Source organism: Panthera tigris, chromosome B3 (genome assembly GCF_018350195.1).
Source record: "Panthera tigris isolate Pti1 chromosome B3, P.tigris_Pti1_mat1.1, whole genome shotgun sequence".
Lineage (NCBI taxonomy): Eukaryota > Metazoa > Chordata > Mammalia > Carnivora > Felidae > Panthera > Panthera tigris.
In genome coordinates this window covers 103,589,027-103,732,299 of record NC_056665.1, presented here as the reverse complement: position 1 = coordinate 103,732,299, position 143,273 = coordinate 103,589,027, and the positions used below count along the sequence as shown (strand labels likewise).

Below are 143,273 nucleotides of genomic sequence, written 5' to 3'. Positions count from 1 at the left end.
AATGTTCTTTGTGCTATCAGGAATATCAGTGACGCAGTATGACTATTTTTGAAAAGAGTGCTCTGTTATGGCCCCAGGATTGGTTTCTTGAGCTACAGACATTCATTCTGCAGGTTTGATCATGTGCCCAGGTAAAAACAACTATGTCTCAACTGCCACCTAATGACAGCAAATTTAAGATACATTCTGATTTCATAGATGTTAAAATGCTGAAAACATTTAAAGAACAGAAGAAAGAAAAGAATGAAGGACAGAAGGGACAATGGAAGGGGTCTTAGAATGTATAAGATAGAGCCCTTCATTTGGTGTTCCTAGCATTCCTTCTCCATTCAATGAATGAATGTGTGTGTGTGTGCGCGCACACGCGTGCACGCGTGTGTGTGTGTGTGTGTGTGTTTGGGAACTGCTGGCAGCCAGGCCCTTTGAGGAAGTACATTTGCAAAGCAAGGGAATTAAAGAGACCCATATGTAGTGGAAGGTACAGAGAAAGTTTGGATGACATTTGCCCCTGGATTCAGCCATACCTGAAGCTACTCTTGCACTTCTCATTTAAGTGAGCCAGTCAAATATATTTTAAGGCTCACACTAGCTTGATCTGGGTCTCTTTCACTAGCACCTCAAAGAGCCTTGACTTATATGTGGGACAATCCAATGCATAGTCAAGGAATGTTCTATAGATTTAGACATTTATAGGACGGTAAAAAGAAAAAAAAAATCAAGCCTGGCTACGATGTCAGATATTGTGTGCTATTTCGATGGACTTAGGAAAAACCACGGGTGTTGCTGTTCTAACACACCGTTCTCTTTAATGTCTTATAGGTATTGTGAGCTACTAAATTTTCTTTGTGATACAGTTGTCCCACTGAAATTTTTAAGTAATCACTATAGCTCGTGGACCAAAAAGAATATTGGGAAAATAGAAAAAGAAAAGGCCAGGACAAGCGACAAAATAAAGCCGAACGTCTGAAATTTAGTCTGGAAAGTACACACAGAAACCAAGGGAGTGTTTGTCGGTAGAATGCATCCAGAACGCTTTCCTTCTGCAGATGCTGCTGACGCTGTGGGTCCATTGTGGCGTCTGTGTGCCTGAGCATGGACAGACTCTCGGTCTTCCACACAGACACTGCCACTTCCACTTGTTGGGAAGAACACATCACTGAAACCTACTCGCCATGCCTGGCCGTCACACAGGAAGTAGCGAAGAAATGCTGGCTTGCCTCCTCTCTCCCACTCCATTTTCTGCGTGTGACTTCAGAGGAAGGGTCAGAATCTAGTTCCTTCCTTTCCTTTCCACAGAAACGTAATGTACACCCTGTCCACGATTGCTTGGGAAGGCATATCTATAAGGAAAGCTCAGGAGTTTGGCTGATGGTTGCACGTGTGTGTGTGTGTGTGTCCTCACCCAACAGCTAGGGTAACTGCATAATTTAGCCTCTAACCTAGGACAGGTTTGAGACTGCTAGGGGACACAAGTAATGAAGACTCAGGGACAACAAGTATGTGGACACTTATTAATAGGGCTAACTTGCATAATGCTTTGTCCTTCACCTTCATCTCCTCATGAGACAAACTTACGTCATCTACTAAACCGTGAGCCCCTTGAGGACAAGACTCGGGTTTTCTTCCTGTTCCTGACGCGAGAGAGTCATATAAGTGCTCAGTGAATGTTGAGTATTGCAGAAAACATCTTGAGCAAGAAGACAGTAGTAGCAAATATGCATGGAAATGCTGCACTTCTTAATTTTTTCAAGTAGGGAGCAGCGACCCCATGCTTCCTGAGCAGTGCGCTCAGGAGATTGGGCAGAGATAAGAAGTTCAGGGTAGCATTTACCCAAGGGATACAGGAGTGCTGATGCATAGGGGCACTTGTACCCCAATGTTTATAGCAGCACTTTCAACAATAGCCAAATTATGGAAAGAGCCTAAATGTCCATCAACTGACGAACAGATAAAGAAGATATGGTTTATATACACAATGGAATACTACTTGACAATGAGAAAGAATGAAATATGGCCTTTTGCAGCAACACGGATGGAACTGGAGGGTATTATGCTAAGTGAAATAAATCAGGCAGAGAAAGACAGATACCATATGTTTTCACTCATATATGGATCCTGAGAAACTCAACAGAAGACCGGGGGGGAGGAGAAGGGAGAAAAAAAAAGTTACAGACAAGGAAGGAGGCAAACGATAAGAGACTCTTAAATACTGAGAATAAACTGAGGGTTGATGGGGGGTGGGGGGGAGGGGAAAGTGGGTGATGGGCATTGAGGAGGGCACCTGTTGGGCTGAGCACTGGGTGTTGTATGGAAACCAATGTAACCATAAATTTTATAAAAAAGAAAAAAAAGAAGGAGGAGGAGGAGGAGGAGGAGAAGGAGAAGGAGAAGGAGAAGGAGAAGGAGAAGAAGAAGAAGAAGAAGAAGAAGAAGAAGAAGAAAAGGAAGACGTAGTTCAGGGTAGTAATCCCGAGCAGAAGATGTATGAATAAATCCGGGTATCTGCCACGTTCACGGGTATGGGTAGCCGTACCCTTCCTGCCTGGTCGCTGGGTGTGCACGTATATAGTTTACATGACTTTCACACAGTTACAGCCACAGAAGGAGGGAATTGACATATAAAGCAGGAAGTTGGTCTGAGACCTGCAGGCACCTATGCGGGATCCTAGTGTGTGCCGGGGGAGGGGGTCTCCTTTCTGACCGCTTGGGGTAACCAGCCCCCACAGGGAAGATCCAAGGTGTTCAAGCAACATTGGCTTAAAGTAGCGCTGCCCCCCCCCCAACCCTCCTCTTTCTTCCTGGAAAGAAACCAGAACCTCAGAATCAGGAATCCCAGGCTTGAGAGCCACACACACATGAGGCAAGGGGGAGTGGGGAAAGGAGGGACAGGAGAAGTGTCACTGACTTATTGGTGTCACTGTCCCTGGCAGGGAGGGACTTAGGCCACCTCCCTTCCCTCCCCACCTCCTTCCCTTCCCCCTTGACCTCAAAGTTCCCACCTAAGCCTGGGGGGCCTCCAAGTTACTTCCTACTCTAGCAACCTTTAATGTGTCTTTATATTCTCTTCTTCTTTTCTCTGTGCTTCCCTTCCCCGAGGAGGTGATAGAAAGGAGCAGGAGCAGAAAGCTGGTGGCAGTTTTGTGAAGGTCCATCCTGACCCAACCCGGCCCATGTGTGGTGAGGGCTTCTCACTGAAGGCTCCTTGGGGCCAGTTCTTGGCAGGGTCTCCCCTGAGCTGGAGTGCGGCAGGGGGCAGAGAGGACGTGAGGGGTGACCTGACGGAACCAGAGAGTGAGCGTTAGAGGACCAGGCAGGGGGCCGCACAGGAGACCCCAGCACTGAAGGGGTCAGCAAAGCCAGTGTTGGTGAGGACCGGCAGAGAGGGGCTGGAGGGAGGCCAGAGGGAGGGAGGGGTGCACCTGGGTCAGGGGACCAAGATTTTGCAGCCAGTGAAAATGGGGTCTAGGCACTAGCAAGAGGTGACAGTGCTGTAGGCAGAGGGTCTGGGTCGGCGTCTTGGACCTGCTTTGTGATTTTTGTGTATGGGCCTGGAGGGTGGCTGGTCTGGTTTCCAGGCCACCACTGAACAGACACTGCTGGGAAGGTTGGGGGCAGGGAAGGAGGCAGAGACACAGTTTAGAGGTAGGTGATGTCCTTTCTTGAAGCCCTCACCTCCACAGTCGGAGGTCCCTTTAAAGCGTTTCTAGGTATTCGTGAGCATGGGCAGCCAATGGTTACCAGTCCTACACAGGCCTGCCTGCTGGGTGGGGGAGTTTGCCCGCAGCTCATTTCTTGCCCAGCCTCTCGTCCCTCCCCTTTCTGTCAATCAGCGTCATCTGTGGCATGGCAAACATGTAAAGTGGATTCGTTTACTGTTCAGTGTTTATAACTTATTAACATATAGCTCTCAAAACATGAAGACACTTGGTACGGAAGACAGTGTGAGTATTGGAATCAAGTCGACCTGGGTTCAAAGCCCTACTCTCGCTGTATGGCCCCGAGCACTTCATCTAACTTCTGGGATTCTACATCCATGCAAACCAGTGTCTGCTCACTCAAATTGTATATAAATTGCTCAGCCGAGAGCCTGGTGCCCAGTGGATGCCAAGCAAATATCCCTCTTTGCTCCTTTCAAATTCCTCAAAATCGTAGATCGCTATTCCTCATTTAATGATCAGTACGTAGTTTGTTTTCATTTGCTGGAGTCCACTTACAGGAACGAGGTCAAAGAATCTTAAACATTAGATTCAAAACTAATGTACTGGAAATCCTGCTTCAGACTACATTATTTTGGTTATTTCAAGTAAAACAATAGTTAAGATTTAGACTTCCACTCACAGAATGAAAAATGGACGGTTTTATCTGTTTCTAATAATTGTTCATAGTAACGCCAGTAATTAACTATGTCCCATCATGACAAAAGAGCCATCTGGCTGCTCTGAAGCCGAAGCAATTAAGCAAACGAGGACAGCAGTAGATTTGTAGGACAGTGTTCTACAGGGAAGGGAAGTAGGTCCTGAGTGGGTGTGGCTCCCCGTTTATGACTGTTGCAAAATTAAAGAAAGGAATCAAAGGAGAATTGGACACAAGTGGTTAAAAGGTACAAACTTCCAGTTAGAAGATAAGTCCCAGGGATGTGATGTGCACATGATGACTATAATTAACTCTGCTGTGTGGAGTATCTGAAAGTTGCAAAGAGAGTAGATCTCAAGGGTTCTTAGCGCAAGGAAAAAACATATTTTTTGCTTTTTCCTTTCCTTTTTTTCCTGCATCTGTATGAGAGGACAGATGTTAACTAAACTTACATGGTAATCATTTCGCAATTTGTGTCAGTCAAATCATTGTCCTATGTATCTTAAACTTAACAGTGCTGTTTGCCAATTGTATCTCAATGAAACTGCAAAAAAGAAAGAAGTTTTCAAGTGTTTACTTATAACTGGAAAATCAAAATTCTTCAGGCACGTGGCAACAAGCCTAGGACTGGGAGGTCGACAGGGCGAGGGCATCTCCTTCGTGGGACTCGACGGCACTTAATTTCGTTGGCATTCTTTTCTTTCAAGACTAGAGACGCCACATCAGTATGTAGATGAAGTCACGGTAGTAGGAAGAACAGAAGTACCTAATCACTCTTCTGGAGAATGGGCCAGTTACTTTTTTGGGTTCATATCTGAGAGTTGAGGGAATACAAGGGAAGAAAGGATATGGAAATGGTCCGACAGGGCTGGGCGGGAGAAGGCTTTTCTCTCGCCCTCCGGCCACAGCCCTCCCCACATTCAGTGAGGAGGAAACGTTTAATGAACTTCTCAGAGTCCCCACCATGGGCTGAATTAACCAAATGTGCACCAAGCTGATAATAGAGAAACTCTGGGTTCCTGCCCCCCTCATATAACACAATTTCTTTTCCCCACAATGTTTTCGGTGGGAGATAATGTACAGAAGGGGTACAATACCACCGTTTGTCAAAGAAAAGAAGCTGGGGTCCCTTCTAGTGGGTGGTAGGTAAGAATTACTAATCCAATCTGCTTGAGTTAACTCAAAACAAGGATTAGTGTAAAGTTCCAGAATATGTTAATCTTCCTTTATAGAAGTAAACTTCAGCACTGCCACCAACCCCATGGTTTATAGTTCCTGGGAACAATGAGCCAATTAAACTTGAGAGGGAAAAAGGATCTTGCCCAAGTTTACTGATTGTTACCTAATACTCTGAGTTGCTTTGATTCTTGATTATTTGGCTTTGTGTCTCAGACACAGGAAATAAAACATCATTTATTATTCATTAGAATGTTCCTAAGTACAGTATACCTCCTAATTAAACACATATCACTGTGCCTTGGTATTTTTTGTCTCCGACTTTATTAAAGAGGCTGTTAAAATGGCTTTTGTATATAGCTGATATATTGCTTTGCTAAATATGTCCATCAGTACTGATACAGTGTATTCAAAAACATATTTAGAGCTTTCATGATTAATGAATGGAACAAATTGTAAGTTATTTGGATTCAGACCCACTTGGAAGAGATTTCCAAATGGAAAATGGATTCTTATTTTCAGAGTGAAAACATAGGAAAGACTAGAAAAATATCTCCCCTTCTTCCTGCCAACGTGGCATTATTTGGGGGAAAATCTTTGCACCTAAAACTGATGACGTGAGCTTGATTTTAAGAAGGTTTTGATATCTGACAACATTTTGAAATTATTGGCTTTGTTTATTTATGTATTTGTGTTCCCTAAGTAACGGTTGGCTTATTTTATTGAAATATTGGATCAGGACTAGAAGGTGTAGAATAGCAACTACTTTGATCATTAGTAGTCAGATTATTTATTAGAAACTAATCACTAACTACAAACAACATTTGTTAAACACTGACGAGGTACAAGGCATATTACATATGTAGTTCCTTACTAAAGTTATTGAAATCAATTTTAAGGTTTAAAATGAATTTGGACTTTGTGCTGCATAAAACAAAATAGGGACACACTCGTGTAATGCTCCACGTGATCCTGATTTAGAGTGTGTGTTAATATGTGTGTGTGTGTGTGTGTGTGTACATATTTTGTTGTTAATACACTTTTTATAGTGACTTGTTTTTTAAAAAGCTTAATGGTAAACTACCCCTTTTAGAAATTGCAAGCTGGTAAATATATCTTGGGATTCTGTACCTTTTGGAAGATATTTTTATTATTAATCTAAATTTTAGGTGCCAGAATTGAAAACTAGCTGCCTTTGACTCTTAGGCACATTATTCAGGTTATGTAATGACTTGACGACACTATGTGTATTTTTTTTTTTCTATAATCCAGTTTTCCTGTTTTGTTTTGTTTTAATTTGCAGCATCAGAAGGTTAGAGACATGAAAATGCAAAAGTTCCTTCATTTAAGTACAAAAATCTAGATTCTCTTGTCTTCTCGGTGCCCACGTGTAAACTCCCCACACATCAAGGGGAGCAAAGTCTCCCGCAAATAGGCTCACAGGCATGTGTTTCAGGAACAGTGGGCTTTGCGGAACAGATAGCCTAGCAATATTCTCAAAGAACTAGAAATTGCTTACATTCCAAGTATGTGAACGTGTGTGTGTGTGGGGGGGGTGGTTTGTTTGCTTGTTTGTTTGGGGGTTTTATTTGCATATCAACATGCAAATGTATTTATTATCAGTTGAATCTCATTGAAATGAAAATGAAAAGGCAATACTATTTCTTTAATATGGTTCACTGACCCTGTTCACACTGAGTTACTGATGCTCACTAGGGGTTGGCCAGCACCAGTTCTACTCAACCCTTGATGATTATGGTGGATTTAATTATAATTGAAAATGTAAAAAAAGGAGAAAGGAAGAAAGAGAGAAAGAGAAAGAAAGAAAGAAAGAAAGAGAAAAGAGAAAGATGGAAATCGAATCCAAAAATCAATTTGGCATAGAACTTAATAACAGATAAAAGCTCAAAATTCTAAACCTACCAAATGAAACCTATCAGCACCAGGAAGTAAAACTAATTCCCAGCATCAATCCCGACACCTGTGTAGATGCTTCCTGACCTGGCTTCTTTCGTCAAATTCATGACAAAGGACGAAGGCAAAAACAGGCCTGCAAACAGACAGCTTCTTCCTCCTCTTTCATACTGAAGCTGAGCCGCCCTTGCATCCATAGTCTCTAGTTGGTAGATTCCGCCTCCTGGGCCTGATATGAAATGAATGGGGAACAGCTTTAGTGGCTGCCCACAAAGTTAAAACAGCCCAGTGATACCTTATGTCTCAGATGGTTCCTCTGTATTTGCCATGCACTCTAACAGAAAAACCACAAGAAAGAGGAAGCAAAGCTTCCTCCATGGCCTTCTTTGGCTTGAATGCCGGAGGTAGGGGCTTATGAGTATGGGCCTACTCTCTGTTTTATACATAATATGAACCTCTTGATATACCACAGTTAGCAAATACTATTCAAAGTGTGACGCGTGTGTCTATTATATTTTCTTGATGCCATTATCCATGCTCTGAGAAAGTTGATTTTTTTTTTGGTTGTTTTTCCGGCACGGACAGAGATAAAATACAGAGGTTTGTGAAGTGCTGTCCGTTTAAGCCAAATCAAAACCTACTGCTCAAATTGCAAAGGAAGGATGTCCAAATGGCAGGGGTGCCTTACATATCGAACCCCGTTTTGCCATTAGGCTTCCATTAGGATTTTGTTATTCGACAACTTGAATGTTCCCCCAGCCAGGCTCCCTCCCTAGGCCCTACTGTAAATAAATAAACAATCCCCTCCCCAGGGTCCTGGCCAGCCCCAAGGGAGGGGCCCTGGCCGGTGTGCCTAGACAGCTGACTGGAGCTTTTGGGGTAACACTAGTAATAATGTAACTGTATTATGGTGCTAGGCTGAGGGGAGCAGCGGATCGTTTGCTTGAAAACATGACCTTTTAATTTAAACAAAAGGCTTGAAAAAATAAAAGTGGGTCTTAAATGCAGTTTAATCAGTCAGGCGAGAGATGCCTAATGAAGCTGCCAGACGGATTTGTGGCCAGGCTGTCACTTCGGCCATCATGTTTACAGCTCCGGGAGTCAGATTGGCACCTTGTGAAGGCATAACCTCGGTCAAAATTTTCCGGGTCTGGGATGGCTGTAAATTTTGACAATTTGACAAATTATTTTTCTGTGGTGATGACGGTTTGGAAAAACTGACACGTAAGAGGCTTCCCGTTTTCCCACTGGACTGAGAGAGCATTTTATCAATGCAACAAAGGGAGCAACCTTTAGGAGGGCGTGGAAAGTGCCTGTGTGTGTGCCTGTGTGTGTGCATGTGTGTATGTGTGCGTGTGTGTGTGTTCAAAACCAAAACACTGGTAAGTGGGCTTTCATCCTTTCATCACATACTATTTCAACTAATACTTGCAGGGAAAAATTGCCATTTTGGCCCATATTTCAGCTAAAAGTTCTTCCCAAAGATTTTTTTTGTGGAGGAACAGACACTTGTGCCAGTGTGATTATATCACGTCATAAAGTAGTTCTTCCACAGTTTGAATTTCTGTTGCAATGTGCCATTGCTGCCGGGAAAGATCTGAGTGTAAGTTTCAAAAAGTCCATCTTCTGTTGGCGGTATCTCCTGAATGCTGGGGAATCTCAGGAAATGTGTATTCTCCTGTGCTGGTGGTCTTTCTTAGTGCTGTTCAATGTGCCAAATCTTAATTCTCAAATGTTCACTGAGTATTTGGTTGAAGACATGCCACTGAAAGGGGTATCAGGAAACTCAAAGAGAATATAAACTTTTTTTATTATTGTTTTTCAGGAATGTTTTTCAAAAACAGAAAATTACAGGAAAAGGAATTATCGCCCTGGGTGGGGGTGGGGGGGGGCATCATGGTTGAGTTTCCTTTCTTAATTTGCCATATTTATTTGCTGGAAATGGCATGCAGTTGTGCATAAACACTAATATTATCCACTTTGTTCCCTCTTAATAATCTAGGGAAGCCTCAGCTTAATCTCTTACTCATTTCATGCCGAAAGCACAAATGTATTGCTTTTGTTTTACTGCATGTTTCATTCCGTCTGCTGGAAGCCTCATAAGTCAATATTTATCACGTTTATAAATTCTGAATCACCACGGGGGTAAAAAATCGGGTTGGAGAAAAACACGCACACCGTTCTTTTTTTTTTTTTTTCTTTTTTTTACTATTTTAAAGTTTAAAAGTATTGTCTCTGCCATGTTCATTTAGCTCTTTTGAGCTAAAATAATGCAGCTTGCATGATTTTTTTAATTAAAAAATATTTTTAATGACGTGTTCTCGAAGTTTTTCATTTCCCCCAAACCTTTCTATAATTGCCTTGTCATGATTATCATTTTCCTTTCACTGTCGCTTTCTGTGGAAGCCCCGGGAAAGAGTTCCTAAAAATTAAATTTCATGCTTGCATGTGTTTCTGTGATCTGCAGCGTGTATGATCTCTGAGTGGAAAACTTCTCTAAAAATAAATGGATTACCCTTTTTACTACACTGTCTGATGTCTCTTCAACAGATAGCACTGCTTCCCTGTGATCTCTAACCCACCACAATTGAAATGACAAGCGTTGAAATGGAAGCCTCACGGTGGCGCCCTCTACCTTTGCCGGCCCTTTCTGCAGTGTGGAGCCGGTCCCACTGCTGAGCACCGGTTCTCAAACTTGAATATTGCCCGGACCCCTCTTAAGACGGTAGATTAATCTCCGCACAACCCGCAATACATCAGTGGAGTCCACTTTGGGAAACGCCGGCTTAAAAATTAAGATCTCATTCTATAGCTATCTCTTTCCATTCAGAATTCTAACAGCAAAGACAAGTTCTGTCTTTGTAACTGCTAAAAGGTGGAACATTGAACTCTTTAGTCTTTTCTTGAAACAAAGCAATTAAAAATATTTTAAATACCCTAAAAGTCTTGGAATCCTGGAAACATGTCCACAAACCCCCAATTTGAACAACCTGCTCTCCTTTTTGCAGGGAGAAGCATCGCTCCTTGGCAGAAGACGCGCATTTGACCTTTTATAAACTGCTCTGTAAATATCATCGTTGCTTAGTTTGTGAAAGACTAATGTGTTTCCACTAACAAAACTGTCTTTCCAGGGTTGCTGCTCTCTAGAATAATGCTTGTTTTCCTACTGGGCTTTCTATTGCTGGCGTTTTTTAAAGGCAACTAAATTTGTCTAAGGGATTGCACTTTGAGGCAATCCAAGGAATTTTAATCAAGAACCAATGAGAAAGCCAAAGTTTCTAATGGGAAAAAAAGAATGTGACAGAGTGGCAGACCTCAAAAATACGAAGTAAGTAGATTTGCTAATGTTTGATACTTTAGAGACAAACTGTTTTCTAAAACATATTTTTCAGGCAAAGGTTAAAATCATATTTCTTTTTCTTCTGGGATAACTGGTCTCATGTAGGTAATGTCATCGATAGAGTTGGCTTTTCTCTCCTCACAGCAATCAACAAATTGGACTTTCTTACGCCAGAATAAATGTGTCTAAAGGATCTAGTCTCTCGAAAAGGGTGCATTGCAAGGGAATGCTGCAGGGACTCAGTTTAGAACATTGGCATTCCCATAACATGTTGCCTGCTCTTGTTTGTAACAGAGGAAGGAGACAAACTAATTAATAGTCCTCTTAATAAATGAGCTTTGAATTAAAGTCTGCGGCTAGGAAATTCGGGCCATGTTGCTCCAAGGTACCGGGGGCTACCTTTGATCCTTTACGGTTCTTGGAATTCTAATAAGCGTACAGCCACAGGTGAGGCTAGCACTGTTGTCGATCTCTGAGCCAACTCACACACCTCAAAAACAAACATATATAGTTACTCATGTGCCACCGTGGGAACGTACCATAAAACCAGCGGAAAGAAAAATAATAAACATGTCATCCAATAAGCACGTGCTATGATGCGTAGCCTCGGGTTTTCAATAGCTGAGCTTTATTACAATAACCACAACATGAACAGCTTTGGGAAACAGAACAATCAGGTCAACGTGTAGGCCAAAAGAATCTATCACTCAAATGGTCTTCTTTTCAAAACACAGCTATCTGTGCTGAGCTAGAGTTAAGTACTTGGCACCAAAAGACTTTGCTCACCCCGGTGGCTTCATAGATAAAAATAAAACCGGGGAGCCTGAATTGAAACTCACTTTTAATAGATCATAGAAGTCCTGTAAGTAAATTCTTTGTGATCAATCTTAGACAAGATTCTACTTTAATTAACCTGGCATGTAATCAGGCTATATGTAATAGAAGACTCCAGGTATTCTGTCATAAAAGCTTAAAACGTAGAAAAATGTGTATTTCCTGAGTCTCCATAGGCTTCATCTGTAAGACTAGGTAGTGGTTCTTTTATGTAATTATTATTTGGTGGACTTAAAATACTGAATAAGAAAGTATTTCAGGGGTGCCTAGGTGGCTCGGTCAGTTAAGTGCCTGACTTCAGCTTAAGTCGTGATATCACAGTTCATGGGTTCAAGCCCCCCATTGGGCTCTGTGCTGACAGCTCAGAGCCTGGAGCCTGCTTCAGATTCTGTGTCTCCCTCTCTCTCTGCCCCTCCGCAGCTTGTGTTCTCTCTCTCTCAGTAATAAATAAATAAAACTTTTTAAAAAATTATTAAAAAAAGAAACTATTTAGAAATTTTTATTTAAAATGACAATTATAACCTCAATTGACCATGGTGTTGTTCTGGATTTTAAATATATTCTCCAGAAAAAAAAACCCTAAGCAATTTCTTTTAATTCCAAAATATAATGCCACTGTGCTGATGTTGTTTTATTAAACCAGAATGTGGTAGCTGAAGACAGGGATTTTGTTTGCTTTTCTCACATATCCTTAGCCCCTTTTGTGGGTGCTCAATAAATATTTGTTGAATGAATGAATGAATTTTATGGTAAGCCTATAAAAGGTGTATATTATAGTTGTATACTACATGAAGACTGTAATTATAGTTATCAAAAGAGATTGCCTTTTGATGTTTGCATTTCCCTAAATATGAAGAGGAAGCATCTAGTCTTTTAAAAAAAAAAGTTTTTATTTTATTTTTGAGAGAGAGAGAGCACGTGCAGGGAAGGGGCAGAGAGAGAGCTCTGCCCAAAGAGCAGAGGATCCAAAGCAGGCTCTGTGCTGACAGCAGAGAGCCCGACATGGGGCTCGAACTCACGAACCAAACTGTGAGATCATGACCTAAGCCAAAGTTGGAAGCTCAATAGACTGAGCCACACAGGCACCCTGCATCTCGTCCTTTTTAATGTTGATTGTTGTGCCAAACAGGACTAGTTCTTCTCTGACTTGGAAAACTTTCTGCTTCTATCAAGCATCTTGGTGAAGTGAATGTTCATCAGGGAAATGTCCAATTCTAGCAAATCATAAAGAATTCATTTAGTTCGTACAATCGCTGCTTTGGATCTTTCCCATAATAGATTTGTTTGTATGTGAAATAGGAAGTGTATTTTTTTTGCATCACTGATCTACAGAATTAAAGTGCACTATGTGTTTGGTATGTGAGAGCCCCAGCTTGGATGCGATGTATTATCAACTCTAGGTTAGCCTTTAGGTGTGTGTGAGAGTTTGCGGCCAAAAATAAGGACTCTACTGACCTCCTAGAGAAAAATCAAGTCTTAGTTATCTTAGAAATTCATTTGATTACAAAATCTTAGCACTTGAGTATTTCTCATTTTTTCCCTACGAGGTAGAAAAGCATACATACTAGGGACAGGAGAATTATTGGTAGTGGTTAAAATATCTGACTGTGCAATCCAGGCAGAGGAGAGATTTTTCATCAACAAGTATTTTTAAGCATCCGCAGTGCCTAGACCCGTATAAGGCACTTTGGGAATTCAAAACAGAAAGGATCTGACTGAAGGGACCTGTAGTCAATAGAAGTGAGGCACACGCACACGTGTGCGCACACACATGCACACACACACACAAATTAATAAGAGAATAATTAAAAACAACACATGAATAATAATAATTGCAAGATGGCAAGATTAAAAGCTTATATAGAAATCCACGAGTACAAAGTGCCTTCTGAGAGTGGGATTCGTCAGGAAAAGCCCTCTGAAGTAGTGGGATTTGAGCGGGGCTTGCTAAATGCAATATTTTATGTTGCCTTTCATTCCACAAACATTTGTGAAGGGTCTCTGTGGGCTGGGTCCTCGGTTAGCTAAAGTGTGGGATGGCAAGATGAACAAGACAAGGTTGTATTCCCAAGCCTTGCTGTTCATTTTGACCCTGGCACATACCATGTTTTGGCTCACATTAGAATTTTTACGTAATTCTTTCTACATCTCGGTTCTGATGTTGGCTTTCTGGTCACTGCAAGATCAAGGAAAATCAAAAGGGCTACACAGCCTGCTATCTCAGATGTGTCTCAGAGATAATGTAGATGGGACACCCTAAAACTCTCTACTAAAAGGAGCTTACCAAAGGCCTCGGGCACATGCACGCTTCTTAAAATCATCTGTCAGTTTGGCCAACTCTGTCAGAAAGTATTCCAGTCAGTTATGTGCCATTTGGCTCACAAAAAGTTCGCTTTGTTAAACTTTTCAACTAGTGGGGCAGCTGTTACAGAGATTAGGTTGAAAGGCTCCTTTCCAATTTCTGCTGATGCTTTCACTCTCTAATACTTATGATATTGTATTGAAAGGTTTAAACATTTTCTTCATGGAGAATTTGTTTTTAGCATTTAAAAAAAATTTTTTTAATGTTTATTTATTTATTTATTTTTAATTTTTTTTTTTAACATTTATTTTTGAGACAGAGAGAGACAGAGCATGAACGGGGGAGGGGCAGAGAGAGAGGGAGACAGAATCAGAAGCAGGCTCCAGGCTCTGAGCCATCAGCCCAGAGCCCGACGCGGGGCTCGAACTCACGGACCGCGAGATCGTGACCCGGGCTGAAGTCGGATGCTTAACCGACTGAGCCACCCAGGCGCCCCAAATGTTTATTTGTTTTTGAGACAGAGAGAGACAGAGCATGAGCAGGGAAGGGGCAGAGAGAGAGAGAGAGAGAGAGGGAGAGGGAGAGGGGGAGGGAGACACAGAATGTGAAGCAGACTCCAGGCTCTGAGCTGTCAGCATAGAGCCCGACGCGGGGCTCGAACTCATGAACCGTGAGATCATGACCTGAGCCGAAGTCAGACGCTTAACCGACTGAGCCACCCAGGCGCCCTTTTTTTAGCATTTCTAATTGCTAACTTTTAAAAACAAAAAGTGGGGGAAACTGGGAAACTGGCCTGGGTCAGCCTGTGTGAAACCCCGCGCTCTGGCTGCCCCCACTCCCCCAACCCCCCATCGCAGGGCCTCTGTGTGACCCGCCACCTCCCCACTCTGGTCGGCTTGGGCTGGACCCCCCTGGCACCCCTCTGCGGGTGCAGCTCCTGGCAAAGTCACAGGTCACTGTCCCACATCTCACAATCAGTGTCTCCAGTTCAGAATTGCTATCTTCTCTCCCAAACAGGCGTCCTCTCCCACTCACTCTGTCTTCGCCAGCCTCCCAGCACAAGGTGCCACGCATTCCTGGCTTTCTTCCTACCTGTAGGCACATCTTTCTCCGTCTCTTTTGTAGATTCTTCTGCCACTTATGCCCTAAACACGAGTGTTTGCCAGCTTCTTCCTGGCTTTTCCTTTCGGGTCACTCCACTTGGTCTCCCGTGTGAGCTCTTTCGAACCTGTGTCTCCAGCCCCCATCCCCAGCTCAGTGTGCCCCAAATTGTATTTGTCATTTCTCCCCAGTGTGGTCTCTCCCCTCTCTCACTGTGTGCTCCCCTGTCTTCAGGCAACCACGTGCACCTGCCCATCCACTTCCACAACCTGGGCAGCATCCTTGACTCTTTCCCAGCACCCCACTTCCTGCAGTAAGTCGATCCCATTAATTAGGCCTCCTTAGGTGTCTCAGGGGCTTATATCTATGTCCACCTTATGTCCACCCGATGACCATGGCCTTCTTTCCAGCCCTTGTCATTTCTCATCTGCATTTCCAAGATGCCATTATACTTAATACCCAGAACAGAAGAAAAAACTGGAGTTTGGTTAGATTAAGTGCCTGCTGCATATGATGACATGTGTTCGTACCAGGATTTGAGCCAAGATTATATCGTTTCTTTGTTACTCACAACCGCACATCGCCTGAGACCCTGCTAGAAATGCTGAATCTCAGGACCACCCCAGACCCAGGGAATCAGAATCTGCATTTAACAACATGCCCAGATGACCCACGAGCTGGTGAAGCCCTGGGCCCTGGTCCTGGGTGGCTGCTGAGAGTAATGCGTGCAGATAATTAACCCAGTGCTTCCTTCATGTCCCTACTCTTTGCTTCCCTCTCAAATGGACTTACCTGAGGTTTGAGGTGAGAATTTTTCTTTTAAGACAGAAGAACTTCTAACCAATGGCCACATGTCTTTCTAACACAACTCAAGAAAGCTTTGGGGGCACGTGAGAAGGTGGGGACTCAGGTCACACAGCCGCTCCCTCTAGGTGCCAACTCCAAGCCTGGCCGTGCCCTGCACTGGTTTCTACCTGTGCTAACAGGCAAGGACACACAAAAAAGTTACTTCTGAGAGGCTAGCTAATGTGCAGGGAAAAGGTAGCCCTGCCCATCGGTTTATTGCAGAGTTATATTCCTGCACAGTCATGAAGAACAGCAGTGGAGGGGCACCTGGGTGGCTCAGTGGGTTAAGCATCCGACTTCAGCTCAGGTCACGATCTCACTGTTTGTGAGTTCGAGTCCCACACTGGGATCTGTGCTAACAGCTCAGAACCTGGAGCCTGCTTCGGATTCTGTCTCCGTCTCTCTCTCTACCCCTCCCCCATTCGTGCTCTGTGTCTCTCTGTCTCTCAAAAAAATAAATAAACATTAAACAAATTAAAAAAAAGAAAAGAAAAGAAAAACAGAAGTGGAAAATACATAAGGCTCAAGTGCACAGTGAGTTGGCAATGGATGTAATCACAAGACCCAAGAATTCCTAGCTCTTATTCTCTGGCTCCAGCAATGGGAATACACACATGAAATCCTTTGTAACGATTATTAAGTCCTCCTTTACAAAAATCTTTTTTCTTTTTAATGTTTATTTATTTATTTTGAGAGGGAGCGTGAGGGAGGGGCAGACTGAGAGAGAGAGAGAGAGAGAGAGTATCCCAAGCAGGCTCTGCACTGTCCCTGTAGAGCCCGATGCAGGACGATTGATTTTACAATCGTGAGCCAAAATCAGGAGTCGGACGCTCACCCTACTGAGCCACCTGGGCGCCCCTCAAAAATCTTGCTCTGGGTACACTTGTCCCCATGGGTACAATCTTGCTCTGGGGACACTTGTCTGAGGCCATGTGCGTGGGAGGGTCATGAATGCCACCTCATCTGCTTGCGTAGGGGAGGTTTACTTTTTGCATTTGCACTGACATCCATAACCCGTGCGTCACTCTCCTGTGACACCCCAGAACTACATCCAAAGACTGCGATTGTCTTACTGCTTCAATGAGAAAATCCTTACCGTGGCTCTCTGATTACCACAGAAGTGCTAAATGGCCATACTGATGAGTCTAGAGACAGAACCAGAAGTCTCGGGGCGATGTGTCTGCATTTCTGTTTTTAAGAGCAGAGAGTACAATTTTTTAGCACTGAATCCAATCCCATTAAAACGGGTTGTAAAAAAATAAAATAAAATAAAGTTCCCATGCTGCTAAGCCGCTTTCATGTGACAGCGGCCTCTCGGCACGTGGCGTATATGTTTCTGATGCTTCGGTTCCAAATCAAGCTGGCGCCCAGGTAGACTTCAGATCTGCTGTCTTCACTTACGAGTCTTCCGAGAGAGACACCCGCCAACTCCATCTCTCTCCGACTAAGAGACACTAGAGCCTTCAGATGGGGAAAAGGGGAAGTTTAATCAAGCACAGTTTCCTAAATACCTGTGACTCATCGCGAAGCCCACACCGCAGAGAACTGCCAGCGGGGACACACGACGCTGACCTACTTTGCCAGAATAGGATTTACTTTTCTTCGTGGGTGTGAATCTTTCTTCTTTATTAAGGGAGAGGAATTTAATGAACATTAGTTCTTCAGGAAACCAGAGGCAGATAGCCGAGGGTGGGGCCGAGTCTCCTTTCTCCTCCAGCTTCCCGGGCTGGCCCAGCCACCCGGCCTCCGCGGCAACCTTCAAAACCCTTATCTGTTCGCTGAATGGCAGACTTCTTTAACCTTTGACCTAAATTGTGTCTGAACCTTCATCTTGAGGAAGTAAAGTTTTGAACATTAAGCCACTGAAGACTTCAAAAGCCCCTGGATTTAGGTCCCGTACTTTAGCAAGAATCCCAATACCCTCGTCTTTGAGCGGCCAATAAAGTCGAACCCGCTCGGCCCAGTTCGAGTAGTGATGAGTAAGTGATACGCTAGGGGAAGAAATGCCTTCAGGAGGAGGGTACTTATTTTGTTTATTGGTTTGGTTTCTTCCTTCTATTCACAGGATAAATGTGAACGTAGCTTAAGACTTTCATTTCTGCCTCCCCGAGAGCCCTTTATAGGCATTTTAAAAGTAAGTCGTGGTAGTATTTTAGGGTCCCCATTTAAAACGTCCAAAAGTTAGAATATCTCACGATCTTTTTAGAACAGGTTGCATTTGAAGCAACAATGGCTATTTTAATGGACTGCCCTCTATACTCCCAGTGAAATTCACGGGGGATTTACACGTAACTGTAAACACACACCCAGATGAGGATACGCCTCAAAGAGAATATTGGAAGGGCAAAGTCAATCTGAGAGGATTAACAGCAAAATAAAACCCAGATTAAATCAAATGACCAAAGAAAAATTAGTAGAACAAGAAAGATTTTAATGCTTGTACCAGGGAAAATGCCGACCTCGGTGCATTGAAAAACTAGGAATACCCAGCCGACTTAAATCAAACTCCCAAACTAACTCCGATTCGTATTTGAAAATCTTTGGACTTGCTCTTTAAAAAAAATAATTTACATTAGTTTTATGTGTCCTGTCAGTTAAAGCAGCTGAAGCTGCCAAAACACTGTCATTTCTTATAACTGATTACTCTCCCTTCCCATGGCTGTCATATGTGTCTCAAGTGCATTTGTCTTTGGAATGTTGTTCCTTTATTGCCTTTTGTGGGACCTGTCTTACTCTGGCATTTTTACTGTGGTAGACACATTGCTATATTACAGGAGGCCAAAGGTCAGCTACACAGCCATCAAGTCGAAGAATGATTTTTTGGTTAATAAAACTAATTTTCTTAGCTGAGGGCTGCTTGCTGTGAGAAGAAGTTATATTTGCCAGGTCATATTTTCAGGAAAGTGATAGAATGCCAACCATTGAGCTATAATTTATGGTGCTACCGTAGTTTGTCAGAAACAGAATTTTGTTTTTTTAACATGTGGATGTTAAGTACGATAGGAAATCTGAGCTTATGTGGTAGGTGGCAAGATGAAGTAAATATGTGTTTGGGGAGAATGTGTAACAAGCGTCATTTTCCTCCTGGCTCAGAAAGCACCTAGACCGAAAGGACAGAGGTGGAGCGCTGATTAAGAGCCAGGACTGGGAGCCAGAGAGATGTGGAATAAAAAATTGCCTTAGCCATCTGCAGTGACCATAGACAACTTAATTAACCTCTCTCAGCCTAGGCTTTTTCATCCTTGAAATGGGCATAACTAGGGCGCCTGGGTGGCTCAGGTAGTTAAGTGTCCGACTCTTGATTTCGGCTCAGGTCACGATCTCGCGGTTCATGGGTTTGAGTCCTGAGTCAGGCCCTGCGCTGAAGGTGTGGCGCCTGCTTGGGATTCTGCCTCCTTCTCTCTTTGATTCTCTCTCAAAAAAAAAAAGAGGGGGGGTGCATAACAATAATACCTGCCTCCTAGATTTATTTGGAGGATGAATAGTGTATGCATAAAAGTGCTTAACTGTATTTAGTGTATCAGTCAGTCTAGGCTGTTTATGCTACATAACAAACTGCCCTATATTCTCATGGGCTTAAAGCAACTAATTATTTCTAACTTAATGCTACACATCCATGTAGGTTAGCAGGGCAAAGGTCCGCCCATGATAGTCATTCAAGGATAGTCATTCAGGGATGGAGCAGCCACCATCTTGGACCTTGTTGGTCACATGCAGAGGAGAAAAGACCTCTAGGGATTTTATGTCAGCCATTCAACGTTCAGCCCACAAGTGACACTGATCACTTCTCATCAAACCTATTGGCCTAGAAGCTGGGAAACACCCCCTTTCTTTATGCAGAGACTTACCAGATGAGAGAGGGCTCACACATTAAGTCACTGTCCCTTTCATTGTGAATTCAGTGGCCACCTTGCCTTCAGTCACCTCTGTAGAACTCGAGGGAACAGAATCTAGATAAAAAAGGTCAGGCAAAGAAGAAACAATTGCCCTGAGACCTGAGTCAGGGGCAGGATGAGAACAGCTTCCTCCAGAGTCTCATCGGTGTCAGGATCACGTCTAGAAGGACTCAAGGACCAGGCAGTTGTAAGAGAGGAGGCCCCTGGTGATGTCCACACACCACAACTGTGCCTGAAGCAAACTTTCTCTCACCAATAGCCCTACAGCAATAAGCTCACAGGGCCAGTTTTTGATAGGAGGAAAGACAAGGGAATGTTGCCTAATTTGTGGCTGGGAGCAAGGTAGCATCAGTAAGCATCACCGTGTTGTCTTCAGAGCAGGAACAGTTGCCTCCATTCTCAACTGTAACTTCCTCTGCTTTGCTCCGGGAGCCATCTGGAGGTGGCACGCAATGGGGAGCCACACCAACAGCTAATGTTATTTGAACATTTACTTTGGACAAGCTTTGTAGCGGGCATGTGTTATTTTAAGTAAGCTCTGCACCCAATGTGGGGCTTGAACTCACCACCTGAGATCAAGAGTTGCATGCTCTACTGACTAAGCCAGCCAGGTGCCCCGACACACATTATTTCAATTAATCATTAGCAACCCTCTGAGGAGGGTAAAAAGTTGTTACCTTAACATCTCGGATGTGGAAGCAGAAATTCAGAATTAAGAAAATTCAGACAGAGCCAAAATTCGAACTTCACATATATCTCATCGTAACTCTGATACTTTTATTTTTTAACTGTTTTAATCACTTCTCTCTCTCTCTTCTCTCCATTTTTTGCCCTCTCTTCGTCTTCTCAATTTAATCACTGCTAGGGAAAAATTTAATGTTTAAGGAAAAGAGCAGACAGAAAACATGGAATTTCTGTGTCCTTCTCGATTTTGTCATATGCATCTGCTCACATGCTTTTCCTACTTAAACCCATCTTTGACTTTCTAACACCTACAGAGAAAAGTCCAACCTCCCCAGTCTTGTTTTCCAAGATCTTTATAATCTGATGCCACAGCCTTTGCGGATTTATTTGGCTGCCACCACATCTCTAAGCATAGCACCAGCTACCCAACTTCCTGTTATTTCCCAAACACAACCTGTGCCTTCATGTTTCTGTGCCTTTGCTCATGCTATTCCTTGTGCCTGGAATTCTCTTTCCTTGTCCACTTGTTTGTTGATTCCACATATATTGAACTTCTATGGGCCAGATTCTGGGGCTATGGAGGGGAGTAAATCTGGGTGTCTGACCTCAACCATCTCACAGTCTGATGGGATGCACTGAAAGGACAGTAAATGATAATACAGTGGCGGTGTGCCCATTAGGACAGCTCACTGAGGAGTACTAACTCAAATTTCAGGGTGAGGAGGGAGGTGCAGGGAATGATAACTCACATCAAGGGGCTTTTCACAGGAAAGATGCCTGAGTTAGGGCTTGAAGAATGTCCCTAGACAAGCAAGAGGGAATGAGAGAATGTGTGAGTATTTGAAACTGATTTGAAACTTTCAAGAGCAGATGAAGAAAGAAAGAGTAAGTGGGAGGGGTGACAGATGAGGCCGGGAGGGTCTTCTGGGTCCTGGACAGGATTTTGGACTTGTCACTTGAAAAAAATGGACAGCTACTGAGGGATTTCTGTACTTAAGCAGGGAAACAACAGCAGTATTTGCAGCTTTGGTTAAATCAATTTGAAAATAGGTTGGGGAAGATGCCAGAAAGTTAAATATTTCTAAGACTTGAATAAAGCTGGTCAAAGTAAGAAAACACATGAGAAAGCTCATCACATCCTCAAAGAAATACATTCCCTCCCATTTTCTTGAAGACATGGCCCCATTCATTATCTTTCATTTTTTGGTTTTTGATAGATACAACGAATGAATGAAAGAAACACTTGACTCTTCTTTCAGCCACAGGAGTAACCAATAGCAAACACTTTGATGAGTGGCAATGCCTCAGTGGGGGAGAATGTGGGGCAGGGGCTGCAGTGAACTCTGTAAAGCAGGTGCCGTGGAAGGGGTACAGCCCCCATTCAGCTCCAGCTGCCTGTTGCCGTGCAAGAGTATAGGAAAAATCTAGACCTCTGCTTTTTTCAAAGAAATCTTGAAATCAAAATTTTAAGGTAAAGATACGATTAAAAAAAAAAAAGCAGCAGCATGCTGGTCAAACTAGGATTGTAAGATTAAACACACACAAGTATATATATATATATATATATATATATATATATATATATCAACAAGGCCCTAGTTATAAGACAAAGAAGAAACAAAAAGAGAATTACTTCAATAGTTGCTTTGGTGGCACAATTGACTGGCAAGGCATTTGAGGGACATGTGGCTGCCCCAGGTGCTGCAGGGTGTCTAGCTTCCCTGGACCGTGACAATTAAATGCTTGCACTGCCTCGCAATCTATGTGATAACAAAAAGTAACCCCCCACCCCAGTCACCTTTCCCAAATGCCCCCTAGGTGGGGTGCTGTCCCCAGTAATGAACACCGGTTAGAGAAAGATTGGCAGTCGTGGAGGGGACAGGCAGAGAATGACACTGGAGGTTCGGGAGCACAGGTAGGAAGTGGCTGCTTTTATCTAAGGGAGAAATGGCTGGAGAACCAACTGGAAGAAGAGGGAGCATTCAAATAAGGAATACCGGAGTAGGATTTTGCTTCAAAATCAATGGATTCCTTTTACCGAGTTTGGGATTCCTGTGGGAGATCTAAGGGGTACTGAGAGCTAGGCTATGGAATGTGTGCGTGTGGTATTCTGAGGTCTAAGGTGGACACAGAAATTTGGGAATGGGTGGCAGATCATCTACACATTATGGAAGTCGTGGACTGGAGGGGATCCCTCCCAGGGACGCTGCAGAGTCTGAGGTGATGTGGTCCACAGACGCAGCCCTGGAGAACACCAAATTTCAGGAGATGCCCAGCCTCCATCACAGAGGTGTAAAACAGTTTCCAGAAACAAAGTGGGGAATCCAGAAGAAGGTGGTATAATAAAAAGGGAAGGCGGAGAGGTAAGTGGGCCAACCCTGCAGAGAAGAGGCAAACTCTACAGAGAGGGCAAACAAGATCAAAGTTGAACACATGTCCGGGGCGCCTGGGTGGCGCAGTCGGTTAAGCGTCTGACTTCAGCTCAGGTCACGATCTCGCGGTCAGTGAGTTTGAGCCCCGCGTCAGGCTCTGGGCTGATGGCTCGGAGCCTGGAGCCTGTTTCTGATTCTGTGTCTCCCTCTCTCTCTGCCCCTCCCCCGTTCATGCTCTGTCTCTCTCTGTCCCAAAAATAAATAAAAAACGTTGAAAAAAAAAATTTTAACAAAGTTGAACACAGGTCCAATCAGAAGATCCCTGATGGCCTGACTGCAGTTTTGGTGCGTGCTAGGTGTGGAGGCCTACTTAGAGCTGACGAAGAAATGCAGACAAAGTATACAGACCACTCTTGGCAATGTCTTGGCTGTGAAGGAGTATGAGATCTTACTCACTTTTTTTTTTTTAAGGTTTTATTTTCTTAAGTAATCTCTACACCCAACTTGGGGTTTGAATTCACAACCCCAAGATCAAGAGTTGTGTGCTCCACCAACTGAGCCAGCCAGGCTCCCCTATCCTATTTACCTTTTAAGACCCTCCTCATACGAGGTCTCTGAAGTTTCTCTGGATCTCTTAGGCTGCTTTTGCTGATAAGTACCAGAAAACTGAATTCAAACTGGCTTAAAAAGTAAAATCCAATAGTGGCTTTGGGCTACTGAAAAAAGTCCAGCGTGGACTTCAGGCATAGTTTGATCAGGCTTTGGATCCAATTCTCTCAGTTCTTGCCCTTTGTGACTTTCCTATTTTATTTGTTTATTTAAAAAAATATTTATTGGGCACCTACAGCATGCCAGGAACTTTCTCGGTTCTTGGGACACAACAGTAAGCAAAACTAAATAAAGATCCCTGTTCTTCTGAAGCATATATTCAAATGGGAGAAGATAAACATTAAAAATATATATATATATGTTTGTTTATATTTTATATGTGAACTTTGCACATATGTAATTCATATAGCATGTTAAATGATGATGAAGTCCATGGAGAAAGAAAAACATAGTGCAGAGTGAAGAGGATGGAGAGTGTAGGAAGGGGGTGGGGGGTTGAAGTTTATGTTGGTGATCAGGGAGCCTTCATCCAGAAAATGGTATTTGAGCAAAGACATGAGGATGTGAAAGAGAGACATGTGAATGGCTTAGGGAAGAGTGTTCCGGGCAGAAGACACAACCAGCACAAAGGTCCTGAGCAGGAATATTCCCAGCATGTTTAAACAGCATCAGAAGACCAGTGTAGCTGGAATGGAGTGAATAAGGGATTAGCAGCTGGATATTAGATCACGGAAGTTTCAGAGGGCCAAGTCATAAGGGCCACTATAAAGACTCTGGCTTTTCATCTGCAGGGTTTTGAATCAAAGAGTAAATGATCCAAGTCAGGTTTGATAGGATCTCTGTGGCTGCTGCTTTGAAGGCAGACTGTAGGGGCGTGGGGATGGAATCTGGGAAATCAGTAGACTCAAAAAAGTCTATTAAAATAATACAGGCAAGAGATAATATGGCTGGACCAGGGTGGTCACAAGGGGAGTGATGAGACATGGTGGGATTCTGGAAAGAGTCCGAGTGTAGGGCTAACAAGATTTCCTGACAGATAGGAGGTGAGAGATGAAAGAAGAGTCCGGAATGTCTCCAAGATTTGGGCCTAAACCATCGAGATGGGGAGGGCCCTAGATAGAGCAGGTTTGGGGAGGAAGATCCTGGTGTAGGTTTTGGACATGTGGACTCTTAGAAGTCTCTCAACACCCAGGTGAAGAAGTTGAGTAGGCAGAGGGATCTGAGTCTACCTTTGGGAGAGAAGTCTAGACTGGCAAGATACATTTCAGACGTGTTGGTGTACAGATAATATTTAAAGCCTTCCAACGGGATGTAAGGATCTTTGTACCAGTCCCTACGACCAATGAAAATAATAGCGTCCATTTTTGAGCTAATCGCCCGAAGGGGTCTGGGAGTGGGTTATACTTGTGAAGACTCAGCCCTGGAGCCAAAGTGGGGATAATCCTTATAATCCCACCCAAAGGAAAAATTAAATATTTGGAAGCAGGCAATAAAGTGAGTCTATGACCTTTCTACACATCCTCTAGGAGGAATTGATCATTTGCTCTCACATACTCTGGGAGCTTTTTCCATAGTGATAATTTTATAGTTATTATGTTGCGACACAGTTGGCTATCTTATTTACCGATTTCTTCTCAGATTGTTAGGTCCTTGAAGAGGAACCATGTGGTATTCATGTTTGAACCCCAGGGCCTAGCCCAAGCGATCACATGTTGAAGTGAGTTAACTATGAACGTGTGAAAGTATGTAGATTTTTGGTCTTTCTATGAAGCCTCCAGGGTGATCAAAAGCCTTAAAAGGGAAAAATTTTAAACTTAGAAGAGCCTGACCCATCTGTTACATAAGCACAGGGACCCTCACCTGGTTAAATTGCTTTTATGAAGCTATTTCTTAGTGAGTATGGCTGCCAGCACCATTCATTCTTTAGATAGCTCTGAGACAGAGAAATCTGAAAGAGATTTTTGGTAATTGAATACACACACATAGCTAATGGCTGAGAGTTCATGAAAAGTACCTAGTATCTAAAGGACCTATAATCATTGGAGAGAGAGAGAGAGAGAGAGAGAGAGATTGCTCGTGAGTACTGATTAAAACTTAAATGATAGGGGCACGTGGGTGGCTCAGTCGGTTGAGCATCTGACTTCGGCTCAGGTCATGACCTCACAGTTTGTGAGTTCGAGCCCCGTGTCGGGCTCTGTGCTGAGAGCTCAGAGCCTGGAGCCTGCTTCAAGTTCTGTGTCTCCCTCTCTCCCTGCCCCTCCCCGCCCCTACTCATACTCTGCTTTCTCTCTCTCTCAAAAATAAATAAATATTACAAAAAAAATTTTTTTTACAAAGAAAAAACTTAAATGATAATGTAGTTGGCCAAAGACAGTGCACAAAGAAAGTAAACTCTTTAGAAGGAAATCAAATAGATAGGCATATGCTCATATAAGCTTTTTCTCTTTTTGCAGCTCTGATTTTTTTTTTGGTTATGATTTGTGCCACGGAATATCTGAATCTATACAGTGAATTGTATGATTATGGAATTCTAGTTAACTCTGTGCTTGGTCACATGTAAAGCAACTTAGACTTTCTTAGAAGAGAATAAATGAGCCAAAATATTTTTCTGTCCAGTATTTAAGTGGGAAAAAAAAAGACAAAATGTAAACATCGAAAATATTATAAAGTATATTATATCCATTCAATCTATCACTGACTTCACACTTTTTGGAAAGGGTTTCCATTGTTATCTCCTCCCGCAGACATATTAGGATATATTTGTCTACATGGGCATTTTCAGAAATTTAAGCGCTACTATAACTTCTTCAAATTACAAAAGACCCCAAAGGTTTACTTGTTTGCTTGTTTGTTTTTAGAAGATAATGGGAGGACACTGAAGCGGTCCCTTTGAATACGGAAGGCATTTGATGCAACGAAATATTTGATCCTTATCGAATAAATTGTCAGTATTTAAAATTTCTCTTTGAAGGCAAATTCTTTGGTCCTTATAAAAAGCATTGATCATAAGGACTAAGACAAATGCCAGTCACCGCTATGGAATCTGTCAGCTCAACCTGTACACATTGCTTCACAGTTCTTGGATTACTAAGCAAGTTACCAATTTTGTCAGGCTAGACTCTCTTCACAGTGAAATAAAAAGGAGGGCGCATCTGAAAGGTCAGATAGTGTAATGAGTAAGACATTTGGTAAATGAGAGCAATTAAAAATCAAAAACAGCTCACATCTGAAAAAAACAGATAATAGAGCAGGTAACTCAGTAAATAGAACCCAATAATGATGTTGTAAACCTCACCCTGAGGCTACCCAGGGTGCAACTCTACTCAAATGATTCTTTTTCCCCCTTTACTAGGTCTATTCCAGATTTTTGAAAAATCGAAGTAAACTCCAAAGGTCACAAAGATGTTGCCTTGTAGTGTTCTCCTGACTGGGGTACAACTGGAAGTGCAGTGAGATGGGCACTTTGGGGTTCGTGTTAGAGGGAAGGGGACCTTCCCTTAGCAGCTTTGAGGCGGGGACCCGGGAAAGTGGAACTGTGCCGGCCAGGAGTTTAGACGGAGAGAGTGCAAGGCAGGTGCAATGGGAGGGCTCATGTTCTCCCACGCAGTGCTCTTTCTCGCTGTTTGGTGGTGGCGATGGGGGCTCCCTCATTCTCTGTTCACTGGCCGTGCTAGCACATCTCCTTCCTTTTGCCCTTGAAACTGGCATTAAATGATTCCAGGCGTGTGCGTTTGAGAAAGCCAGCGCAATATCCTATTAATCCGCTGAGCCACTTCAACAACTTGAAACTGATCAGAGCATGGCTGATGACCGCGTTGGTCAGTTGGCAAGAGCTTTACGCGAAGGCCGTGGGAGTCAATCCATTTAAGGGATCTTCCCTTCTGTGGTCACCCAGACCACCTCTGCCCAACAGCTCGGCGGCCTCCGCGTGGCCCATTGTCGCCATCCTTCCGGGACGCGGGGGCAGTTTGGGGGCGAGGGAGATCGTTGTCTTCTTCTCCCTCCAGGGAGCAACGTCCCTTCATAAGGATTCTTTTTCCCAGCAAGCAAAGATGACCTGGAAATTTGATAGTGCGAGAGTTACAAACTATACTTTCTCAAGGGAGAAATATTACCTTATAGAAACCAGCTTTTATCCTGCTGAGAACCTGTACTGTGCTGCGGGGATTGTCTCTTATTACAGCTGTGAGAGCCGGGGGAAGCACGTACAGCTCTCTTCCGCACACCGAAAAGACTGCTGGAATCGCGGATGACTCTGAAAAGAAACTGCGGTGTCACTTACGGGGGGGAGGTGGGGAAAGACAAAAATGCCAACGTAAGCCAGTACATTCCGCGTGCAGATTGAGCCTGAATACTCTTAGGCACACCAGGAGGAAACTTCTCAAGGTTTCGAAACTTCTAGGTGACGGTGGAGTTCTTGCATTATTTGGTATTATAAATGTCCTTCGAGTCCATGCAGTCCCGTAAGAACAACAAATGGTTACGGGGATTTTCGTATGTAATCTGCAGGGGAGCTAAAGCCCTTAGTATGCCATTTCTCAATGAAAACAATCTCTTATCGTATAAAATTCATTAGAGAAGATTGAGAAATAATTTTATAACAAAAGGGTATTCAATCAGTCTGTTAAATAATACTCAGCGAGCACTTACCATGCTCGGGCACTGTAGAAGGGATGGGATTATGTACTGTAGACATGGTCCCTGCCCTCATGAGGCTTACACTTTAGTGGGCAGGATGGGTACAGAGCAAGTGACCTGAGTGAGCCATGCCTAACAAATGTCTGGTTAGACTTTACTTTTTTAAAGCTTTATTTATTCATTGAGAGAGAGAGAGAGAGAGAGAGAGAGAGAGAGCACGAATAGGGGAGGGGCAGAGAGACAGGGAGAGAGGGAGAAACCCAAGCAGGCTCCACCATTCACTGCAGAGCCAGGCATGGGACTCCAACCCACGAACCATGAGATCATGACCTGAGCCGAAACCAAGAGTCAGATGCTCAACGCCCTGAGCCACCCTGGTGCTCCCGTCCGGTTAGACTTTACAGTCTCCTAGCTCAGAGGTAACTAAGGACATCTCTTTGTAAGATTTAGACATGGAGTATACTAGAAAGAATGCAATCTTAAAAATACTCATGTTACCTCCTTTCCTACTAAGCTGCCTTTTGCTCGGGTAGGAAGTTGGATGATATTTATTTCTTCGTAGGGAATCTCAAGTTCTCATTCTTACACAACACAATACAGTGAACTTGTCCTGTGTCTTCAGAGGCTGTTGCTTTCTTTTTTGGCTTTTCAGACATATTTATTCCCACATCTTCCCCAAATCTGGTTTTTTTTCCAAAAGTTTTATTTATTTATTAAAGTAATCTCTATCACCCAACATGGGGCTTGAACCCATGACCCTGAGATTAAGAGTTGCATGCTCCACCAGCTGAACCAGCCAGGCGCCCCTCCACATCCATTTTTACTGTATGATTTTCTTTCTCATTTTTGAAAACTGTGTATAACTAACTATACAGGTTAAACTAGGAACCCCCAAGTATCTGTCTGTCTCAGTCAGAGATACAAGACCTAACTTCCTAAATAATGATAAATGTTCACATTGGCAAACTCGGGCAATATCTATTTGTACCAAAACTGTGAGTAGGAACATTTTTTCTTGAATTTTAGAATTTTATTGTTTAAGTTTAATTACAGATCTTTTCAAATATACACGGAAGTGGTGAGGACAGTCTACGAACTCCTGTGCCCTCATCATTGAGCTTCAATCACTTTGTCAGTTTTATTTCATCAATGTAACTTCCTCCACCACACATAGACGCTTTTTAAAATTTATTTCTGGAGTATTTATTTATTCATTTATTTATTTTTAGGTAATCTCTACACCCAAGGTGGGGCTAGAACTCATGACTCTGAGATCAAGAGTCACATGTTCTACCAGCTGCCAGGCACCCTGCGCTCTGAAGTCTTTAAAATCAAATTTCAGACAGAATGTCACAAATTCTTCACTATTCACATCTAATAGGTAAGGAGACTTTAAATATAACAGGCCATTTCTACAACTAACAAAATTAACAAAAATTCTTTGGTATTGGATAACACGACCCCTAACCAAGTTCCCCTGACTGATCTAAAAAATGACTTTTTATTGGTTATTCAAATCAGAAACCAAAAATGGAACGTACAGCATACTTCGCTGTTATATTTCTCAATTTTCTTTTAATCTGTAGTGCATCCCTTCCCCTTTTATTCTTACCATTTAGATTTTTGAAAGGACCAGGTCACTGGCCCTGTTGATTTCCCCAAATTCTGGACTTGGCTCTTAGCTTCTTCCTGGCACTGTTCAGCTTATTCTTCTATCCCCCCCTATCTTCTGTAAACGAGTACATCTGTAAGCTCAATTAAATTTACATTTGTCCTTCCCTCCCTCCCTCCCTTTTTCCCTCCCTTTCCTTCCTTCCTCCCTTGGCAAGAATATTTATGGGTGGTGCTAGGTACCTCCTACTGCACTACCTCAAGAGACACTTGGTATGTAGTTTCCCCCTTTTTGTGATGCTGAGGTTAATCTGAGGGCCCAAGTTTTCTCAGACAGATACTTCCATCTCGGTCAGGTTTTAGAATTACATTGTTATGTAATATAATAGCATCATGAAACACATTGGGGGGATTTTTATCTTTTATTATCTAAAATAGTGAAAATGATATCGTTTCAAAGATTAGGTTGAACTCAGCTATAAAATCATATGAATATATTTTTTAAATGATAGAGCTTCAGCTGTAAAGTCACCTGACAGTTTTTTTAAAAAACCAATAGATCTTCTGGCCACCTGGGTGGCTAAGTCAGTTAAGCGTCTGACTCTTGATTTTGGCTCAGGTCATGATCTCACAGTTCATGAGTTTGAGCCCCAAGTCGGGCTCTGTGCCGACAGCATGGAGCCTGCTTGGGATTCTGTCTCTCCCTCTTTCTGCCCTCCACCCCAAAATAAAGAAATAAACTTAAAAAAATAAAAACAAAAACTAATAAATCTTCAATCACCTTTGTAATCTTTTTTTAAAATTTTTTTTAATGTTTATTTTATTATTTTTGAGACAGAGAGAGACAGAGCATGAACGGGGGAGGGGCAGAGAGAGAGGGAGACACAGAATCGGAAGCAGGCTCCAGGCTCTGAGCCATCAGCCCAGAGCCCGACACGGGGCTCGAACTCAGGGACCGCGAGATCGTGACCTGAGCCGAAGTTGGACGCTTAACCGACTGAGCCACCCAGGCACCCCACCTTTGTAATCTTTTATATGGTGATTATTCTTTTCAAGTTTTTCATTATGTCTTGGGTCAATTTTGTAATTTATTTTGTTATTAAATCATCTGTTTCTTCCAGATTATCAAACTGTTGCCACAGGGTTTCCCAATGTACATCCCTTTAATTATTTTCATCTCTTTTATATTTGTGATTGTGAACTTATTCTTAATATTGCATATTTCCTATTTTTCTTACTCCAGTAATAATTTACTGATTTTATTGCTCTTGTCATAACATCATTTTTTCTTCTTCTTCTAGTTTTCTGTATTCTATTTTATCAATTTTATGTTTTGTCTTTTTAAATCCCTACTGCATACTTTCTTTGATTTATTTTATTTCTTTTTACTAATTATTTAGATGAATATATTAATTTGCTAGGGCCTCTATAACAAAATAGAGTGGGTGGCTGAAACAGCAGAAATGTATGCTCTTACTTTCTCAGTTCTGGAGGCCAGGAGTCCAAGATCAAGATGTTGGCAGGTTTGATTTCTTCCAGGACCTCTCTCCTTGGCTTCTCATCATGGCCTCACAAGGCCTTTTGCAGCGTGTATGGCTCCCTTGTGTCTCTTTGTATGTCCAAATTTCTTCTTCTTATAGGGACTCCAGTCATATTGGATTAGAGCCCACCCTTTTGACCTCACTGTACCCCAATGACCTCTTTCTTTTTTAAATAATTTATTGTCATGTTAGCTAACATACAGTGTATAGAGTGTAGTCTTGGCTTCGAGAGTAGATTCCTGTGATTCATCCCCTACATACAACACCCATTGTAAAGTCCCTATCTCCAATACAGTATGGGGGTTAGGACTTCAACATATGAATTTTGGGTGGATGCAATTCAGGCCATAACAGTGAGTTTAAATTATTTTCAATTTTCTTCAAATATGAAAGAATTTGAGGCTGTGTGTTTTTCTCTGAATATAATTAAGCTGTTTTAATATAAAGTATGTAATGTGAATTATGCTTTCCATGCTTTCTAGATAGCACGCAATGTCAGTTTTAAATTTCTTTGATTTGGAGGCTATTTAGGTAAATATTTCTTAACTTCCAAACTTTAAGATGATTTTAGTCATTAGTTTGTTATTTCTTTGTAATTTTCTTGTGGTCTGTGAATACTCTTACCTAAGTTTTAAGGATTTTTTCTTTTGTAGTCAAATGTATCATCATTTTTACACATTTTATAATCATAAAAAATACATACTCTGTATTGGCAGGATACAAATTGTATGCAATTTTAGTAAGTCAACTTTATTGCTTTTATTATTTAATTTCTCTGTGTCTTTACTTATCCTTTTGTGTATCTTTCCCCTTCTAAAAGTGACATTTTTTTAATTGCAACTCTAACAATGAAATATTATTCAACCTTGAAAGAAAGGAAATTCTGACATATGTTACAACGTGGATTAACTTTAAAGACATTATGCTGAGTGAAATAAGCAAGGAGAAAGAGGGGAAAGAGGGGAAAAAGGGGAGAGAGGGAGAGGAAGAGGAAGTCTTATTACTAAGTTTATTATTCCCACAATGGTAAGCTTTTTATTAAAGGGACCATGCCCAAATTTCAGAATTAGTTTATGTTCTGAATAACATTGGTGGTTATTTGCCTTCTTGTTCATTTATGTGTCTGGCTGTGACTTTAGATAAAGAAATGGATCACCCACATGATGAAGTACAATAAAAAGAATGTTATTAAAAAGTCCAAGAGAGCAGTCTAGATTTTGTTTTCTCTTTAAGAGTCACAGATTTTGCCTAAGACCATAAAAGTATACACATTAGCTTTCTACATGGGAACCTAAACAAAATATTGAATTTTTAAAAAATCTTAGAGCTTTAAAATTTCTGTAAAGATCCTGGTTTTCCCATTTCTGGAAAAATTATATTGTTAAAAATTATTTGGAAAGACTCAGACTTTGTGCAATTTTACTGTAATGAATGGAAAATTAAATATAATTTTGCACTGCAATTGACTTTGACAATGAATAAGATATATTTTACCCCATAATATCTGTATTGAGCTTTTTATTTCTATTTCTTATACTGATTGACTACTTTTTCTATTTTGAGGGAGTTTATTATTTAAAGAAATATATGGATATACTCTACTCTTAAGTTTAGATCATATTCCATGAAAAAATATGTACAGTAGAATTCAGAAATCCAGAGGAGATAATGCCAGTAGCCAGGATATTTTTAATTCATATGCTTGCAGATATTATGCAGTTCCTAAGATTTGGGGAAAGCTTAAAGCAAGCCAACATTAAGAAACAAGTGTTGGGGTACCCAGAGTAAGGATTGATTGGATTGTGCTCTACACAGACATATATTGTTTGGCATATTAGGAAATTCTTTGCTACTAGATCATGTTTAAACAAACATTTATTTTAGCAAAAGTTTACATTGGGGTTGTGCAAACTTTTCTATAAAGAGCAAAATGGTATCTATTTTAGGCTTTGTAGGGCCATATGACCTTTGTTGCAACTACTGAACTCTATCATTGTGGTGGAAAAGCAGCCATAGACAATACATAAATAAGTGAACATGGCTGTGTTCCAATAAAACTTTTATTTATAAAAACAGGTAGGAAAAAAAAAACAAAACAGGTAGCAGACCAGATTTGATCCCCATCCCATAGTCTGCTAATCCCTGACTGAGGTGATCATTTGTCAATTACTAAAACTGAACAAGGCAACTTTGGGGAGTATCTCTTCCTCCTATGAAAATTTCAAGAACCTTTTCAGTCCATCTCTTCATCAGCTTAATGCTTTTAATTTTATACCTATGAATAGTTTAGACTTATTTCAGCTGCCATGTAAAAATGTATTAGCCCTGGCAGTAGAATGTTTGGAAATGCATATAACAGTTTTACTGGGGCTAATTAGAAATCCTCCGAATGCTGGCACAATGGCAGGCAAGCAGTGCTTCTTTCTTTAGAGAAAGTTTTAGGCTGACTTTTATCTCCTGGGGCCCCACTTTTAAGTTTCTGAGTTTTATTAATTCCAGTCCTTTCCTTTTATTTCCGCAGCCCTAGCCGTGGTCACTGCTTCCTGCAGTTGCTATATCAGTGAGAGCATACAGTTCTCTCAACTCTCTCTTTTTTAGCCTGTTTAGTTACCAAATTGATAATTTTGTATAGCCAACAATTCTTTGGATTAATTTCTCTGCGTTCAAATACTGATGTGGTTTGTCTCCTAAGTGGACCATGGATGACACATCTGAAATGAAACTCAATTCAGTTATTAGAAAATGATTAACTATTTTTGGAACAAATTGGGTATATTAAAAAATCATAAAAATATAATTTGTAACATATAAAAATATATAAATCAAATATAAATTTTGTGAAAGCGAAATACAGATCAAATATTTCCAATTAGTGTCCAAGTTTAGATGTACTATAAATGTAAAAAGAATATAAACTATGTCCTCAATAATTTTTATAGTGATAACATGTTAAAATGATAACATTTTGAATATATTAGGTTAAATAAAATATACTGTTAAAATTGCTTTCATCTTTCCTTTTTACTTTTTTAATGTGGCTACTAGAAAATTTTAAATTACGTATTTGGCTCTCTTTTATTTTAACTGGACAGTGCTGTTCTAGGTTTTTTTTTCCTACATTATTATCATGTTTTACATGAGGATTAGAATCCAAGGGAGGGCAAAAGGACTGCCAGAAGATTGAGAGAGGAAGAAAGGGAAATTTTTTTATCTTCATTTTTAAATACACCTTCAGGTCAAAATGCTTGAGCCTGGTTTTCAAGAATAAATTACATTTCAACATATTACAGGGGGCCATCCAAATTTTCCTTTTGTACAATAATTTAATTCCATTTGATATTGTTTGCAATATCTGAGCCATTGGCTAGAGTTCCCTTAAATATTTTTCAATTAAATAGATTAATTCTGCAACAGGATTAGACTGTATAGGCCTTTGGCAAAAGAAAAAAATTTTTTTTTCTGTTCAACATTTTTTAAAAGTATATCCTGGTTTGTAAGAAAAAAAATTCATACTTTCAATGTAACAAACCCAAATATATACATGACATAAGTACTGTGATCAAGCCGGATTCATTACTAATCATTCCACTAAAGAAATGAATTTAAATTTTGAGTAGAATTTCAATAGCTTTTTTGTTAGTTTATTTATTTAGAGAAAGTGGGAGAGGGGCAGAGAAAGAGAGAGAGACAGAGAGAAAACCTCCCAGCAGGCTCTGCACTGTCAGCGCAGAGCCCCAAGTTAGGCTCCAGCTCATGCTTGGTGAGATCATGACCTGAGCCAAAACCAAGAGTCAGACACTTATTCAACTGAACCATCCAGGCGCCCCTGAAGAGCTTTCAACACAGAAGTCAGTGGTGTCAAACATAATCAGTTTAGAGCCTCAAGTAGTATGTTACCTCACAAGTCAGGGTGTGACCCTGAAAATGGGGTTTTAACTGGAACTCAGCATTTTCTCCTGGAATTTGGGACTGAGACCTAGCCTTTCCAAACCAGGTGTGAACCAGTAAGACTGAGCTGAATGCTGTCTTCGTCAAGTGTCGTTCTTGTTGGTCCACAATCTTTCTTTCTATTGGGAACTGCTCTTGCTCTTTCCCTTGGTTCTGGAGGTAGAGTTATCAGATAAAATACAGAATGCCTAGATAAATTTGAATTGCAGATAAGCGAAGAATAATAAATAAATGGAGCAATCTTATCTGCCAATCAGAATGTCCACCTGGCTTCATATAGGTGGGTACATGACCCAGAACTGACCAATCACAGCATCCCTAATCCCCCTGTTCACACTGATTGGTCTAATGCATAAGCTTTGTCCCAGGTAGGGCCAATCAGAACCTCTCCATGTGATTTGATACAAAGAGGCTGGGGAAGTGATGGTCTCTTTTCCATGTTGGTTGCATGCTGCAAGGATGTGAGCCTTGTGGGCAACCGCTGTGATTCCTACCATTTGAACACAGCCCGCCTGTAGTAAGAGAATAGAAGGGTAACTAAGAAGAATCAAGAGATAAAGACAGATGGGCGTACTCTGACAACTGTTTGGAGGTATTCTTGGTGTTTTCTGCCAAGGTTTGATAGTGATTAAGTGCTCATTCCCTACCTATATTAAACTAACCCAATTGCAAGTTCTTACCGTATACTATGTGTTAAATTAAGCCGGCAGCTGGGCCACAATGCCATGGTAAACATTTGTCTTCTTATGTGTTTGGCATTCTTTCTCTAGAGTTCATTGGGCAGGATGGTGGCGTCCAGCTGTGATACAGATCAGAGCACCTCTTCTCTGATAGCAAATATACGGCACTGTTGCCACGAACACTTTGAAAGCACGGACCCGGGTTTCTTTTCCTTTTAAAGAGTACTTACAAGAAGGCAGGGTGTTTTTTATTTCCAACTCCAACTCCAGCACCATTCCATTCATTTTCTGAGATGGCTCTGTCCTTAATTAGGCAGCGCTTGCCAACATTAATTTTGTGGGCATCTGTTTCTAGGATCGTCAAGGCACAAGGCTTCTAGTATTGCCTTCAGAGAATAAAGTGGCCCCCTCACTCTGTCCATGGAAGTGCAGTGTGGTGGGAAAAGGTTTTAAGGAAGGACTGGCTGCTTAATCTGTGGGACCCAATACAAATATATATATGTAGTCCCTTCAAAGATGCTTAAGAATTTCAAGATGGCAACAGCAGGGCACTAAACAAGCACTGAGTCCTTCTAAGCACAGGGTTGAAGACCTATGTGGCCAGCCCAACCTGAGGGTCATATTTTTTTTTAAAATTTTTTTTTAACGTTTATTTATTTTTGAGACAGAGAGAGACAGAGCATGAACAGGGGAGGGTCAGAGAGAGGGAGACACAGAATCTGAAACAGGCTTCAGGCTCTGAGCTGTCAGCACAGAGCCCGACGCGGGGCTCGAACTCACGAACTGTGAGATCATGACCTGAGCCGAAGTTGGCGCTTAACCGACTGAGCCACCCAGGCGCCCCCTGAGGGTCATATTTAATCTCTTGATGCCTTAATGTCCCCATCTGTAAAATGGAAGGCAAAATTGGCTGTGTGCTATAACAAATATTAAATGAGTTATTTGTTAAACTTGTGAAGCTCCAGGCACACAATGGTTCTCAGTAAACTAAGTAACTACTGTCCTGACTCCATTGTATGTGGAAGCCAAGAGTGAGGTCTCTGGAGTCAGTCCGACATAGACTCAAAACCTGGCTAGACGGATTCCTGTGGCCAATTACCTAGTGACTCGAAAGCTGGGATTCCTTACTTACAAAGAGGAGATAATACATTCAAGTACTTATAAACGGTTATTTTGAGGATTAAGTGAAATAATGCATTTAAAGCATTTAGCACAGTTCCTGGCACACAGGGCTCACTAAAATGCTAGCTATTATGGCTCTGTGCCCTGCCCTATGCTGGATATTTTGCATATACTATCTCATTTCAACACCTGCAAACTTACATATTGTTACCTTCAGTAGATTTAGACTGGGGAGGTGGAGTGCATTTCAACTGTTACTATGTGGGAGTCTAGAGTTGAGATTCCGGGTCTCTCTCATTCTGAAAACTAGGCAAACTGCCTTTGGCTCTGTAGTCCTTCTTGCCATTCATTCTCAAATCCTCAATGTGGGTCTGCCTTCCTGGAGCTGCCAGGGATGAGGGACATAGCACACATGAGGGAGTTTTTAAAGATTCATATATTTGAGGGGCGCCTGGGTGGCTCGGTCGGTTAAGCATCCTACCTCAGCTCAGGTCATGATCTCCTGGTTTGTGAGTTTGAGCCCCATGTCGGGTTCTGTGCTGCCAGCTCAGAGCCTGGAACCTTCTTCCGATTCTGTGTCTCCCTCTCTCTCCCTGACCCTCCCCCACTCACACTCTGTCTCTCAAAAATGAATACACGTTAAAAAAAAATAATATATTTGAAAGGCCCTTGTAAGATGCTTCTGTATGCATCTGTCTTAGTCTCCACCTATCTATCTTATGAAAAGCCAAGAAGGGCTGGCCACAAAAGCACTGACAGATGTAACCAGACATGAATACTTGGGGACGGGTTTGAGACTTCGAGATACTCATCAAACTTCAGCCAGAGCTGGGTTTGTTTACTCCCAATTATACGTTCTTCATTTGGGTGTTTCTGAAACAATACTATGAAGGGCCTTTTATGTTGTTTTTCTCCACTGAGCAATTATCGTTTTCCTTTTGAATGCATGCTGCTATTTCCTCTGCAGGGCCGAGGTGGTGCCGGCCACATCCCAGCATACAGCCCCGGCAGAAAAGCAGTTAAAATTGCACTTGAACCTCTGCTTGTTCACTCTGTTTTCTAACTAGCAGGGGTGTTGCAGTTTGATTTTGCTTTCATCCTGGCGTTAGAATTTGACCCTAAATTCAGAGCCTAAAGAAAGTGGGCGGGTGCGGAGATGAATTTGCCTTGGCTTAGCCGGCCCTGCAGCCCCAGAAGTATTTTTGTAGCCCTGAAAACGAACTCGAGGCCTGCTTTGGAATGTCCAGATGATCAATACTTCCAGGGACTTTTAATAGATTGGGGTTTTTCTCTTGCTCTGAAATGGGTTAAAATATAAGGTGGGGGGCAGAAGAGTTCAAATAAATTTGCCATTTGCATTTTTAGTTAATTAAATGGCAAGCTTTTTTGTTAAATGCCTGCTGTAAACCTGGCACTGTACTAGGATTGGAGAAGAGGCTGGACCTAAATGTCTCGTCGCTAAATTACAGAATTATAGAATAAGCAAAGTTACCTTTTGTTTATTTCTCTTTCTCCTTTCAGTGCCTCTTGCTTCCTGCCTCTCAAACAGCTTTTCTTCCTCCTAATTTCCTCCACAGTAGATATTCTGAGAGGTTAGTAAATGACTTGTGTTTAAAAGCACGGTTCAGTGAGTTTAGAAAAAGCTACATAATAATAAAAACAGTTTTTATCAGGGCGCCTGGCTGACTCAGCCAGTAGAGCATGCAACTCTTGATTTTAGGGCTGTAAGTTTGAGCCCCGTGTCGGATATAGAGACTGCCTAAAATAAAATCTTTAAAAAAACACAATCTTTGTGGACTGCTTCTGTGTTGCTGAGGTGCTAGGTGCTTTATATTCATTACTTCATTTAATTCTCCCACTAAACCTATGAGTTAGGGGCTCCTGTGATCCTCATTTTGTCTAAGTTACACAACCGGTGGGTGACAGAGAGTCATTCCTCTTCACCGGACAGTTTCCTGTTTATTTTTTTTTAATGTTTACTTATTTTTGAGAGAGAGAGAGTGCAACAAGGGAAGGGCAGAGAGAGAGGGGGACAGAGGATCTGAAGCAGGCACCTCGCTCACAGCAGAGAGACCGATGCCAGGCTAGAACTCTCAGACCACAAGATCATGACCTGAACTGAAGTCGGGCACTTAACTGACTGAGCCACCCAGTTGCTCCCCTGCCCCCCAGGCAGTTTCCTTAATGAGTCAGCCATTCTCACCTCCACCAAACCCAACCTAAATAGGTTTCTTCACTGCAGGAGTTCTCAGAGCCTTTAGTATGCTATAGTGCCCGTGAGTCTCCAACATGAGAAGGTAATAGACTGTGGCTCTCTTACTTATTTGTCTCCCTCTCTTATTTTTTTTTTTTCAGGGAGGATCTTGAGAGATTGGAGTTTGGCAAAACACATTTTGGGAAATATTGGCCAAGATACTTGTATTTTAGTTAACAACTTGGAAGAAGAGAACAACTTCAGGAGTGATTCTAATAGTGTTTCAGAGACCCACAAAATAAAAAAAAGGGGGGGGGGGGGAAGAGTAAATATGAGGGCTTGCGGTTGCCTCTAAATCACACTGTGTACCTTCTCAATAGTTCTTCTTGCTTATAAGACAGGTGGGCTTTTTGAACTTTGCTTTTCTGTTATTAAAGAAACTAGACACAACAGTGGTCTTCTAAGGACGAGTTAAGTTGTATGGTAGAACACATTTAAAAGGTTTGAAAGTGAAAAATGGTTAGTCACAGTCATAAAGTTCAACCAAGTTGCTGAGTCCTTACTGTGTCAAACACTGCGTTCTGCTGGGCTACCAATAGAGGCAAATGAAGATACCCAGCCTGTTCTCCAGCACAGGAAGATATGCCGTTCCCAAGGCACTTTTGTTTGCGGGTGACAGACTTAAACTAGTACAAATAAAGAGCAGTTTATTGTAAAGATCTGGTGCTTGCAGAATCCAAGGATAGGATTTAAAGCTGAGTTGGCATTTTGGCTCCTGGTAGGTCCTCAGGAATGACGTCTATGCTGTGTTTCTGGGGCTGCAGGATCTTTGGCCTCTATTCATCTCACATGTCACAAAACATGGCCACCACTCCCACATCCACACATGGCCTTCCAGTGCTGGCAAATACTCTTCATCTCTTGATTCAAATTCACAAGATAAAAAATTTGACTGGCTCTCCTTGGTTAGATGTCTAGCTCTAGTCATTAGCTGTGGCCATGAGGTAAGCTCATGCAATTTATGGCCCCTCCAAGCAAAGACCGTGCCAAAAGAGGCAAAGATAGCTATGTCTGCTATAAGTACTTAAAGAAACAAGGCAGTAAGATTGAGAATTAGCGAAAAATAAGTCTATTTTTTTCTCATTTGATTCTGTGTTTACGAGTCTTCATAGGAGATAGCATTTCAGTTCATCTAGAAGTATATCATGAATATGGTTAGTCTGTTAAATGAAAGATAAGGCTTCATATCATTTACAATTATTAATCACTCTGGGACCTTTAAGGCATATCCTACACCTGGGATTCAGAGTTTATTTAGTTTTAGGGAGTTTTAAATGATAAATATCTACACTGGTATTGAGTATAATCCCTAACTAGATCGTGGGAGAGTTTCTTTGGATTCTTCCACTAAAGTGCAGAAATCTAGAGTATTGGAAGGAATTTAAGATATACCAAACTAAATTGGTCTTTAAGAATGATCTTGTGGGGTGCCTGGGTGGCTCAGTCGGTTAAGTGTCCAACTTCGGCTCAGGTCATGATCTCGTGGTCTGTGGGTTCAAGCCCCACGTCAGGCTCTGGGCTGACAGCTCAGAGCCTGGAGCCTGCTTCAGATTCTGTGTCTCCCTCTCTCTCTCTGACCCTCCCCCATTCATGCTCTGTCTCTCTCTGTCTCAAAAATAAATAAACGTTAAAAAAATAAAAAAATAAAAAAAAAAAAGAATGATCTTGTGACCAGGTGTTTTCCAGAAGTTGTTGGTCAATGTTCAGAGAAGTCAGGAAGACCGATGGCCCAATACTATCTAAGCCTCCCAGAATGGGAGGTGTGATAGCAGCATCCTCAGCCTAGTTGTAACCAACTGGTCTACCCTATATTCCCATGTGATATGATGGGAGCATTCCACTAATGTAATACAAATCTTTATTAAGAAAAGTCAGTAGAGAAGTAGATACTATTTTACTGCTGGATGACATCTTTGACTCTAGTTCTTTTGTTGTATCCAAGCAGGTCACTCCAAAGTGGAACAGGGAAAAACCACAATAAGGATCTGTTTTAGCTTTCTAGGGAAGAGAGTATTCTAATTAATAGCTCTATTTGAAATAGACTTCAGCAGTTTCCTGTTCAACCTTGGGTGGAGTTGATAAGCTAAGCGAAAGAAGTCTAGCATTGTATGGAATGTGTATATGTATATGGTAAAACAGCGGAAGCAGAAAAAGCAGCAGTAACAGAGGACTTTTTTTTTTTTTTTTTTTTTTTTTTTGATGTTAGGGCAACAGACTTCTATACTATAACTGGTCATCCAGCAATTCACAGGAGTCAGTAAAGCCCTGTGACCTCTGGACAACTACAGACAGTGCCCCGGCAAAAGATGTTAACTGCTTGCCTGGGACAGCAAGGGACTAAGCAGAGGACAATGCAGGTCAGGACAGAAAAGGACAAAGCAGATGAGAACAGGAGAAACAGCGGGGTGGGACTCAGTTGTATGTGGCTATAGATCCACCCTCTAGAGAAGGAGAATTCGTATTGAAACAAGACCGTTGTCCATCTAACTGAGTAATTCTGTGTATAAATTCCTCTATGGTGTTATTCAGGTATTTTCCAATAGTTTATTTGTAAAGGAACCTCATTCAGATTTCATTACAGCAGCACACGTGTGCTGCGGTGACCTTACTTGTGCCACTCAGGCACAGCTTAAATAGGGCATCCTATTAGAAATGAAATTATAGTACAAACCGCTATCCGGGTTGATGGAGGGACCACAGCTCTAGGCACTGATAGGGAGAATCATCAAACTGACAGCAAAGAAGGTAAGATTGGCCATGTGTGCAACAAAAGAATTCACAGGAGGGGCCACCGGCTGGCTCAGTCGGTAGAGCATGAAAGTCTTGATCTCGGGGTTGTGAGTTTCAGCCCACGTTGGGCATAGAGTTTATTTTTTAAAAATGCATGGCATAAGCGCATTATAATAATTACATCTGATTCTGAGGGTATGCATATAACTTACTTTATAAACATTTAGAGATCATTTATAACATGTCAGGACCTTTTTGTAATGTTTCACATGTATCAGTTTACTTAATTCTTACTACAACCCTATGAACTAGGTGCTACTATTATTCTATTATTTTTTTATATAAATGCTATTTTTTAAAGAATTTTTTCATTTATTTATTTTGACAGAGAGAGAGAGATGGGGTGCATGCAGGGAGGGGCAGAGAGAGAGGGGAAAAGGGAGAGAGAGAGACAGAGAGACAGAGAGAGAGAATCCCAAGCAGGCTCTGCCCTGTCTGCGAGGAGCCCTATGTAGGGCTAAAACTCATAAACCATGAGATCATGAAGTGAGCCGAAATCAAGAGGCAGATGCTTAACTGACTGAGCCACCCAGGCCCCCTATCTTCTTTTCAATTGGACTAAAAAACAGAAACAAGAATGGCTCAGTAATTTGCCTAAGTTTGTACAGCTAGTAAATGGTGGAACCAGGATTCAAGTCTAAGCAGTCTGACTCCAGAGCACAATCTTCTGTGTCTCATTTCAATTGGAAAGTCAGTCTTTATTTTTCTGGAGGTCTTTCTCTAGCTTCTAGGTGTTTGAGGCAATCTACCAGAACTCATCCTAGACAAGGAAGAAGAGTCATGATGAGGAAAGAAGGTGAGAACCCTTTTCTCATGGAGTTTACATACTAGTGGAGAAATTAGACTGTAAACAAATAAACAAGTACATATATAGTAGGTTGAGTAGTGATAAGTGCTATGAAGAAAAATAAAATATGGCAAGAAACTAAGACTAATGGACAGATGGTACTGCCTTAGACAGAGTGGTTAGGAAAGGCCTGTCAACATTTGAGCAGAACCTTTAATGACACATCCTCTTACCTAATGAATAGTTCCTATAACAGAACTTATCTTTTGTATTCTGGAACAGATGTAAGCACTTGTCAGGTTCATGAAAAATATGTAGAGCTAGTAAGGCACATGATATGATATCTGCTATACAGATATCATATCCTTCTACCAAAAGATAACAAGAACACTACCAAAAAAAGGGGCGGAGGGAATAATGGATCACCATCCTTCATAAACATAAAGCAAATATTCTTAACAAAGTATTCGTAAATAATACTCAAATACATATTTAAAATTTTTAGAGAATGAGTGAGTGCAAGTGGGGGAGAGGGGCAGAGGGAGAGAGAGAGAGAGAGAGAGAGAGAGAGAGAGAGAAAGAGATTGAGAGAGAGAGAATCTTAAGCAGGCTCCACACTCAGCATGCAGGGCTGATCCCACGACCCTGGGATCATGACCTGAGCTGAAATCAAGAGTCAGACACTCAACCAATGAGCCACCCATGTGCTCCAACATGCCCCAACAATATATTTAAAAATTATTACTTTATGACCAAGAGGGGTTTTATCCCAGAACTAACTGCAAGGTATTTTTAAATATAAAATCAAGACTATAAGCAGAATCACCTTATTAATACAATAAAGGAGAAAACTCATATAATAATTTATATAGATTCATAAAAAGCTTTTGACATGATTCAATATCAATTTATGTTTTAAAAAAACTCAGGAAAATAAGAAAAGGGAAATTCTTCAATCTGACAAAGGGTATCCATGGAAAACCTATAGCTAATACACTTAATGGTGAGGAATTGAGGGCTTTCCCCCTAAGACTGGGAACATTACAGAGATGCTTGTTCTCACCACTTCTATTCAACATTGAACAGGGAATGGCTTATTAGCCATTGCAATAAGGCAAGACAAATAAATAAAAGTCATAAATATTGAAGAGGAAAAAAAGAAAACTTTCACTTGCTGAAAACATGACTATTTATATAGAAAATCCTAAGGAATCCAAAACACAACTATGAGAACTAATAAGTAAATTTAGTAAGATCATAAGATAAATTGTTAATATAATAAAATCAATTGTATATTTATATACTGGCCACAAGCAATTGGAAAATTAAATTTTAAAAATCAATTCAATTTACAATTGTGTCCAAAACCAAAAACTATTTACAAATAAACTCATCAGTGCTAAAAAGACCTCTGCATTAAAAATTACAGAACATTACTAAGGGAAAATTTTTAAATCCCAAATAAATGAAAACATATACCATGGCCATGAATTGAAAGACTTAGTATTCTTGGGACATCAATTATCCCCAAAGTGATTAATAGAGCAAAAATAATACCAATCAAAACCCCAGTAGGCAATCTTATAGAAATCAGCAAACTGATTTTAAAGCATAAAAAAAAAAAAAATGCCAGTGTTTTGGAATAGCCTAAGCAACTTTTTTAAAGACCAAAATGGGATGATATTAGTATCTGATTTCAACTTACGATGAAGTTATAAAAATCAATACCACCAGTGTGGTATTAATGCAAGTATACACATATAGATCTGCAGAATAAAGAGTCAGAAATAGACCCATATATGTTCGGTTAATGTTTCAGCAAAGTTGCCAAGAAAATTTGACAGGGGAAGTCTTTTTCAACACATGGCACTAGAACAATTGGCACTACGTATGGGGGGAAAAACAGACTTTTATCTTACACCATACACTAAGACTAACCCAAAATGGAACACAGACCTAAAGGGTAAAACTACACGGGCGCCTGGGTGGCTCAGTCTGTTGAGAGTCCAGTTTCGGCTCAGGTCACGATCTCGCAGTCTGTGAGTTCAAGCCCCACGTCGGGCTCTGTGCTGACAGCTCAGAGCCTGGAGCCTGCTTCAGATTCTGTGTCCCTCTCTCTCTGCCCCTCCCACACTCATGCTCTGTCCTCTCTCTGTCTCAGAAATAAATAAACATAAAAAAAAAATAAAAAAAAATAAAGGGTAAAACTACAAAACTTATAAAACAATACGCAGGAGAAAAAAATTTTGCAAACTTGTAATAGGCAAATATTTCTTAGATAGCCACAAAAAGGCACACAACTATAAAACAGAGAATCGATCAATTAGACTTTATCAAAATTAAAAACTTTTGTTCTGCAAAATACAATAAATAAAAAAGCAAGCCACAGAATGGGAGAAAATAATGCAATAGATAGATTAATCTGACAAAAAACTTGTATCCAGGATGCATAAAGAACTCTTACAAGTCAATATAACCAAAAAAGAATTTTTTTTAATGGGCAAAAAATTTGAACACTTCACACAACAATATAGAAGAATGGTGGGGCACCTGGCTGGCTCAGTTGGTAAAGCATACTACTCTTGATCTCAGGGCTGTGAGTTCCAGCCCTATCTTGGGCATAGCATTCATTTAAAAATAAAATAATATAGGGTCACCTCGGTAGCCCAGTCAGCTAAACATCTGATTCTTGATCTTGGCTCAGGTCATGATCTCGTGGTTTATAGGTTCGAGCCCCACATCGGGCTCTGTGCTGACAACTCAGAGCCTGGAGTCTGCTTTGGATTCCGTGTCTCCCTCTCTCTCTGTCCCTCCCCTACTCATTCTCTGTCTCTCTGTCCCTGTCTCTCACTCAAAAATAAACATTTAAAAAAAGTTTTTTAAAAAGCCACAATGAGTACTTATTATAATGGTTAACGTTACAAAGACTGACCATGTCATGTCTTGCAAAGGATGGAGTGTAACTGGAACTCTCATACACTACTGGTGAGAAGAGAAAATGGTACAATCACTTTAGAAACTTTTTTGGCAGTTTTTTAAAAGTTAAGCATACACCTATCACATGACCCAACCATTTCACTACGAGGTGTTTACCCAAAAGCAATGAAACCATATATCCGCACAAAGACTTTTATGTGGCTGTTCATTGCATCTTTAATCACAGTGGCCAAACACTGGAAACAACCCAAATGTCCGTAAATTGGAGAACGGATCAACAAAATGTGGTATCCAAACAGTGGTAACAGAAAGAAATGAACTATTGATATGCACAAGAAAATGAGCACATCTCAAAATCATTATGCTGAGTCAAAGAAGCCGGAGCCGGAAATGTTTATAATGTATGATTTCATTTATATAAAATTCTAGAAGATGTAAAGTAGTTCTAGCAACACAAACCAAATCAGTGGTCGCCTGGGGCCAGGGGTGGAGGGAGGGATAAATTGCAAAGGGGCATGAGGAAACATTTGAGGCTGATGGAATGTTCTGTCTTGCTTGTGGAGATAGTTTCACTAACGCTTTTTGAGAACTCACTGATTTGTACACTTTAAATGCGTATAATGTATTGTCAGTAAATGATTCCTCAATAAATTAAAAAAAAGTATAAGTACTATTTGGTTCTCTTCCAACCTGTCTTATCTTTTTTTTTTTTTTTTTGAGAGAGAAGAAAGAGAGAGAGAGAGAGCAAGGAAGGGGCAGAAGAGAGGGAGAGAGAAAATCTTCAGCAGAATCCACACTGGGCATGGAGATCGATGTGGGTCTCAGGCTCACGACCATGAGATCATGACCTGAGCCGAAATCAGGAGTCACTTGCTTGACCGACTGGGCCACCAGCCACCCCCATCTTTGATCATCTCTTAATATTGACTCATTTTAGCAATTTCAACTTTAATTAAAAAAAAAATATTTTACACCTGTTTATTTTGTATTCTGTATCTGATACATTCTGATCATTTAGTCCTAGAAGTTTCTAACGCTGTTGACTATTTCCACTGACCCTCACTTATAGAGGATTGTTTTCTTGTGTCATTGGTGATCTTTGATTAGAAGTTTACATTTCATTAATCTTAATTCCTTGAAAACCTGGGGGTCTAACCTGATGACGCTTTACTGCAGACATGATTTGAGTTTGTTTTTTTTTACAGGGAGCCAGAGGTACTGCTGAGCTGAGAGCACACCAGCTTCCGGGTTTTCCAACTTAATGGTGGGATTCAGGTCCGGCTACCAACCAACCTTGTCTCCAGCCCAAAGCTAAGCCCATCTCAGCCTTGACCTCAGAGAAAACTCATATGCTCTTTCTCCTCAAAGGCTCCAGCTCCAGCTCATGGATTTCTCCCCTCCCTGACACCCAGAGGTTTCTCTTACTCCCTGCAAACTCAGCTACATGATAGAAAGGATGCCACACAGCGGATCAGTTGTTTTACAGCAAAAGGAAACCTCAGTGAATCTGTTACAAGGCTGGCAGGGTATGGCATGTTTACACTCATGGTTTTGAGCCTCAGAGAAAAGGGGGCTCAGCCCTAAACAGTAAAATGATAGCCTTGCCTTTTAAGGGTTTTGAACTAAAAATAGGTGTGATAATATGCATCATATCCCCGAACCCAGGATCTTTCTCCAAATCTGATTATGGGCAGCAAAGCTAAGTGCTACTTATATATAACTATCCGTATTGCGCTCAGGTGGAGGTGAGGAATGTTCAGGGCAGAGATAACAAAACAACTCGACAAAGAACATCACAGAGAACAACCGAATCATGTAAAAATGCAAAGCATCATATTTAACCTAACTAAAATCACGTAGAAAGAGGTCGCCTCTGGCTTTTTACAATTGTCAACATTTCTTTCTTTTTCCCTCTGAATTTTTACCCAGACTATATTTTATTTATCCTCAGGAATTAAATTATAGTAATTTTAATTATTTGGATATTGAATATTCACTCTATTTTGAATGTAATAGACTACTTAAAATGACTAGCTCACCCCCCGGGGTTTTGTGAGGTTGATAGTGGGGGAGAGCTGTGTCTAATTCAAGATTCCAGTTCCCGTCTCTCTTTACATAAGAAATGGTGTAAAAAGTTCATTGAATGTTTTAATTAGCATGCAAGCTGAGTCTTAAATCCAAAAGGAGACCCTAATACTACTTTTAATTGCATCTAACACAAGGCGATGCAAGAATACAATTTGGGGCTAGCGCCGGGTAAAACATTATTATTATTATTATTATTGCTACTTGCAACGATAGTATAATCATTTATTAAGCACCCATCGTGCGCTAGGGGCTGAAGGAACACTGTCTTTTCTTCTGATTAGCACACTGCCACAGTGGAGGATTGCAGCAGTTTATTGTTCTGGTTTATGATCTTGGTCTGAATTCAGAATAAAGCGGCAGTGTGCCAGCTTCAGCCCCTTCGTATACTTCCCTCCTAACCTGGGCGCTTCACAGGGATGTAGGGCCATATATTTTTTTCTTAGTTTGAAGTGGGCAACTAACCTGCTCAAAAACATTGCTTTGGTTAGCCAATCAGGAAACAGAAATTAAGGGAATGCCTCGTCCCGCTCTATTTTACTGAATGAACTTGACTGAAATCACTTGGAGACCAAATTCTTCCTCGTGACAGTCTGCATCACATCCAAATATTAGCTGGTGGGTTTCCTTGGCTGGGGAACCGGGGGTGGCTAATGGCGAGAGGCATATCCAAATCCCAGCAAGCCTCCTCGGGCTTTGAGCTAAACTTTGGGATGTGACAGGACCTGGCAAAAATGGAAATACCTTCCCTGACATTTTTGCTCATGTTTTTCTAAATTCACTTTCCGATAAGGGCAGTGAGTTTGCTCGAGTGGGAAGTGCTGACAGACAAAGTGTAGTCTCCTACAAAATTCTTCCTAGCACTCTAATTATCCTTTCCTTCTCTACTTCAGTATCACATGTAGCCATGTGTAGAATCATAAAATAATTATGCAGTGTACAAGCTTTCTGGGAGCATGTACCACTGTTTTCCTAATTCTTTATCTCTCCCATTGATCGTGGCGTGTGTGCATTGATCCAAGTCGGCCATCTGGTTAGGCAAGATAAGCGTGCTAGTGTCTTTGCATTGCACTGTCACTAGGGGAGGGGGCACATTTTGGCTGTAGGGAATTACGGGGGCAGGATTAGCCCTCTTCCTATGAGGAAACTGAATTTTAAATGCAATGTTGCAGCTGCATGGACCATGTTGCTAACTTCTGTTTTTGCCATGAACTGGGTAGATTTTTCTTCTTGTTCATATTGTCTCCAAAGGTATAGCGATGCCTTGTATTAAATGGGGAGGGGCGGGGGTGGGAGTGGAGAGAAGATTCATTTTTAGCACATGTTAGACTTGTAAGTGACTGATACATTACAGGATTTCTAAATGGTAAAACTGCTTTCAAATGACTACAAAAGGCTGCTGGATAAAAAGCATTTTAAACCGAGACGCGTTGCCTCCCACCACCCCCCCCCCAAACAAAATGATTTTAGAGAGGGAAGAAATATTTGTAGTAGTCTTCACAAAAGAAAAATAAAAAGGAAACTGAAAAAAAATTATGTGTGTATCATAGCAGAAGGAATTACTGCATGAAGCTCAGAGCAGGCTGTGGGGTACTCTCTCCGTTTGTCTCTCTCTCTCTCTCTCTTTTTCACGTATTGAAATTAATGTTTGCCCCAAGTTTATGACCACTGGGACTGCCTGAATGTGCTGTTTAATTCAAAGAGACTTTTTTTTCGCAGCCCTGTTGGCCACTGTTGTTTTTAAAATTTGATCGCAGCCATTGTTGTCTCATATTCTGCAAATGTGTGGAAGACTCAAAAGCTTTTCCTCCAAAATTGAACAATTCTGTCAAAAAAGATTAGTTCTATTTTGTCTGCTGGGTGCTGACTATTCATGAATGTAAAGAGAGAGGGCTTGGGTGTCATACTAAGTTGCTAAGGTGGCTGGATTTCAGCTATTGACTTGAAGATACCAAACTGCAGTTTACAAAAGAGCAGCCAGAAGGAGAGGGGAGAGCCGGCCTGCCATGTGTTTGAGCTATACCTTCTTTAGCTGCCCATTTATTTCTTTTGTTGCCAGAACTTTTATTGTCATACAGTTGAAAAAAATGTTAGACACAAGCTTCAGGCAGCACCAAGCAGAAAAAAGGATTAGCATATCACTAGGATCATCTTACACTGAACCAAATTCTTTTCAGGATGTATAATTAGCGAGAATACAGTCTTTTTTTTTTTTTTTTTTTTTTTTGGAGCCTATGGACAGAAAAAAAAAAATGAGCTCAGATCTTTGGCTAGAATATTAGAGGAAATAAAAGACAGTTGCCAATTTCAGAGAGACGTATACATATTAACTGTTTCTTTGCAGAGCCTTTTCAATTCCCTCAAGAAATGTCTGGTTGAATGGAAAAACTTACTATGAATTCCTGTCATTGTCTCAGGTTTTCTAAGAGGGAAATACTGTGTCGTTGAACACGTTCAAAATTTTAGACCGATGAAATCAGATTTGGGATTAAATGAATGTAGAAGGACTCTTCTGAACGGGGTGGGGCGTGGGGGCAGTAAAAGGAGATGTGTGGTGTTCACACCCTGACATTTTACTCTGTGGAAGGCACTTGGTAATTAAAAATGTAATTGGGCAATTGGAGGCAGTTAAAATGTGCATTTGGGGTCTATTAGTGAATAATTCTGTGGGGCTTCCTCAAAGCTGTCTAAAATTTCCCTTGTAATTCGTAGATGTTGAATATGTTTATCTGCAAGTAAGAAAATGGAAGTCTTGGATCCCTTCTCTTTATCTGCTTTTCTCTCTCCCTTCTCTTCTCTTCTCTTTGAGTTGTACATTTAAGCAGTTTTAGATTCAGCATGGAGGTAAAACTGGATTTGTCTGATTAACTCATATTTCACTGGATGGATATCTACTTATGTTTCCAGATATGTAGGCTTTTAGAGATGCCCATATAGAGTGGAGGGGGAAAAAAGAATGTTTTTCCCAAAAGGGTATTTTTAAGAATTAACAGAATATTCACTAAAAGTAAAAGTGCTTTATCTGAATGTATCTCAGTTTAAATTTCTGGTGTTTTTGTTTAACAGGTGAGGTGGTGTTATGTCCATTCGTGCTCTTCTGGATTCTTGGCTTGGAATCGTGAAGACTGACTGACCTTCATTTTTTCCCCCTCTCCCATGGATAGCCTCTCCCCGTCCCACTGCCTTTCCACTACAAATATTCTCCCATGCCCAGCCTTGATTCTGGCTCAACTTCATTTCATGTTTTCTGAGGACATCTTTGGCTTATTTTCGTGGCAATAATTTTGAAAACCAGCTTACTTTATTAACAAGAGGCAGTGGACACTTAGGTCCACAGGAAGTAGTTATTTCAAGTTCCACAGCCCTTAAGATCCTGGAGGAAATGTTCACTGAGCTTTTCCTTGGAATTAGAGAACTCAGCTCTGTCTCTTTATTTTCCTATTTCTTCTGGTTTGAAATTTTTCGTCAAATGTCTCCCTTTGGCTAGAAATCAACCGTGGGCCTAGGTGGTACATAGAATTCAATCGTGTTGTCTTCATTTAGGGAAAATCACCTTGGTTTGCATGGGTTAGGTCTCCATGGAAGATCATGTGTGCAGTTAGCAACATGGCAAGGAAGAAAAAATAAAAATAAAATTACTGTAAAAAACATGAATTAGAGATAGCATTCTTTAACTTTCCTCCATTACCAAGGCGCTAATTTTTAAAAATTACTCTTTGCTACCTAGGTTTTTGCAACTTTTATAATTTGTAACATCTATAGCTTTCTCTGCCATTTACTTGTGGACAGAAATGTCAGTGCCTACAAGAAACTAGCTATATATACAGATGCTCATGTTTTAAGACAGTCTTACCTCACTAACACTTCTGCTAATTTTCTAGAGGCGTAGTTTAATCAAACTTGTGTCTTGTTGTCCCCAAATCATTGGCTATTTAATTATTCACAGAAGTCTTATGGTCTTCCACCTGCGCAAGGCATACCGCACACTCTTACACCCACACAGATCAGGGATTTGGACGTCCTTTCAGGCGACCAGCCTCGGAAACACGGCTCGCAGTGGTCTACGCAGGGAGAGCATGACGCTCAAATCTAGAATTCAAATTGTCGAATTTAGAGCAAGGGAATGTCAAGCAAACACAGAATATCCACTGCTGCGTAACATGAAAGCGGGTTCGGAAGTCTTGTTTAGAGACTGGAGCTCGGTGGCCCTGAGATGCAGGCGGCATCCTGGAGAGCGGTGCTGAGGTTACTCTGACCCTGGAGAGGCATGACGTCAGCAGGGGGGGTGGGGAATGAAAGGGCGTGGCCCGGAGAGAAGACCCTGCTAGGCTCGGGAGTGACACAGGTAATGAGGTGCAGGGGAGCAGGAGCGAGCGGGTGATGACAAACTTTCTATTTTAGATGTGAAGATCAAACAGAGAAACTGCGAATATCGTTCTAAATATCAGATTCGAGCTTTAAAGAAAAGTCACTCGTTATCAATCAAACTACGTCAATTGCTAATCTTAACAATCTTTAATATTTGTAGCTCCTCGGTTGTCACCAGCAATGCTCTATTTTTATACAGAATTGCATGTGCGTTTTACATCGCGTACACAATGTGTGTTACTCAGATTAACCTACTTGATCTTTCTAGGACATTAACAATGTCCCTTCTAAAGTTTAACCAGCTAATGGCAGGAGCTGTTTAATATAACATGTCATCAAGCCAGTGCCACACATTCATTAAATACCACTAGCAAAAGAATTTTCGATTACTATCATTAGGTAGGCCTTCAAAGACAAAAATAAGATCCTCCAAAATATGGGTCTTTAAATATGATTCTAGCCTAACAAACCTTGTATATCCTATTAGGGAAAATAACAAAGAGGCTTAGCATTTTAAACTTAAAATTATGGCATAGTTCCTTTTTTTTTTTTTTTTAAGCATTTGTTCATTTTAATGTGTACAAGTGGGATGTTTTAAACTACTTTTTGTAAATAGACCCAGTATAACTTTTTTTTCCTAAATGGATCATGACTAAATCAAGCTGTATGACTAAATCAACTGGCTTTTGACACTATTCATGTACTCCACTATTAAGAAAGAGGAGACTCTGTGCTCTTACAAGTAGAAATTGTTATGATTAAGATAAGATAAGCACGTATAAATTTTTTATGATGTGATAAAAGCATACCTCCCTATCAGGGATAGCTCTAAAGGCAAGTGTTCTAGCTAATGTGCAAAAAATTTAAAAAGGATAATATTATGAGCCATTTGTGTCTAACATGTTCTGGTATGTTTTACCGATTAATCTATAATGTGAAAAGAAGAGCTATTTCATTTTATTATTTAAAAAAATTGGGGGGGGGCGGCGCCTGGGTGGCTCAGTCGGTTGAACATCTGACTTCGGCTCAGATCATGACCTCGATGTTCTTGGGTTCAAGCCCCATGTCAGGCTCTGTGCTGACAGCTCACAGCCTGGAGCCTATTTTGGATTTTGTGTCTCCCTCTCTCTCTCTCTCTGCCCCTCCCCCACTCATGCTCTGCCTCTGTCTCTCAAAAATGAATAAACGTTAATTTTTTTTTTTTTTTTTTTTTTTTACGGGCGCCTGGGTGGCTCAGTTAGTTAAGCATCCTTGACTTCAGCTCAGGTCATGATCATGCAGTTCACAACTTCGAGCCCCACATCAGGCTCTGGGTTGACAGCTCAGAGCCTGAACCCTTCTATGGATTCTGTGTCTCCCTCTCTCTCTGCCCTTCCCCCTTGTACTCTCTCTCCCTCTCAAAAATAAATAATATTTTTAAAAATTTATTTAATAGGGGCGCCTGGGTGGCTCAGTCGGTTAAGCGGCCGACTTCGGCTCAGGTCATGATCTCACGGTCCGTGAGTTCGAGCCCCGCGTCGGGCTCTGTGCTGACTGCTCAGAGCCTGGAGCCTGTTTTCAGATTCTGTGTCTCCCTCTTTCTCTGACCCTCCCCCGTTCATGCTCTGTCTCTGTCTCAAAAATAAATAAACGTTAAAAAATTTTATTTAATAAAAAATTTAAAAAAAATTTTTAAGGAAAACTCTATGCCCAATGTAGGGCCCAACTACAGCCCCAAGATCAAGAGTTGCATGCTGTACTGACTGAGCCAGCCAGACACCCTTGACGAGTTATTTCATTTTAATGACTGGTATTTTTCGAGTCCTAACCAAGGTCTAGGCACTATTCTAAGAGCTTTACAACAATGATCACATTTAGTCCTGGTAACCTTATGAAATGCCTTATTCAATGAGGCAACTGAGATTCAGGGAGGTCAGGTAACATGCTCAAGGTCATGCAGCTGGTAAGTGATGAAGCTGGATTCAAAACCAGGTAATCCGGCCGGAGTTCCTTTTAACCACGTGACACTAGCCTCTCACACATTCGATAGGATTGAAAATATCAAGTCACACCTAAGCCTGAAGGGTTCTTACAGTGGAAAGCATACGCCCACGGAAACAGAGGAAGATTTAGATGGGGTCAATAGGACCCACGATAGACAGCAGTTGTCCTAAGACCCTAACACCCTTGCTGGGAGCTTTAATCCAGACCTCTACGTAGGATGAGAGAGCTGGGAAGGAATTAATAGTTCATTAAGTCTAACCGTTTTATTTTACAAATGAGGGAACTGAGGTGCAGACAGATGAAATGACTTTCGCTGTCAGAGGCAAAACTGGGATGAGAATTCCTAGTTTTCTTGTTTTCTTAAGTCTCAAGCTAGGCCTTTTCCAATATTCAAAATCGGTAAGCTACTTCAGGATTCCTTGGGAGAAAGGAAAGCAGGCAAAAAAACATGTGTGAAGATGCTGCCTGCTCCCGCCAGTAGGCACAGGAACTGCTGAAATGGCCTGAAGTTGCTAAAGGAAGCGTTTATAGGGTTGAACTGGTAACAGAGTGGACGTGAACAATGAAGGAAAAGAACGCTTCAAATTCGGTCTCAAGGTATTGGTGAAACTGGGAGGAGGGACAAGGACAGAAAATAAGTTGTTGAGTATCAGCATACTTGCTTTTATGTGGACGCCGGATCTCCAAGTTCAGATGCCATGTTGCCATTAAGAAGCTTGGAAATGCAAAAGGGAGGAGCGTTCCAGGCCCTGGATGTAGATCAGAGAGTCAATGCCACACAAGAATTGGTATCAAGAGGTCCAACAGATCTTTTCACACGCACGCGCACTCACACGTCTTCACCTTCTTTTCTTATCCTGGTTCTTGCTTCCAGATATCTTTGAGGGACGGAAAATATCACCTTTGTCCTAAACGAGGTTCCAACTCACACTCGCTGAAGTAAAATTTGGTCTGGAAAAATCTCCACAGCCTCTCAGCTAGAACAGTTAAGTAGAGGTCCACAGAATAACAACACAGAAGGTAGAGCACTGGAGAAGACTCCCGGGTTTTCTTTCACCATTTTGTAAGTTCTCATTACCACTGTTCAAGATCGTAGTTTTTGGTTAAGGAGTGTTGTAGGATATTTACTTCAACGATGTTTTGGACTGGCGTTCATAGAACCTGTAGTTCTAAACCTGCTGCCACTGAATTAGACTTTGTTCAAATAAAGAAAGTTAATTGCACATTTTCCCTTCATGTTGTCTATTTTAATTATTACAAAGCTTTTCAAGGCAAACAACTGGGTGGCATTTTTTTGCAGAAGATACACGTGAATTTTTAAATGGCTGGATCAGGCCGTCATCTGTGCATGTATATGGCTTCCAACAGCAAGCGTTCTCATGTTAGTTTACAGACCCAAGTCAGCGTTTGGGAGGGCAGGAAAGTGGGATGGTCACCAAAGACTGAAGTGCTGTTTTTACTACAGGGAGAATGTAGTCTTAATTAGGTAAACAAAGAGGTTTTTCATTACATTGTAAACACATTTCACAAAAAGGCCCATTTAAGTTTCTTTTTAAAGAAACTGGAAAATATTAAGAAAGTTAATTGGAGGGCACTCAAATGACAATGAACAAACAGGCACAATTATCTTCTGACTAGTGTGTGGCTTAGGGATGTTTTTTATCTTTTATTTATGGCACTATTTTAAAATGTGGGAATGCCAACCTAAGTAGAGGCAGGCACAGTATTTAACGACACATTTCTCTATTTATATTTAAATAACCATCTGCATGAAATTATGCACAAATCATGGAATAATTCCTAGCAGAAATTGCTGTTTAGAAAATTAAAAAAAAAAATCTGAGATATGGTGCGCTTTTCATATTAAATTGCCCATTTCCAGAACATCACATACACTCGCACAATGTAAAGATGTCGCACTGCGGGCCAATACAAATTGCTCACAATGTTAATGAAGATGGATGGGGAAGGCTGAAAAACATTCATTTACAAGCAAAGGAGGAAAAGTGAGCCGCGGTGTTCACAATCTCTACCTTAATTTTTTTGCCTTGATAATATCCAACTGAATGATGGTAACTTTAATAATACAGCTCTTGGGAAGGTTTTATGATGAATTTTCCTTTTCAGTTTTGAATATGGCCAATTTTCCCCCCCATTTGGGGTGGAAATTGTGCATGTGAAGTTTGGAGGCTTACTGCTGAGCTAGGAAAAGGAATCTCACTCTTTGAAGATTGAGGAACAGAGTAGACGGACTACAAAATTTAAATAATCTTTAAAATTGAAAAGAAAAGGGGACGCCTGGGTGGCTCACTTGGTTAAGCACCCGACTTCGGCTCAGGTCATGATCTCATGGTTGATGGGTTCGAGCCCCACATCAGACTCTGTGCTGACAGCTCAGAGCCTGGAGCCTGCTTCAGATTCTGTGTCTCCCTCTCTCTCTGCCCTCCCCCACTCATGCTCTGTCTCTTAAAAATGAATAAATGTTTTAAAAAATGTATAAACATATAAAATTGAAAAGAAAAAAAAAATAATTCCTCATCCTGAAGTGACTCTCTTTCCAGCTGAGCATGGGCCTTGCCCCCCAGCCCAGATAAATCTTCCACTCTTCCCAAAGCTTCCTGGCTAAAGGGTAGCTATGGTTGAGTCTGCAAAGAGTAGGACTTGCTCTATAGACAGGGAAATCTATTCTAGGACTACAGTATGAGGACCTCCCTCAGTTCATCACAACCCATCACAACCCATCACCCTAAACTGTAAGAGATTAGGAACGGGCATACACGGAGTATCAGGAGGGGAGAGAGTGCTCTTTACCAATCGGTAAAGGAAGATGATGCTGGGGATTTGAGGATAACCATTGCCTCATCTCCACCAATTCCTCACCAACTTGTTCCCACCATCCCACATCCAGTATCACTCTTCAGTCAGCCAGGACTCCTTGATAGCACTGGCCAGCCATGGGACATTCCTTTGCTTTGAAGGTAGAATCGACATTTTGCAACATACCTCAGAGAGTGAAATAAAGGCACAAAGCCAATCAAATATATTAAAGGGCAGCCGTTCCTCAAGCCCCAGGATAATTCATTCTTCTTGAGTTCTCCATATTCGATACCCCATATTTGCTTTGTTATTCATTTCTTCAACAAGTGTTTCTTGAGGTCAGTCCTATGCTTGATACTGGGAATATCAACTGTGGACAAGAGAAGGGCAATCCCTGCCATCCAAGGCAGACATGGCAGTGAGTGACACAGGATGCTAAAGGTGAACATACAAAGGGGACATGACCCAGATTAAGGGCGGGGGGCTCTCTGGAGGAATGAATATCTAAGCCTGAACTGGTTGAGTACCTACTTCATGTAAGAAATTGTACTAGACTCTGAGGGTGAAAACAACTATGAGTTAGTCTCACCAGCTGATAGAAAGGATGTAAATAATAACAAGCAGATATAATTAATGCTTAGTAGAAACAGAAGGCTCTTAAGGGGAGGGGCCAATTCCAATGTGAAGTGTAGAGAAAACTTTGCAAACAAAATGGCATTTGGGTTTAAGTCTTAAAGAATGATTGGATATGAATTCACAAGTAGAATCGAAAGCCAGGCAGTCCAAGCAAAGGGATATGAGCAAAACCACAGAGGTGAGAAATCCTGAGGAACCGAGTGGTAGTACTTGGCTGGGCTGGGGGAGGAGCAGGAGGACACCCAATGAAGGACTTTGCAGAAATGGACCATGCCCCTTGGAGGATTGGCTGAGGGAGACAATGACAGGCACTGCCCTCTGAGTGGTGCTCCACTATTCCTCCCTCTCTGATGTCCCTGAAAGGGAAATGAGGCATGTGTGCCCAGGGAATCCATGGCACTTAGGCCCCACAATCCCTGCAACTGAGGAGCAGCTAGGGACTGGGTCACTTGGGTCACTCACAAGATCTCTGTCTAGGAACAAAAGGTACTCATTAAGCCCCGAGGTACATAGTAAGATCTCATTGCAGAAAAGCCTGAATGATGCATTGGGCACCCATTGTGTTCCAGCCTCTGTATGGAGATGAACAGACACACACATAGACCCCATCTTCACAGAGTTAATGTTCAGTGAGGGGAGGGCTGTGACCTGTAAGAAATGATTTACAACACATCACAGAAATTGCTTAGAGGACACCTGAGTGGCTCCATTGATTGAGTGTCCAACTCTTGATTTTGGCTCAGGTCATGACCCTAGGGTGGTGGAATCAAGACCCGTATTGGGCTCTATGCTGAGTGTGTAGACTGCCTGGGGTCCCTCTCTCTCTCTCTCTCTCTCTCTCTCTCTCTCTCTCTCTCTGTGTCTCCCCCCGTCCCTCTCCACCACTCTTGCTTTCTCTCTTTCAATCAATCAATCAAATTACTTGAAGGAGGTTTTTACAAGGTACAAAGGGAACATGAAAGGTTATATCTTGTGAGTAGAATCATTGGGGTAAGGGTTGAGGGGAATCAAAACCAGGGAATAACGTAAATGCTGAGACTCAAAGGTTGAAGAAAAGTGTTTTGAACCTATTAGGGTATTCTTGACAGAGAAACAACATATCATGGAGTTTTGCCGGAATATAGTATGCTCATGAAATGTATCCACATATCCATACATACATAGCACTCTCTTCAGATTGGCTCTTGTAGAGAGTGTGTGGAAAGGTGATATTCAACAGAATGTCAGGAGCCAATCTTAAAGCTCCTTATATGTTAGGACATTGGGATTTTACACAAGGAGAGCCATTGAAAATTCCTGAGCAGACAGTAATGCGATAGAAGATGTGGGAGAAGATGGAGGGAGAGAGAGCTGCAATTATGATAACCCACCACCTAGTCTATTTCCTCACAGGGCTATCAACTTGATAAACAACAGACAGTAGCCATTCAATAAACAGCTGAGGAACTGAATTGAACTTAATTGCTCTAGTGTCGTGGTAAATCAAGATGGAGAGAAGGAGAAAGATGAGAAAGCTATTCAGAGATAGAATGGCCAACACTTTGGATTCAGATGCATGAGTGAGGAAGGGAAAGAGGAAATTCTAAGATTATCGCCAGGTGTCCAGCTTTACACGGATGGTGGTAGCACCACAATATAGCAATAGGAAGACGAGAAACAGTTTGGCACGGGGAAGAGTCCTATCTTGACCATGTTGCATTTGAGGTGAGCAAGTGGAATAAGGATTGGGATCTCAGGAGAAGACGTGGATTGAGGTGCTGATTTGGAAGTTACTACTTTATAGTGTTGGTAGAAGCCATGGATGTGGCTGAAATTGCCCAGAGAAAGTGGGTAAAGTCCAAACACTGCTGAGACAGAACCCTGCAACAACAACAGTGTGTAGTAGGTGGTTTCTGAGAAGGAGCAGCCTAGTTTTGGAGTTGGGGGACTCTGCACGGACTGCAGATAACTGTAACTATGAAGGTAACTGAAGGTCCTAGCTGTAAGACTCATAGTTGACATTTATAAGACTTTTAGACACGGCAGTAGTGTTATCTGGGTAAGACCACAGACCTCAGATACTTACAAAAAAAAAATTTTTTTTTTTTTTTTACATTTATTTGTTTTTGAGAGACTGAGTGAGACAGAGCGCGAGCGGGGCAGAGGCAGAGACAGAAGGAGACACAGAATCTAGAGCAGGCTCCAGGCTCTGAGCAAGAGTTCAGCCCAGAGCTTGGCATGGGGCTCCAACCTACAAACCATGAGATCATGACCTGAGCCGAAGTCAGAGGTTCAACCGACCAAGCCACCCAGGCACCCCCCAGACCTTAGAATATTAAATATTTCCCGAAAATTGAAATAGGTGAAACACGGGAATACATTATAGCCACGTTTCATAGACTTCTAGGCTTCTCTAATTTGAGTTAGGACTCTGCTCGCTCTTGGCCCCGCTAATCTCCAACCATACCAAGAAGCATACAGTATCCGAAAACACTGTATCTTTGGGCTTTGGCATCAGAGTTTTTTTGTTATCCTGGGGCTCCCCTCTCCTCATCGTACAATGCATCCTTGCAACCCCCACCCCCATTTGCCTAGTGGTTGCTTTTTACCTTTCAGTGCCCATCTAAAGCACCCTCTCTTTGAGCAGCCTTCATCCCTAACTCCCAGCACACCCCACTGTCGGATAACCTAGGTGCCTCTCCTGTAGAGTTGGGTTCCCAACACACCTTAACACTCTAGCTAGTAGCAACTGATTTTTCTGGTCTGCTTCCCCTCCCAGACTGTAGGTAGGTAAATACATCTTGCTATACCATATCCCCAGCCCTTAGTACATATAGAATACAATGTCTGACATAGAGTGGGCACTTGCTAAATGGTGTTGGAAGGTGAAAGAAAAACATCACTCCCTCACTTTCCTTGCTTTTTTTCTTCCTCTTACTTTGTATGCTTTTTAATTTGATAAAAGATTGAGAAAGGAGTTTCAAAATTCCCTACGAGCTATGTCAACTTCTCCATTTACAGGCTTTCTCCTCACCTCCTTTGTTTACAAGTCCAACCTCAGCCTGCCAGAATACCACACTCCTAATGTAACCCCTTTGTATTCAGCAATCCTGGACAGCACGCATGAGAGATTTTGAATATCACGTGTTGTAGGTTCAGGAAAAGAACTGGTGTTTTTCATTGGCCAAGTAGGAGATGCGAGCTCACATTAAAAAGATCACTAGGCAAAAAAAGCCCCCAAAGTGGAGCCTGGATCCCTTGGGGAATCTCCTTAATCCTGGAATCATATGAAGATCCGGAGGCAAAGAATACTCTCTTTTGTTATTGTTTGTAAGTTCTGGGTGGGCAATGGGTCTGATGGGAAGAGAGCAAAAGGATAGGGAGTGGGAAAAAGAAGTCACAGATACAAAGCTGTTGACTATTACTTATGGCGTTATGTGATGAATATGGAATACGAGCTAGGAGGTAATAGAACAGATCTGATGAAAACACCGAAAAGAACCTTCAATATGAAGTTAGATATTTATTTACTTATTTAAGATTTTATTTTTAAGTAATCTCCACACCCAACGTGGGGCTCAAACTCAAGACCCTGAGATCAAGATTGCCATGCTCCACCAACTAAGCCAGCCAGGTGCCCCAAAGTTAGATATTTAAAGAGAAGAATGAATCACTTCCGGTGAGTATTATACTCTGACACCCCTAGTGGGATCATTTCTGTCAGCGAGGTCTATTCATGCACATTTATTGTGTTCTGTCCTCCCTGTTCTCTGCTCTCCAGAAGACTAGAATAAAGGGTCAAGAAACCCCTGCTCCCACCCAAAGAACATGTCCCACAGGAGACTGAATGGTGTTCTCTGGAAAGAAATCCAGTGTGGGCAAACTCACCCATTTTCTCCTTTTTGCCAAAGACTGTTCTTAAAAAATAATAGTGTCTTATCTTCATGATCACGGGGGTCCTCAGGGGCCAATCAGAGGAGAGTGAAGTTAGGAAAATAAAATCTAATCAGCACATGCAAGACAGTGGGAGGGAGATGCATTTTAAATAAAAGTGGGGCTGCAGCAAGGAGGCAACTCTGGCGTGGACCAGTTTCACAGCATCTGAAGACAAAATGGCTCGGGGCTTAGTCATTGTTTAAAAGCCATTCCTCAAATTCCTTGTTTACTGTCAGCACAGGGAGTTGTGGACTCTGTGACTTTAGCTGTTAATGGGTCTAAACACTTATGCCAACAGATTAAGCCTTGCTGAAACATTAAGAAAATTGGCCCAAACAGAGTTTGGGTGGATTGCTGGTGAGTGGCTGCTGCTTTTTTGTGGGGGAGGGTGATTGTCCCAAGACAATGGCTTCTTGATACCTGTGAAACAGTGGCACTTGGTGAGAGCCACTGGGCAGATTTTCTGTTAAAGGAGAGAGACTGTTACAAAAGCAAACATTTAATTTCAATCGTTTGGACTGACTACACAGAATATTAATGAGATTTTCTAAAAACAAAACTGACAAATACTTTGAGGACCACCACAAGTCTTGGCAAGATGTGTTTTTTTTTTAAGTTATAATACATTTTTGGGAGAAATGCAAAATCACTGTTCTTTTCATTGTGAAAGACTCCAGGCAACTGGATAATACTGAAGGCAAGAAAACTTTTCTTTGTGACACCTTTGCCTTTTAAGGTTTGTCAAACCTATTTCTCGTCCTTGAGAAGAGGAACAGAGCTTGCACGGTAAATGTATTAAACCTCAGAAACAGGTTTTTTTCTTTTTTAAGTCTTTCAGACATCATAACCCCCTTCTTGTAAATTTTATCTGTAACGTGACATGTCTTCTTAAGCATGGAACATTTAAGGCGGCTTTTATAAATCTTCAAAAACAAATCAAGAACAATTAAGTGTTCCATTTTGCTTCCAAGTCTTAAAACGAACGGTTTAGAAAGAATTTTACATTCAGAATTAGACATCATTCTATTCGTGCTGTCATCAGGAAAAATATATATGTATAATATATATAATATATAACTATATATTGTAATATATGTTATAATATATAATCTATATATAACATCTATATGTTTAATATATACATATATATTAAAATATTCCAGATTAAGACTTCCCAAATGAGTCAAAATTGAACGGAAAGTTGATTTGGAGTTTGGAAATTAAAAGTTCGTACTCTGTTAACTTTTACTCTCTGTGTACATATGTCATGAAAACTACACTCTCCACATTTGTTGGCTAGAAAAAAGTAGACCGAATGATGAACATCTCTCTAAACCTCCTTACATTTTCTGCCATGGCCAAGCTGTTTATTCCATTCACAAATCACAAATTTCCTTTTTGCTACTAACTTTTTGAATAGTCCTTTAAAGAGAGAAAAGAAGAAAGGAAGACCCAGGGTGCCTGGGTGGCTCAGTCGGCTGAGCTTCCGACTTCGGCTCAGGTCATGATCTCGCGGTTTGTGAGTTCAAACCCCACGTGGGGCTCTGTGCTGACAACTCAGAGCCTGGAGCCTGCTTTGGATTCTATGTCTCCCTCTCTCTGACCCTCCTCCACTTGCACTCTGTCTCTCAAAAATAGAAATGTTAAAAGGAAGACAGGCAGGAGGGTAAGAGTGGGAAAGAGAAGGGAAGGGGAAAAAAAGAAAGAAAAGAAATCTTCGGGGCTTTTTCTAAATGCTAACATTCCGAGAGGTGCCGAGATCTCTGTGATTCCAATGTCTTTGGCAACTTCAAACTTGACTTTGATTAACCATGCTAATAACCAGGGAGTTTCTTTTTAGTTTGACTCTTCGTGTCACTTACCAGAGCTGTAAAGACATGCTCATAATATTTGCTTTTCATCTGAATCAAGAAGGCAACGCTAAGCAAAAAAAGTATTTAGCAGTGCACATAGGATTGAAGCGATGATAATCAGGGACCCTGGTAATTGAAGCTTTTGGGGAGGTGGAGAGAGCCTTTCTTCTGGATCCTTCAGTCTGTTTAATAGGATAAAATTAGCTTGAGTGGTTTGGTGTTTGAAGAGGATATGATGTAATTGGAAGTGCCTCCTGGGTTTGCTGCTGGACAAAGCAATCAGGTGGAGACGCGGGAGGGCAGGGGAAGCTCTGAAGTATGACTCTCCTCCACCATCCTAATTAGCCTAAATTAGCTATGCCAGTGTTCTGCTTGCTTTTGAATTTCCCCGCTAATGCTTCTCTCGGAACTGAAAGAAAAGAAATAGGACATGCCCACCGAGTTCCCATCTCATAGATGAGCGGCGGCTTCTAAAACCAGAGGGTCAAGTTTTACGGTGAAGGTCTCAAAAAAAGCGAGCCACTCGCAGGAGATACAGCATGGGTGTTGGGCACAGATCCTGGGTATGGGAGGGACGACGCCTCAGCTGGTTCGGTGTGATGAGGAATTTCTCAAAGCATCTGTAAGGTTGGTTATTTCAAGAATTTTCCACGCAATCACTTAGAAGCCTCACCTGACAGCACTCATGTTAACTAACTTGATGTGAACTAGCTAGGCCTTCTCACAGTGATTCTTCTCAGACTGGGTTTCAAACTCCAGGAGGGTCCGGAAGAAACATATCTTGTGTGCACGGGAGTTACTGCCATTTGAAATGTTTCACTTCTGAAAGCAATTAGTCAACTTTAACTGTGCAAAGGGATTTGCGATACATTCCAAGATAGTTAAATGCATCTATTTTTTTAAGTTTATTTTTTTACATTTTTAGCAGTAATCTTTACACCCGACGTGGGGCTCAAACTCACAATGTCAAGATTAAAAGCCTCATGCTCTTCCAACTGAGACAGCCAGCTACCCCTGGACAAATCAATTTTTTCCTTTTTCTTTTTATTGTTTATTTATTTATTTTGAGAGAGAGAGAGAGTGAGAGAGCTTGCAAGTGCCCTGTGAGCATGCATGAGTAGGGGAGGGGCAGAGAGAGCGGGGAGCAAATCCCAAGCAGGCTCTGCACTGTCAGCGTAGAGCCTGATGCAGGGCTCGATCCCATGAACCGTGAGATCATGACCCGAACTGAAATCGAGAACGGGATGCTTAACAGACTGAACCAACCAGACACCCCTCTTTTTTTTTTAAAGTAGGCTGCACGCCCAACGTGGGGCTTGAACTCAGAACCGTGAGGTCAAGGGTCGCATGCTACTGACTGAACCAGCCAGGGGCCCCCTGAACAAATCTATGTTAATTGATTGGGTAGAAACAAATAATATGTCAATCTAAAAGTCACAGATTTTTTTTGTTCCCAATGAATAAAAAAATATATAATGGTATATATGCCCCAAAAAAGTTACATAATTGTTTCATGAGTCATTGTGTACTCTGTCCCCTCCTCCCTCTGCCCTCGGGAGGCACCCGCGCAGGTTGGCTGCTGGAAAGCTCCATCTTCAACGGGCGTCAGGGCAAATCTGCTTCTGGCTAGGACAGCTGTTTTCAGGCGGGTCTTCTGTCCTCCTTCCATACTCAGGAGCCCTCTGATTCCTTCCTTGACAGCAGTTATGCTGACCACTTAATAAAACACTCTGCGAGCCCTTCAGAGACATACACTTCGTGATTTCAAAATATTAACATTATGCAACTTGGTTCAGTGACTCAGCCACCAGGAACAATTGTGGACTACACAATGGGCGTGATTTGGTTCGTGTTTGCAGCATTAGCAAACAGATCGTGTGAAACTGGGTGGTGCCCAGTGGGGCAGGTATGATACTGAACGGCAGTGTGCTTTGCAATTCGCCACGGTGCAACACTATACACAGTTCCTGTTTGCTCTGGCCCCTCGGGCCGTTTCTGGGATCTCCCCATCCGGGGACTGGCTCTTAGCAATAGGGAATGGAATTGTTGAAAGCTTTCAGTTGTGAAATTGTGTGTTTAAAGAACGCACAGAAGCCATGTGTTGAGTTAAGATCACGTATTGTTCTGAAGGATTCAGTAATTTTCAGCCTTCAGTTTAAGAAATGAAATTTTGTTCTCCCTGCAGTTATAAATGGAAAGGCAGGCAGCGCTGTGACTTTCTTATCAACCCAACTTGACACAGCAGTCAGCCATTTAGGACCTGGGTTTCCGTGACATAGCTCCTTCCCATACCCCAGTGCAATATTTTTGTTCCATTTACACTTGGTCCAAAGCAACATTAGCGCCGGGCAGCTTGAAAAGGTAGCAGGATGCAGTTATCCATGCAAGCTTTATGAAAATTATTAATCGACTCACCTTGAATTCCAATTCTTATGACACATCTTTTCATTTCAATTGTGTTTGGTCTTCACTGTTTGAGGACCTAAGATAACGGTGCTCTGCTGGCTCAAGGCTACCAGGATTTTTCTGATGCCTAATACAAACGACTGTGCACTTGTTATCTAATGCATGTGTTATTGTTGAAGCATTGATCTCAGCACAAGCATGTAACAAACAAATGGGACCATTTCATATAATGTAAAAGGCTATGAAAATAATAATCAGGTGAATCACAGTGATATACCTCTTCACACCCATTAGGATGGCTATAGTTTCAAAAAATGGAAAATAACAGTGTCGGCAAGGATACGGAGAAATTGGAACCCTCATACCTTGCTGGTAAAAATAAAAAATGGTGCTCGGGTGCCTGGGTGACTCATTCAGTTAAACATCTGACTTCGGCTCAGGTCATGATCTCATGGCTCAAGAGTTCAAGCCCTGCACTGGGCTCTGTGCTGACAGCTCAGAGCCTAAAGCCCACTTTCGATTCTGTCTCTCTTTGCCCCTCCCCTTTTTGTGCTCTGTCTCTGTCTCTCTCTCTCAAGGATAAATGAACAGTAAATGCGTGTGTGTGTGTGTGTGTGTGTGTGTGTGTGTGTGTAATGGTGCAGCTGCTATGGAAAACACTTTAGTAGTTTCCAAAGATAAAACACAGAACTACCAAATGACCAAGCAATTCCACATCTAGGGATGTACTGAAAAGAACTGAAAGTAGAAACTCAGATACTTTACATACAATGTTCCCAGCAACATTTATGTACAATATCCAAAAGGTGGAAACAGCCCAAGTCAGATGAAGGGATAAACAAAATGTGGTGTATGCATGTAATAGAATACTGGCCAGTCATAAAAAGGAATAGACTTTTGATATATACTACGACACGAACGCACCTTGGAAACATTGGGCTTAGTGAAATAAGCCAGATACAGAAGGACAAGTGTTCTATGGTTCTACTTATATGAGGTACCTAGAACAGACAAATTCTTAGAGACAGAATGTAGAATAGAAGTTACCAGCAGCCAGGGGGAAGGAGAAGAGAGTTATTGATTCATGTGTACAGAGTTTAGGTTAGGGATGATTTAAAAAAAAAAGGTTTTGGGTATAGACAGTGGGGACGATTGCAGAACATTGTGAATGTATTTAAACTGTACACTTATGAATGGATAAGATGATCAGTATGTGTGTTTTACCATGATTTAAAAACTAAAGCTCAGGGAGCTGTGGTAGAGAATGGAGGAGCACTTTCTAAGGCACTGAGGTAGGAGTAAACTTTTCAGGAAGAGAGAAGGCAGATATGCCTGGAGTGGAGGGCCAAAGGGGGCCTGTGGCCAGAAATGGGTTGGAAGCCAGTAGGGTATACACCTTGGTGCTCCCCGTTTACACAGGCTCCTGCAAGGGCGCTGTACTTAATTGTATATTTGAAATGTTTAATTTTTCTTTTTTTTTTTTTTTAATTTTTTTTTCAACGTTTTTTATTTATTTTTGGGACAGAGAGAGACAGAGCATGAACGGGGGAGGGGCAGAGAGAGAGGGAGACACAGAATCGGAAACAGGCTCCAGGCTCCGAGCCATCAGCCCAGAACCTGACGCGGGGCTCGAACTCACGGACCGCGAGATCGTGACCTGGCTGAAGTCGGACGCTTAACCGACTGCGCCACCCAGGCGCCCCAAAATGTTTAATTTTTCTTAAAGAGGAGCCCTTGAATTGTATTAACTTTGGGTTCATCAAAACCTGGATCTGCTCCCAGGGATAAATGATATAAAAATGAGACCTGAATGTGAATTTAGAAGAAGCTGGTGTCATTATATATATACTGCTTCTTTGGGAAGTTAGATTTATGTGTTTATTCATGTATTCACTCATTGTCACTTATGTAACAGACATTTATGGGGCCCCTAATATGTGTGAAATCTTGGAGGAGGTACAAAGAATATGCCCACGGCCCTTAGGTTCAAGACTAAGGGGAAAAAAACACACCAAAGCAATTACAAGATAAAGTTTAGAAACATTTCCAAATACTTCAGTTTATTTGATTGTCACACTGGATTGTAAGTTCTGGGAAGAGAGGACCTATGGAGTCATCATAATTTACAGCTACAAGGATCTTAAGCAATCACTACATCAAACCTTTTGTTTTAGATCCAATAAACTTAGGCCCAAAGAAACGAGATAATTTGTCTAAGGTCAAAGAAATAATTTGTAAGACCCGAGCCTAGAAGATAGGTGTATCTGTCCACGAGGGTTGGTCTTGTCCTACCATTCCATGCTGCCATCCTGCTTTGGATGCCCCCCATGTCTTCTGCGTCCCCTTCACTGGGCAAGTGTCTGAATCTAGTGTTCCAAACACAATGAGCATTGAAGAAACGGGAATTTGATGGTAACAGTCACGTGGATATAGAGTGACAGCTCCAGAACATCTTCCTGGGACAGCCTTCAGGATTGCGATCTGCCTTTCCTTAGCAACCACACTGCCCTTACTCAGATAAAATGTTTATTCTGGGTGGCTTAGAGGAAGCAGTTCTGATCAAGATTATGAGAAATTAAAGGCTCTCCAATGCACCCCCTGAAACCTGACCTCATTGCCAACACAGGACATATAACAAGAGTCTCTGGTTACTTGGGGTGCCTGGGTGGCTCAGTCAGTTGAGCTTCCGACTTCAGTTCAGGTCATGATCTCGTGGTTCGTGAGTTCGAGCCCCGCATCGGGCTCTGTGCTGACAGCTCAGAGCCTGGAGCCTGCTTCAGATTCTGTGTCTCCCTCTCTCTCTGCCCCTCCTCTGCTCACACTCTGTCTCTCTCTCTCTCTCAAAAATAAATAAACATTAAAAAAAAATTAAAAAAAAGAGTCACTGGCTACTCTACTTCCCTTACCCTTAGTTTCCTCCATCACTTGTCATGAGAATTAGATGAGGTAATATATGGTAAGCTCTCAGCACAGTTAATATCAGTTTCATCATTAGTATTGTTGTTATAAATGCTGGCAATGAATTTCAGTGAAGGATGTTTGTATAATGGTCAATTTTCTAAACCCAAAAAACTCAGTTGGGAAATGTATTTCTCTAAAATTTAAGAGATATGTAAAAATTGAAATAGCATCCCAACTAAGAAAGCTTATAAATAAATATTGACCATCCCCTATCACCATTACCATTTAAAATCCGTTCAAAATCGCATTATTCCAGCTAAGGAGTCACCCAAATAGTAGGGTAACTGAAAACCACATTCTCTGGCCGTCCTTGCTATTTGCCCCAGGCTGTTTTGAAGGCTGTGAATAGATCTTAAAGATGAAACATTGGCAGAAGTGTGTAGACAAGAGGCAGGAAAATCAAGAAGGCTTGAAAATGATTAAGTCTTTACTGTCAAGATCAGACCTTGGAACAGTTTGCATTTCTCTCTCTCCAACTGCTTTATCTCCTTTTATGTGGATGATTATAACAACATTACTCACTTCACTCACTGGAACTTTTACTCAGTGAAAAGAAAATATCTCTTGTCATACATTGACTCTTCTCCTAGTCAGTAATCGATTTAGGTATAGAACGTATAGGACGGTGAACTTTATGGGAACACAGGACATGCTTTGCTGTATTTTCTGTCGAGAGAAGGGAAGTTGTGTGAATCACACTGCATTCCTCCTGGGTTCACACAACTGCACACTCTGCAAATCAGTGTTGTGTCCCGAGTAGAGGCGATACTTGGCAAACATACGACAGAGGAGAAGTTGGTGGAAATATTAACCCACATGGCTCCCGATCTTGACTGGGCTCGAGAAGACAATGACAGGTGTTATGCAAAGCTGTCTGACATATCCATAGTTTTTCTTCTCTATTTTTTCAGATTTGTTCTTTATTCATTGAAAACCCGGGGTTCAATTTGCAACAAGCACCAATCTGGATGAATTTCTTTTGCAAAAGTTATAAGTATCTTCTTTTTTGAATATAAAGATAAGGTGTGAATTACCTGAGCGATTACCAGATTTATATCCCCCAAGTTCCCAAGCTTATTAAAAGTAAATAATGGAGTAGAACCAGCCAATATGACAGTCAGAGGCAGGAAAAGCAAAGGTAGTAGAAGGTGAACTTCTTTTTGGTGAATGTCATATTTCATTGTTTTTAGATGATTTATAGCTAATTTGGAATTGGCTTGTGAATAGGACATTTAGCGTCTGGTCAGTGAAGTGTTCCAACACATCACCCTGTTTTATATTCTTTGCAGTATTTACGACCATCTGATACCTTGGATCTGTCTGTGGACTTGCTAACTGGTTGATTGTCTGTCTCCCCACACCAGAAAGGAAGCGCCATGAAAAACAAGAGCCTTGCCTGTCTTCCTTACCTTTATATTCCCATCACCAGCACAGCGCCTGGCTCCGGGAGGCTCCACACAAATGTTTGCTGGTGAATCAATGTCTGTGCTCAATAGAGCTGTGTGTCTCAAATTATGTTCCAGAGGATCAGAGCCTTGGGGAACTATGAGTGGAATGAGGTGTGATTCATTGTTATGGTTGAAGAATGGGGTTCCTCCTGCTTCTCCATTTCCAGGGGGAAAAAAGAGATAGTTAACGTATAAAGTTTCACAATTCAGAATTTTCTCCTTTAAGGTTTCTCAACCCTGAGGTTTTTGCTACCTCTATGTTTGCAATCCATATGAGGAGAAGCAAGTAGCAAGCCAATATTTTCAGAGAAATTTGGGAACAGACAACAGTACTAAATTCAATAGGCTCTTAATATGTTCCTGTATTTGTTTTGCCACAATAAAAATGGCTCACATAAAAAATAGAGAAAATTTTTTGAAGTTCTGGAGATGGATGCACAGCGATAGTTGTGCATTGCACAGCAATGCAAATGTACTTATACATTGAACTGTACATTTAAAAATAGTAAATTTTGTTACGCAAATTTTACCACAATTAAGAATGGTTTAAAAAATATACAGGCAGTGACTGCTGAGTACTGAAATGTGTGGCTAGTGCAACCGAGGGACTCAATTTTTAATTTAATGCCTTTTTAATGGATTTCTATTCAAATTTAAATAGACTCATTTGCGTAATGGCCACTGTATAGGACAGTATAGAGCTAGATAACCTCACTTAAATAATGGCAGATTTTTAAAGTTATCATTTGTATGGATTTTTCCCTGGTCTTCTGACATTTTATTATGAAATTGTCAAACTTACACAAAAGTAGGGAAAATAGTATAATGAACGTTCATCTGCTCAACACCCAGATTCAACAACTTAATATTTTACTGTATTTGCTACATTAATACTTGAGATTCAACTACGTGAATGAGTTGAAACCAAAGGTATGAAACTGAGAATGGCTAAGTCACACACACATCTTTCTAGAGTCAAAACCAATTTCATTAGCAGCGCCCTTTCCTATTGTTAACTAGTTACATTTTTTCCCGGTAGTTTCTAGAGTGAATTGTGCCAGAAATGCCAATAATGTAATGACAATTACTGGGGAATACAACATTTATAACTTCTGAAATCTTCTCAGATCTGAGCAGGGATTGCTTTGCTATTAGACTGTGACTTCTTTTGGCACTCAGGTATTAACAGGAAGAAGGCACCTACCACTGAGTATGGGACACTTCAAATGAGACAGATGGGGTGCCTGTGTGGCTCAGCCGGCTGAGCGTCCAGCTCTTCATGTTGGCTCAGGTCATGATCTCTCGGTTTGTGAGGCTGAGCCCCACATTGGACTCTGCACTGATAGTGGAGAGCCTGCTGGGGATTCTCTCTCTCTCTGCTCCACTCCCGCTCGTGCACACACACACACTCTCTCTGTCTCTGTCTCTGTCTCTCTCAAAATAGAAAAAATAAATAAAAAAAAAAGAGAGAGACATAGATGTCACCCAGAAAATATGGCCAAGATGATAGGTTAATTAGTATCCCAAATTTATATTCACTTCTAATTTGGCTGGGAGGTACATCTGCATAATAGTTATATCTATAAACCTTTCTGTCCAGTGCTTTACATCATGATGTAGTTGCGGTCATGAATGTTAGCGTGATCATAGAAAGCAATAGGCTTTTAGCTTTACCCTTCTCTTTTGGGGGTTGTTAGAAAGCTGGTTAATTGCAAATTAAAACTTGCCAAACTAAAATGAAGGAGGAAAAAAAAGCACAGTATCTCAACAAGGCCTCTAAAGAATGCAATCCCAGAACCATAGGGAAACGTGAAACTTGACCAATGAGTCTCCAACACATTTTTTATATGGCAAGTATGGTCTCGCTGAGAGAGACTTCTTAGTTTCAAATCCTAGCTCTGCCACTCACTGAATATGGACGTTGGCTAAGTTAGATAAACTTTCTATTCTTCAGTTTTTTCATCAGTTAAATGGAACTGATCACAGAATTAAATGAGATACTTAGTATAGTGTGTTGCACATGGTGTGCATTCAATATTAAGTGATGCAGCAAAACAAAAAGATTCACATTTAAAGTTAATAGCACTTTGAGGAAAAGAATAAATAAGGGCAATTTATATTGTCTTTAAAACCACGGTCCTCATGGTCTAAGGAAGCTTCACTTTCCAGAAGGCAGAATGTAGGAAGAAACAAGGGAGAGTCGAAGGATATTTGTGAGCTGTCTCTACAGGTTTCTAGAAGCTGCCACATGATACATAATTCTGAGATCCAAAAAGCTCTAAAAACCAAAATTCCTTTCATAGTTTTCAACAACAGTTCATTTGAGGACAAAACCTGACCTGGATTGCCATTGAAGAGACTCCATTTTAGAAAGGCTCCATCTCTGCTGTTTTTCTGGTAGGCCCCATTAACTCGTGATCCACATTTTGCCCCTGTATAAGCCAAAGAAGCTATGTTCCCATTTCAGGGAAGAAGCAAGAAAGTTAATCATTGGCTGAGTTTTGTCCTAGGCCCCAAACACCTGATAACACCTACGAAGAGCCAGATCTCAAACGTGTTCCAGGACATGAGCTTCAAACAAACCTCAGCTCATGCTGGCTGAGCTCAGTGCCCCTACCTTCAGTAATTTATGGAAAAGCACCTATTGTTCATCTGACAGTTGCCTCTACCCTGGGTTCCTGGAGGAGAACGTACCCTAGACCCTTTCTTAATATAAACCCGTAGCCCCAAGCACTGACGAGACTCATTCTCTGTTCCTTTCTGAGTCTCCCAGGCACTCTTCTGTCACTTACACTGTTCAAGAAACTCTGCTTTCACTTTCTCTGGTTCTTGTTTGATTTCTATGCTACATAAAGCCAAGGACCCTGTTAGCCGGTCCTATGGGACCCTCCCCTGGGTCTTGGGCTCAGCCAGCCTGCATCGCCATGAGATCATTGTCTTTATCCCATTTAGAGTGAATATTACTATGCTTTGCTGCAGTTGATAGTGAGATGCTGTCCCTGCCTCCAATAGAGATATTCCATAATAATAAGCAGAATATGCATCGTATCACCTTCAAAATCTGAAAAAAAAAAAAAAAAAAAAAAAGAAATCTGAATTCCATACCATATATGACCTCTATTCGGGATAAGGAATTTTGGACCAATACTCTTACATTCTATTGGCCAGAATTTAATCATGGATCATTACCAGCTATGAGGACTATGCAAAGGGCTATGGGAAAGGGCCACATTGGGAAATGCAGTCTTGTTCTGGGCAGCCATGTGCCCAGCAAAAATTCTATTTCTATGGGATAGGGAAGGTTAGATAATGGGGACCAGCCAGGGCCTCTGATCCAATCTCGTTTCTCCCTCGAAGCTTTATCATAAAGCCCCCATACAACTCCTTGGATGGAATCAGAATAGATAGGAATCATCTCTTTGGTCCTCTGTAAGTAGTCTACACTGACTTCAAATGACTTGGTTCTGGCTTTGAAAGACCCAGACATGGCTGGCTACTCTTATTTCTGTAGAATGTGGCAACAATGCCTTCTTAGGCAGATCATGATTGTTCCTCCTATAAAACCACCTCAACTTCAAAGACGTTTCCTAGTCTTCCAGTAAATTCAGGACTAGACCTTTGGTTTCAACTGGCCAAGGTCTCTACAAGTTGAGACCCTCATATGAACTGCCAATGTCTCTCTATCTTTCCTGGCAGAAAAGATGGAATGTCTCTTTTAGAACGTTCAAGAAACTTCCAAAAGGAATATCCAGATTCAAACATTATATGTTTGAATTCATCAAACTCAATCAAATGCAAATTCTACTTCCCTTAAAAAAAAAAAAACTATTCAAATTCAAGAGATTCAGCTCTAGCGTAGAGAAAGCATTGTGTTCTAGGAACCATGGAGAACAAAAGATGAGTGTCTTTGTCTGCTCATTGCAATTGGACACAAAAGGAGGAATTTTTGGTGAACGTTTAAAGAAGGAAAACAATTAAAATTAGATTTTATTTTCATCTCAGAGGGTAAAGAAATTTAGGGTATAGAAAGGGTAAGGGTAAGGGTTAGGGTAAGGGTAAGGGTAAGAAAATGGATGTGGATAGTACCTGGTAATAACCGAAACTTAGTGACTGGCAACATCTAATTTTTCGAATATAAATGAAATGCAAGATGAACAAGAAAGAGAGTCACAGACAATAACAAAACAAGATTCAGCCTCTGGTTTGGGTGCAGTAAGCAGTAAACAGATCAATGTTTACAGTTGTAGGAGAGTTACCTAGCTGGCTTCTGGAATCCTACTTCATTTTATTCATTCCCAGTTGATTTCTGTAAGAATGAGCTTTTGAATGTCCAATAGTTAAATCATCAAATGGCGATGCCAAACTTTATGTATTCCATGGGTTCTTTTTGAACTTTTTAAATGGTGGTTTGTACAAGTGTTCCAAGTAAGTTTAAATAGATAAATATGCTGGAGAGTGTCGGTATTATCCAGCGTAAAAGCTAAGTGTAACGTAAATAGACTGTACTTTGTGCATTTCATACATTTTAATGGCCAGTCACTATTGATTGTTGTGCTTTTTTCTTTTTTTTTGCAAGTAAGGGAAATTTACACATCACATTGTATACTTCTTTGAAATGGAAAGTTATTTTGGTCACACCTTACAAATGATCCATACTGATATTAAGTTTACAGTGTTGGGAGGAGGAGGAGAGAGTGAACTTAATTTGAATTTAGAAAGTCTCTAAATGATAATTGAATCACAAGTCTGGATTATAATTCTAGGAGCAACACTTGACTTGGTCAAAATCACTGTTATGAAGAGATGCAATTTTTACACAGTACTTCACATTGATTAAGTAATGTGTGAAAATGGAAAAAAAAAGTATTTGAATCTTAATCACAGTCATTTGCATGAAATAAAAGTCTGTGTCAGGGGAATGCACATTATAATAACTCCTTGGTGTTTTGGTTGCATCAGTGAGCAAAGAAGTTGTATGCATTTTTTTTCCCTTGCTGATATACAAGAATTCCTTTTATATTTATTGTATCTTTGATTGTACAAAAATTCAGCAATATAGGATTTTGGCTGGTGAGAGACGACAACTGATTAACTACCTCAACAATGGCTGTAATTAAAACAGATGTTTGATAATGCATGCGCCCGAATTAAACTGGGAACATTCAAAGAGAGAAAAGAGAAATAGGAATTTGATATGAACCTCATTCTCAGTCAGGCTCTCCATTAGATGGCAAGGTAATAAATGGGGAATGCATTTCAGAAAATTCTGCCAGTCTCTCTTCCACATATGTCCCCTCTGCTGCTTTGGGCAGTAGAAAACTGGGGTTCTTGCTCATACGCTTTCCCCCCCACCCCGCCCAGCCCTCAATCATACCTGGGACCTGGCTGCAAATCTACGGATCTTATTCTTCTGCACCTATGCATATAAATACGTGCAACTTTACCACCCTGCTGAGAGTCTGCAGAACCCTCACATTCACACTGCCCTCTTTGCCTTCTTCAGACTTCCACATAATGGCAATCACCTTTTAAGACCATGAAATCTCCTACTTGGGTTGATACGCATTTCCTATAATGTTTGTTGAGTTAGTTGTTTTGTTTTGTTTTTTTCTTATTTTGATTATCTCCCTCTAGTCAGAGGCCAACATTATTTGGGAGTAGAAGAGATTTCCGTGTCTAAAGCTTTTCACCTTCCCTGTTTCATGGAGGAAGAAAGAACCCAAAATAAAACAAGAGCTTTGATCCCCAAAGATATGGAAACTCCTAAAAGACAGTAATAACTATTTTCAAAATGTATGATTTTAATTGCTGAACCCAGGTCAGGAGAAGAAAGTTTGCTAGAGAACTCTGCCAGATACGAGCCGTGGTAAAGAATAAAAGTGGATCCGAGATAGGAGAGTGATGGATGTGGTAGTGTAATCAGAACTGAATAATAGTAAAAGCAGTAAAAATAACAACAGAATAATGATAAATACATATATATGCTCACTAACTAAAACCAAGTAAAAAAATACAAAAACGGTAAAAAAAAAAAAAAAGAATACATTTCAGTGATAACAGAATAATCGTGAGCTCAATCTCACCTTTAAGGGAGAAACAAACACTCCGAGCAGAATATGGAGTCCATACAGTTTCAAAATAAATGTGCTGAGACTAGCTCCTGAAATTATTAGAGACTCAAAAAGTTAACCGTCTTCCAAAATGCAAGCTTTCCTTCTCAGCAACAGCACACTTTCAACCTCAGAATCTAGGAGTTTGCTCTGATTCCCTGCACTTTATCTTCTAGTAAGTTGTGGGCACTCCACAACATCTAATGAAAGAAACAACCCCTCCTTGCAATCTCACAAGACCCACTTCTTCCTTTAAAAACACATTTTTAAAAAAGCACTGCTTCCTTTGGATACTCTCTACCACCAGACTAGTCAGGCCCTCGCACTTCCCAAAATAATCTCTCTCTCCTCCTCTTCATCTCCAGAATCCCTCCCTCCTCCAAGGCTTATTCAGTTTCCATCAGAGAAAGTTTCTCTGACGGCTCCAGGCCTGGAGGTTCATTCCCTCTCTGCTCTGCTTAGGCATCAATGGACAATACTCCCTTGTTCAGCACATAATTTTTCTTTATATTATTTTGGTTTCCCCCTCTCTAATTATAAGCTCCCTGAAGACGGGAATGATATCTTACCTTCCCTTCTTTCTTCCCACTTTCTTTCCTCCCTCCCTCCTTCCCTCCCTCCCTTTCTTCCTTCCTTCTTTCCTTCTTGCCTGCCCCCTTCCTTCCTTCCTTCCTTCCTTCCTGCCTTCCTGCCTTCCTACCTTCCTGCCTTCCTGCCTTCCACAAATATGTATTTAGGAGCTACTTTGTGCCAAGCAGAACACTCCCTGGGTTTCTCCTACAGCACCTGGCAGCATGACACCATGCAGTAGAGCAGACGTGAAATACACATGCAGATTGCTTGCAGAAGTTTATCAAGCAGCTCCTATCATTCTAGATGAATCAACTTCACTCATCTGCTCCTTCCTCCCAGCATATATTTAACCCCTCCCTTTGGATGAAAGATCAGACCTTCAGTATCACCACTAAGGCCACTTGGCTCTTTCTGATAAAGGAAGCGGAGAGATTTATGCCACAGCAACAAAAGCCTGTTTATGAGACCTGTTTCTGTCTCCAGTTCCACCCAACTTCACATATGCTATTGCTCAAATTCTTTGACTTCCTTGTGCCATCATGTCCCTTCCATAAAATAAAGATAATAACATATTCCACGCACCCCCAACACTCCCTAGGGTGAGGGTTAATAGGATAATGGCTGTAAAACACTTTAAGCTCATCCAAAGAAAGGTGTCACACTGCATGAAAATGTAAAGAGTTATTATGCAACTAATCAGATTCAAAGTACAGGTTGCAAATGGACCTGTGGAGTGTTGAAATGAAGCCTCAAGGAGAGATGCTAATGCTTAACTTGCCCTGCAGGCCTACGCAGCATTTCCAGAACTTTCTTTTGCATGAATTAACTTCAGAAAATACATTTTAAATCCATTTTTTTTTTTTTTTTTAAGAGAGGGGACTTTGGAGCGCCTGGCTGGCTCAGTCGGTAGAGCATGTTACTCTTGATCTCAGGGTTGTGAATTCGAGCCCCACATTGGGTGTAAATAAATTAATTGATTAAATTTTAATGTTTATTTATATCTGAGAGAGAGAGAGAGCATGCACACACACATGCATGCCAGTGGGGGAGGGGCAGAGGGAGAGGGAGACAGAGGATTCCAAGTGGGCTCTGTGCTGAGAGCAGAGATCCTGACGCGGGGCTCAAACTCACGGACCATGAGATCATGACCTGAGCCTAAGTCAGATGCTTCACCCCTGAGCCATCCCAAATTAATTAAGTTTTTAAAAAGTAAAGGAAGGGGGAATTTATGCCTGCAAAACAAAGACAAACTCAGACAGCAAGTATTCAGATTCCTGCTATTTTTCCCATTTGAGGAGGTGCCATCTTTGAATTTATACACAAACCACAAGAAGGCAAACTCTCCGCATGGATGGCAAGATGAGAAACAATTCCATCCTTTAGTCTGAAAGCTCTGTGAGGGCAGGAACTTATTTCTTGTCCACAATTATATGACAAGAACCTCAAATAACTCCTAGCACATAGCAGAGTGGAGCTTAATAAACATTGTATGTTCTCCTTATTGCATGAATAAGTCTGGATTTCTAGACCTTGAAAGGAGGAAGCTCAAATAACAGGGTACCAGCAGGTCCAACACTTTTATTTGAAGAAGGGGTTGAGAAAGTATATCACCTACTCTGCTGGCTGTGTAACAGCCACATTATGTGGGCATTACCACCAGCTGCTCAAGTCTACAGGGATAGATGGGTCCAGAAGCAAAGATCATTTGAATACCACATTCTCCTGGAATGTGCAACTTGCAATATGTCTGGTATAAATAGGAAACATGCAAGGATCTTGAGCATAGAGTTAATGTATTATTGATCTTCCAACATTATGAGAACCTGGAAGGAAGGTGGTTAGCCTAAATTCATATAGAGTCAGAAGAGCCCCATAGGAGAAAAAGAATAGGAGTGTAGCTAAATTTTCCTCCCCACCAGAGGTCCAAAGATATTATGATACATCTGCTAAGCCAGAGTGTCTGACTAAGGACATGTTGTAAGAACAGAGACTCCTAAGAAGAAACTCGCCACATGGGATAACTTAGCGTGCGCTGCTGGCCAGAGTCAGCCCCAGAATCATCAGAACTGTGCTGGTTTCAGGAACAGTGCACGATGGATGTTAGAAACTCATGCCAGCACAGCACCATACATGGACTTTGGGGGAAAAATTTGATGCTTATGAATTCAAAGAACTGCAACACTAAGCAATGATTTGGAATCTAGGAAGCTGTTCTGTTGAAAGCTTTAATGGAGGGTAAAAAGGAGGAAAGAATATCTTCCCTTTCAAGGCATGAAACTGGTTGGCCTCTATGATTCATGGGGCGGCCCGTGTGGGAGCCAGCAGTTGTGGAAAGAGTAAGTGTGGAGGCAAGCAGGGTCGAAAAGATAATCTCAGCCAGAATTATACACGTGGCAGATGAAGCCCATTTGGAGATTTTTTTTTTATTAAAGGAAGGAAGAAAGGAGAGAGGGAGGGAAGAAAGGAGGGAGGGAGGGAGGGAGACATAAAGAAGAGACATATAAAGACATACAAGAAGAAACACATTTGAAAGAGAAATGAGGGGTGCCTGGGTGGCTCAGTTAGTTAAGTGCCTGACTTCGACTTAGGTCATGATCTCATAGTTTGTGAGTGTGAGCTCCACATGGGCTGGCTGCTGTCAGTGTGGGGCCCACTTTGGATCCTCTGTCCCCCTTTCTCTCTGCTCCTCCCCTGCTCTCTGTCTCTCTCTCAAAAATAAATGAACATTAAAAAAAAAAAGCATTGAGAAGCAGGAGAAAATTTGATAAAATAAATGCTCCATACTTAGATATAATTAAAGACAGCCAGACTCTATGAGAGATGATTATCAAAGATAAAAGGATAAGAAAACATGAAATTTAAAGGAAGCTGGCAAAGATGAAGGAAAAAAATTTCATTGCAGATATAATGAATGAATTTAGAAACACCAAGAAGCAAAACTGGTTGTGCAAAATAATAAGTCTCACCGGTAGACTGGAGAAAAACCATACAGGATGAAAAGGAAAGGAATAAAAATAAAAATTATTACGCAGAAGTTAGTAGATATGGAAGACAGCCAACCTAATTACAAAATATACATAACTATTCTCTCCAAAGTACAAAAAAGAACAGATATTTAAAGATATAATAGAAGAAAAATTTCTGAAATTACAAGAGCTAAATCTTCAGATTAACATAATTAATACACTATAATTAATCCAAGACATTTCCCACTGAAATTACTGCACTTTGTGGATAGAAAAAGAATCTTTCTAACATCTAGGCAGATGAAGTAAATCAAAAGAGGAAAATACCAGACTAGGCTCCAACTGGTCCATGGCAGCATATAAGGCCAGTGGACAGCAATAATTGAACATTTTTGAGAGGAAAGTCATGTGACCTAGTCAAATTATTTTCAACAAGTAAAGATAACAATATTCTCAAATATGAAAAGACTCAAGAGATTCTATCCACGGTTCCCCCCTGAAAAATGTATTTGATAGTATAATCTATTTAATCAAAATATAAGTTGGGAGTGCCTGGGTGGCTCACTCAGTTAAGCGTCTGACTTCGGCTCAGATCATGATCTCACAGCTTCTGGGGCCAAGCCCTGCATTGGCCTCTGTGCTAACAGCTCAGAGCCTGGATCCTGCTTCAGATTTTGTGTCACCCTCTCTCTCTGCCCCTCCCCTGTTCATGCTCTCTCTCTCAAAAATAAATAAACATTAAAAAAAAAATGGTAGCACACCTATATAGCTGCTACAAAGTGGTTAAGAAAGTACTATTCAGGGGTGCCTGGATGGCTCAGTCGGTTAAGCCTGTGACTTCGGCTCAGGTCATGATCTCACGGTTCCTGAGTTCGAGCCCCCGTTGGGCTCTATGCTGACAGCTCAGAGCCTGGAGCCTGCTTTGGATTCTGTGTCCTCCTCTCTCTCCGCCCCACCCCTGCTTGTGCTCTGTCTCTCTCTCTCTCTGTCTTTCAAAATGAATAAACATTAAAACAAAAATTTTTTAAAAAGTACTATTCAAAGGCCAGAACCAGATGGCTTTCCATGCATTGATAGAATATTTGTCATTAAATTGTGTCAATTTAAGGGAAGAATTTTTCCACAAAGCCAACACAACAATGATACCAAAGGATGGCAAAAATGGCAAAGAAAAGATTTACTTATATTTTAAGTTTTATTTATTTTTTTAGTAATCTACACCCAACGTGGGGCTTGAACTCACAACCCCAAGAGCAAAAGTCACTTGCTCAACTGACTGAGCCAGCCAGGCAACCCCTGACTAATCTCATTCATGAATAACATACAAAATGCCAAATAAAATATTAATATATTCTATTATATAAATAGCAGAGTAAAGTAAGAACATACCACAATCAAGTGGGTATAATTTCAGATTTCTAAAGATAGTTCATTAATGCAAACTCTTTTAAAAGACCTTATCGTATAAATAGGTTAGAGAATTAAAACCACATGATTATTTCAATATTGGCTTTCCTTGCCCCCCAAACACTTGACTTTTTTAAAGATCTGAATACTGTAGTAATAGAACAAAACTTATAAGCCATATGTTTAAAAAGATATCTAATACATACCTACGTGTCACAAACTAACAGCCAGCATAACACTTACTGGTGAAACCCTAGAAGTAGTCTCATTAAAGTCAGGAACAAGACAAGGGTACTTGTTATCACCACAATTATTTAATGATTGTTCTTGAAGTGCTTGCCAATGTAATTAGATGAGAGAATGAGATAAGAAGCATAAATATTGGGTAAGGAAGAGGCAGAAGGTATCATTATTTGCAGATTCTAAAGATTATAGTCTTAAAAACCCAAGTGAATCAACTGAAAAACTATTAGAAACAGGAGCGAATTCAGTAGATTATCTGGTTAAAATATAAATCTATAAAAGTAATAACTTTCTTACTTGCCTGCAATAACAAGTTAGAAAGTATAACAGATACGGTACATTCCCATTCACAAAAGAACAAACAACAAGAAATGTGTATGCTTTATATTAAGGAAATTATAAACCTACAGAAGGCCATCGTGAATATGGAAGGACAAACAATATTTTAAAATGCTATTACAGGGGCACCTGGGTGGCTCAGTCGGTTGAGCGGCCGACTTCAGCTCAGGTCATGATCTCGCAGTCCGTGAGTTCGAGCCCCGCATCGGGCTCTGTGCTGACAGCTCAGAGCCTGGAGCCTGCTTCCAATTCTGTGTTTCCCTCTCTCTCTGACCCTCCCCCGTTCATGCTCTGTCTCTCTCTGTCTCAAAAATAAATAAACGTTAAAAAAAAAAATTAAAAAAAAAAATGCTATTACAGACAAGGAACACCTGGCTGGCTCAGTGGGAACAGCGTATGACTCTTGATCTTGGGTCAGTTCAAACCCCACATTGGGTGTAGAGGTTACTTACATAATAAAACTTTTTTAAAAATAAAAATAAAAAATACATTAAAAACAAAATGTTATAACAGAGGCACCTGGGTGGCTCAGTCAGTTAAACATCCAACTCTTGATTTCGGCTCTGGTCATGATCTCACAGTTCTTGAGTTCGAGCCCCATGTTGGGCTCTGAGCTGCCAGTGGGGAGCCTGCTTGGGATTCTCTCCCTCTCTCTCTGCCCCTCCCTTGTTCATGAGCTCTCTCTCGCTTTCTCTCTCTCTCTCAAAAATAAATGAGTAAATATTTTAAAAAATAAAAAATACAACGTTATTATAAACTAGGGCACCTGGGTGGCTCAGTCATTTGAGCATCCAGCTCTTGATTTCGATTCAGGTCATGATCTTGAGTTTCATGAGATCGAGCCCTGCATTGGGCTGTGTGCTAACAGCACGGGGCCTGCTTGAGCTTCTCTCTACTCTCTCCCTCTGCCTTTCTCCCCTGCTCATGCTTCCTCTCTCCCTCATAATAAATACATAAACATTTAAAACCAACAAACAAATAAGGGGGCCTGTGTGGATCAGTTGGTTAAGCGTCTGACTTTGGATGAAGTCATGATCTCACAGTTAGTTCCTGAGTTCAAGCCCTGTGTCAGGCTCTGTGCTGACAACTCAGAGGCTGGAGCCTGAGGATTTTGTGTCTCCCTCTCTCTCTTCCCCTCCCCCACTCACAATCTGTCTGTTTCTCTCTCAAAAATAAATAAATATTAAACATTTTTTTAAACAAACAAAACATTATTACAGACGAAACTATAAATACAATACAAAACAATCAAACTCCTAGCAGGTTTTTTTTTTTTAACTTGATAAAAGTGATTCTAAAATGTATTTGTAGAATTAGCATGTGAGAAAAACTGAAACAGATCTGAAAAAGTAAGAATGATTAGAAAATTAATTTTATTGTATTTTATTTATAACCTATTGTATACTGCATAAATTGATAATACATTAATAATTTTAATTTATTTTTTTAAGTTTATTTATTTATTTTGAGAGAGAGAGCGTGCACTGAGCAGGGAAGGGGCAGAGAGAGAGAGGGAGAGAGAGAGAATCACAAGTAGGCTCTGTGCTGTCAGCACAGAGCCTGCTGTGGGGCTCAAACTCACAAACTGTGAGATCATGACCTGAGTCAAAATCAAGAGTCGGATGCTTAACTGACTGAACCACCCAGGTGCCCCTTTAATTAGGTTTAAAAAAAATTTTTTTTAATGTTTATTAATTTTTGAGGGGGGGGGGACAGGGGAGGAGCAGAGAGATGGGGAGACAGAATCAGAAGCAGGCTCCAGGCTCTGAACTGTCAGCATAGAGCCCCACGGGGGCTCGAACTCACAAGCCACCTGAGCTGACGTTGGACACTTAACCGACTGAGCCACCCAGGCGCCCCACCTTTAATTAGTTTTTAACTAGGAATTAGAAGAGTGTGGTCAGGAATAGGTAGAACAGAAAATCCAGAAATAGATCCAGCCTTATAATACATAAGAAAGGTGATTTTTTCCTGATTGGCAAAAAGATGAATTATTTAATAAATTATATTGAGGCATCTGGCTCAAGCTAAATACCCAGGTGCCATGCTGATTGCTTTCTTTCCCTTACAACGATTCCCTCCATCCATCTATGAGTCCTCCCGGCTTTACCTTCAAACCGCACTGAATCTGGTAACTTCCTTCTGCCTCCGCAGCTACCAGCATCTTCACCTTTTGCTTGGGTTTCTCTAGGGTCCCAGTCTATCTTCTGGTTTCTCTTGCCTTCCAACAATCTTCTCCACACTGCAGTAGAGTGAGCTCTTAAAAATGTAAATCAAGCGATGTCACTCCCTTCCTCAAGACCTCCCAATGGCTTCCCATCAAGGAAAAAAAAAAAATCTCACCTCCATGCAAAAATGTAGACCTCCTCCCGCGTGCCTGGCCTCTGCCCATTCCTTAACTGCCTCTGCTGCTCACTTGCTCCGCTCCAGACACCCCAGCCTTCTAGAACACACTGAACTTTCTCTCACTTTGGATCACTGTGTTCTCTTTTCTCTCTGCCAGAACACTATTCCCCTGGATCTTCAGATGGCTCACCCTTCACATCCTTTGAGTTTTCCTCAAATTGTCTGCTCCACAAAAAAGCCAAGCTCTACCCTCCTGTCTAACACACTCCCTTCCCATAACCCTCTGTTTTATCTCCTTGCCCTTATCAATCTCTGAAACTGTTACTTAAAATAGTCTCGTCAATCATCTGTCTCTCCTACTGGATGATCAGCTCCCTGAGGACAGGGACTTCATCTGGTTTGTTCACCACTGTAACCCCAGTGCCTGGAACATGATAGGTGCTTCATCAGTATTTGTTCATCACTGATGAATTGCAGTAAGAATAGAGAAAAGGGAATGGAATCGAGTCATTTAAGAGGTAGAATTATTAGGACTTTGAGACTTATTCAACGGAGGAATTCAGTGAAGGAAGCCTGAGGGCCTGAGGATTATTCCAAATTTCTGAACCAGAGAACTGAAGAGATATTGCACATTCTTATGCTAAGAAATTGAAGCTGAGAAGCTGGATTCGTGAGGAATAAGTGGGGTTCAGTTTGGGGTCTGAGGTGACTATGACACATTCCTATGGGGATCTCTAGGGGGTAACTGGTCTAAAATAACTTAGGGCTCACATTTTTTAAAAAAACATGTACTGAACTTTTTAAGAGAGAAAAAGGAAGGACAGACTTGCAAAACAAACAGACAAAAAAAAAAAAAAAAAAAAACCAAACTGGGTAAAGATAGCCCCAAGAATGTAATTCTCAAGCTACGTTCCCTATTTTGCCATAGTGGATAATTTTCACCTAGTGTCAAATTTTCTTTTGCCATGGGTGACTGAAATGACTTACCAAATGTAAGGAAGATTTATTCTCTTAACTATAAATAGACTTCACTGTCTTAACGATAGAATTGGAACGCATCTATCCCGATAAAGAGATGAGCCTATGCCAGAGGTTTGAACTCGCAATATAATGATAAAGGATACACTTCAGTTGAGTGTTCAAAGAACATCTGTTGAATAACTAATGAGTGCTAGTTTCTTCTCTTTCAGTGGCAAATATAAGGCACACACTGAGGGTGGATCACCTCTGTAAGTCCTTCCAGTAGTTGTAAACTAGCCATCAGGAGCCCTCCCCTTCGTGGAGCTGACCATCCAGGGGGAGAGACGAGTGAACATATTATTCTATTTTGCCTGTTTACTCATTAGACATATATATTTTTTAAGATTTTATTTTTAAGTAATCTCTACGCCCATTGTGGGGCTTGAACTTACAACCTCGAGAACAAGCGACCCAAGCTCTACCAATGGAGCCAGCCAGGTGCCCCGCCCCATAGATGTATTTTAAATGACTAAATCTTTACCAGTGTGATGACAAGCAGGACGCATGAAGAACAGGCTCTTTATAGTAAAAGAGCCTACCCACTCTTCGTAAATGATGACTGGCTTGGGTAACGTGTGTGTACTCTCCTCTAGGTTTGAAACCAGAAGAGCTGCCCCCTCAGTCCTATATCTGCCTCTCAATGGGAGCCCAGGCATTCCGCCTCAGCTGCTTATCAGACCATCTGTTTCTGTGTTTGCTTTTTGTTTTTTACTTTTATCACAATTTTAATGCCCTGTAGATAATTTTTAAAATACAGAGCAATATTTTTTAAATGTATCTGAACATATCCAGAGATCATCATTTATTAACATTTTGGCAAATCCTCTCCCAGGTAATTATATCCACACATGTAATCCATTTGTTTACAGCAGGATCAAAATTTACATATTGTTTTATTCCCTGACGGTAGAGCACAAACATCTCCCTGTGTCAATAAATATACATTTACAGTATTGTTTAAAATGGCCATAGCATTCAACTGACGGATGTCCCAAAATATATTGAGCCAATCTTCTATTATGGGATATTTAAGTTATTTCATCTGATCAGCTATTAGGTTTGCAGTAGTGTGATGCGCCGTGGTAAATTGCCTTTCACGTTTGAGTTTTGCCCACTTATCCAAATATATTTACAGAAAGAATTCTTAGGTGTGAAAGTGAGGGTTAACGAAGACGCACATTTTAAGGCTTCTGCTTGGTGTGGCCCCAGTGCCATCGGGCTAGCCTCTTGACTGTGCTTTTTAGTTTGGGCTCATCAGGCACATGTGTGGACCCCGCTCTCATTTCTCTGCCAATAGTATAATTCACCTAAAAGCATTAGGTACAGATGCATCTTCAGAGCAACCAATGAATGCCTAGAAGTTAATCAGCAAAGTGTCCTTTTTAAAAATCTTTTATGAAAGGGAGGGATGTCAGTATCAACCTTCCACATTGCTCATTTTTTTTTCCTCTTAGCGACCTGAAGATCACTCTCCTTTCTTCTCCAGTGTCCCATCTCTTGCTGGAAGAACTAAACATCGCATAACCAAAGTCCTACACTTCTCCACCTAACTCTAAGTTCCAGGGCCTGCGTCCTGGTCTAATATTTTCCTTTTTGTACTACCATTGCTACTCCCCATGCTTATGCAGTGAATCCTTATCTGCTTAGCACAGGTTCAGAAATCAGTTATAGGTGGTTCTGCTCAAAGAAAACTGGCCCCCTACACCACAACATCCACAAGAGCAAAAACTTCAGCAAATCTCCAAAAGTCTCTGAAAACCAAAGGTAATGGTTAAGGTAGAAGGATCTCAAAGGGTGACAGCTCGTAAGACAAAACTATAAGACCTCTTTCCCACACCTTGCAGTTTTAAAAATATACTATCTCCAAAGTGCCTATATCATTCATGATTGTTCTATCAATAATGATGATGATGATAAGAGCTTATATTTATTGAGTGCCCTCTGAGTTAGACATTATTCTAAACATTTTAAAAACTTTTATTTATTTTTTTTTTAATTTTTTTTAACGTTTTATTTATTTCTGAGACAGAGAGAGACAGAGCATGAACGGGGGAGGGGCAGAGAGAGAGGGAGACACAGAATCGGAAGCAGGCTCCAGGCTCTGAGCCATCAGCCCAGAGCCCGACTCGGGGCTCGAACTCACAGACCGCGAGATCGTGACCTGAGCTGAAGTTGGCCGCTTAACCGACTGAGCCACCCAGGCGCCCCATAACATTTTAAAAACTTTTAAACTTCACCAAAAAAAGAAAGAAAGAAAGAAAGAAAGAAAGAAAGAAAGAAAGAAAGAAAAAGAAAGAAATCCTACTCCTATTATCCCTGGTAGGAAACAAGTCACGGAGAGTTTAAATAATTTGCCCTAGAAACCACAGCTAGTAAGTAACAGAGCTGGGCTGAAAGGAAGGTCCCAATACAGCCATTGCAGCCCCTTGCCAAAAATAAAAATAAAAAGGTTATGAAGTCTCAAAGTTCATATTTGTATGATTTGGGTGAAGTATTTAGAAAGGAGGCAAGATGAATATTTTAGCTATTTGAAGTAATTAAATATTTTTTTTCATGTATCCAAAAGTATTTAAGGGCCACATATTAAGCTGGAGCTCTCATGCCTACCACTACAAACAGGAACTCATTTAATTCATTCAACAGACATCTATAGGGCAGTTTCTATTTCTATCTTCCCTGTGCTCTGCTGGGCTCAGGGGATACATCAGTGACATCCCTTGAGGAGGTTACAAAGAAGTCCAAGGACAAGTAAATATTGCAGGTTGTGTAGTGCTCCCACAGGGGAACAGTTTATAATTCCACATTAAGAAATGGGATTATTGAGTGGATTATAATAACTATCATGGCGGGGGGGGGGGGAAATGAGTGCTATTATCCAAAGAAGACTGAGTTGACTTCCATAGACTTCTATGTAAATGGTTCATACCAGGTCAGATTTGGGCTCTAACCTGGAGCTCTTGATAAGTATCCTATTCTTCAAGGGAGAGCCATATTTTAGGAGCTGACAGAACATCTGAGAACAATCTCGGATCTGGAAAGGCACATTTTAAATCAAGTTTTAGGAAGGCTGGTCTGGAAGGGTGCAGAATGGACTCAGTGGAAGCCTAGGGGTGGAGGGGGTCTATGGTGACAGGCCAGACATGAGCCTAAGACAGGGAATGTGGCAGCGTGAAGGGAAAAGAAGGGAGAGAGAAAGAACACTGAGGAGGGAAACATAACAATTCTTGGAGAAATGCAGAAGTAAAGCAGAGGCTTTGGACTCAACCAGAATTGGATGTGCCACTTACTAGTTCTTACCTTGGGCAAGTCCCTCTGCTTTTCATCTAGAAAATGGGTACAATATTATCAACACCACAGGTATTCTTTTCATAAAGATTCAATGAGGCAATAGTAGTTATGATTACTATTGATGACTGTCTTCAAACTTCCTCCACTGCCCTCTATTTCCTTAGTCCATCTCTTGTCAGAGTTCAAGGTGCCATTGGAAAAGAACCATAAATAAGGACATCTATAAGGATTAAGGAAGGGGTGCCTGGGTGGCTCAGTAAGTTAAGCAGCTGACTCTTGATCTCAACTCAGGCCTTGATCTCAGGGTCGTGAGTTCAGGTCCCATATTGGGCTCCACACTGGGCGTGAAGCCTACTTAATTTTTTTACATGTTTTTTTTAAATTTATTTTTGAGAAACAGAAAGAGCACAAGGGTAGGAGGGACAGAGAGAAGGAGACAGGGCATCTGAAGGAGGCTCTGCACTGACAGCAGTGAGCCAGATGTGGGGCTCAAACTCACGAACCCCGAGATCATGATCTGAGCTGAGGTTGGATGCTCAACCAACTGAGCCACCCAGGGTTCCCATGCAGCCTACGTTAACATTTTTTTTAATTAAAAAACATTTTTTAAAATTTTTTTAAATGTTTTATTTATTTTTGAGACAGAGAGAGACAGAGCATGAACAGGGGAGGGGCAGAGAGAGAGGGAGACACAGAATCCGAAGCAGGCTCCAGGCTCTGAGCTGTCAGCACAGAGCCAGATGCGGGGCTCAAACTCACGAACCGTGAGATCATGACCTGAGCCGAAGTCGGACGCTTAACCGACTGAGCCACCCAGGCGCCCCTAAAAAATTTTTTAATTAAACATTTTTAAAATTTTTTTTAAAAAAGGGTGGTCTCTGATTTCCCATGAATTGGGTTTGATGAGAACCCCAAAAATATCACTTCTTCTCACTAATTCTGAACCAACTAGAAATCGATAAAATAGTAAAGCAAATAAAGACCAAAATGTCACCTTCATCACTGGCAAAGCTGATATTGGAGAATGTGGCTTTTACGTGCAGACGATACTTTCTAATACTGAACACAACGACAAACAGGCCTCTGTCCTACTGCCCCAAAGGCAGAGGCCGCACGGGAGGCCATGGGACGGGCCTCTGGTACTTACGCTGCAGACAGAAGGATGGAAGGGCTCTGTGTTGGGCGGCTGGCTCCTGAGAAAAAAAGGCCTGGGTTTCACAGATTTACTATAACTAGCTATCGCTCTGGTTCCACGAGTGAGGGCACAGGAGACCGGGGTGTTATATCAGGGCAGTGCGTTCTGAGTAGAAGGAAACAGCAGCTTTACTTTAGGAAACAGTGACCCCTACTCAGCACCCACTTCCCTCCGGCTCTCCATCACTTCCTTATACCTTACTGCTCCCCTTCTCCCTGGGCTCCCAGTGCCTTACTCACAGGGAGGCACAGCTACCTCCTTTCCCAGGGGGTTGGACCCTGAACAGGAATTCAAAAAACTTCAATGAGAGGAAGAAATGTCCTGTGGTAGAATTCGGAGTGGTAATTTGTGCGGTCAGTCAATGAATCCTTTGTAGGGCTCCTGAAAAAAATACTACTTTAGGTAGCAATCTACTGGCCAGTACTCCCAAGATATTTCACTTTGTCTACCCAGAGCCTGGTATGGAGTATTTGTCTTCCCTAAAGGTACTTTTCTTTTCCTTTTTTTTTTTAATTAAAAAAAACACTTTTTTTATATTTAGAGAGAGAGAGAGAGGGAGCGCATGTGTGCATGAGTGGGGAAGAGGGGCAAAGAGAGAGAAAGAGAATCCCAAGCAGGCTCCACGCTTAGTGAGGAGATTAATGCAGGGCTCGATCCCATGACCATGAGATCATGACCTGAGATGAAATCAAGAGTCAGACCTTCAACTGACTGAGCCACCCAGGCACCCCTAAAGTACTTTCCTGGCTCATACGCAAAGCTCTTACTTTGGGGGAGATACAGGAGTCTACTGGGGCTAGTTCTTACAGAAGCATAAATTTTGCACAATGAAAATACAGCTAGACAACTTAAAAAGAAAAATGAGACACCTGGCTTGATTGAGTGCCTCAGTTTACAATATGACCCAATGCCAACCTGGTTTTTTTTTTTTTTTTTGTTTTGTTTTTTGGGTTTTTTTTTCATAATTCTCCTCAGGCAGCTATCATGCAGCGGGAAAGCCCTGGCCATAGAGCAGGAAGTCCAGCTCTGCCACTTTCTGGCTGTGGAAACATTGATAACTTCCTGAGTCTCCATTTCCACCTTCGAAAAATGGGTGAACAGAGAAACTGTCATATACTCACCCAATAGAATATGATTCCGTGACAAAAATAAATAAGCTCTCAAGCCTTGGAAAGACATGGAGGAATCTGAGACCCAGATTGCCAAGTGAAAGAAGCCACTCTGCCAAGGCGACACATGATACGATTCCAACCGTATGACGTTCTGGAAAAGGCAAAACTACAGACAGAGTACATAAATCAACTGACAGAGGGAAGGGCAGTGAACTATTCTGTATGATGCTGCAATAGGAGATACAGGACGTTATGCATTGGTCAAGAGCTGTGGAACTGGTCAACGCAAAGACTGAACCCTAATGTAAACTATGGGCTTTAGTTAGCAATAATATATCAGTATTGGTTCATTAGTTTTAACAAGTGTACCGCACTAATGCAGGATGTTAACAATAAGGGAAACCGGCAATCGGGATGTGGGAAGTCCACATTTTCCACACAATTTTCCTGTAAAGCCCAAACTTCTCTAAAAAACAAAGTCTGTTAAATTTTTTAAATAGATTTGAACACCTACCTGCCAGTGTCATCAAGAGGACCAAAGAAAGTGTTGTGCATGAGTATGCCTGGCACCTAGAATGTACCCCCTAGCATTCTGCCTGTCAAGTGCCCTTGGTTCCTGCGGGCCCCCTTTCTTTTTCCTAGTCACTGAAGGGGGTTTACTTCCCTGATAGTGATCACACCTAGAACTCTTCACTTTCAATATATGCACATCACAATCACCTATACGTCTCCATACAAAACCAACCATGCATCTAGCTGAGTTTCAAAATGCGTATGTTCTAGTTGTTTCCCACTACCTACCAAGGGACTGGGTGATGGTGGGCAAGTTGTCTGACCTTTCTCTGCCTCTGTTTTCTCATCTGTTAATCAGAGGTGATAAAAAAATAATACCTCCTTCATGTGTGTTGGGTTTTTTTTGAGACAATTAAATGAGATGACCTATATAAAGCACGTAGAACAGTGACCAACAGCACTCAGTAAAAAAGTAATTTTCCTAAATGAACATTCACATATTGAAGTTTTTTTCGAGGTCCATTGGTTTTCTCCATATGGCTTTGCCCACAGTCACTCCTGTGCCACTCCATCCACATTCTGGGTAAACTCTAGAATTTTATCAAGCAGACACTGAAGAAGAAGTCCATGTGTGAGTTCTTCTGCCTGAGTCCATCAGATCCACATTAGATGGGCCCAATAACCAGATCCACTTTTAGGATAATATCTGGATCCTCGCCATCCCTTAAACAGTTCTGCATTTTCAGCATCTTATTAGGTAATGCGACACACTTCTGCATTTTGGAAGTGTGCGGTTTTCTCTTTTTCAGGAAGGAAATAAAGATCTTTCAGACGAAGAGCCCGAGTTCTTTTGAATTGAATGGAACTACCATCCTCAAGAAGGGAGCTACACGAAAAGATGTATGCTTGTTATGTTTACATTCAGCACGTCTAGATCATCTGGGACTTAGACCCACAATGTTGGTGATAGAGAGAGCCAGATATTCAGTCACATCAAAGCAATTTGCTAATTGCAGATGCTTCCTTTCTGTTTAATGTTTCATGTGCAAGATTAGGTGGTTGATTTAACTGGTTCATAGTGCCTGTTTTATCTCATTAGCTATCTTTAAAGGAAATCAAATCATGTTAAATATAGACAGAGGACATTAATTATCTGGCAAATGTAATAGTATAACCTGTATATGAACGTGAGTGTGAGAGAGATCATTTAAATCACTGTTAATGTCCTAGCATTTTAAGTAAATGAGAACTCGTATATATGTGCATGTTAATCTATAGGAGTATCCCATATATGAATTATATGTCTGGGCATCTTAATGATAACATGCACGCAACATAATAATTATCTGCGCTTTATTATAGCACAGATAATCACTTAAACGTTAAACTAGGAGTTCTAGAAATCCAGGTCATTCCCGTTTTCCTCATCTCTTTTATCTTCAATACATTTTCAATCTTAACTCTAGCAAAATGTGAAGATAGCTTTAACATAGCTCTTAACTGTCATTTGCTCCAACTATGTTCCTGGTCCAAGCTCTATTTTCATGGACTCTAACTAACCTTTAATTCAGTATGTATATGCAATTTAAACATCTAATCCTGAGACAAAGTAGCGTTATCATATTTGAGAGGAAAAAAAAAATTAGCCATCCAGCTTCCAGAGGAAAAAGAATGCCACAAAATCCATACTTTAGAAATTCTTCCGGTGATGTTGACAGTGGTGAAGGCTGTGCATGTGTGAAGGCAGGGGGTGTTTAAGAACTGTCTGTACTTTCTGCTTAATTTTGCCCTGAGCCTAAAACTGTTGTTCAAAAATTAAGTCTATTTAAAGGGGGAAGAAAAAGAAAACTTCCCTGTAACATTAGCATAAAACAGATGCGTTCCGTGTACTAGACCAGGGCCTTGCACGTTTCTCCCGCAATAAGGACCAATGTTTATAGTGTTTGTACCACTGCACCACCACCATACAGATGTCACAGGAGCCAGTAACGACTCCTTAGGGGAAGTTCATCATGGTACTGAGCTTTGAATTCACAGAGCTTCACCAAGCACATCAGCCAGAGGATTATCAAGAAAGGAATTCTTCATGTAAATGCTCCCCACTATTCTTCACATCATATTGATCCTGATTTTTTTTTTTTTTTTTTAGTCTCTGAAAACAAATGAGGACAAATGCAGAGAAGAGCACGATGAGACTTCTTTCTTCTTCTATGTCTTCCACTCCTACCACCAAAGAAGTGAGTTCTTTCTACGAACTCTTGGGACCTGGTGCTCTCACCCAGGCCTTGTAAGTGGATGCAAAGGGATCATTCATGCTTCCCAGCCTTTATCTTAGCAATGGGCTCAGCACTATATGGGCATTAGTGATGCCCAATCCAATGGGATAGACCTTGTCTACTTTGATACATGCTCTTGCCACAAGGATTAAAGCAGATGGTGCAGATATTGATATTTTAAATCAGTTCCTTTTTAAGTAAGAACGACTAAGCATTCGAAGTACTTATATCTTACAACAAATTTTTTCACGCAACTAATCATAGTTCCCTTCCAGAGTTCAACGTATCCTCGGAAGCCACTCTTTGATGAGACCAGATCTTTAGATGCGGATCCTTAGACAGTATGAAGTGGTGTAAGGTAGGCGATGCACCAACCCATTTAATTACAGAACATATTGAAGTAAAAATGATAATAACTACTAATCTTTTTTTTTTTCAATCCGAAAAAATCTACTGCCCAGTGTACAAAGGTAATGGCTAAACTATAAAGGTGGCTTTCTTCACAGTGTCACTTTCCACTCAAGGGACAGGGCATTAGTTCCCAGGAACATCCTCCAAGCACTCACAGCATCGGGCCCCATATAATGTAGACATTCTGGCTGCACCATACCTGGCAGGGCAGATTTTGAAGATCCTAGCCTCTTTTAAGAGGAAAATAATTTCTTAAATGCACTGTCACTACCTAAGTCTCCCAGCCATTTCCTGCACCGCAATTTTTCTCATGTTGCTTCCTTTGTGTTCCATTCAAGGTTTTCCTGCACTGAGACAATCTTTTCCATTTTTTTTCTTCTTCTGCCTGCATCAAAGTTAGGACTTTGTTAGGGATGCTTTGCTATCGGCATCTGTTACCTCTTTTTCTTAGGGGCTAAGGAGGAGGCTGCTGTGTGGCTGAAAAAGACTCTCATTCAGTTTGGAATTGCCTCCCTTTGCTTTCCTGTCACACTGTCAAGCTCAATCAGAACGCAATGAAAGTGATACAGAGGCAAGGCTTTGCTGGCGAGACTTAGAACAAAGACAGCTCCATAGCCTAGTACAGATTTCACATCCAATTTAACTCTTTGGAAAAGGATTTCAGGAAATACATAGTCAAGAGTTGAAAAAATGGAGTTGGGTCTACTATAAAGGCTAAAAGTATTATCCTGGCTTAGATAAGCTACAAAGATAGGTTGATACTATTTTCTAGCATAAACCACATTAGCCGGCATTACACATTGAGCTTTCTTTACTCGTTAAGTTGCAAGGAGATTTGAGAGGAATTTAGCAGCTACATAAAATGACTCTTTCATGATGCTAGCTTTACCAGTCATTTTAGTTGTACGAGGTGCATGAATAGCAAGGACCTAAATCATGTTGTTTAACAAATCTGGTATTAGAGGGTTAGTCTCAGTTTACTTATTAAGAATTTAGTTGAGTAAAGGATTTTAGGACTCAGTTCTTTGTGTAGATGACAATGAACAGGCCAATAGTTGTATTTTTGGGGGGAAACATACGTCAGTGACACATGTTTGGAACTGTGCTTTTAGGCCCATAACTAATGTTTTGCATTGAATATATTTTTCCACGGGCAACTAACTGTACAGAAGAAAATTCATTGAGAAGGACATAGGTCGATGGTGACTTCAGTGGCCTCTATCATGACTTCCTTTCTGAAGCCTTGTTTCCACGTGTTCTTTATCTTACAAGAGACTTGGTTTATTTCTCTACATTTTTCAAATTTAGGTCCTGACAAGAAAGAAGTTATTAGATTAGTGATTTGATTTTAAAGAATGATGGCCTACAATTTCTCTTGATGGATTAGGAGCATACTGAAAACGGGTTCGCACAACACACACCAATGGCGTATCTTAGACATTCTACAGAGCGGCAGTAACACTAACGCAGTGGTGAGGAGAACTTCCTACGGTTTAAATTCACTATTTTTAAAACTATTCTTTAAAAACCGCCACGATCACAGATACTGTCAAAATACCGATGTTTGTTGTTTAGGCAACGGCAGGTTTTTGTGGGTTTTTTTTTCATGTTTATGCACTTTATCTCATTGAAAGTAGAAAACATTTAAATAACTTTATATTTATAAATATTTATACATATACACATGCATATACACGCATAGAGACAGAAAGATTGAAATTAGTTTAGGGACACAATTGCATTTAAGAGGAACACATTTCAAATGACTGGTACCAAAGATATCTCTTTGGAAAATTTTCCACGAACACGAGATGATTAGAAGCAAGCATATGATAGACACCAACATTTCATCTCTGCATGCAATTATGATACAAATTAGAAATGCTATTATGTCGGTGCTCCATAATTAAGTAAGCAATTAAAAACAAAACTAGTTCATTAACAAATTGTCATAGCTAGGCCGACAAGTGCCCAATGAGGTCACGGTCATGGCAAATGCAGAAGATGATGACTAAGAGAGTTTTCCCGAGAGCAAAACTCCCAACCAACAGCAATCGTTCCGTTTCTAATTCATGTGTTATGTAAAAAGCAATTTGGGATGGAAAAACTGAAATAAATGTTGCAGGCGAGTGTAGGGAGGAGGAGGGCTCTCTGTGGTAAGTTACGTATGCCATTTTGTTAAGAGTATGGTTGGCTGCTAAAAGGAAATGTTAGTTTTATTCAAAACATGAAAATAAAATCTCCTTTGATACTTGATATAGCCGTGGTAATTTTCTCATAAGTCTTTGGCCAGTTGGCTCATTCATTCTCTTTGCCTTTGGGGAATCTATGCTTCAATCTTAATGACGATGGTGACTCGAAATTAGCAGTTACTGGTGGAAGCTGCGAGATCCAAATATTTGTGTAGATTTTTCTTTTAATGGCCATCAGTTCATAAGTATTTTCATTAAAAAAAAATGTTTCCCATTATTTCCAGTGAAACCAGATAGCGTCACAGGAAAAAATTATATCAACAATGAACACATTTGATAAATAAGAATGAAAAAAAAAAAGTAAAATGGTTAATCCCTGTACTAATTATTTGTCCCATTTTTGTTAATACAAATTAAATGTTTCACTTGGTTAATGACAAGTTTGATCAAACAGTTCATAAACTGATGGATTGACTTTGAAATGAATTCAGGGGAAAAAAAATGACACGATGTGGAGCTGGCAAAGGGCCGCCTCTAGCGGGAACAGATGCCCAACAAATTTGGCGAGTAGTTTTGTTCTCTTCTATCTGTTGCAGTTCACAATCCTAATGAATGTTATGTTTAAATAACATGAATAAAGATAAAGTGAAAATGAATTCAACTCCAGTTTGAGCAGCAGAATAAAAATGAGCAAACTGTATTATCTTCTGCCACCTAATCTGGGTTGAATTTCCTCTGTATCTTTTTTGTTTGTTGAAGAATCCTTTTCTTGAGTCTCCTTGGCCATTGACAAGGTCTTTTGAGATGAATATGAAAAGATAGATTTAAAGGTTAAGGCCAGGGTCAGATGGTTGCAGATGTTTTGTGAGAGATTGTTCGGTGCAGTTTGTGGTACTTCTCCTGACTAAGGTATTTCAAACAGGCAGACTCATGGCCAGCAACTGTCAATGAATGTTGTTTGTCTCACAATTGATCCATGCAAACACAAACACAGAGTAGAAGGACTGTTTGTTTTTTCTTAGGCGGACAATTTTCCCCCAGCCCAAAGACTTTGTCGAACGCCAGAGAAGAAGATGCCGTTTTCATTTCTAGAAAGTAGGATATTTTAACTTTGACTCTTCAGATGATCATCTGAGACCATTTTTCAGGGGACAAATTGTGGCACCATGTGACAAAAATTTTTTAACTGTAAAAGGTTTGCAAAATCTTAGAAGTGTTAGGGAAAAGAAGTAGAGCTTGGACCTAAGGAAAAAAAAAAGATAAATGAACTAGTGTCTTATCTCTTGATTTCAAATTTGAATTAACAGACAATGTAAAAATACTGGTTGCCATTGGGATATTTCATTATTTGGTAGATTTAGATCAGACACCGTCTGCCCATAAAGAAGGTTAGAAAATAGATGTGTGTGTGTGTGTGTGTGTGTGTGTGTGTGTGTAATACATTGTACATAGTACATCGTACACACATATCCTTCTAACAGTTAAATAATATTAGATGAGCAATATTTCCTCTAACAATGTCTTAGGGGTTTTCATTGCAATAATTTTTATTTATTATCTCCACAAGTCTACAGATGTGATTACAACATCTCCATGAGCCATTGCCCATCCTCTTTCTTGAGTGTTTTAACTTTAGGAATGAGCACTGAGATTCTAGAATTAGTTGGCTAAGGCCAATGAGATGGTTCCTCTCTACAATGTGCAATTCGGAACCCACAAGATTGGAATTGTCTCTTTCCTAGAGCTTGTAAAGAAGTCTTTAAATTAAAGTATGTTTTGTAAAATTCTATGTAAAAATATCCAGAATCTTGAAAGATACAAAGACTGGGAATTTTTCGGTCAATACACTGATAGGAAGCTTTTATGGCTCCTACTTTCCTATCATCTATTCAACATCAGTCACTCTTTACATTTACCATTCTTCTGAATTTTATCCTGCATAATGCTTCTAGAAAGATTGTGTTTATTTTTCTGACATGATTCTTTGTGAAATAGGTGCTTGATAAGGATTATTTTGGAAAGACCAAAAGCCCCTTAAGTGATTATCCTCTCAAACTTCTTGTAAAGAAGGACAGATAGTGATCCTTGTCATCATTGAAGGCAAATCTAGAATTTTCCAATGTTTTCAATACTTTCATGCCACACAATACAATCAGAGTTACTTTAGCTAATGCGAAAAATTAAATTTTTTTTTCTTCCTAAGGCCTAGTGCCTCTTTTGAACATTTAGTCATATCGCAAAACACATATTGCATTTTCTGGTCACTCTTATATATTTAAATCACTTGAGAATACTATAGGTTTATAAAAATTATAAACAAAATCATTCTTATGATTATCCTTATAATAATGAAGGTATTTGGTAGTATGAATGGAAATTTAATTTTCAAACCTACTTCATGTTATCAACACATGCATAAAAGGTATGATGAATCACTCTTAACAGAAATTCATCAATTTGAATTTCACTATTTCAGATGGTAGAGTGAAATGATTAATTTTTTTAGCACAATGTTCTTCATTTTACAACCTCATCCAACTAAATCATTTCACTCTAGGACACTAGGTGTTTATAATTGCGATTTTGATAGAAAGAGGGTTATCCCTACCACTTTCCTGTATGAGTGGAATGATATTTGAAATATATATTTCACTTTTTTTGGCTATTCTGAAGGCAAAAGAAAAAAAATATTCAAGGAACCAAAAAAGAAAAATCTCACAATGAAAACAAAGAACCCTATATAACAGTTACGGTTTTTGCAAGTGCTAGTTAAAAAGCCTTATTTGAAGCGACTTTGAAATATTTTTGTGATAAACAGGAATCAATATAATGTATTCATATCACAATTTCCCAAAGCATGTTTACTAGTTCTTTTCTCATTCACACCCTGCCATCATTCTGGTTTTATATATGTTCATTTAAAAAGATCTGCCAAACATAAATAAGAACAATTACAGAATTACAGAGCAGGATTACTTCTGAAGGGAAAAAAAAAAAAAAGATCATCGGTTGTATTCTCTTCCGCTATCCTATTTGACTTCATCATTAAGAAAAGTATTCAGGATGTCTAGTGGGTGAGGAGAGCAGAAGTGTGTTTTCATTTTGATATGATAGCTGCATTCAAGTTATTCTCCTCTTTACAATAGATTTTACCTAGCTTTATCTTCATAGGAAGCTGCTTTCAGTTGAAAAGCAGAAGTGAATAGAAGTGTCATGACATGGGATTAACAGTACAACTGGCTAGTAAATCAAATGTTTGAGGTGAAGAAAGTGGAATGTGACATGCATCAGCAGGATGGACGGGCAGGATTTTACGGAGACAAGTGAAAAGAAAAATTGTCATCATTGGTCGATGTGCCTGATATCTGCACAATTTTGAAAGCACGTGGTCCATTTAACCAGTCAGTCACTGTAATGAATCTGAGTGCATTAAGACATACCCTGCAACGTTAGTTCCTACTGAGTAGTGAAAACCACAGGAAAAAGTAGCCCAAGTTCTGTTTCCAACAAAGAAAAAAAGGGAAAAAAAAAAATTGTGCCCGAGGCTGAAAAACTGGTCAGTGTGGTTCACTCTTGAGATGCCACTATGGAACATCCACATTATTCACACACACAAAAATGACCTTATTGAAGAAAACTCTCACGTTGCCGCTCACACAGATTTTATACAGTACTCATAGTTAAGATTTTAAAATTTTGAGAGCGTTTGCCCAGTGTTTTAAACAGATATAGTAAGCAATCTATTGGTAGCACTTAAAAAGGCATGTTTAATAAGCACATCCATGGATTTCTTTTCTCCTTCTGGTAAGTATCCACACAAATATGTAAAAACTTAAATTGAAATGGGTAATGCTTAAAGATTTATCTGAGTAGCTTGGGAGATTATCTAAAAGGTTAATTTAAAGGCTTAATAAGAGATACTCCCTGTCATCATCAGTATCTTCACATGGAAGATTTTTTAAAATTCCACACAGTTTGGTCTTCATTCCATAACTCTGTATTTTCCAGTCTCTCTTTTTTTTTCCGAGCAAGTTTCCCTAAGAATAGGGTTAAAACTGTTACATGCCTAATATTTACTTAAAACTTTGTCAAAAAAAGAAGAATTCACACACACAGAAAAGCTCATTAAATATTCACACTTTAATATATGTTCCTCAGAAACAAATGTACAGTTAGATAACACATAAAGAATTATGAATGACTAATTATATTTTGCATATTTACAGCAAAGACAATTAGCAAATAGCTTTTATATGCAAAATAAATGAAAAAGTAATTAAGATGCACTAACCAGAGCAGCAATATCAAGTCTGTTGTCTTGTGATTCATTCCTAACAAACATAATAATTATGCATTCATTGTCATATAATTAAAACAGCTCTGTCCTTTAGAAAAATGGTTATTTACTGTATAATAACCTGAAGAGTGGCAGAAGTTCCTCATAATGGTGAGCAGGATAATTAAATATTTCTTCTTAAGAAATGCTCACCCAGTTTAGTTTATTATCATAAACAGCTGTTCCTCAGGAATGCCAAGGGTTCTTCTCTCTCCGGTCTGGGAAAGTTATTTTCTGTTTTGTTTGTAAGCTCTCGTTCTTTGCCTGACTATTGAATTGAGCAGGGATGCTCCTGAGCCACTCTTCCCCTTTCTGAAACTAGTGCTTCTAGAGGCTGTCCCAAGTCCCAGAGGACCTTGGGAAACAACGTCAAGACCTACCCGTTTCTGCTTCTCTGTCAGAATATATTCTCCTTCTGAAGCTATTCTGGGACTTACTTTTGAATCATTAACATGGACCTAAATGTCAGCACGAGCCTTGAGGCAATGTATTGGTTAATTAATTAATTAATAACATTCAGCATCTATCATGTTAGATAAGCCACCTGCATTTTAGAAATACCGCAACAAATTTCAAAATGGTTCACGTATTTGGTACTTAGTCTCATTTAAGTGATATAGACTATCCTCTGTGTTCCCCACAAATCGGCTGTGGGAGCCATTTTGTTTTACCAATGTCGAGAAGAGGTATATATTTATGACCTCCAGTTAATTTTTACTGACTGATATAAGCAATCAGAAATTATTTAAGCAGGAGATATAAATTATTTTGTGTCTACTTGGTGTGTTATCTTCATATATTGATACTATTATGTTGTCATGTACATATAGTCAACAACATTTACTTCTTTTATGGAATGAAATCATGTGTCCAATGGGGGTGGTGAGTGCAGGTGTAATTAGGGAAAGCAGTGTTTGTTTATTCTAAGTTACTGATTTTCTAAAAAAAGAATAGCAACTTTAAAAATGATTTGTAACATCTTAGGTATTAGAGAAAGAGAAACCTTAACTAGGAAAATATGTGTTGAATTTTTCATTAAAATTTTCCTTATTATTTAAAATGTCCTTTTCATTATACTTATTCATGATTTTTTTTAACAGTATTAAATATAAACATCAACCTCAGAGAATAAGAAAATAAGTGGTTTGGGTTAGGTTTTGTAGTTTCACTTTATTAAATATTTGCAACTAATTATTTCAGCACTTACTAAAATATAATTTCTTTCTTAAGTTCAAGAAACCAATAGCAAACAGCTAAGCAAAAAATGTTGTTTAATTTAAGGAGCCACGGCCTTATTTGGAGCCGTTTATCCTGAACTATTTATATATTTTCTAAATATTCCACACTATAAGCTCCTTTTGGCATGTAATGAAATGGATACGGACCAAGGAGAACCTAGAGAGATAATATATGCTCCTTGTCCCTGTGCTACATTTAGGAGAATTTAACCATAGCTTAGAATGCTAAAAAGGGATAATTGCCCCGAAGTGAAACTGGTTAAGTATATTATTAGAGCTCCTGTATGCTACGCACAGAATTTGGGAATAAAAAGAAAACAGAACTTGAAGCCACACCAGGGCATTCTGATAGCTCATTTTTCAGTAAAAGGCAGAAGAGAAAAACAACGTAATCACATCTTCAACTCTAATGCCAAACCAGTGCAGGATTACCCATTACCAGCATACCAGAGGCATCAGGGGAAAGAAGTAATAAAAAATATTTTAAATTTTATAATTGATTTTGTAAAGAATTCCAATAATCTCAACATAATTCTAAGTAGTCATCATAAAAAAGAAAAACCCTATCTTTGTTCCTCCTTACATCTGTTGGTAATTTGGTATTGTTTTAAATTTTAGTTACTTGGACTACAGAAGGGGCAAAGAATACAGGAGTTCCGTTGTTGGTTTTAATCCTTAGTGCTTATTAAAAACGTTCGTGTAACCGTCCGTACATAGGTATTTACCTGATTTATATTCCTAATTTCATCTTGCAGGTTTAAAGAATATGGGGTTTATTCACCATTATAGTGGCAGTATCAGTTTATGTATCTGCTATTACAGATAGTAAAAATGATCAAACATTACATTCTTAGAAATGAGCCTATTTCTTTTTCAAGGAACAAAGGTCCCAAGAGTGGAAGATAAGAACCAAAAAATGAATGCATGCACCTGTTTATGTGCCTCTTTCTCATCTTCCTTCTCAGAGCACACATTTCTCAGCAAAATGGGAAATAGGAAGCCCAAGCCCCAACTTCCAGACCACATGATGAAAATTATAATAACTCAAAATTTACAATTCATCTTGAAATTGCCTGTACCTTTCAATGTGGAGTCTCATCACTTACCTTGAGCTAACTGTTTTATGTGTTTCTATTATGCCCCGCCCCTCTCAGACTACGGAATGGAAGATCCTGGGAGATAGGGACAGTGGTTCTTTTTTTTTGAGTAAGTGTTCTGCATGGCACATGTAATGAGGTAGTTGCTTGAGAGATACTGCTGAATGAATACTTCCATCATATATTCAACAGACACACACCAAAGGGTCTTTGCCCCTTTTCAAAACAGTGCTAAGGGGGAACTCTGTTTCTGCCTCCAAATTATTTATCCCCAACCCACTCCTTGCTTCCTCTGATTACATATAGACTCAGGCTCCACAGACTTCCAAAAGTACACATAACCCAAGCTATATCTGTTGTCATGTATATGATATATATGCAGTAGGACCTCAGTCAGTAGTCACTGAGTAACTAATTGACAGGCCAAATAAGTGACCGAAAAAGATGAACGAATGAATGAATAATATAAATATTAGTCGAGTGTGCTCACGGAGACGGATATCTTCTCAGCAGATGTAAATATCTTTGTTCTGTCTCATCTTTGACTTGTATGAAATGTGTGATGTGGCCATCAAAGTCATGGCAGTTTGAACACTGATGAGCCAAGCCCATGAAGTCTTTCTAGGTGTGTATTTTTGAAAATACATGTTTTGTATCTTGGGGTGAAAGATAACCAAATGGGGAGATTGGAAAAATAATTGTTTCTGTTTCACATATAGACCCTCCCTTTGAAACTCCCTTTTGGCTCTTAGGCCAATCCCTGCTATAATTGTTGACTTACAGGGTTCTGTGTTCTCCCATAGAGCTCACTATACACTTTGAATAATCAATCATCACTCCCCTGTGTGCAGCTGAAACCATTATCCTGCAGAAAAGTTTACCAAGAAGAGCTCCGACCAAATGCAACTTTTTCAAATTGATGGCCTTATTATAAAAATGTCTTTATAAGGAATTCCCTAAGTACTTTACTAAAATTCAACATAAAAATACTCATAAGCCTAATATTTATGCCTATGTCTGATAACCCAGAACAAAAAGAAAGAATTTTAGAAGGTTGGCATTCAAAAGCAGGTCAGAAAAAAAGATCCTACGTACAGGTAATCGAAATCATCTCAAAATACACTGTCCAGCTCGCGTAAGTTTTAATAAAATGGAGGGTGATTGGACGCCTGGATGGTTCAGTCGGTAGAGCCTGTGACTCTTGCTCTTGGGGTCGTGAGTTCAAGCTCCATGTTGGGCATACAGCTTACTTAAAAAAATAAATAAATATAATAAAATAGATGGTGTTCATGAACACAGAAGCAGGAGTGTTTTTATTGCTTGCAACCTTCCTTTCTGACTATTGGTTTTCATTGGCTTAATGGATCTCCTAAGGAATAAATATGAGCAGGTGCAAAGTAAAAGGAAATCTATTTATAAACTCCAAATGAGGCCATGTAATAGAAAATTGGGCCTGGAATCAAACTGGCCTAGAATATCTGAACGTAAAACAGGTGAGTCGTAGAGATTACATATAAAATCTTCATGGTCCTCTTTACACAATGGGTCAGCAAGCACTTTTTGGACACCCTACTTCTGTGCCTTAAGACTCCCCTGAAAGTTTTGGTTAATGTGAAAAACAGCATAGTCATGTAAACCCTAGAATAGCTGTTATGTGAGTATAAACAACAAATTATCAAGCTGGAATGCTGTGGTAAAATCCAGGATTCATATGTAGAAATTAAATATAGATCTTTTCATTTTTTTATTTTATTTCATTTTTATTTTTTTTTTTAACGTTTATTTTTGAGACAGAGAGAGACAGAGCATGAACAGGGGAGGGTCACAGAGAGAGGGAGACACAGAATCTGAAACAGGCTCCAGGCTTTGAGCTGTCAGCACAGAGACCGACATGGGGCTCGAACCCACGGACCGTGAGATCATGACCTGAGCCGAAGTCGGACGCTTAACCGACCAAGCCACCCAGGCGCCCCTCTTTTCATTTTTTTTAATATTACATGTGTGTTTGTTAGTTTTGATAGGATGGAATCGTGATAATCACTCTCAAAAACAACTGGAGAATAACCCACAGGGGTGCCTTTTCCACGGCACATGCCATGGGTCTATCAAGACTTAATACTCCATGCTGGGTACCCCCAAACTCCCTAAACTCCCAGCTTCTGAGCCTGGCAACTCCCTGTGCCTCACTTATGTCCCAGATGCAAGGGAAATGCCAAAAAGGACCCGAGTCTTAGCCAGTCACCCACACATGAGGCCGGTTATTTCATCATGAGGAAGCAACCCATCAGGGCTGTTTCAGGCAAGGGAAGGGGCAGGGACAGGCAAGAGGTGCTGGTGGTGGGTGCTGCTGGCATGCTCAAGAAAACCCATTTTCTGCCTGCTCAAGACCCCCCAATGTAGGATGAATCAAATTCCACCAGCTTCAATCCGGCTACATTGTACTTGAATAATAATCCTGAAATGTACATTGATGCTGAAGAAGTCGCTTCTTCAAAACTTTAAGGCAACAATTAAGTATTCCATTGTCATGGCTCAATTAAATGGTTTGGCCTGAGAAAATTGGGGATTGTAAAGTGAGGATGGAATGTGCTTTGATCCTCTTTCCAGGGTTATTGTTTCATTAATAAATGAACATGTCATTTGTCTCACCAGAGGGAGCTCATGCCCTCCAGGCTTTTTTCCCTTTTTTGTTCAGGTTTTATAAAGATGAATTTCCAGTGCTCTGAAATACCATGGATTAGTAGTTAAGCCTGACAGCACTTCGGGGAGTAGCGAGCTTAAAGTGCCCCACACAGGTCTCCAAAGCACTTGTTTACTAATAGAGGAAATCAGCCACCGTCTGCAGCTGCTGATATCGCATTACCATTTGGAAAGACAGTAGCTGAGATAACAAATCACACAGTTTTAATAATTACTCCTGCATTCCCGTTTTTTGTTTCCTGCATAACTGTAAAGGCTGGATTTCTTCCAAATAAACAGATAAAAACAGTATGGAACTTTTATCTTTTAATGATAATGACAACACATCATGTTTCACTAAAAGTTTCCTGCTGAATTTTTTCTGATTTCTAGAGTTTCAATAAAATGTAATTATACTTTATAATGCCACTCTTTTAATCTTCACTTCAAAAACTATTCACAGTGAGCAAGTTTGCCAGGCACCAAGAGTAGGGGACAATCCACCAGGACTCACCCATGTTGACTTGCACCGTTCTGTCTTGGGGTAAACCTGTCATTGAAATTGCATCCTGTACATTGAGCTGCTTTGCATTCAAATTAATAGCTAGTTTAATTTGAATGTAAAATAGCTCCATTTATGCCATCATTTAAAAAAAGAAGTGAGGCATTTGGCAATGAATGGATGTTTAAGATATGATACATTTGCAACATATTTTTAATCCTAAATTGAACCTATATTAGGATGGGGACATTTTAATATCAATAGATAAGTCATAAAAGAAACCCTTTTAAAAATCTGCATAGTAAATATGTGCTTTAGGGGTCAAAACTACTCCATTGTACAGATACAGTACAGGGTTTAGTTCATATGGTTGGTGCTGGGCATTTTCCGGCAAATCTGTGTATTGTTACATTTCTATAGTCCAAGAATGGCAATTGATTTTTAAAACACATGCTGCAACTTTATTTGCTCAGTAATTACACGGACTTTATTTGGAGGTCAGTGAAAGAACAACTAAATAGGAAAATGAAGTCTTCCTCCCTTGTGCCATGAAACCATAAAAGTTGGCAGACAGAAAGGAATGCTAAACTTTTTCCCAGAGCTCTGAGTTTGGTTTCCACTGGTCCATGTTCCATTGGGTGATTAGAGAAAGCTTTTTTAAAGCCTTACTTCAGAATGATCTTAATTGGTGCAAGGTTGAGCCCTTTCTAGGAGGGGAGGGAAAAGGTTGAATAGCCTTTTCAAGTCACATGAAAGTTTCTAGGATGAATGTACGATAATTAGATTAATAAGTAGCTTAATTTATCACAGCTGAGGATTTCAACAGCCACACATTAGAGCAAGAAAAAAAGATTAGTGTGATTCTAGTTTGAAAAAAAAATTGTACTGAAACTTGATTAACCTTAAACACAAAGTGCCTTTCTTCCTCAGTCTAAATGTCTGATGGGGGGGAGGGGGTGTGGCGTGGGGAAGTGGAGAGAGCTCCTGAAATAATCAGGAAAGTCCTATTTTATTCCTTTCTGTCTCCCAGTTAATGAGCAGTATCAGGATTGCTTGAACCAACTTTTCCCTTTACCGCTCCTTAGCCTTCAAACAATGGGTTGGGCATAAGCCTGTAGAATCCTAAATTACGTTGCCCACCCACATCATAGAGATATACCTTCTCTGATGCACAATTTGTCATAAGCTGATTCTCTTGTCACAGCTGAAAAAAGAAGTCATGTGGTTGGGAGGAGAACAGGATTTGGAGGAGGCCATAATTCCAGTTAGAATGTGGTGGGAACAGCGAGACTCAGATTGTTGGATGGTATTTCCAAGAGTTACCTCAGGCCTTTAAAGCCTGAATCTAGTCCCATGCCTTCAAAACGCATAGGTTACCCAAGCAAGGGGCAGCAATGAGTTAAGGTAAGCAGTATTCATTGATAAACCATGCTGCATCAAGACAATTATTACAAAAGCAAGATTAATTGACTTACAGGGGGTTAAAAGATCAGTCGGAAACGGACGCGCAAAAAAATACGAACCAAATCAAACTCTTGTCCATTGGGAGTCTTTCCCCCATCTTCTCCACATATGCACAATAAAATATTTTGATAAAAAAGAATCTGCTGGACAATCTGATGGTCATATCCAACAGGGGCGGGCTAACGTCAGATTGGATTAACCTTAACATTTTCCTGACTCCTGTCTGGCTACAAACGAAACTTCAGCGCCGTGTGGAACAAAGCCGCTGGGTTCAGCGTCAGTTTCTCAATGGAAGAGCCTGGAGGGTGAATCTATGGTACCTGTCAACACTCAACAGTCATGGTGGTTGGGAGTCCAGCTAATGCGAGCCCAGCAGTGGACTGGTGCATGGGGCATTGCCCCTGTGGTTGCGTGACAAAGGTGTGTGGCTGGATGTGGGTAGGCACTTGTGACACCCTCCAACTGGAAGAGAAAAATACCACGCTAAAATACCAGACAACTGCAGGAACTGCACTACCTCTAGCACAACAAAAATCGCTGTGACTTTCTCTTCAGTCTCCGAAGCTTACACAATGGAGTCCTGAAAGAGGTTCAGGTGTAGAATAGCCGGGCGGGCATATGGCCCCAGCTAGGATATCGGAAAGTTACCTGTGGCCCAGCCGCATCAACTTGGCCGACGCCAAGAACACTCAGGCACCGGTGGTGTGAGAAGTTCAGTAATTGGAGCCAGAGCCCGAGGTGAGTCTGTCTCCACTGGGGGTCTTCTCTCAGAGCACGAGTCTTCTTTTCTGCTGGGATGAAAGAGAAGCTTTATTTATTCAGTTTTTAATTATACAATGAAAAACGATATCACATTATCACATTATAGATGGAATATGGTTTAAAATAGTGACGTTTAAAGCACCAGTGTAATTATGGACTCTGAACACTTGGAAACCCAAGGCACAGCTCAACCAGCAGCCTGAATCTGAAAGTGCTTATATCTAAAATGGATATCTCATTACTGGTTAACATTATTTAGTTAGGAGGGGATATGACCTCTAATTTGCCTTTAAATGATTAATTTGGTGTTTAAATAAGTGTCTTTTATTTAATAATGTTTTCTTCCACCAATTCACTTATGTCAATAAACTCTTTGTTTAACCTTCTTAAAGGAAACATTTTCTCTGCTCAGAGGCAATTAATGAGCGATCAAATAAATAGGTGCAGGAAAATGAACTAAAATTAAGGGCTGCCCAGGACAGCAAATGTGCTTTACTCTATGGCGTGGATATTGTATGTTGCTGTCCCAGCTGTGACACAGGAAGTGCATCAGTTCAGCCCCAGTCCTCCCAGTGGAATCCTTCCTTTCATGGTTCGGGGCAGAAGCCACTCACATCATAGAACCTGCCAAGATGGGAACACCCCATACACAGAGGCATTTTCTTTTGACTGCTCGTTCTTCAAGTTTGGTAAAAATGACTCTCAGTCGGGGCACCTGGGTGGCTCGGTCGGTTACGTGTCCGACTTCGGCTCAGGTCATGATCTCACGGTCCATGAGTTCGAGCCCCACGTCGGGCTCTGTGCTGACCGCTCAGAGCCTGGAGCCTGTTTCCGATTCTGTGTCTCCCTCTCTCTCTGCCCCTCCCCTGTTCATGCTCTGTCTCTCTCTGTCTCAAAAATAAATAAACGTTAAAAAAAAAAAATTTTTAAAAAATGACTCTCAGTCTTCAACTAAGGAATGGGTTGTTACTTTTCAATGGGAAATTAAGGGAGAAGGAAAATATATGCAACGTTAATGTAAAATACTAGTATGGCTAACATTAATATTAATATCAGAGTGTCAAATAGTACCTTTTGCAGTCTTAAGGACATAAAAGTATATCATGGATTACTTACTTTATCTTTTTCTAGGTAATTTGTTTTAAAATAAAGTTTTTCTCCATAGTTATCTATGGAATTAGAATGGATTTTGCTTTTTGTGTTATTACTTAGAGTTATAAGCTGTCAAATTTTACTTAGCTTTCTATGGTATGTGAAAAAAATTCTTTAACAATTTTAATTCTTTAAAAATCCAACAATATTTAAAATTTGGATGCTTTTTTTGGGGGGCGCCTGGGTGGCTCGGTGGGTTAAGTAGCTGACTTCAGCTGAGATCATGATCTCCTGGTATGGGAGTTCTCGCAGTATGTGAGTTCCAGCCCTGCGTCGGGCTCTGGGCTGACAGCTCGGACCCTGGATTCTGCTTCTGATTCTGTGTCTCCCTCCCTCTCTGCCCCTCCTCTGCTTGCTCTCTTTCTCTCTCTCAAAAATAATAAACATGAAATTTTTTTTTTTTTTAATTTTCTTGGATGCTTTTCTAACAGGAGCAAATGAATCACCAAGATTTCTCTTTCTCAGAAGAGAAGCCTGCGAGTATGGCAGAGACTGCTGGTCGTATCCTAATAATCATGCCCTCTTTTCCATAGTTATGGATTTTTGCCCTAAGGCATGCAGACAGCAAAACCAGAGATGACGTTTACACATCTCCTTATAACTGCCGAGTGCAGCTCTAAGGCTCGGCTCTGGCAGAGATGAAGCGAGCAGAAGTGACGTGTGCAACCTCCTCCCTGTTGGGTCCCTAAGTGGCAGGTCTTCTTTTCACCCTTCTCCCTCTTCAAATCGAAGTAAAAGAACCCTTAATGGTTTTCGGGAACAGAGTTGCCATCTCAGCTCAACCTCTATGTGAGAGAAAAAATATGCTCCTATCTTGTTAAAACCCCTGTGTTTTCAGCTAAGCCTACATCCTAACTAATACACTGACAAAACATAGGCAAAATTGAGGCGCCTGCGTGGCTCAGTCGGTTGAGCATCCGACTTCAGCTCAGGTCACGATCTCGCGGTCCGTGGGTTCGAGCCCTGCGTCGGGCTCTGTGCTGACAGCTCAGAGTCTGGAGCCTGTTTCGGATTCTGTGTCTCCCTCTCTCTCTGACCCTCCCCCATTCATGCTTTGTCTCTCTCTGTCTCAAAAATAAATAAATGTTAAAAAAAAAATTAAAAAAAAAAAAACATAGGCAAAATAAATCCAAACTTAGTGCCATGTTGAACCAGTCAGTAAGTCTTCCCCCCATGCCACCTCTGTCACTGTTTCTGCTTTTTAAGCTACTCTTCTCTAAAAGACACTTTGATTTGAGATTTCATTCAAAACCTTTTGAATGGCTCTCCATTGCCTTCCTAAAGAAGGACAGTCCCTTACTAGACCTTCAACACTCTGTGATTTTTCCAGCCTCAGCTACTCACATTATTTCCTACACATATCTCCCCACCTTCTCTGGTCATACTAGAGAGTTGCACTTTGGGGGCCACTCCTGTCCTTCCTCTCTGCCAGTTCAAGTTTTATCCACCATGTTGTTAAAAACCAAAAAGAGGGGCACCTGGGTGGCTCAGTCGGGTAAGACTCTGATCTGACTTGATTTCAGCTCAGGTCATGATCTCCGGGCGGTGAGATTGAACCCTGCGTCAGGCTCCTTGCTAAGAGTGGGACCTGCTTAAGATTTCTCTCTCTCTCTTCCTCTGCTCCTCTCCCCTGCTCCTACACTTTCTCTCAAATAATAACTAAATAGATAAATAAACTTAAAAAAATTTTTTTAAAAGAGTCGTATAAAAACTTGAGAGCCTTGGAGTCACATGGGCCTCACTGAAGCCATGAGGTGCACGTAGGACACCCTGACTTTCCCTGCAGCACTTCTCACAGTTTGTTATTGTACATCTGATCACTGTCTGCCTCCCCTAGAAGTCCATAAGTTCCACATGGGCAGGGAGGATGACTGTTTGTCTCACTATTCTGTCTCCAGGAGTAGCATGGCGACTGGCAATTGGTAGACAGATAATAAATATTTGTTGAGTGAGTGAACAAACTTCTCTGAATCTGTTTTCGCGGCTATTAAATGAGGCTAGCGATAACTAACTCACAGGTTGTTGCTAGAAGCAAATGAGAAAGTAAAATGGGGTAATGCGTGTCAAACAATTGGCACATGGTACATGTGGGAAGCAATATTGTGCAGTGATTGGCAGCGCAAATTTTGGAGCGAGACCTCCGTGGGTATGGCTATAGCCACGCACTTGTAGCTTGGCACTGGGTAAGCTATTTATCTTTTGTAGTTCTCCGTCTCTTCCTCTATAAAGCTGACATAAAATGTACCTCGTATTTTTGTTGAATGCAATACATTTGATCACCTATGTGCTGGCCACAGTGAGTGTTCCGTAACTGGCATTCAGTAATAGTACCTAGTGCCGTCCATCATTCATCTAATTGTTCATTTATTTACTCAACAGATTTTTATTGATCGCATACTATGTACCAGGCACTGGGCTTTGTGCTGGGAATACAATGGGGAGCAAATCAGAGTGCACCACGGGGCCTACCTCATGAAATCAATAGCTTGGTGAGATGGATCATTAAATAAATAAACATGCAAGTAGCTGCTGAAGAAGAAAAAGGGTGCCATGAAAGGGAGCAACAAAGGACAGGGAATTACAGAAGTAGCGATTCTTCAGGATCCAGCTCACATGATCCATGAAACCTACCTTTGCCCCTTCCCATTCTCTCCCAACTATATGGTCTTTCTCCTTCATCCAAACCCCATGCCACGTTATAGTTTTATTATGATATTTGTTTCTTTTTACTCATAAACTCATAAGTATAGCTAATAATGACAGCTATTGCTAGTCTAATTTAAGCCCCTGTCTAATCCTTACCAGCTGGACTAGAAACTTCTTGAAGGTAAAGTCTGTTTTACCTGCCTGCCTCTGCTGCGCCTGTGGAATCTAAAGAGTTCCAGGCATAAACTAAGGGCTCCAGGAATTGCAGAATAGAACTATATTGTACTCTCTTCTTTGACTTCCTAATATGAAAATTTTACCCTATTTCAAAAGATTCTGTCTAATCTTTACACTATTTCATTCATGAACTTTTATACATTAATTTCTTTCACATATTATAGATGATAAATAAATCAGAAACAAGTTACAATGGAATTTTAATCATGAAAAAGCTTTAGTATCTTATAGCAAGAGGGACATTCTTAGAAGAATCCCAGACTGAAATCCCTTGGCCAACCCCTGAAGATACTCTGTTTTCTGCAATCTGAAAGTATCTTCCCAGTATAAAATTCTGCTGCTGCCTGTCCCAGGATCTTTTCAAAAAGAGCAGTCATCATTACTTAAAACAGAAAGCATAGTAATGGCTCTTTCTGGCAGCATAATCTCTTTACTGAAGGGAAAACATTTACATTACACTCAGACTGACAGTAAATAATACAGAAAAGAACATTTATCACCTCACACAACCAAAAAATCCAGAGATAGGGATGTTGTAGATGAGGCTTGATCTGATACCTCAAGGATATCCAAAAGATCTGGCGAGTTCTTTCCAGCAATTCAGTCAGCTTCATCCAAGACTAGCTCCACGCCTACTCCCCAAATGGCTGCTCATAGTTTCTGGAGCCATATGCCTTCTTTTTTTGTGTCAGGGAGAGCAACTTTGTTCCAGCATTCCCAGAAAACCCTCTATAGCCACTGTATGGTCGGCTCAGTTCACATGTTGACCCTTGCTTCCACTGCTGCAGTCAAGAAGATAGAATGCGGTGATTGGCTTGGCCTACTCTAGGATGCAGTGAGGTAGGCTTTCATAAAATTACATAGACCCCCCCCAAAGGAAACTAGAGACTATTGGGAAGAGTAAAGGATGAAACTGATGCTGACAAAGCATCTAACAAACATTGACTCTGTGAGATCTTGGTCAGACTTGGTCTATGAGGCTCAGGAGGACAGGGCCACTCGTTCATATCAGCAAGAGCAAAAGAAAAAGGTATGGACTTCTTCCTTCCCTTCTGAAAATGGCATTATATTCTGGGCGGACCTTGGGTGGGGGCAGGAATGAGCTTTGCTTTTGTATTTGTTCTGCTCAGGGATAAATGTTATGATCTAATATAGTAAATACTTTTATTTTTTAAATTTATTTTTAAGTAATCTCTACACCCAATGTGAGACTCGAACTCATGACCCTGAGATCAAGAGTCGCATGCTCTACTGACTGAGCCAGCCAAGTGCCCCTAATATAGTCAGTACTTTTAAATAAAATTATTCCTATTCTGAATTTTTGAAATCATTATTAAGTGAAGGCCAAGTAACAATATACACTCCCTTCCGTTATTAAATTTCCTAGTAGAAATGTTGACATTTTACCTCATCTTCAAGGAAAAATAACTTTAGAGAAACTTCAAGGGAAGACTTTAATTTGTCTCCACTTATTTTGATCAAGTGAAAGCTGCTAGAAAATCTACTGAATATCACCTATTATCTTTTTCTCTTTCTTTCCTCTGCTTCTCCCCAGCCCCCGACCCATGTTTGTCTGTCTCTTTTACACACACATACTTCTTCCTTCTCTGTCCTTTCTTCCCTTTTCCTCTTCTTCTACACCTGCCATTCTTTTCTGTAATATCATTGATTTTTTAAAAGTTTTTATTAAATCCATTTGATTTTTTTAAGTAAGCTCTCCGCCCAACATGGGACTTGAACTCACCACCCCAAGATCAAGAGTCACATGCTCTACCGACTAAGCCAGCCAGGCGCCCTCACCTACACCCTGCCATTCTTCCTTCCCTCCCTGTCTCCTCGTTCTTCTCTCTCTTTTCTCTCATGTTGTTCACTCTTCCTCTCTCTCCAAATGGTTCCCAAGAGATGGGTTAATTCAATAGAAGAAAGTGAGCATCATGGAAATAAAGATGAAGCTATAGTGGCAATGACTTAAGTCTGTTTTGGGGAGAGCTATGCCCACTTCTCTCCTGTCTCCAAACTACATCATAGGACAAAGTTTCAGCCATCTGGTAAGAAATATGATGGTTTCACCAAAATGTTGTGCATTAGCCATTAAAGGGGAGAAACTCCGATCTGTTTACTGGTGAACCCTACGGTCTAACTCTTACCTCCCTAATCTGCACACCACCCTCCAGAACTAAGAAGACAGCTTAGTTTTCTCACCTCCATTTCAGAGTCTTGAAGGACCAGTAAGCATAGGCACTAACAGTGCGATAGAATGACCAGATTTTTAGGCTTAAGGTATTATTGTCTTTACTTCTGGCTGATTTCTCAACTCTGACATTCCTCAGAGTAGCATGAAATCTGTTTTCCAAATAACTTTATCCATGAACCATTAACATTATCAAGGACAGTTCGCAAACAAAGGCAACGACTTTAAAGTCAAGTAAAATGTAATAACTCTTGCTTATAAAATAAAAGTATTATCTTTTGGAATCAGCCTAAGCCAAATACAGTCCTCAAAAAAAATAAAGGAAATTCCTTGCATGTTTTTTCAGGGAACCTGATACCATAAAAAAGTTTTGATGTACGGTTTTAAAATAGCTATTTGGAGTTATCAAAATACCCTTGTTTAAGGGATAACTCTGAGATTAATATGCAAGTTTTTGTAAGATCTATAATATGAAAGTTTTGAGCAACATTTTTAAAATAGAGACTCAGTTGCTAATGGTAAAAGAAAAAAAAAAATCTGTCCCGTAAGAGGTAATTTAATACCTAGAGCTTGCTTACAAAAGATGGAAGGGTAGGAGTGCCTGGGTGGCTCAGTCGGTTAAGCGTCCCACTTCAGTTCAGGTCATGATCTCACAGTCTGTGAGTTCGAGCCCCGCATCGGGCTCTGTGCTGACAGCTCAGAGCCTGGAGCCTGCTTCGAATTCTGTGTCTCCCTCTCTCTCTGCCCCTCCCCTGCTCATGCTTTGTCTCTCTCTGTCTCAAAAATAAATAAAAACACTAAGAAAAAAATTCAAAATATGGAAGAGTAATGAACCTTTATGTTGCTTTTATATCTAGTTTTATGGCTTATTCCCATGATGACAAACAAATATACTATTTTCTGGTGGTGAAGGATTTTCATATAGCCACCATTTAATTTCACTCAAGGTTTTTTTTAGTGATTCAGCACAGCCATTGTGGTTTAAGGGCATTTTTACTAATGGAAGGATCAACACTGGAATCCAGTGAGCATTCAACAAATATGTATTGAGTGCCTGCTCACTTGACAACATGCTGCATATCTGGCATTGGGCCTACATAGTTGCTGAACTCAAGGATGTCACAGTCTCTTGAGGAAGCATTTATTTAAACAATTAAATTACAATAAGGTAATCTCTATGTGATAAGCATGCGCAGTGCACAATAGAAATATAAGAAGAGAATTACAGTTCTATGATGGAGTCTGGAAGACTTTATAGAGGAAGTAGCTTTTGAGATAGAACTTGATAAAATGAATAAGGAGGGGTCCTTGCTGGCTCAGCTGGAAGAGCATGCAACTCTTAAATTTTTTTTTTTTAACATTTATTTATTTTTGAGAGACAGAGAGACAGAACATGAGCAGAAGAGGGACAGACAGAGAGGAAGACACAGAATCCTTACGAGGCTCCAGGCTCTGTGCTGTCAGCACAGAGCCTGATGCAGGGCTTGAATTCATGAACCGTGGGATCATGACCTGGGCTGAAGTCAGAAGCCTAACCGACTGAGCCACCCAGGTGCCCCCCTCCCCCTCCCCTTTTAAAATTTTTTAAAGAGAGTATGCAACTCTTGATCTCGGGGTTGTGAGTTTGAGCCCCACATTGGGTGCAGAGATTACTTAAAAATAAAATCTTAAAAAAAAAAAAAAAGAAAGAAAGAAAAATGAGCAAGAATAAAAAGAAGCAAAAATAGTAACTGTTCTAGGTAGACAGAATGTCACATGCCAAGACATAGAGCTATGTATGATTTAGGCTGCTTAAGAAAACACAACTAGTTTATTATTGTTCAAACAAAATGTGAAAGAAACGAGGTATGAACAGGATTCTGAGGACAAATAGCAAAATTCATTTTATGCTATGCTTAAGAATGTCTTCAGAATTAATTTTTTTATAAAGTGAGTATTCTTTTTATCACATACTATACCATTAGTTTATAGAGTGATTTCTACCTCCTGCCCCACCAATTTTTTGAACATGGTAACTTCACATCTCAGACCTTGGTCTGCTCTGCTGTTAAATATTAAAAACTAAAACTTTGGCTGTTTCTGCATTAAAAAAAAAAAAAAGAGTAGGGGCGCCTGGCTGCCTCAGTCATGAGTTCAAGCCCCACACTGGGCATACAGTTCACATTAAATAAAAATGTGGGGCACCTGGGCAGCTCAGTCGGCTAAGCATCCAACTCTTGATTTTGGCACAGGTAATAATCTCATGTGAGATCAAGGCCCATGTCAGGCTCTGTGCTGACAGCACGAATCTGCTTGGGATTCTCTCTCTCCCTCTCTGTCTCTGCCTCTCCCCCACTTGCACACACACAAACTCTCTTGCTCTCTCTCAAAATAAATAAACTTTAAAAAATAAAATTAAAATACTTTATTAAAAAATAATAATAAATAATTTTTAAATATGTAATTTTTATTCCATAGACTATAGAGGTTAATTGAAGAATTTCAAGTAACGTGATCAGCTTTTTATTTAGAAAATGTATAGAATAAATTGGGGGAGGACAGACATGGAGGCAGAAAAAACAACGACCAAGTACTTTAGTAGTGCAGACAATGGATATTGAAGGGCTGAACCATTCCAGAGGTACTAAGGTTGGAAAAGAGGAGAAAGATAAAACATACATTTAGAAATCAGAATCAACGGTAGCTATTGATTGATTAGATGTGAGTTGAAGGGGGAAAAAATCTTGAAATAACTGTCTGGATTTTTTCCTTAGGCAATGACGTCGACAGATACTCGTGCCACTTATTTATACTAAGAAAAATGGAAAAGGAATCTGATGGGGCGCCTGGGTGGCTCAGTCGGTTGGGCGTATGACTTCAGCTCAGGTCATAATTGTGTGATTTGTGAGTTCAAGCCCTGCGTCAGGCTCTGTGCTGACAGCTTGGAACCTGGAGCCTGCTTTGGATTTTGTGTCTCCCCCTCTCTCTGCCCCTCCCATGCTCATGCTCTGTCTCTCTCTGTCTCTCAATAATAACTAAACATCAAGAGAAAGAAAGAAAGAAAGAAAGAAGAAAGAAAGAAAAGAAGAAAGAAAGAAAGAAAGAAAGAAAGAAAGAAAGAAGAAAGAAAGAAAGAAAGAAAGAAGAAAGAAAGAAAGAAAGAAAGAAAGAAAGAAAGAAAGAAAAAGAAAGAAAGAAAAGAAAAGGAGTCCGAGATGGCTCAGTTGGAAAAGCATACTACTCTTGGTCTCAAGGTCATGAGTTGGAGCCCCACAATGGGTGCAGAGATTACTAAAAACAATAAACACATAAACTTGAAAAAAAAAAAAAGGGAGAAGCAGCAGGTTTATGGAGGTAGTTAGTAATTTGGGGACATTTTCAGCTTGAGATCCTTTTGAGATACCTAAGTGGTGATGTCTGATTGTGTATACTCTTCTTCCTAGACTCAAAAAGAAGTCATAACTGGAGTTATCCTTAGCGTTATGAATGTGAACACCAGAAAATGTTTACTGTAAGAAGAGAAGAAGACTGAGCACAGAATCTTGGAGTGCTCCACCAGTAAAATGTCAGGAGAAGGAACAAGAACATATAAAGAAGCCAGAAGAAACTTGCAAAGAAAGTGGGAAGAAAATTAAGAAAGAGTGCTGTCATGAAAAACCAGAGAGAGAAATATTTTATTTACGCTCTTTAGCAAGCATGTATTTCTTTCTTTGTGTGAAAAATATCAGATAAAAACATGGATTAAAAAAAAAATGATGGACTTCTGGCTGGCTCAGTCAGTGAGGTGTGTTACTCTTGATCTCAGGGTTGTGAGTGTAAGCCCCACTTTGGGCATAGAGATTACTTAAAAATAAAATCTTTAAAAACAAACAAACAAACAAACAAACAAACAAACAAAAGAATGAGACACTCAACAACGAAAAGACACCTCAATTTAAAAACAGGCAAATGACGTGAATACACATTTCTCCAAAGAAGGAATACAAGTGGTGAACAGGCATATGAAAAGATGGTCAACATCATCGAACGTTAGGAAACTGCAAATCAAATCAGCAATAAGATACCCCTTTACACCCACTGGGATGGCCATAATTTGAAACCAAATAACACAAGTCTTGGCACTGGTGTGGAGAAATTGGAGCTGTCATACATGGCTGGTGGTAATGTAAAATGGCACAACTACTGTGGCAAACAGTTCGGCGGGTCCTCGATAAGTTAAACTTAGTATTACCACATGACTCAGCAACTCCGCTCCTAGGAATAAACCCCCAAAGAATTGAAAACAGGTGTTCAAATAAAAACACATTCATGAATGTTCACAGCAGTTCTATTCAACAATAGCCAAAGGTAGAAATGACCCAAAAGTCCATCAACAGATGAATGGATAAACAAAATGAGGTATATCCATACAATGGAGTATTATTTAGCTATGAAAAGAATGCAGTATAGATATATGCTATAACACGGTGGACTTCGAAAACGTTATGCTAAATGAAAGAAGCCAGTCACAAAAGGTCACGTATTTTAGTAGAGACAATAGGCGAAATGGGAAAATCCCTAGAGATTAGTGGTTGCCTGAGGCTGTTGGGGTTTGGGGAGTGGAGAGTGCCTGCTTAATGGGTAGGAGGTTTCTGTCTGTGATGACGAGAAGTTCTGGAACTAGATAATGATAATGCTTATATAACATTATGAATGTATGTAATACCATATGTATTCTTTAAAATGGTTTAGCACACATGTTGTGTTATGAATATTTTACCCCAATAAAACGGGAAGGAAAAAGAAAAGAATGAGAGTGAAGTCAGCAGTGTCCTGTTAGGTGAGAACCATAAGACAGCAGCCCTTATTGACATTGCGGAGAACAGTTTCGGGGGCGATGGGGCAGTGCCACACTGCAGGGTGGGGGCGGGGAGATTAAATAAAATGCGTGGTATGAGGAACATGGGCAGAGACAGTGTTTTCTGAAAGCTGGACTACGAACTGCAGGACCATGAACTGGAGCGTGTATCAGCACTTCATCTGACAGTAGTCACATGGGGAGACACAGAACCATTAAAGGGTCTTTTTATTTTGGTTTGATTTGGTTCTAGGGTGTGTGTGTGTGTGTGTGTGTGTGTGTGTTTTAAGATGAAAATAATTTGAATATATTTATTTACGGGGAGAAGGAAGCCTTAGAAAGCAGAGAGGATGGGGGCGCCTGGGTGGCTCAGTCGGTTAAGCGTCCGACTTCGGCTCAGGTCATGATCTCACGGTCCGTGGGTTCGAGCCCTGCGTCGGGCTCTGTGCTGACAGCTCAGAGCCTGGAGCCTGTTTCAGATTCTGTGTCTCCCTCTCTCTCTGCCCCTCCCCTGTTCATGCTCTGTCTCTCTCTGTCTCAAAAATAAATAAACGTTAAAAAAAAAAAATTAAAAAGAAAGCAGAGAGGATGAACATACAGGAAGAGAAGTAATTACTAGAATTTGCTCCTCAAGAAGGCAGGACACAATTCTGGGGGTAAGCCTTCAGCTTTGTCAGGATAAAGACATCTCATCTTCAGAAAAGGGAGACAGTTGCCCCTGAAGAGATATATATGGGCAGGAGATCAGAGGTTAAGGAGTTCATGCCTGAGGACTTCTAGCAGATATTCTGGGTACTGGAAGAAACCTTACACACCATCGGGTAAAATCGCTCTCAATCCTAACTGCACGCTAAAATCATTTGGGGGAATCTCTTCTTAAAAATACTGATTCTGGGCCCTATACCCAAAGATTCTGATTTAATTTGTCTGGAAATTATTTTTCGAAAGCTCTTCTTTGAAGAGATGCTTCTTGAGATGATTCTTGAGATGATTCTTTGAGATGATTCTCATGTGCAGCTGTGACTAAGAACCTTTGATCTGGTCATCAGCTCAGTTTATGCAAGACCCTGACTTTTAGTCATCCGTGTTGGTACTTCTTCCTTAGGATAGATTGGAAGCAATATGGTATCTTTCTTACCTATTGAAGTGGGCCTGCAGGGAACTAATAAAGTCCTAGGTGGGCCCCCCCCCCCCCACTTAGCATAAGGCCAATTGACCCTACCCTGGCCTAGCCATTTGGAATCCCATGTCAGTTGCAAAGAAGCAACATGTTAATAAGTAATAAGAATAAGAAAGTATGAGTTACAGAGCATTTACTATAAGCCACATATGATGCTAAGCATTTTGTTTGCATGATCTCATTTTAATCCCACAACTGTCCAATGTGGTAAATAGCACTTATATTCCCACTTTACAGATAATGTGTTACCCTGGTGAAGAATTTGCTCAAGATCACAGGTAGAGGTTGGCAAAGACATTCCTGCCTGCCACCAGAACACGTCATTAATCACTATATTTTCTAACGAAAACTTTGCAAAGGAGTCACAGCTCAGGCCATTTCCATTTTCAACATCAGTGTAGATCTTTTTAAAATATAAAGTTACATCCTTCTTTTACATGAATATGATTTTTAAGATATTCCATTATATTAAAAAATCAAGGTTTGAGTTACTTTATCTTGGTCTATTTTAGCTGAAAATAGTTACAGGCTGGAGAGGTTTTATGTTATGCATCCCTAACTCCATCTTCCATAATTTATGTCACTTCTCTCTTTTTTTTTTTTAAGTTTATTTACTTACTGAAAGAGAGAGAGACAGAGAGAGCAGGGGAGGGACAGAGACAGAGAGAGAGTGAGAGAGAATCCCAAGCAGGTTCTGCACTGTCAGCATGGAGCCCAACATGGGGCTTGATCTCATGAACTGTGATATCATGGCCTGTGCCAAAATCAAGAGTTAGATGCTTAAGCGACTGAGCCATCCAGAGGGGATATGTGGTATGTGGTAGAATGACTTAACCCATGGGCTTTGGAGTCAGACAGACTTGCTCTGAACACCAGCTCCTGTCCAGTATATGCTAACTATGTGATCTTGGACTCCTGCAAATCCTCAACTCCCTCAGTTGTAAAATGGAGATATTAATACCTACGGCACAGTGTTGATGAGAGGGGAAAATGAGACGCCTTTGAAAAGAGATTAGTACAGTTCCTGGTGTAGTATTAAAAAAACAAATAAATGGCCACAGTTTTTATAATTATTGTAACGGTCAATCATCATCATCATTGTCATCAACATAATTGAGGTTCTTCAGGAACACCATGAAAACCAAGGAGTTGTGTTGCCTCTCTCACAGCTTATGACTTTCTAAACCAGTGCCATTCTGCAGCGATGGAAATGTTACATAATATGTGCTCTCCAATCTAGTAGCCACTAGTGATATGACCATTGAGTACTCGAAATTGGTTAGTGTAACAAGGAACTGAATATTTTATTTTATTTTCGCTATTGTTAAATTTAAATAGCCACATGTAGCTGGCATCTACCTTACTGGACAGTCTATGCTAGACTAAAGTCCTTGGACTACACCTAAGGTAAAGTTTAAAGGGATGGATTCACAAGGTTTTTTGAAATTTCTTAAAAGATGTCACTAACACCCGATTGGGGTCAAAAATCTTGGCAAGGGCTTCAATCCCCAGAGATTGTCATTATTGTGCATCGTTGATGAATAGCATGCATTTACCATTAGTAACTGGGATATTGGAGTTGATCTAATACTTGTGGACACACTGCGTTATAAAAATCTTGGGTTTTTTGATCAGATACAGTTTCGGAAGACCAGGGACAACTGTCTAGTGAAAATACAGAGAAATCAACCTGGGCTATTCTTTTTTTTTTTTTTTAAGTTTTTTTTAGTGTTTATTTTTGAGAGAGAGAGAGAGAGAGAGAGACAGAGCACGAGTGGGGGAGGGGCAGAGAGAGAATGAGACAAGAATCCAAAGTAGGCTCCAGGCTCTGAGCTGTCAGCACAGAGCCCGAGGTGGGGATCGAACTCACAAACTGCAAGATCATGACCTGACCCCAAGTCGGCCACTTAAGCGACTGAGCCACCCAGGTGCCCCGGGCTATTCTTGATCAGGGTCTTCTTAACAGGAAAAAACTGAATAAAAAATATAAGTTATCTGTGATGACATTTTGAAATCTGACTTTTTTAAATTATAAAGACTTTGGGGCACCCAGGTGGCTCAGTCGGTTAAGCGTCTTACTCTTAATTTCGGCTTGGGTTATGATCTCATAGTTCATGAGTTTGAGCCCCACATTAGGTTCTACACTGGCAGTGCAGAGCCTGCTTGGGATTCTCTCTCTCCTTCTCTCTCTGCCCCTCCCCTCACTCATGCTGTCTCTCTCTCTCTCTCTCTCAAAATAAATAAATAAACTTAAAAATATATATATATTATAAAGAATTTTAAACTTCCAAAAGCAGCTTTCAATATACACAGAAGTGATGAGAATAAAAGCTAACAAAAGGCAGAGGGCAAGGAAGCTCCATGAGCCACATAATTTTGTGGGCAGAGACATACACAGCGCACATGTTTAACAAGAAGAGTCTTGGGAAACGTACAAAATTAAAATCTTAACACTATCTTTAAAAATAAAATTAATTTAAATGTATATCCAGTCTTTCATAGGATAACAAACAGCAGCAAAAAAGAATTCAAAACTCTTTATAATAATCATATTACAAGTCGTAGCTTTAGTACTATTATTCTGTGGAATGTAGAATAAAGAAAATGAGAAAATTTTTGACGATCTGATTCTATCATCTGTGGTGTCCTTGAAAATCAGAATTCTTAGTGAGAGAAAAAAGAGATACAGATATAAGATAGGAGAGTTTGAGCAGCAAAACATACAGTCCTGAACGTGAATCAGAAATATCAGCATGGAGGCGCCTGGCTGGTTTAGTCGGTAGAGCATGCGACTCTTGATCTTGGGGTTGTGAGTTTGAGCTCCAAGTTGGGTACAGAGATTACTTATAAAATCATTTACAAAAAGAAAAAAGAAATATCAGTATGAACTCATGATATATTTTAACTTAAAAAAATTTTTTTTAATTTCATATATTGAAAAAAAATTTTTTTTCCTGGGGCACCTGGGTGGCTCAGTCAGTTAAGCATCTGACTCTTGGTTTCGGCTCAGGTCATGATCTCACAGTTCGTCAGTTCGAGCTCGGAATTGGGCTCTGTGCTGACAGAGCAGAGCCTGCTTGGGATTCTCTCCCTCTCTCTTTCTCTCTCTCTCTGCCCCTCCCATGTGCTCTCTCTCTCAAAATAAATTAAAAAAAAAAACTTCAAAAACAATTTCCTGACTCTATTCACTGAAAGGATTACAATAGTTTTATAATAATAATTAGTATCCCTAACATTGAGATGGTGAGGTAGAAGTTCCATTTCCCTTAAAGAAACATACCAGATTAGCCTGGAACATATTTCCATCCTACCAGATAGCACAGTAAATATGATTAAGGGCATGTCAGAAAGACCCAGGAGTCAATTCAAAGACTCTCTTTTGCCAAGGACGGAACAATTTGAGGTATCAGTAAATATATGGTTTGAAGTCCATCAAATGAGTTCAAATTCATGAATTCATAATGATCACTTTCAGAGAATGTTTGTCAACTAACTTCATTATTTGAAAGCTGGCAAACAAAGAGAAAAAAAAGTTTATCCTGACTTTCCTATTCACCTTATACCACTAGTTAACCAATTAATATATAAGTTAAATTTCTTTTTTTGGAAGCATTGCAGCTAAAAAATGAAGAAGAAATAATAGAATCAAATACTGCCGTTTCGCAATCTCCTAATGAATTCATGGGTCTAGGCCCCGAGCCATCAATGACCAGTAATATCACAAAGAGAGACAACCAGACATTATGTGCCTTCTGATAAAAGAATAAACACCCAGGGCGCCTGGGTGGCTCAGTCGGTTGAGCGTCCGACTTCGGCTCAGGTCACGATCTCGCGGTTTGTGAGTTCGAGCCCTGCATCCGGCTCTGGGCTGATGGCTCAGAGCCTGGAGCCTGCTTCCGATTCTGTGTCTCCCTCTCTCTCTGCCCCTCCCCCGTTCATGCTTTGTCTCTCTCTGTCCCAAAAATAAATAAACGTTAAAAAAAAAGAATAAACACCCATCTTGTGAAGCAACCTAGTCAAAAATTTCAAACCTAAATCTGATCAAACCTTGAGATCCAACTACTAACTGATAGGGAAAAGAATCAAACTACACCATGAAGATGCAGCCAGAAAAAAAAAAACAACAAAGGACTCAGCTTCTTCAACAAATAAATTATAAAAGGAAAAGAGAGACAAGACTATGCCTGGGAAAATCTATAGATTAAGAGGCTTAAAAAGCTTATCACCTATTGTGATGGTTAATTTTATGCGTTGACTTGGCTAGGCCATGGTACCCAGAGAGTTGATCAAACACCAGTCTAGATGTTCATGTGAAGGTATTTCTTAGATGAGATTAACATTTAAATTAGTCAATTTGGGGGGCACCTGGCTGGCTCAGTCAGTAGAGCATATGACTCTTGATCTCAGGGTTGTGAGTTCAAGCCCCATGTTAGGTGTAGAGATTACTTCAATAAGTACAACTTGAAAAAAAATGGTAGATTTTGGGGCACCTGGGTGGCTCAGTCAGTTGGGCGTCTGACATCAGCTCAGGGTATGATCTCATGGTTTGGGAGTTCGAGCCCCACGTGGAGCTCTGCGCTGACAGCTTAGAGCCTAGAGCCTGTTTCGGATTCTGCTTCTCCCTCTCTCTCTGCCCCTCCCCCACTCATTCTCTCATTCTCTCTCTCTCTCTCTCTCTCTCTCTCCCTCTCTCTCTCTCTCTTGCTCTCTCAAAAATAAATAAACATTAAAAAAATATTTAATTAAAAAATATTAGTAGATTTTGAATAAAGCAGATCAACCTTCATAATATGGGTGGGCTTCATCCAATCAGTTGAAGGGTTTAAGAGAAAGAGACTGAGGTCCCCCCAAAAAGAGGGAATTCTTCCAGACTGCCTTTAGACTTGAGCTGCAACATCAACTCCCCTGTGTCTCCACCCTGCTGGACTGCCCTGGAGACTTTGGTCTAACCAGGACTCCACAACTGTTCTCTCTCATATAAACTCATATAAAATCTGTGCTGTTACAAATCAGAATGGTGACTACCTTTGTGGAGGGCAGTAGTGATGGGTAATACTATAAATACCATTATTATAGTAATACTATAAACATAAGTATAAATAGTGTAAAAATTACTGTATTTACTATTATATTTATAGCATATGTATACTACATATTTACTACATATAATAATTTTTACTATATTTGTGTAAACATATAGTAATTATCTTTAAAAGGGAGAACTAATTCACTAATACAACTTAAAAATCAGAGGTTGGCTCTTTCAAGCATTAGGCATGAATGGATCCTGGGCCAATAGATTATTATTTTGAAAAGTTGAGATGCCAAAAGAAAGAATAAGATAAAACTATTGCTTCAGGGTATACAGCGCTCGGGGGAGGGGGAGGGACAACTGTAGAGAGAAATTCTTGAACATGTTTGAAAACCAGGAAACTTTGAAAAGCAATTATCTAGAGAGAGGTTAAAGCTTATTTCCTACAATGTAGTAATTCCAACTTTAGGTAAGCATGCCTGGTGAAATCTCAAACGGGTTCCTGGGTGGCTCAGTGGGGTAAGCGTCACTTAAGCATCAAACTCTTGGTTTTGGCACAGGTCACAATCTCCCAGTTCGTGGTCTCCAGCCCTGCATCGAGCTCTGCACTGACAGTTGTGGAGCCTGTTTGGGATTCTCTGCCTCCCTCTCTCTCTGCCCCTCCCTTGCTCACTCTCTCTCTCTCTCTCAAAATAAACAACTAAACATTTTTTTAAAAATCTCAAGTGGAGGCACAAGAAGACTTACACAAGAGTGTTCTCCAACATTGCTTGTAAATGAGAAACAACCTAAATTATGGACCGGGGGAGCAAATAAATAAAATGTGATATGAGGGATAGTCATGCAGTTGATTAGTACATAGCAGCTAAAAATGAGCCAGCTATATTAATTCACCTATGAGTGAATTAATACATATTGAGTACTTACTCAATGCCAAATACAGTACTGTTCTAGGTTCTGGGGATTTAGAGATAAGCAAGCCAAAACCCCTGCTGTCAGGGAGTTGACATCTGGATCCACACGTATCAGCACAGACAGAGGGCAGAAACACGTGGAAGGAAAAATGTTGGTTGTAAAACATGAAATGTGTAAGTCCTTAAATTTTCCACTAAATAATCTTACATGTCATTTATGTATACACACATGTAAATAAATACTTTAATAAAGTTAGAGAACCCATAGAAAAATCATACATAATAGGGCTGCTTCTGGGAAGGGGAAGAAGGGAATAGCACTGAGGATGTGGGTCAAAGGGAACTTCAACCTTATCTGTAACTTTTTTTTTAATTTTTAAGTTTTTGGGGGTGCCTGGGTGGCTCAGTCGGTTAAGCGTCTGACCCTTGATTTCAGCTCAGGTCATGAACTAACGGTTTATGAGTTCAAGCTACTTGCGATTTTCTCTCTCTCTCTCTCTTCTCCCACACACACTCACTTTCTCAAAACAAATAAATAAACTTTAAAAAGTTAAAAAAAAATTAAAAAATAAATTATAAAAAATTTTAAGTAAGTTCTATGCCCAACGTGGGGCTTGAACTCACAACCCGGAGAATAAGAGCTGCATGCTCTACTGATCGGGTCAGCCAGGCATCCCTGTAACTTTTCTTTTTATTACAAAAAAGATAAGCTAATGCATCATAACAGTGACAACGGTCATGCTGGGTATTGGAAACACCCATATTTGTTGTATTCATCTCTGTACTTTATTCTTTGTTTTCTCCAAACTAAAGAACCTATGGCAAGGGAATTTAGAGTTTCAATGAACAGACGTTACAGAGAAAAGTCCTGGATGAGTTGTGCTCAATCTAGAAATAAGAGAGATGCCACATCCTTTGAGGCAGAAGGGCAGAAGAAGCAATGGATGAAGAAAAATAGAAAAGATTGAGGGAAGGATAGGACATCGAAGGAGATTTACAGATGGCCTTAAACAACCAAGGGAGGAAACTCATTAGTGAATCTCCAAGAGAGTAATAAACGAGTACAGAGCAGCAGTAAGAACTAAAGGAAGTTTGGAAGCATGAATTTTTATTGACCTGAATCAGAATGGTTTCACGTCTTTCTCTAGCAAAACTTGATAGCCTAGGGGGAAAAAGAGAAATTAGTTGGCAATGGTGAACACGATTTAGGGAATGATATGGTGGGCACTTACCATATGTAAGCAAGGGACATACACTAGGATGCTAATTAAAGCACCCTTTAGGGGAGCCTGGATGGTTCAGTCGGTTAAGCCTTCGGCTCAAGTCACGATCTCACGGTTCATGAGTTTGAGTCTTGTGTCAGGCTCTGTGCTGACAGCTCAGAGCCTGAAGCCTGGAGCCTGCTTCGGATTCTGTGTCTCCCTCTCTCTCTCTGCCCCTCTCTCGCTCATGTTCTGTCTCCTTCTCTCTCAAAAATAAATAAACATTAATTTTTTTTTTTAATAATAAAGCACCCTTTAAAGTTCTCAACTTGAGGGTCAGATTGGGCAAAGGAAAAACAGATCTGGAAAAAGCTTTGGCTCTCTTGGATTACGGGTTGGCAATGCACGGCACACACACCAACCATTCTGTTCCCAGGCCACTGGCCGACATCGCTAATTGATTTTGGCATCCTTTCTTACCAGAACTAGATATGAGCCCAAAACCCTCCTCAATTCACTGCTCCAGCAGTCCGGTCTCAGTCGCTGAGAGTGAACAACCAATGTGAAAACCACTAGACAGACCCACACTAGACAGCAGGCTCAACCCAGGCAGGAAGCATGTCACATTAATCTTTGACTCTCCAAGGGCTATACCTGGCACACAATAAACTCTCGCTCAAGAAATAATTATGGAAGAAGGAAGGGAAGGAGGGAGGGAGAAAAGGAGGCAGAGAATGGAGTCCCCCCCCCCTCCATGAAAACAAAGAACAGATTCAAAAGACCTGAAAGAAAAGGGAAAGTGAAAAAAGGTTGTTTGGGGTCAGCATGGGGAGCTCAAAACTGGTGACCTTTGAAGTGGAACTGTTTCAAGCAGTGAAGAAAGTTAGAGGTTTGCCTCTTGTAAAGAATGAATAAAATACAAAATACTGTGAAACTCTAATTCTAAATTTTCTTCTGTGAAGTCTCCTCATTTCTTTCTTTTCTGTTCTTTTTTAAGTTTATTTGTTTTGAGGGGGTGGGCAGAGAGAGATGAAAAGAGAGAATCCCAAGCAGGTTCTGCACTGGGCTTAATCTTATGAACCCTGAGATCATGACCTGAGCCAAAATCAAGAGTCTGACGCCCACTGAGCCAGGAACCCCTCCTTTGTTTTAAACAGTTCCCTTATAAGGTAGCTTAGAAAAAGTGAAATGTAGAGGTGAACTTCTCCTTGAGGCATAGTACTATCTCTCTCTCTCACTCTGTCTCTTTTTTTTTTTAATTTTTTTTTAAACGTGTATTTATTTTTGAGACAGAGAGAGACAGAGCATGAACAGGGGAGGGGCAGAGAGAGAGGGAGACTCAGAATCTGAAACAGGCTCCAGGCTCTGAGCGGTCAGCACAGAGCCCGACGCGGGGCTCGAACTCACGGAACGTGAGATCATGACCTGAGCCAAAGTAGGACGCTTAACCAACTGAGCCACCCAGGTGCCCCTGTCTCTCTCTCTCTTTAAGTGAGCTCTACACCCAACGCAGGACTCAAACTCCACCCCAAGATCAAGAGTCCAGGCTCTACCCACTAAGCCAGCCAGGCACCCCAGCAGGGCACTCTTTAAATAAACTTGCCACCAAAACATTTAAAAATCAAGAGTTCCGTAATGTTTTGTTTTGTTTACATAATACGGATTTTTATGAGGAAAAAAAATGCTTTCTGTCACACGGCTACAGAACTATAGAATTTTCAGTTGACAAAAGTATGGGGTTTTTGTGTCAATGTTTTCCGTAAGAATCACGGAAAATGAGCTGAAATCTGGAAGAATACAGAATGAAAGGAAAATGTTTCTCATTCTTCTGATTCTTAGCTTAAAGAGAAAATTGAGGCTACCTCAATTTTTTACCTCAAGTGCTTATTGTCCAAAATGCCTGACACTTTGTCATGGGGCAAAACTCACCAACCCTTCTTACCCACTACCTTACCTGTGGCGGAACCATAGTTTTCTCTGTTGATGTCAACTCAATAAGACTTGAGTGTGGAGGGAACTCTTTAGGGAATGTGGATAAATTATATAAAATAAAGGTAGGTATGTACATACAGTGGAATATTATCTGGTCTTAAAAAGGAAGGACATTCTCATACACACAACATGGATGAAGCTTAGAGAAATGACGCTGAGTATCAGACACAAAAGGCCACATATTGTACAATTCCACTTAAATGGGGTACAGAGTGCTCAAATTCATAGAGACAGAAAGTAGAATTGTAGTCACCAAAGGCTGGGGGAGAGGAGAAGGGAGAATTATTATTTAATGAATGTGGTTTTGGCTCGGGAAGATGAAAATTCCCAAAGATGGATGATAGTGATTCACATCAATGTGAATATATTACCACCACCGAACGATACACCTAAAAGTGGCCAAAGTGGTTAAGTTTTATGTTATATATAGTCACATATATTTGACCACAATAAAAGTAAAATAAAATAACAATAAAAGTATCTACAACTATATTTTTAAAACCAAAGGAAACTGATTTTGACTCATTATAATATAAAGTAACTAAAAGACTGGGGTGCCTGGGTGGCTCAGTCAGTTAAGCATCCCACTTCAGTTCAGGTCATGATCTCGCAGTCCAGGAGTTCGAGCCCCCGCGTAGGGCTCTGTACTGACTGCTCAGAGCCTGGAGCCTGCTTCAGACTCTGTGTCTCCCTCTCTCTGCCCCTTCCCCGCTCATGCTCTCTCTCTCAAAAATAAATAAACATTTAAAAACAAATTTAAAGTAACAAAAGATAGATTTTTTTCTCATGAAAACATTGTTAAGCTCAAAAAAAATACATTTATTTTATTTTTTACAGTTTATTTATTTATTTTGAGAGAGAGAGCAGGAAAGGGGCAGAGAGAGAGGGAAAGGAAGAATCCCAAGCAGGCTCTGCACTGTCAGCCAGAGCCAGACACAGAGTTCAAACTCAACGAACTGTGAGATCATGACCTGAGCCAAAATCAAGAGTCAGATGCTTAACCGACTGAGCCACCCAGGTGCTCTAAATACATTTATTTTCAATGGTCATTAACATCTTGGCCCCAAATTCACTTGATGGAAAAGAAAACTGGATAGGAGAGTTAATAAGAAACTGCCATCTGAGTGTGAGTTAAAAAGGAAAAGAATGATGACAGATACCCCACATGTTCAAGAATAATGCACTGGGTGGACCTGGAAGCTTTGGAGAAATTAGACTGGAATTTGACGGGAGCTACATCATCTTTTTTTTTTTTTTTTTAAATCATTAAGTTAAAATGTTTATTTTGGTCATTAGGAAAAATTAAAGGTAGAAACACCGAAAAGGAGACTTTTTTTTTTAACATGGAGATTGTTAAAGTGAGGATAGAAAAGTAAATGATATTAATGCGTTAGCGTTCTGTTTTCTTGGCCTAAAATTATTCCACATGTGAAAAGATTCCCAACTCTGTCAATAACTATAGGAAACTGATGATGGCTCAACAGCCCCCCTCCCCCGCTCACCACCCCCACAAAAAATAAAATCAAATCTGAGCAAGTGGCTACACAGTGTTCTCAGCGGCTTTGTTACTCTGAGAAATGCAGAGGGTCGGCGGAAATTATCTTGTAATGAGCAATCCATCTGGCTGCACCTAAAAATGGAATAAAAATGCCACCCTTGACTTTTCCATGGTAGTAAATTAAAGCCTAATGTATAGTTCTAATTGCTAACATTTTCTCTCTAATTATGGTTCAGTTTGGCTAGGATTTCCGACAATCCCCTTGTTCCCCTAAAGCAAACACCAGAGAATGTTCTAACCCCACTGGTGGCATTTATTAATAACCCCCTTGACAGAAGAAAAAAAAATCATTATTCTATATTAGAAGGGAAAAGATTTTCCTAGAGAAAGCTAATTGATAAAAAAAAAAAAAACTATTCAGACACTATAGAGGAATTAATTTTAGAGAGGGGGAAAAATACAATAGTGTCAAATAAAAACAGGCTCATGCATAGGATAATGCTGCCTGGGCACTGTTTGGGGTACCAGCTAGGGAAAAACAACTTGATAAATGTATGAAAAAATATCCATGCATACTCATATACTCGGATGAAGAGATGAGAGGAAGAGAGCTCTCTTGTGAAGGATTCTTACTTTATGCCTCCATGAAAGAGATAAGATGTGATAAGTTGGTTTCTATAGATGGCAAATACAAACACACACATACAAAATGGTTGGGAATGTTTCCACGTTCTTCTATTTAATCTCTTTCTTTCTTATTAAAAAAAAAAGCATTATTCCTTTTAAACTAATGTACAAATACATGCTAAATACAAATCAGTATTTATCTATAGGTCTAGGTCTCATCAAACAGTATACAGCGTTCTGAGTGACAATTAATAATTCAGAAATACTAAACAAAAGTAAGATTTCTGATATACTGAGAGGAGGCATGGTAGAAAAAAAGAAATGCGCTGCAAAAGATTATTTCCGAAAGCTACACTCCAAAGTGCGCCAGGAGAAAATAGAAATACAAGTTTACAAAGCAAAGCAGAGGTGACCAAGGGCAAGGAGGGAGTGGGGGCAGGGGGGTGGGGGTGAGAAGGGGTGGAAGCGGTGGCCCCTGGTACAAACACCCCTAATGCACAGTCTACACAGAGTGCAAACCCAGTGTCAAAACCAACTGAAATCTCATCTGCCTTTCAGTGTCATCATGCACTGCCCATTCCAAATGATATCAGGAGTAAAATGCTTCTCTCTGCAAAAATCCTGTTTGTCTTAAGTTCTAAGCAATTTCTGAGGTTACTGTCAACTTTTAATTATGTTATGTGTACATTTCAAGTTAGCACATTTTTGTTTCTTTTTTTTTAAATTTTTTTTAACGTTTATTTATTTTTGAGACAGGGGGAGACAGCATGAACGGGGGAGGGTCAGAGAGAGAGGAGACACAGAATCTGAAACAGGCTCCAGGCTCTGAGCTGTCAGCACAGAGACCGACGCGGGGCTCGAACTCACGGACCGCAAGATCATGACCTGAACCGAAGTCGGATGCTTAACCGACTGAGCCACCCAGGCGCCCCACATTTTTGTTTCTTAGGCCTTATAATCACTGCACGTTCCATGGAAGTTAATTTGGGAAACTACCAGGTGCACTGTCCCGGACCCACACAGACTCAGCCTCACATGTTTGTTACTGCCACAGACAAATACGTAAGTACAATATTTCCTCTTTTGTCAAAAAATGCATTAATGTGTTTTAAAACTATTAATCCAGGGGCGGCTGGCTGGCTCAGTAGGAGGAGCACACAGTTCTTGATCTCGGGGTCATGAGTTCGAGCCCCATGTTGGGTGTAGAGATCACTTAAATAAATAGAAACTTTTAAAAAAAATTATTAAAAAGATATATAAAACTATTAATCCATTTTTCATTTTTGTATTGTAATCTCTATTGTATTTATAATAATTTTTCCTTTACTTGTACAATTATAAACACAAAGTATGATTAAAAAATATTCAGTGTCTTCATTTCTTTTCTGGACATTATTATTATTATTTGCTTCATTTCATAATTTTTACAAAACATAATTTTGTTGTGTAAGACAAGAAAAGTATGAACAAGTGATCTGCTCCAGGTATCAAATATGCTATGTGCTCTACTAAAGCAAAGAAAATAAATTATATCATCTGAATGATTGGAAGATAAGGTCTTCTGCTTAAATAATCTAGCTAATGGCTTTCTAATAGATTGTCAATTCTCATAAAATGATTAACGAGAAGCAAAAAACAAATAAAACTAGATTGTGTCCAAATGATTCTTTCTTTGATAAATAGAAAGGTCTTTCACTGACAAATTATTATTGTGATCAATGATCACATCAATTGTTGTTGTATATGTATGCAGAAATGCTCACAAGTAGAAGCATTAGGTAATACAATGATAGCAGAGAATTAAGAAGTTAAAAAGAAGGCTTTTAGTGAATGCTGTTTAATTCACACTTCCATCTCTCAAAGACTATAAAAGTTGTCTTCAGTTTACTATGATCAGTCTCAAAATTTTCATGACCCTGACATGTCATTTCAAAGAGTACTTTTTATTTAAAAAGAAAGGAAGGAAGGAAGGAAGGAAGGAAGGAAGAAAGGGAACAAAACAAGGAAAGAAAAAAGGAAAGAAAGAAAGAAAGAAAGAAAGAAAGAAAGAAAGAAAGAAAGAAAGAAAGAAAGAAAAAGAAAAGAAAAAAAGAATTGTCACATTTACCATTGTCCTCAATGCGATTTATGTTTCATGAACTAACTGATATTTTAGGTCTTTCGTAATACGGAAAACTTGGTCCCTCCAAATCAGCTGATTACATAAATTCTTTTGCAACTCTTTGTGGATCCATGCCATGATGAAGATCCCTGGAACACTCACGGATAAGTCTGTGAGGCAAAATAACTCCAGCGAGAAATTACAGACGATTTGATGGAAAGATGTCAGCGGTCTGCCATTCAGATCGCTTTGAATTTACTTTTCAGTTGTTGCTGCAAGCCAATTACTACTGGTCAAGTGTAGGCTGTGGACCTGGGTCAGGTTTTCACAAGGGCTTCTATTTTCTACCCCAGTAGCCTCAGGCACAAATAGGCACCTACAGATTCATTTGGGCATCAATGGAGTGGCATAAAGCTCAGTATTCATGCTGAAGCTGCATTAGCTACACAAATCTGACATCCTGTCAACACATTGACCCAAATTTGTATATGCAAAGGTTTGCCTTAGCAACCTGGGCAGCTATGGAAGGGGATCTCCTCTGAAAGGAAGCCCACTCCTTGGGGGAGGAGATGCTTCCTCAAAACCCAGTCTTTATCAAATTTCTCACCTAAAGAGACATTCATTGCATTTCATCACGATTCACAACTTCCATAAATAGTATCACGTGGTTTTCATTGCAACTGTTGCTGGCTAGGAAGAAAACAACAGCCTAAGCCAAAATAACAATCCCGTCAGGCCCCAAACTAAGTAAGCGCTGTGGATCTAGGAAAAAGCACACAGTAGGTACTCATGAAGACAGGTGCCTATGAACAAACCTATTCAATAACAATACTGAATACAATTCAATAAACATAGTCACCTCGTTAGTCTACCATTAGTCACCATTAGACTACATGCATGTATGCATATGAAGTCAGACCATCATCAAAAGTCTAAGTGTGATAGATTCCAAGTGAGTGGTATAGAAAAGTAAGTGTTCGACATGTGCATAAAAAAAGAGAAATCTCTGCAGATTGGGGAGGTAGGTGGGCAGGTTCGCATGCTTTAAAATGAGTCTTGGATTCATTGGAACATTAAATTGGCCAGCGCACGGTATGAACTATAAAAAGCTTTATGAAAAGTAAAAGTTTTGAGTGGACAATAGCAATGCCTCCTGACTATGTTAAAGCACAGTATCTTTCTATTTAATGCTAATACTTCTATGTTAAATCATATTCAGTTACTGGCCCCTAAGATTTCCAAGTAGTTTTCAGATCTTCTCTCATAAAGTGAATTATTCTGTATTTTCCACTCGAATCACGAATGATTACTCCACCTTCTTACTGGGCATAAAGTGACAATGTTCCTTTTGTGCCTTGCACAAGTGGAGCGTGCCCCTTCATCCATCGCCCTGAAGAGAAGGTTGACATGTTCCTCACTTCACTACTAAATCAACGCCCCCCCCATCACCCTCCAACTTCAAAGTTGTGAAATCTGTGCCATCTTTTCTTGCCACCCTTCCCCCTGTCACCCCTGCCACTGACCACCCTCCGGCACTTTGCTCCAAATGTCTTGATCCCACCCCCGCCATTCCTCAGTGACTCATGGGGCCTATTGATCTCTTCAACGTCAGTTACTTTTATCGCTACTCCTTTCTCTTCTTTCCATTCACGTAAGGACTCCTAATTGTTTGTAATTTTTACTATGTTGTCCAGAAAACGCAACTGGGAGCCATTTGCCATCACCTCCAAATTTAGAACTTCTGTGTGATTAAAAAAGATTTTTTTTAAGGTTTACTTATTTTGAGAGAGAGAGAAAGAGAGAGAGACAGAGTATGAGTGGGGGAGGGACAGAGAGAGAGGGAGACATGGAATCCGAAGCAGGCTCCAGGCTCTGAGCTGTCAGCCCAGAGCCCAGCACGGGGCTCAAACTCATGGACCGAGAGATCTCATACCTGAATCCAAGTCAGACGCTTAACTGACTGAGCCACTCAAGCGCCCCTGTGTAATTTTTCATTAGTAACAACTTAGTAACTACTAAAATAAAACTAGTCAATATTAAAATAAAATTATTTTTTGCTGATTAGTGACTAATTAAATAGGATTCATTTTCATGTATGTCTAAAGCCATAAATTAGGGTCTCTGGCCACACTTAAGCTGCAGCATGGTGGATGACAGGAGAAGGAGGTGGGAGAGAGATGGGGTTTGAACTCAGAAGATCTGAGTTTAATTCCCAGGGCTACCACTTAATGGTACTGTGAACTCTGACAAATCATTACTTAGTATTCGTATCTGTAAAGTAGGGATAATGAAAATATTAGCTCAGGATCACTGAATGCTATCAAAAGAGGAAATACACGTGACAGTAATTTATACATTTTAACAAATGGTAGTTGTGGTTACTTCACAATATTTGACTGAATAAAATTTAACATAGTGACTAAAGCTATGGTCTCTAGGCCAGACTGCCTGGATTTAAGTACCATTTCCCCCAGTTACTAGATTTGTGACCATGGGACTCCTTTAACTCCTCCAAGCTTTCGTTTCCTCCTCTGTAAAAAAGGATAGTACCTATTTATTATTTTTTTTTTAATTTTTTTAACGTTTATTTATTTTTGAGACAGAGAGAGACAAAGCATGAACGGGGGAGGGTCAGAGAGAGGGAGACACAGAATCTGAAACAGGCTCCAGGCTCTGAGCTGTCAGCACAGAGCCTGACGCGGGACTCGAACTCACAGACCGCGAGATCATGACCTGAGCCGAAGTCGGCCGCTTAACTGACTGAGCCACCCAGGCGCCCCAGGATAATACCTATTTAAAAGCGTGTTGTGAGGCTTAAGTGAGATGCAATGCAGAGCATTTATAGCACCATCTGGAAAATTGTAAAATACTAACAAATGTTCATTCATTCATTTACTCCGCAAACATTTATTGAGTGCCTACTCTATGCCAGACCTATTCTAGGACTAGGGGTACAGTACAGAATGCAAGAACAACAAAAAAGTCCTCACTCTCATGGTATATCTTAGCTGGGGTGGGGAAAGTTTTATTATAATTACAAATAATCAAATAAATATAATTGGAGGTGATACATGTTATGGTGAAAGAAAACAGGGCAATATGTCACAGGATGACTGAGAATCTCTGTTATTACTAATCAGAAGTGAGTTACTACTACAACTCATATTACTACCTGACTCTTCCTTCTCTACACAGTTCGGGCACTTCTTAGGCATGAGCTCCACTTGTGCTAAGAGAGACGTAAACACTTTTAAGGCATTTCCCCTCCTAGCAACATGTAAGAACAATAAGATCCCCAAACAATATTGGAAATCTGAGCACCCTGTGATGAAGTTACAGTTTGTAGTCAGAGAGATGGACTAAGAACTCAACTTTAATCACACTTAAACCTACATAGGATTCTGAAAGTCAATCTTTTATATATGGAACTCCAATACTTTTCAAATCAACATATGGGCATTAAGCAATTACTGCAGGAATGTCCCTACAGGAGACATAAAGTGATCCAAGAAAATAATTCATGTCAATCAAGAAATTAATAATCAACTTTGGAAAAGAAATGATAGTACCATATTTAAAGTTAAATAACTAAGTTAAATAACCTAAAAGATTTTAATTACATTTCAAACTAACAATAAAAGGGGCATCTGGGTGGCTCAGTCAGTTAAGCATCTGACTTCAGCTCAGGTCATGATCTCACAGTCCTTGAGTTCGAGCCCCGCGTCAGGCTCTGTGCTGACAGCTCAGAGCCTGGAGCCTGCTTCGGATTCTGTGTCTCCCTCCCTCTCTGCCCCTCCCCTGCTCATGCTCTGTCGCTCTCTGCCTCAAAGATAAATAAAAACATTAAAAAATATAACAATAAAAATCACTAACTACCAAACCAATCATTTGAATAGGTTAATTCAAAAGAGAGAATAACATCTTTAACTTAAGTAGGGAGGAAAAACTGACATTTGAAAAACTGTGAAGAAGAGAGTATTTCAAGTGGACAGAATAGTTTAAACACATGTCTGTTGACAGCTGAGCTGAGCGTTAACTACATTCCAAGTAGAATGAGTGAAGCTATTTGCCTACAGACGCATTCAGAAAAAGGCAGCATCAGAATCTCGAGGGGGAAAAAAACATGAATGAAATAAAAGTTCACATGCAGTAAAAATCTGCACCTTGAGAATGTTTATTTTGTCTGTCTATAATGGAAATAAAGAAAGGACATGAAAAGGAAAAGCAAGTCAAGCAGAAGGAGAGCAAAGGGAGAATATACTAAGAGATTAGATTCTTCTACATCTTTTTTTTTAAGTTTATTTATTTATTTTGAGAGGGAGGGAGGAGAGGGGCAGAGAGAGGCGAGAGAGAGAGCGAATCCCAAGCACGGTCTGCAACAATAGCACAGAGCAAGACGTGGGGCTCGAGCTCACGAACCATGAGACAATGACCTGAGCCCAAGTCAGATGCTTAACTGATGGAGCCACCCAGTCACCCCAAAACTCTTGTATACATCTTTTTAAAAATCTTTTTAGGGGCGCCTGGGTGGCTCAGTCGGTTGGGCGTCCGACTTCGGCTCAGGTCACGATCTCACGGTCCATGAGTTCGAGCCCCGCGTCGGGCTCTGTGCTGACAGCTCAGAGCCTGGAGCCTGCTTCGGATTCTGTGTCTCCCCCTCTCTCTGACCCTTCCCCATTCATGCTCTGTCTCTCTCTGTCTCAAAAATAAATAAACATTAAAAAAAAATTTTTTTTAAAAATCTTTTTAATGTTTATTTTAGTTTTGAGAGAGAGGCAGAGACAGAGTGTGAGTGGGGGAGGGGAAAAGAGAGAAAGAGGAAGACACAGAATCCAAAACAGGCTCCAGGCTCTGAGCTCTCAGCACAGAGCCCGACCCAGGGCTCGAACTCATGAACCACGAGATCAAGACCTGAGCCGAAGTTGGCGCTCAACCGACTGAGCCACCCAGAGGCCCCAAATTCTTGTACATCTTAAGGTAGAATATTGTGTCGTCATAAAGCATCATTATGCAGACTTTGCAGAAACCTCAGGAAATGTTTGTGATATCGTGGCAAATGAACAAATCAAAACTTGCCATGTTTCTCTACTATCAACGCATGCTAATGAAGAAACTATTTACAAAGGCTATTAACAAAGGGTGACGGGAAGCCAACAAGGGATGGCATGGCGAGGGGCCACTGGGCTCTAACAGTGGAGAGCCAAGACCTGTTCCAGAGTTGAAGGAGCAGGGGCAGGGAGCGGGTGTGGGTTGTGGGAAGCTGGAAAGAGCTGTAGCATGGGAGGGGCTCAGCAGCAGAAGCTGTGGCCTTAGGTAGAGTAGGGCAGCCACTGCCAGAAGCAGAGAGGGTGCCAGGAGAGTAAACACCCTGACTTCTCCCTCCTCTGGCCCTGTGATCTCCCACTGATGCCTCCTATTCATAGTTCCCAAAGAGAAGCAAGGCCCGACAAGGAAGCCTGAATAATGTAGTTCACAGAGGTCAGCCTCCCCCTGCCTCCCAGACAAGGAAAGAGAAAGTGAAGAAAAGCAGAGAACTAGTGTGGAGGGGCAAATATACGTGCATGTCTGTAAGTGTGTGTGTGGGAGTGTGTGCTCACACACACGCAGGCGCATGTGCTGATGCATGTAGATTGTTCTGGGGAGCGGACTAGTTGGGGGTAGAGGATATGAAGGTAAGAAAATCAATTAGCAAGAGACTACAGCAGGGCCACATTATGACATTCGTGGGCCTGAGGCACCTTTGTCTTTGTGGCACTCTTCCTCCAATTAAAAAAAAAAAAGTTTCAAATTCAATTTTAAATTGCATCAATATAAGGAAAAATATAATTCATCCTGGATTATATCAATTTTTCATTTCTGGTTTAAAAAACAATTTAGGGCTATCTGGGTGGCTCAGTCGGTTAAGCATCCAACTTCGGCTCAGATCACGATTTCACAGTTCGTGAGTTCGAGCCCCGCGTCGGGCTCCCTGCTGTCAGTGCAGGGCCCACTTCAGATCTTCCGTCTCCCTCTCTCTCTGCCCCTCCCCTGCGAACACTGTCTCTCTCAAAAAGAAATAAACAGGGGCACCTGGGTGGCTCAGTCGGTTAAGCGTCCGACTTCGACTCAGGTCACGATCTTGCGGTCCGTGAGTTCGAGCCCCGCATCGGGCTCTGGGCTGATGGCTCGGAGCCTGGAGCCTGCTTCCAATTCTGTGTCTCCCTCTCTCTCTGCCCCTCCCCGGTTCATGCTCTGTCTCTCTCTGTCTCAAAAATAAATAAACGTTAAAAAAATTAAAAAAAAAAAGAAAGAAACATTTAAAAAATAATTAAAAAAAACTTTTAAACATTTTCATGGGCCCCTAAAATTACTGCTGTAGGCACTTGTGTCCACTGTGCCAAATGAAGAGGTAGGTCCTGGACCACAGAAGATCAGACATGAGAGGTTAACACCTGACCTGAATGGTGGAGTTCTAATAGAGAACAGAAAAGACATTCAAGAGAGTTCATGGAGGGCTTATTAACAAAGTTTATTTACCAGAGGCTGGAAAAAGCTGCAGAGGAGCTGTCCTTAGGAGGTACATGGCTTTGACTTGAGGGACACAGCTGGCCTGGAATAACATAGCAGGGAAGAAGCCAGGATTATGAATAACAGGTCCTTGCTCTTCTCCTCTCTTCCCCACTGACTGCGCCCAACCAAAAGCCAAGGGCATGACCAGCGCTGATGCTGTTCACACATGCTCATTTCCCAGGGCAGAGCACTGTTGGAAGGGCAGATCTGCAGGACCCGTCGGAAGCTATGGACAGAGGTGGTCTCTCTAGCGTTGGCTTGGGCTAACCTCAGCCATGATTCTTGTTGTCAGAATCAAGGAGAGGGCTTGTTAAGCAAGATTGCTTACTCCCACAACCCAACCCACTCCCTGCCTGAGTTTCGGATTCAGTTGGTCTGGAAGTAGGTCTTAGAATTTGAGGTCTAAGAATTTGCCTCCCTAATAAGTTCCCAAGTGATGTTGATCTAAATAAAGAGCGAGCTTTGAGAACCGCTGTCATAGTGTGTTCTCCATAGACCCTTCAGCCATACATGTTATAATTGATCACCACATATTCAAGCATTTAGCATAGCACTCGATAACATAAAAGGTACTGGGGGCATCCGGGTGGCTCAGTCAGTTAAGCATCCAACTCTTGAGACAGGCTCAGGTCATGATCTCAAGGTTCCTGGAATTGAGCCCCTAGTCGGACTCTGCACTGACAATGTGGAGCCTGCTTAGGATTCTCTCTCTCTCTCTCTCTCTCTCTCTGCCCCTCCTCTGCTCAAGCTCTCTCTCTCTCTAAATAAATAAATAAATAAACATTTTTTAAATAACATAATAGGCACTGAATAAATATCTGATTAATTAATAAATGAACAACTAACCCAAATAAAACTTTAAACAAAGCAAATTCTCCTGACTCAATCATCTATAAAGCACTCAACAATCCATGACGTACATTGAGATGGTAGCCAGGCAAACACAACAGACCTGAAAGAACAACAGCTGTTCTGACTTCTCCCTCCTCTAGCTGGCAGCATCTTCTAAGTCAGGGCTCTGTCCTGGACCCCTTCAAATCTTCTCAGAGATTGTCACAGAGGCCTCTTTACTATGTTAACATATGCTTCAAATGTTGTATTCAGCATGAACAGCATAGTGAACAACTCCATCATTGGTGTTTCCTTAGTATATTAAAAATAATCATTCAGGGGCGCCTGGGTGGCTCAGTTGGTGAAGCGTCCGACTTTGGCTCAGGTCATGATCTTGCGGTCCGTGAGTTCGAGCCCCACGTCGGGCTCTGTGCTGACAGCTCAGAGCCTGGAGCCTGTTTCAGATTCTGTGTCTCCCTCTCTCTCTGACCCTCCCCCGTTCATGCTCTGTCTCTCTCTGTCTCAAAAATAAATAAACGTTAAAAAAAAAATAAAAAAAAAATAATCATTCATCCATCAAATACTAAGTTACAGGGCTAAGGGTCATTGGAGATGCTAGTCCCTGGGGAAACAAAGATGAATGACTTCTGTCCTAAGAGCTCACAGTCTAATGGGGAAAACAGATATTTATACAGAAAAACTGTAGTAAAGATTATCTTAGGAGTACACTGTGGTAAATATAGAAGTATAAATAGTAGGCTAGGAGCAGAAAAGAGGAAGGAGGCAACTCTGCCTAAGAGCTTCAGGAAAGCTTCACAGAAGTGACTCTGGGGCACCTGGGTAGCCCAGTCAGTTCAGCATGTCGGCTCAGGTCACGAACTCACCTTTCACGGGTTTGAGCCCCACATCGGGTTCCGCATGCTGACAGTGTAGAGCCTGCTTGGGATCCTCTCTCTCTCTCCTTCTTTCTCTGCCCCTACCCCGCTCACTCTCTCTCTCTCTCAAAGCAAATAAATAAACTTAAAAATAAAATAAAATATTTTTTAAGTGATTTTGAGGTTGGTATTCAATGATGAATAGAGGTTTTCTAGATTTGTAAATAGGAAAAAAACCATCCAGACAGAAAGCCTAGCTGTGTAAACATGCAGTGGTAGAAATTAGTGAGAGCTGAGTGTGAATGCTTGCACAGTAAATTGAGGAGGGCTAGGTAGAAATTGACAAGGGATAAAGCCAGACAGGTTGAGTCTATAGGGAGCCAGGTTGTATTCAGTCCCTGAAAGACAGACTCAAAAGGGGCAACTCCTCCGTTTTCTCTAGGACGCCTTCCCTAAGGGGGATGAACCACCCCCGCCCCAGGCTCCCACAGCACAATCTACACACTTTTTAGATTGAAATGATCTGTCATGCTTGCAACTTTCCTACTAGACCATAAGCTCAACTCATCAAGGGCAGAAACTCTTACTCACTTTTCAGCACATGGTCTGGTATATGGTAAGCAATGAATAAATGTTTGCTGAACCGAGGGAGCTGAGGAGGTCTTTCTAGCCTGAGATGTGTAGTGGGGAGGTCTCCAGCTGGTGTGTTTAGCCCCACCTAAGGACAGATGCTGGGCTTTTCTTTCTCTCCCTTCCTCTCTTCTCTCCTACCATTCATTCCACCAAATATCTGGAACCCCATCTGCCAGCTGCAGGGCTCTGAATATGCCGAGATTTGGGAAGGGGAAGGGGTGTTGTCCATAGCAGATAAATTAAACAGAATAGCTGTTGTTCTTCCATTTCTTTGGGTTTTTTTTTTCTTTTGGGATTTCTTTCCAATAAGGAAGAAGCAGGAAATCTAAGTGCTCCTGCGGTGTGGTAGAAAGTTGAGGGATAGAAAAGTATTGAAGACTTGAGTGATAGGTAAGATTAAAGAAGCTTAAAAAAAGTGGGGAGGGGGAAGGTATTCCCAGGCCTCGATAAACTCAACCATCCATTTTCTCTGCTCTTCGGTCCAGGGTTGTGAGAAGATGCAAAAAACATATGCAGAATTG

At 40.6% G+C, this 143,273-nt stretch overlaps 3 long non-coding RNA genes across 4 annotated transcripts; 1 reads left to right on the top strand and 2 right to left on the bottom strand.

Annotated features, from left to right (window-relative positions):
- Window positions 1–27,419: 27,419 nt before the first annotated feature.
- Window positions 27,420–84,152, bottom strand: LOC122239615. The gene is made up of 3 exons (XR_006218870.1): window positions 83,956–84,152; window positions 54,830–55,630; window positions 27,420–27,484 (listed from the first exon to the last, which is right to left on the bottom strand). It is a non-coding gene; the product is annotated as an uncharacterized LOC122239615 (long non-coding RNA).
- On the top strand, window positions 27,484–39,975 carry LOC122239616. Of its 2 annotated transcripts, none has more exons than XR_006218871.1 (3): window positions 27,484–27,829; window positions 29,295–29,446; window positions 39,323–39,975. It is a non-coding gene; the product is annotated as an uncharacterized LOC122239616 (long non-coding RNA). The 2 variants fall into 2 exon arrangements; XR_006218872.1 differs by having other exon boundaries at window positions 27,484–27,856.
- On the bottom strand, window positions 40,317–53,188 carry LOC122239617. Its single transcript, XR_006218873.1, has 2 exons — window positions 51,674–53,188; window positions 40,317–40,353 (listed from the first exon to the last, which is right to left on the bottom strand). It is a non-coding gene; the product is annotated as an uncharacterized LOC122239617 (long non-coding RNA).
- Window positions 84,153–143,273: the final 59,121 nt, after the last annotated feature.